General features: G+C 39.6%; 2 protein-coding genes across 2 annotated transcripts; one reads left to right on the forward strand and one right to left on the reverse strand.

Moving 5' to 3' along the window:
* Positions 1 to 38,271: 38,271 nt before the first annotated feature.
* On the forward strand, positions 38,272 to 39,029 carry SAYSD1 (SAYSVFN motif domain containing 1; the record flags this gene model as incomplete). Its single annotated transcript, XM_079550631.1, has 3 exons — positions 38,272 to 38,409; positions 38,494 to 38,780; positions 38,930 to 39,029. The coding sequence occupies 3 exons, from the start codon at positions 38,272 to 38,274 to the stop codon at positions 39,027 to 39,029; spliced, it is 525 nt and encodes a 174-aa protein (XP_079406757.1).
* A 4,156-nt stretch (positions 39,030 to 43,185) lies between these two features.
* On the reverse strand, positions 43,186 to 121,116 carry GLP1R (glucagon like peptide 1 receptor; the record flags this gene model as incomplete). Its single annotated transcript, XM_079549937.1, has 13 exons — positions 43,186 to 43,353; positions 47,927 to 47,968; positions 48,842 to 48,980; positions 52,604 to 52,692; positions 53,144 to 53,213; positions 57,081 to 57,141; positions 64,543 to 64,702; positions 66,684 to 66,837; positions 70,640 to 70,746; positions 73,125 to 73,234; positions 90,746 to 90,856; positions 92,136 to 92,232; positions 121,045 to 121,116. 13 exons carry the CDS (start codon positions 121,114 to 121,116, stop codon positions 43,186 to 43,188), a joined length of 1,380 nt encoding a protein of 459 aa, XP_079406063.1.
* Positions 121,117 to 122,919: the final 1,803 nt, after the last annotated feature.

A 122,919-nucleotide genomic window follows, 5' to 3' on the forward strand; every position in this document is an offset into this window, starting at 1 on the left:
GTGCCAGGATTGTGCCTTATATGGCTGCTCGACTCCTGCAATGCATCTCTTGGTATACAGCTTATGGTAAAAGCCTTCAGGTGCTGTGCTCTTCCACAGCTGTATATCAACTGCTGTTTGTTGGGCTCTGCACACTGAGCTGTGCTGAATGTGGGCCAAAAAGAAGTTGCTTGCTCGGAGTCACAGCTATTGAACAGCCAGCCCTCAGACATGCAAAATGCTGCCAAAATCCCTCCTGCGTCAGCGAATGCCTGAGGTGGCCAGTGCTAGCCAGGAGGCCTCCTCTAGTGGCTGGCTGCATGTCCCCATGCAGGTGGCCAGTCTCTTCCATTTAGGAGCAAGGAGGGCAGAGCACTCACAAGATGTGATTTTCCATGAAGATTACATGTTGCCAAGGTCAGGCTGCATCTTATATCAGGCCCCTTACATCAGGTCGCTTTGACTGAGAACATGTTCTTGTTCGCAGGGAGAAAACTTAATCTGTATCTGGACTGTGGTGTAATGCAGAGTGCCAGGCTATGAATGCTGCCAGTGTGCTGCTTGTTTTAAACACCACCTATTTTTGTTTTCAGGGCTCCTTTTTTAACCTTTCCGGAAAATGCTGCTGTGGCCACCATCCACTATTCTGCTTCTCTAATGGCTCACCTACAGTGAATCACTCTCAGAGAATGGCCCTGTTTTTAATTGCTGGACACTGCTTTTCTGCAAGAAGGGATTTGTAAACTGCAAATATTTGCAGCTCTCCAAACCCACAAAAATAATGTTTGTCAGTGCTCTAGAGATCAATGTTTAAACCATACAGTCTAGTGCAATCAGAAGGATGTTTTTGTTTATTAGGAATATATTTTAAAAGTAAACAAATTAATTTATAGATAGTTATATAATTACACTCAAGCACACACACACACATATATGCATATATGGAGTCAATTACAGATGTAAATATGTTAGGCAACTCTGGTACAATGAAGCTATGTCTTAAAAAAAATACATCTTACAGTTGTAATTGTATGAGGTTCTCATTGAATATTACTATAAGCAGACATTTTTATAAATAACATTTGAGGCCTCAAACAAAACTTCTTTGTTTCCTGCCTCAAGTGTCTGCCAAATTATTTTTGATTCTTGGGAGGCTAGAAAAGTGGAAAGCTTTCTCCAACCCTTTGGTTATACTGCTACCAGATTGTGTAGTTGGATTTGTTGCTTCTTGGTTCTCACTCTTATCTGAGAGTGCTTCTTTCTCATCCATTCTTGAGCTCAGCCCATGCCATGAACAGCAGGTATTCATACGTTTTTGTTACTACTGTAAGTTTTGCTATAAATTGTCCCTTGAAAATATCATTGCTGTCTCAACATCGCTTTTACTGCATGGTAGAGCCCAAGCTGTTTTTGTTTTGTTTGGAGCCCCAAGATCTTTTGATGCAGATATTGCAGTTTCTAGCCTTTTTGTGCTTGTTAAAACATAAATGTGTTATGAGACCATCTTAAGAAAAAAAAAGAGGCTTTTGAGTGATACATCCAGAAATGAAGCCACCTAGGGATACGTAATGAGCATCAAGGCTTGTACGCTCATGGCCAGTTACTTGGACTTTGAAGTTGGGGTAACAAAGCAATGAAAGTATGCTCAAATTAGTTGTTAAATTGTTAAGCTAAAAGGAGATTAATTAAAACATCATAAAACACTGTTCTTGAAAAGGAAATGGAGAAGGCACTGGCTTCTTGTTTTTACAGCAAATATAATACAGTGAGTCTGTGATGAAGAGTTCGACCACAGCAAATTCCTGGGGGTAAACATAACAACAACAAAACAACAGAAAACAGGGATTTTCTAGTCTGCATTTTACAGTAGCTTTCAGAGGTTTATAGTCATGTTTAAATCAGATGCTAGCAAAAACTTGCTAAATATTACATGTGTGAACATATAGGCTTGTCTGGAAATTGTTCAAGAAAAATTGATGCTCTGTGGGGTGAAATATATCATCATTGTGTCTTATTCATTTTTAATATATTTTTTTACTTTTGAGGGAATATATTGATGCTTTAGTAAGTGCTCCTCTAAAACACTGTGATGTTCTCTAGCTGGAGGTGGGATGGGCTGCTGTAACAAGTAGGAATCATTTAAAATCAAGTTATAATCTAAAACGTTTCTTTTGTATTTTACTTGCTGCTGTCTCCTGTCCTTCAGAATGAAAGAAATTTTATGCAATATCTCCACTTCTAAGTTATTGCAGGGGAGACTTAGGTAAATCACACTGTAGGACTTACTCTTTACTAACAGCAATTTTAAAAGTACTTTGCCCAGCATGATAAATTATGTGTCTCTGCAGAGGCACTGAGGAGTAGAGTAGAAACAAGCCACCCCAACAATTCTGACTTCATTTTCTGTTTTGTAACGTTTGTGATAGTTAATTGCAGACTGTATATAAAATAATGTATAGGATAAGAGAAATCTCCATATATCCCAAAACTAAGCTGTTGTTGCAGCTACACTGCATAACTGTTATGCACAGTGCCAAACTGTTCTGGCTTTTTGTACCCCCACAGGGTGCAAAGAAACAGAAAATAGGGTGAAGACAACTGTTTCAGGCTATCTGCACATTTCTTCTAAGAGACAGAAACTTCTGCCAGAAAAAAATCAGCTGCTGGAATTATTTTAATCTCTTGTGCTGAGCTTTTACACTTTATTTTGAATTTTTCACTGTTGCTGCCTTGAACATGGCATATATTTCACATTTCTTGTCCCCGTTTGCTCTCTGTGCGTGTCCAGCCTGCTTATACCTAATTCCACATTTCTCTTAGCAGCTTTCAAAGAGATGGTGAGAAATGACCTGATGCAGTCTAGAGGCAGTAAAAATATTTTTATTCACTGATTCTCATAGATCGTTCTGAGAGCTCTGGCCAATGGGTGATATGGAAACACCTAGGGTTTATAGATTATTATTCCTCGCAGATTCATATTAAATATCCTTTTTAAAATAAACTCACAGCCATGCACGTATGCCTTTTAGAGTAGAACAGAGCAAGATAACCTTGCACTGAGTTTCTGCATCACCCTGCTCTTACATTTAAACTCTTTTGTTTTAATCAGTTACTTCTCACAGTCATTATGAGGATTCATTTTTTAATGGCATTTGCAATAGTGTGATCACACACTGATAAAGTGGACCTTCCCAGAGTGCTTCAGTAAGCTGTTGTAGAAAGAAAAATTAGAGGAAGACATGGAAAGACTTTTAATAAGATGCATGAAACCATGAGGTCTTCTTGTTTCTACGTATCTTTAAGGCAGATAGCAAAGTGGGGCAAGTCATTCTTGCTTTGTCTGATTTTTTCTCTGGATTTGTACTGGACTTCTTATGAAAGTCACAGAAGTACCATGTTCTGAATCTTACTGTTCTTTATGTTTTAAAATGATTTAAAATCATTACACCTTAATCAAACCTACGGCTCTTAAGCAATTTGTTGTTCCCACGTTTGCATCTGACTAGGAAAGGCACCCCAGTAGGGAACTGTGAGTTTTGCAGGTCCTCAGCTGTGAAGTATAGCACAGCAGGAACCACTGAGCTTGATTGACATTGCTCATTTGCTCTTTAACACAGCTGCCTGCCAATTCTACTAGGAAATGTTTCTGAACCATAACAGATTTAGTTGCCGTATGCCTGTGATACACTCTGGGATCTTCTCTGCTAGCTCTTGCTCCTGATTAATACAGGTATGTGCTTTGTAGCTAAAATCTGTTTGGTCCGTGACTTCTGGTTGGGAAACCTCGCGTATCTCTAAGGGGTGGCCAGGTTGTATGCTTGTCCCCTAAAAGCTGTGGATGGAGGAGAATGGGAAGGGGGAAAATAAGGCTGAAGAGCCTCAATGCCAATTCAGTGTTACATAGGGAGGCATTCTGTTGGTATTCTGTATGGTCTTCTTGCCAGGGAGCTGAAGGAAACCGAAGCATAGCTGAGAATTGAGCTGGTTGCCTTTCACCCCAAATATAGACAAAAACTATACAGGAGCAGATACACGATGTGCTATTTTCTCAGAGGAATAGAAGAAGACTTATTCTTTTAAATCTGTGCAGAGAAACTGCATTCCAGGGAAAAAGCGCTGATAATAATCCACTATAAAACCAAGATTAGAGTCCAGACAAAGAGGACTGGCTTTTGTTCTCTAAACAAGAAATTATCCTACACAACCCATTCAATAGAGCATCTGACCAGGTATTAGAGTCCAAATTTCAACTTTCAAGGTTTTGCTGTGTATTACTCTCTCTTTGTTGTTTATTGCACAAGCTCAGGCACTCAGTGATAAACTGTTTGCTCTGTGGCCTTGCTGTGGTACATGGAAAACTTTCCATGACTGTACTACTAGGAACAGAAATAGCTAGGCATGTTCCAGGCGGCTTTTGGAACAACTCAGTTTGGATCCCGATGAAAAGAGGGATTGTTCAGAGGCTCATCAATATCCTGTATGACTTGTTTGTTTCTCTTTAAATCTGTTATATGGAAGAGCGTGAAATGCTGGGAAGAGATTTTATTTCATATCCTCCTGGTAGCTTTTAGAGTCGTACACTGCCATGCAGTTCATGAACAAACTTTCTTCCAGGGTTAAGCAGGGGAGTGGATTTGTTTCCTTTATTATTACTTAATTCTTTTACTTCAGTTGCACTGTATTGAAGGAGAAAGTCATTATCTTTTTTTGTTTGTTTTTAAGCAGTAACATTTTGTTTTTATATTAACCCTATGTTAACATATTGGGAAATGTAGTGTTTAACAATTTTTTCCTTCTGGAGTTTTCTATATGCAAAATTCTCTTTCAGTATATACTAAGATCTGGTGGTGATAATTCAGATACAGAGAGCTGAGAGGAAAATTATTGTTATTTTTTCTGCTTCAACCTGTCTGTTGAAATCAGAACTGAATTAATTCCCCCTTTATCTGCCCGAAATTTCTTAGGTGAATTCTTGTGAGCTTCCTGACTGCTTCATATTCATTTTACTTCTTTGAAGGAGACCTTCAATTCCCCCATCTTCATCCTCTTTTTGTTTCCCTGGGACATAAGCCATAGGACTAAAAGAAGTGGCTAGAGCATGTGGATATAAAGGTGTATCAGATTTACCTGAAACTGTAATAGGTTACTCCTTGTTCTCCAGGCACCTACAGTTGGCACTAAAAAACTGGTCTTGTAACTTTTATCTTTAAGAAATAGTGCTTTGTAGTTTATATGCCAAGAGTTAGAGTGCTCATTGCTTAACTTTTATTTCTCCTGATGGTAACAAAATTTCTCAGAAAGTATTTTGCATCTTAACATTGTTTAAATAATCTTTCTGGTTAAGCTGATTAATCCTGGATGGATTTACTAATCCGGGGAGGAAAAACTGCCAAAGATGCATAGCAGAGTATTTCCTAACTTCTTTTGTGTGAAGGCTGTGATTATTTCTTTTCTCCTCCACAGGCATATCTTGAGTGAGCTTTGAGAAAATACTTATTTAGTAAATGAACTGTAGTCAGCTGAAGGGACTGAAGGAAACTAAACCATTCTGTGGTTGACAAAGAGACATGGGATTTTATATGGCTATAAATCTACTGCTGGATTTGGGCTTCCACACTAGCTGGATGCTAGTTCTACTAGTAGAGTCATCATCTCTATTAGCAGTTTGAATTAATGGTTTTGTTATAGAAGAAAATATTTAGACAACTGATGCTAGACAGACTAAACTTCCTTTTCTGCTGAAGTATTTGTAGGAAGTGGTACTTCTGAAGTGGGTGCACTTTTGTTCAAGTTTATCCATCTTCTGGAAAACCTGGAGGCTCGAGGCCCTAGGTCCATCTAAACCACTTCAGCGTCATTCTTCTATTACTATTCTCATCTGTAAACTTGTAAAGATGCAAGAATGTTGGAAACCATTGGTCAAATAGGAAAAGGTTGAACATTAGATTTCTCGATAAGGGTTCTCTTCCATGCACCTGTTTGTGTGGTCACATTATTTGCCTTGATGATAAAATCTTTTAAACACAGTATGTATTTTAGAAGATCCTCTCCTCAGGTATCCTGGATCCTATTATCTTGAGTTCATAAATCATGCTCTGTCACAAGCAGTTACCAACCATGTCACAACTCATTCACAGTCCATGCCTTCCTGTCATCAGCATTATAGTGTTTCTGTATTTCATGTGTTTCCATAGCTTGTAAATAACCCATGGCATGGCAGCGTGGTAAAGTAACCCTGCCTCCAGGGTAGACAGTACTATACTACAGCTTTTCATACTCTTTCCGTATGCAGCACCATCACAGCTGCAGTTTCCAGGAGAAATCTTATCTAGCTTAACATCAATCCTATTCTCAATGAACCACAGAAAGCAGAACCTTAAGCTAAATACACTTAGGAGGAAAAATACATCAGCACTTCAGAGCTTTTTGAATTGGAAACTTGGAGGTCTTGTTATGATGGATTCAAGATTTCCAGCTGTGACACTATGACCTGCTGTTTCATTTTGGTGATATCACTTCATAGGATATAAGCAACTTAAAGTTTCCCAGGACATCATAATGCTGTTTAATAAACAAATAAACTAGGTCTTACACTGCAACTCTGGACTCAGATCGGTTAAAACAGATCAGTTAAAATGCTTCTGAATGCGTGTATCTCCTGGGGCGTTCAGATTCTGTGAGCCACTCAGCTTTGATATGGAAAAACATCAGGACACTTCTAAGTTACCTTCCTCCTAATTCATGCTAGAGGACTGAAGAAGGCCCCATCTAATTGTTCAAATGTAATAGTGATGTTTAAGGAAGATTTGGGGAAACTGAGGAAAGAAGTGTTAGTGGATACAAGGCCTCTGTGAGGATGAGGAGAAGCTTCACTGAACAGGCTCCAGAAGGTCCTCTGCTTTTGGTAAATAATTTCCCTACATGCAGAACATGCAGATGCAGCAGAAAGTCCCTTCTCTGAACCTTTTTGTGCCAGATGAGGAAGAATAAGTGAATTTAAGCTTACAAAATAGCTGTTTAGCTGTAGTTCTTTTGCAGAAATGTCACATGTAGTTTTGTGGAATGGAGACATTCCTATGAAATTCAAGCTAGTTTCTCTCTGTGTTTAGTTGATGATGCCAGTGCCCTACACAGTCAGCCTCCCTTGTGAGATTCTGCAGGTGCTTTGCAGGCATGTGGAATTAATATAAACTGCCCAGGTAAAAGATGATGATAGCCAAGGTCAGTTATGTACCTGAGCATCATGCTTTCGGGATAGTATTTAAGGTGGGGACCTGGCACTGGGTTTGAACTAATGTGTTCTATCTTCACAACTAGGAGGAGTGTGGCTGCTTATACTATTTCTTATTTAAGCAGAAAGCCCCGCAGGGTGAGAGGGAATGGGATGGAAAAAGCCAGTGGCATCAGGATGGGATGGGAAAGAATGAGCTGAAATGAGGTTTTGCTGGTTTGCTTTCTTAATAATAAGTTGCATTTCTGGAGGCTCTTGTGGGCAGTGAAAGGCAGGCATAGAAAGGAGGGGGCTGTATGGAGGCTATAACATTTTTTCCCTCTCCCCTTCCCCAAGGAGGACAGTCTCAGATTTCTCACATGGTGTTTATTCTGGCTTTTTTTTTTTTTTTTTTTCTCCTGCACTCGCTCTTGTTTAAATATGTCCTATAAAATATTTTCCTTTTTTCCTCTACATATAACCAAAAGCAAAGAGCAGTGATTTTTGAGAATTCAGGTGAATGTGAAAGAATGTCTACCAAAAAAAAGGGGGGGCAATCTGAGTGAAGAAAGGAGAGTTATTTTCGTAACTTATTTCCTTTGTACAAATTGAACAAGAAGGTAGAACAACTTCAGCAGTAAGACCCTGCTACTTTCTCTAAAGAAAGATTTTTTTTTTTTTTTCAAGCGTGTTGCATCATGAAGAAATGGATTTGCAGCGTTAGAAAATCCTGAGCCATGTAATTGAGATACCTGAGAAATATCATTGTGAGTGTATTGCATAGACAGTGGAAAATCACCAGCGTGTTCCTGAGCAGCCCCACACCTCCAGAAGTCCAGGGTCTGCTGCGGGGGGAGCTGGGGACTGCGAGTTAACCTTGGCTGAAATTGTAACTGGATGTTCTGGAGACTTTCTGCAACGGCAACTGATTGTATCTTGTGGATAGATAAAAGTGGATGGACAGAAACATTTCTCTTCTAGCAAAGTTTTGCCCGGAGCAGTAATTTACTGCAAATCAAGGGAGTAACTTTTTCCCTTAAAGATTAAACAGTTACAAGAAATATAGAGGTGCTTTTGTAGTAGGATGACTTTTCAGGGCTGTAACCATGGAGTAGCACACTCTGATGCTGATGCAATTAACCTTTTCACTGCTGTAGGAAAGCATGTGCGGTCTGACAACAAATTTCTTCTGAAAATATTCCCCTTTTCAGGCATTGCTACTTTGGTTGTCTATCTCATTCATACACTGACACCCATCTGGATCAGGAAAATGCTTTGCACGGGGGGTTTTTAAGTCCTGCTGTGGGCACTGGAATGTTTTCATACTTCACCTCTTTACAGCCCTCAGTGGAAAGGAAAAGAGGTACCGTAGAGGGATGGCAAATAATGCTAACTTCAGTTTGGAGAGGGTGGTAAGCACCATAATGCAGGATTTACCTCAGTTTCTGGCAGCTGGGTGTTGGATTAAGACTCAAAGTATGTGGGACAGAGAATGTGATGCTCTCACACATTCTCCTTCAGAGATTTTCATTAAATGTTTGTTAATTTATTTGTTAATCCCTTCAATGAAGTAGGAAGATTTTTCTCTTCAAACCTTTTAAGATGCCTTTTGATTATCTCCACTAAATTCAGAGACTCAGACAGTGCTTTTGCTAATCCAATTTAAAGATTAGCTCTGTCTTTTAAATTCAGGAAAATTATAGATGTGAGAAGGATACAGACCTGTCTAAACGTGAACAAAACTTGGTGCACAGGCTGCACTTGATTTCAGATGCGTGTACTGTGAGGTACCATTGATATGCATGGCTGCATATCAACCAGCAGGCAGATGTGCCCCTTTCAGGTTGTGTCTCAGTGAATGGCACTGCATTCTTGCTTACCAAGCTCTCTTGCAGGAGTTGCTGTGAAAGGAGGAGAAAATAAATAAAATTACCCAGACATTGTTTACTGATTGCCAGCTGATACATTACAGTTCATTGAATCTCAGGCTATTAAAAACCTGAAGAAACATTGCTATGAATAAGTTCTGACCAAAATGTTTTCTCATTTCATTTAAGCTTTTATAAAACTCTATTCAAAGGACATTCTAATGGAAATAAAGCATTAAGACTTAATCTCTAGTGGAAGTTACTCGAGCAAAATATCTAATAGAGGCAAACATTTCAAACTGCTTTCACTGGTGTGTCAAGATCAGAGAAACTTGTCAGGATTTCAGTTTTACTTCACCCCGAGGATGACATTTTTGGCTATTCATAATGAGCTACACTACAATTTAGAAAAATAAATAAATCAATTAAAAAACAAACAAACAAACTAGAAATGCTCCAAGAAGAGGAAATGCTTTTTTCTCTCTAATGCTATTTCTGAGCATATTCACCTGTTTTCCTTCCTTCCTTTCTTTCATACAGCTTGAGGGATCTTCTTCCTATTATCAACTTTTGCTACACAGAGTTATGCAGCAACAAGTATTATGCTGACAGAGGCACACAGAGTGGAAGAGAATCCCTTTTGACCACCTCAGTGACCATTTTGTCAAACCTGGTTGGTAAACCTGAATAATGTGGCCCTGAAATTGCAGAAGCATTCTGTTGATGAAGTTGTTACAGTATCTCCTAGCTCCTGAAGAATAATGCAGAAAACAAAAGGAAATTGAGGTAGCTTATGGTTTTAGTTTAGGTTTTACCTGCGTATCTGTAGGGTTTCCTGAATATACTTTTTTTTAATACTTCTCTAAAAATCAAGGACAGAACAGTCTGAAGAGCTGTTTCTTATTCAAACTTGCACACAAAATTAGTTTGTGCATAAAAATAAATCTCATTCTATTGCCAAAGGTTAATCCTGATGCTATGTGCCCACCAGTCATTCCATTCCAAAAATGCATCTTGCCTTTCCTTTGAACTCATGTTCTGGATAGCTATTTTTTGTTGGCCCTTGAAGCTGACCCTCATATAACAACATACCATCATCTTGCAATGTATCACGCTGTAGAGAGCTTGGGATGGAGTTAAATGTTATGTTGGTCAGTGGATAAACCAAGATTTTCCCAACAATCATTTTTTTTCCCTCTGATAATCACCAGTGACTTTGAAAAAACAAACTGTTCTTGGATTCAAAAGACCATCTCTCAGAGGAGTTAATGTAATGGCTATGATGCAGATGGCTGAGTGTTCTTTCTTAGTTCAGTCCTTGCTTAACTGCTTTCTTCAAAGTCAAATACGCTTGGATGTATTCTTTGGATTTGAATGTTAGGAAATGGAAAATTAAAAATAATAATGTAGGAAATTCCCATCTGGGAAATCTGTTGTGTATTCAAAGCACCTTAAATTGCAATCTTGCACTCTGTGGCCTTGACACATATTGTACCTAAAGATCAAGCTTGTATTTGAGCTTTCCCAAGGCTTTTGTTGAGGGGGTGGAAGGCCTCAAAGGGGATGAATTGAGCCCTACTTAACTCCATTGGTCTCTGTAGTTCTGGCATCTTGTCCTTGTGCAGTTCTTCCTTTCTGAAGGGACAGAAACATAGACTATTCCTTGACTCTAGTTGCATGTCCACTATCATGTTTGCTCCTTTAACTCCTCTGCAGAATATAATCACAGCAGTGAGAAAAGGTACGAAACCGATTACAGAATCACAGAATCTTAGGGATTGGAAGGAACCTCCAGTGACACTTTGGATAGCAATGCTTGTATCGTCATCTATTCTGAAAGAAAGCTGAATAACTTTTGGGCATCTACTGTGAGAGTTTTTCTCCCAATATTCTCAGTGCTCCCAATACTGATTTTTCCACAGGTTCCTTTTGTATCTTTCCGCAAGTCACAGACCATTTCTGATGACCATCTAAAAGGCAAGGCTAAGTTGATCTTTCTACACTTACTTGTGTGACCTGGTATAGGGAACCTGCTATCTAAAGTGTAGATCTCACAGAAATATCACTGATGATGTTAGCTGTGTGAGCATTTTATGAGGAGCTGAATGAAAACAAAGCCAACATTTCCCTTCCTAGGGAAGTGTAAGTCTGGGAGAGCAGCAGCCAAGGAAAGCCTGCAGAAATATCATGCAAACTTACTTGAAGTTGAAGCTGGGAGGGAGAAAGAGTTCCCAGGGTTCAGCAGGAAGGAGGCTTGGCAGCAAAGCTGGTGCTTTCTCTTAGTGCTCTGCTTAAGTATTCTGACTCAGTAAATGCAGAGGTCAGAAAGAGAGGAAGCTAGTGGTAATATATAAGATCTATATAGGGGTAGGGTACCATAAAATCCTTCTCTCTGGATAATTGATAGGAAAGATATTAGTGTGCATTTGTGGGATATTTCTCACATGAGCCAGATATCCGGGAAGGAATTCTGCTTTCATGGTCTCCTAGATGAGTAGTGCCATAGCCTGTGCTGTAACTAAATGTATCTCTGGTTATACCAAATGACTTATCAAAGTTACTTATCTGCAGGTTACCAAGAACATTTGAAAGCAATGATTTTATGTAATTTTTTTTTCTCTGTGGTGCCATGAGATCCAGAAATTAGCAGTATTCTGGTTTAAGAAGAAGCTAAAGTCTTAGCTCTATCTCTTCTCAACTTTCAGTTCATTTTTTTAAAATAACTCCTTGCTGTATTTTTGACCTACTGCAGGGCAAAAACTTAGGCTTTCCCCTAAGTTTGGGCACATGAAGTTGATAAAACAGTTTTACAGGAAATGTGTTACTTCAGTTTTACATATTTGAACACTTAGCCAAAAAAAAAAAAGAAAAAAAAAAAAATTCAGAAAGCAAGTTGTGAATTTAATCTTGCTCTTCTGCACTGTTATTCATGGCTAAGAGCTTTCTGGTGCTATCCAGCAGCCATGAAGTACATGGGCAGACTGGTTTTCAATACAGTGAGTTTTTTATTTGTCATTCACTCATGTTGAATTCAGCAGTTTTAGACTTCTTTTCTAAAGGCATCATTAGACTTTAGCCTTCACACTTGTGTAGGTTATTATGACCTTCAGTTTTTCTTCTGCTTTTTGTGTCTTCTCCCTACTCAGATGACCCACTCACCCGTGGGTCTCGAAGAAGATTATAAGATTTCTGAGGTTAGATACTTTGCATTTCACCTTCTTTGCAATCCTTGAAAGTGGACTCAAGCTTTCTCCTTGAGGCTTTCAACCCATGAACCATATCCTGCATTAGAACAAACTGATACAACTTCACCAAAATAAATGCTTCATCTGACGCAAAGCCATGCTGATTTTATTTTATCCATTCCTGAAATTATCTTGCAGGGCTCCTCATGGGGATCTTGGGTTTTTGTAAGGGAGCTTTTTGGTTTTGCAGTCTGATGGTTTTTGCCAGTTGTACATTTCCAGTGATGCTGTTCCCTCCTTCAGCCCTGATCACCATCACAGGGCTGCCAAACCTCAGGCAGAGATATCAAATGTCAGTCAAATGCCACAGCAGAAAGCTGGGTTTTCTGTTGTTGAGGTTAGGGTTGTTTTTCTTCTGGGCTGGGGTGTGTTTTTGGAGCTAGAGTAAATATGTTCCTTTAATACCAGTAAAAACATGCCTTTGTTTCTTGAGGCCTATCTCTTTTTGAAAATTTTGTATTAAACACAGTGAGCGCTCTTGACATTGGCCCAGAAAAGGTACTGATTTGTTACTTCAGCTTTCAAAGGCCTTAATTCTTCCATGGAAGAGCTTTGGGCAAGCTGTATCCTGATAGTGGGGTTTTGTTTTTTTTTTTTTGTTTTGTTTTGTTTTGGTTTTTTTTTTTTGTTGTTGTTGTTTGTTTGTTTTCAATTATTGCTTGGTTTTGTTTTCAAATCTATAAGCAAGTTTCCTCCTGTAGTTCAATAAATTACTTATCTGTAAGTAAAAGTACTTTGGCAGTTCTTTGCTGCTTTCCCTCACATACAACCGCAAGTATCTGTTGTTGGAGAAATAATGAGAAAGTTAATCTTTTACTGCAGGGAAGTGTTGTATTCCTACAATACCTAAATCTTGTGAAATAAGCTGTGTGCCGAGCACAATAATCCCACCACTTGATTTAAGAAAGTGGCACAGAATTTAACATGCAACTTAGCCCTGCAAGCTAGCAAGAAGCATCAAAATCTCCATGCTCTGCAGTGAACTGTCTTACTTTTCTTGCTGTTGGATCTTTGAAACAAGGAATGTAGGAAAACAGAGAGGAGAATATGGCTAACCAAAATTTTGGATGCCCCTGAGGAGGAACCAAGTGAAGCAGACGAGAAAAGCCTAATGTGCTTTTAGGGCATGCTAAACAAAATATTTTTAGAAGATAGGGAAGTATCCAAGCCATAAGATGTGGCAAGGATAAAGTTTCAAATGTACAGTTAAGAACACTTAGCTTGACAAAAAGCTTAATTTGAATTCAGTCAGTTGTAGACAAGGATTAGCACGCTGCTTGGAGGAAAGGAATGGATTGAACGTTTTCCTGTCACTCCTTACTAAGAGATAAAAAAGACCTTGATAAGTTTAGCCTGGCGGGCAGAAGCTTAAAACTGTTTGTAAATGGATTGAAGGGTTATATATCAAAGAGGGAAAAATCCTATGCAAGAAGATAGTATTAGCCCCAGATCGAGTGTTTATTATCTAATCATAAATACATTTAGGCTGGAAACTGAAAGGTTCCTAAAGACTTCCAGAGAGCTGCTTCAGGCGGTAACAGAGGGAGCGAGAAGCCTAAATCACTGGAAGATCGAGCAAGATATGCTTATGGAAGGGATTGTGCAACTAATTTAGAGAATTCCCAGAGATAAGAATCCATGTATCTCTGCCAGGTTCAAAAGAAAACTAGATCATTGCTTGCACTGTATTTATCTTTTGGTAATCCCATGCTTAGACTACTGCCCCTTTCTTGTAGGGATCAGCAGAGATTTGTTCCCCTCAAACTGTTCCACAAACTCCGTTTAAAGAATTTCATGCTTATTACAGGGATCTGACACACCAGCCTCTCTTTTGCTCCCTGCGGTATACAACTGTGTTATGTCTATGGTTACCAATACTGGGTAGGCAGCATATGGGAGGCTGTACCTGGGCATCCATTGCCTGCTGTCCTGGGATTGTAGGATGGATGTTCATTCCTGCAAAAATAGAGAGATGCTGGTTTTTATTTTTCTTCAACAAGGTGTTGGTCATCCAGTAGTGCTCCCCCACCCTCTGTTTATACAGACAGCTTATGTCTTTAAAAGCTATTTATTTTGTTGTTTTGAACATTTCACAAGACACATCACTGTTTACTCAGGCAAAGGCCTAGAGTACAACTTAGTTCTTGTCATGCTGTACTGAGTCCAAATATATTTTGTCTCAGTTATTCTTCCTTTCCTGTGTATTTAAAAAAAAAAAAAAAAAAAAAAAAAAAAAAAAAAAAAATACCATGGGAGAGGAGCACTCTCTGGATTCTTTCCATGTTCATTGTGTCCCAGTCATGGCAGAGCTGTGTGAGGACACAGGGACCCATTTCCTCACAATACGCAAGCAAGGAGCAGAGCTGGTTACTTTTCTTCTCTGGTAGCTTTTGGATTTTGACTTTCGTCCAGGTGAGGTAGCTGTGAAACCTGGACAAGTCATACTTCTATCTACAAGTTTACGTTGCTTAACAGTGCATAGTTAATTCCTTTTTTTAATGTAGAGTTTGTTGTTTAAAATCACTTGCTGTGTAGCCAGCTGCTGTACACGCTTTGAGCTGAGGGACGAATCAATCATAGAGTTGTAGAATGACTTGGCTTGGAAGGGACCTTAAAGTTCATCTAGTTCCAACCCCCTGCCATTTGCAGGCTTGCCAACTACTATATTAGACATTAGATGAAAACCTTCAGCCAACTACAAAGTCTCGTTGCTGTACTTTTCCTTGCAACCTTTCATACAGTCATACTGTTGTTATTGTGCAGAGAATCCAGCAAGGCTATAATCACCATTAAAGAGGGTGTTTGGTTTATGTTTAGTTTGGGTTTCACTATTTTGGGTCAGATAGGAAAATATTTATGTCAGTTTTTTTAGTACAGGAATCATCATTTATGTTTATATTTGTGGAGTGAACACAGCCAGGTCCCCGTAGTGCCTGGTGCTGCTGTACAACAGCACACAAGTATTTGCTTTCTTACTTTTCTCATCCCTTGTTACGTTGGTCAGCAGGTAAGCAGATTTCATCTGACTGAGCCGTGACTCAGCAGAGAGCTGTTTGTCCCTCTTGCAGCCTTTGGCTCAAAGGAAGAAGGTGTTTGCTGAGATCTTCTATCTTTATGTAGATCTCCTGCACCACTGTAGGAATCTGGGACTGTCTCAATCTAAACATGGCTAAAACTGCTGCTGTGGTTGGAAGCCATTAGGAAATGCAAAGCTGGGTGTATATATACAACACTGTTTCATCATCAAAGCACCTGAAGAAGACTGTATTTCCACATGTAATACAAAGACCTATGTCTTCCTATACCTTTCCTCTGAGGATGAACTGCTACTTGCGTTCTGCAAACAGATGCTTGGAGGGAAGAAGGAGGGAAGGGGAGAGATGTCTGTGTCATCACAAGGCAGGTAACAGTGTCATAGTACAAATGGGTGCTGTTGACCTTGTTTCTCAGGCAAGTGCTGATGAAATATTTCTGATTTTTGTTTTTTAAAAAGAAAAAAAGAAAAAGAAAAAAAAAAAGGCTTGGTGATCCAGTATCTGAAGTGTTTCAAAACTTTATTGTACAAGCCAAATATTTCCAGCTGTTGCCTTCAACTTATTTCCCACAGCATCTTGGCCTGGGTCTGCTAATGATCTTTCATTGTTGATGGCATGAGATATCAGCTGAGCCAATGTTTATGCTCTGCAGAAGGATATCCCTCTAGCCTTACTTCATTAATGATTTTAAAGCTTGTTAACCTGTTTATCTTCAAAGGATGGAAGCTTTTAACGCTAAATAACTTGGGCAGAATTTATATAGATTTGGATAATGAGTACAAATGGATGTCAGTCTCCAACTTGTGTTATGAACTGGGAGATACCGTGCATAGAGTTCGGTTGCTACATACTGAGGTGAGTAAGGTTAGAGAATGCACATGGGTGTTTTAAGCAGCATTGCATCTGCTAACTCCAACCCACTGAGTGTTTCCGTCTTCAAAGGAAGCAATTGCTAAGATACCTGATAGTGGGAGATTTGGTGATTGTTTAATGTATTTTCTGTGATCATCTGTGTGTTGTCTTGTGGCACGGTGTAACTTATTGAATGGTTTAATTTAAATGCAAAGCAACAGGAAGTATCTTTGCAGTTGTGGGATCAGCTGCTTTCTCTTGTGAGATTTTATAAAACTGTATATGCAAAGCAGTTGTGAAGTTTAGATGCATAATCTCTTGTATATCATTCTGAAGTTCTTTCTTAAAGAGTTGATGTCAAGTTGTTCAAAACTGCAGACTGGCTGTTTTGTTATTATTCTGGATTTCAAATAAGTCTTTAGAGATTTAAAAGTCAAGGGGGTTTTGCTTTAATTTTATTTTCCACCATTTGTGCTGGTTCTGCTTGCATTTTAAACTTCCTTTTGTTCTGGATATGAAAACATTATCACCCAAACTTGATTGTTAATTGTTGTAAACTTTTACTTAGGGCTTTGCAGTTACCAGTGAATTAATTTTCCTGATGCTTGGGAGTGTTATGCGTATCTTAGAGCCCAGAGGTGTTGATGAGACATACCTAAGGCCATAAAGTGTGTCAGCAGTGTAGATGAGGATTTAATTTGAGAGCCTTCTTTGACTCACTGCAGTTAATGTGCTTGTGTCAGTCTGCGGGCTTTGCGCATGAGCCAGAATTTGCAATGCTGTAGAGATTACATCTTTTTTTCTTTTATTGTTCTAAAACAACTCTTTCAGGCTGTGTTCATTTTCCTTTGAGAAGTGGATATTTTTAAAAGGTTGCTTTCTAGATAACTGATATGGTACTTTTGCTTGAAAGGAATCCTGATTTACAGCTAGAACAAAGCATTAACTATTCCAGTAGCAGCCATACAAGTTAAGATTTCAAAAGATGAAAGTCTTCTCCCACAGACCAGGTGGAAAGACATGACCTGTTTTCATTTCCACTTGCTTGCCTGCTGAGAATCCCAGAAGCAGTTTGTTCTGCTAAATCCTGGGGATGATTAGCAGATGCTATAAGTCAGAGCCAAGGAGGCAACTAACATCTTGGTGGGTGTGTGTGAATGCAGCTTCAGAACTAACAGGTTCATTACTTTAATGAGTTTCTAATGATCCTCTTGGAGCCAGCATAGGCAGATTTTACCCAAGAGGCCTGCTGGCACTCTAGCTCCCAAATGCAGTGCCCCACTCCTACTTGGAAGATGAGGAACAAATCCTTCCTTTAATTCTAAAAATGACTTAAACAAAAATTCCAACTCGAGAAATTGTCACTTGCCTTGTCATCAGTAGTTCATAGCCAGTAGTCAGAACAGAATATAAGGCATTGCATTGAAATGTGATAGAAGTAGCAGCTCACTGGGATATAAGGTACTTCTGCTTTATATTTGCATTTATCAGCTGTTTTTCTGCTTTTAAAGGTTGCGGACTTGGGAATACCACTGGCTCTGCATTCACAGCCTGGACCTATGCTTAGGTGCATGTCTTTATGACTACGATGATCTTTTTGTTTGCTTTGACAAGTTCACTTGGGTTTGCTTTGGTCTCTGCTTCAGAACATTACACAAAACTAAAAATTTGTTAGAAGAGAAATATGGTATGGATGGGGAACTGATTTTCCAATCCTTCCAGTCCAATACTTTTCCTTGCTGTATCGCTCAGCAACTTTCTCAGATGTTGCTGAATGAAATCTGCAGCTCAAAAATGCAGAGCTCGATTTTGTAGGTGAACATGTTGTTTTAAGGCTATTTGCTTGAGTGAGGTAACACTGCCAACTAGTGGAATGATTCCTCTCAGGGATGAGAAGGTATCCGGACCAAAAAAAACCAATTTAATAAAAATACATGTAAATCATAACAGCTGTTACAACAATCTCACTAATATGTTTTCAGACAGGGAAAAGATTTTGTTTGTGAAATAAGGCATTTCAATTGGTGGAACAAAAAGTGTATCTTTAGATTAATGACAGGGTGGTCTTTGACCGTGCACTAGATCCTATTAGGCTTTTTCTTTTTTACAAATTAATTAATCTCGCCCATAGTCTTACCATTTGTGCTAGTGGTTTCAAACTGGGAGAAAAGAATACATATTATACCTATCTTATTTTCGCAGTAATATTTTGGGATTTCTTTCCTAAAACCATGCATTTGCAGTGAGGCTTGAACAACTCGCTCTGGCTCCTGTTTAAAAGTGAAGGCTTATTCTGTAACAACGAGGAATATTCTTCCGAAAGAGAACAGAAAGCTTTTTTTCTCCTCCCTCACACTCAGTCTTAATTTCAGATATATGTCCCCTACTGGAGTTCATGAGATGTCATGCCACAAGTTTCTTTCAGACAGTAAGTTTCAAATATTCATTTAGTTCAGAAAACTCACATGCCAATTAACAACTCAATATCATTAGGTTATAAACAAAATGTCCCAGATTAGGAAGGCACCTTTCAAACACTGCTACAAACTGGTTAGAATTAGGATAACAATTTTCACTTTGTGTCAGATGGGCATTTTCAGGGGTGGCTGTTTATAAGTACTCTCTCTTCCAAACCTACTGCTTTCTTGATGCACTCTGTTTCTATCAGCACCCTGATGTTGGGGTACTTTATTCTTTTGGTGCTAAGCTATGAGAAATATTCCTGTATTTTTCTGAGCAACTGGCTTGACTACCTGCCTGCCTAACATTTGAAAAGCAAGCTCTCCATGTCTTATCAGTGTTTATAATTATTAATTTTGTGTTCCTAACAATTTTGAGCCTATCTATATTATTCATCATGTTTTATGGCTTCTGCAAATAATAGTGACCTTATATGTTCTGTGAAGTCAGCTAATTTGCCTATGCCTCTTATTCCTGGCAAATACAGCACAGTCATCTGTATTTTATTGCATCCAAAGGCTAGCCCAGTTTATTTCTCTGTTGCTTAATGAACTTTGGATCAGCTCTGTGATCTCCTGCATTTAGCCGTGATGCTGAGGTTAGAAGCTCAAATTCTCCTTGCCATAGAAAAATGTGGATCAAGCCTAAAGAAAATATTTCGGGGGCTAGTTTTGTTTTGCAGTAAAGCTCTAAATCTGTAAACTCTGTAACCATAGCTTGTTTACTTATTTATACATTCATCTGTGACAGTTTTGAAGATCGTACGCAAACAACCTTCATAGAAACATCTTTCTAGAATTAGTGCTGAATTTGGAAATCCTCTACGTTGCTTGTTTCTTACCCCTCTTCAGACTTGTTTTTTGCTTCTAGACTCTAAGATTCATGATTTGCATATTGCTCTCATTATTCACTTCTCTTTATTTTTTAGTTTTTATTTTTAGCTCAGAGACATCAAATACTGATTGCATTTGTGGATAAGATGTACTCTTTGCATTCTCGCCTTTTGTAGCCTAAAGGCAGCGTAACCTCATGATTAAGCCTTAGGTAAAATATAGAAAGAAAACTGTTCCATGATCTCAGCAGCACTAACCATTAACTATGCGAGTGGTTATTTTTAGGTAAGAAGGAAGGTGGAAAATGACTAACATATTTTTCTCACCTGTACTGATACATAGCTTTTATGGAGGCAGGAGGACAGAGGAGAGAAAGATATACTATTGCTTTTTGTGATCTTTTCCACCTCTAGTCCCAAACAGAGGAATTCAGAACAAGTCTCTTTCCATCACAGTTTTTGTCTTTCTCCCCTCTCATGACCTTACGTTACCAGCTCAAGATAAAAGGGATAAGAGGGAGTAGAAGCTGTTCTCAGTTGACCATTCTTCTCCCCATTGTAGCCTTTCTTCTCTGCTTCCTGGCAGAAGAATGCTGCTTTCTTGCTTTTGGGGTTTCTCAGTTGCTAGGAATTCAAAATATTTGTGGCTTTAAAAAAATAATTTTGGAAATTGCATCAGTGCTGAGGCCCTGGGGCTGGAAATGCCAAGCATTACCTAAGTGGAATACTTGGCAGCTGAGCTCGGCATCGTGTGTTGGGAGACAAACCTGGGGCAAGAGGAGCCAAGCTCCAAGAGTAGAAGGGCCCCCCAGCATTCTCTGAGTCAGAGTTAGGCCTCCACGAAAAGCAGCCCACACACAGATTCTGGTGGCAGAAGGAAACCAAAGATAACATGGATAGGTGAGGAGATGAGGAGTAAGATTTGTCTGGTAGAAAGAAAAGATACTCTTGAAGAAGGAATAAAGCTGTGGGAGGAATTGTCCCTTCTTCACGTGGGCATAATGTGCATTGTTGAGGGACGCACAAACTAAGGGAATCTTGCCATCTCTAGGGAAGTCTTAAGATGTTAATATTCCTGTTTTCTTTGGCATGTAAAGGAAATATGTTTGTTGTTTTAGAATTGATATTTCAGTAATGCCAACAGAAGAAATTGTAAACTGTGTATATTGATGAGGAAAGTAGTCTATGCATGTGACATCTATGAGAGAATCTGAAGTAGTTGAGTGCGTCCTAGCTATTTGCTGTATATGTTGTAAATTCATATGTTTTTGAGAGATTTTGATTCTTGATATTTCTGATCAAATAACTGTATCCAGTTTGCAGTTCCCTGTGTGCTTGATGTGCAGCAGTTTTGCAAGCTGAAAGGTATCATAAAGGTATCATGTCACCAAAAGGTGTTCGCGAAGACTCCCATTAAACAGCTCTCTATCTAGAGCAGCTACATAAATGCACAAACTAGCCAACCCCAACTCCCTGATATCTTCAAAAATGGTAGCATGTATGGTACATGTTACATACAAGGTTGTTTCTATGTGCACTGGCAACAGGATATTTAAAAAAAGATGAGTTACAGTGCAGATAATGATTCTTAATTACTGTTTTCATTGCAAACTCTGAGCTTTCTGTAACGGGCTAGCAATGCCTGGATTTGAACACGAGCTTGAAATTTTCCAAAGGCTTATAGTATTCACATATTGAAATTTTGCCTGGCTTCCTGCTTTTGCCTTCTGTAGCTGAAGAGACAAGCAAGGAATCACATGGAAGGTTCAGAGGTTGAGGAATATCAGAAAAGGGAAATTCATTTTTTAAGAAGAATACAGCAGAATAAGATCTTTTAAAATAGTTCTTCCAATGAAACAGGCTTGTCCCTGCTACAAATAACTCCATCATACATTGATAATATACTCCAGCATGCCTTACTACCACACATTACACCCACACTTGAAAGCTATGCTTAAAGCATTGCACGGCAATATAAGTCTACACAAGCAACAAAACCTGAGCAGTGCTCCAGTATCCAAATAATCATTTGCAACATCTACACTGACTTGCTTGTTAAAGTAGGCAAGTAGTGCTCTTGTCAGTATGTTGACAAACAAGTTGCTTTGGATTTGGATGGTTGCTAATAAAAATCACACTTCTTTAGCCATCCTGACTAGTTCCTGTTTTCTCCGGCAAAAGAATTTTACATTATCAAGAAATCTTATTCAAACTGGAAAGAAACTGGGTATTGGCCTTTCATGCTGTCCTTGCTAACTGCCACATGGCAGTTTATGCAATGGTTCCTCCGCACTAACTGAGAAGATTTGGCTAGAACTGCACAGGATTAGTCACTGCCAGTGATGGAAAAATGTTCAAGGATATATTCATAAATATTGCTCAGTGCCATTTTGCAACAATATATGTGAAAGAATTTTCCTGTTACTATGATCATGTCTTGCAAATAACACCAGCCTGCTGCAGTGCAGTTGTTCATACACAGCTCTGGGGAAAATTTTATTGCCAGTTTTGCAATCTTCTCAAAATCCAAACCAGGAATTTCCCCTGTTGGTTCTGCTAGGTCTCTGATGGCTTGCCTCATGCTGTTCCCAAGAACCTGAGTTTCCAGGGCACCATTTCTTACTGTCTAGAGATGGAGCACAAATGTGGCATGTGTGCTTCTCCAGATGTTTAGGAGAATGCAAGTGTAATGCAGACCTGTAACGTAAGTTCTGCTCTGATGCCTTTCCACCCTTCTAGGGATTGGTTAAGGGAAACGCTGATCTCCAAGGTTTTCTGTCACTCTTCTACCTCTAGATGAATTCTCTTCTCCACTGTCTACTTTTATGATGAATTAGGGCAGATACCTGCAAAATAGTTTTTTGATAAGTATGACCATCCTCTTCCTCACCTCACTATTTTCTTTTGAATACCATTTTGTTCTTGTTGGGGTCTGGTAAGTGCAGGCTGAGCTTTTGTAATCATGGTTAAATGAGGAGGGCTTAGCCCTTCCTTTTGTCCTGAAAAGTCAGTCAAGAAAGGCTTTAGCTGACCACCCAGCTACTGAGGAAGAACGTGGTAGAGATGCACACATCACCAAAGCTGAGCAAGAAGATCTAAGAATCTGCAGTGGGTTCATGGCCTGAGGAAGGGACACAGGAGGGAGAGGAGTTGCAGATAAGGGTGAGCACGTGTATGGGGTGAGCTGGAAAAGAATTTGGGAGCAGGATAGAAAATCGAGGGTGGAGGGAAGAGTGAGAAGGGAGTGGTGTGAGTTTCCACAGTGGATTGTAGGATCAGGATGAAGATTTGAAATAAGAGGATCTTATGGGGAGAGGCTCTTGAATGGGAGAGTCTGTGCATTCTGTGATTAACTTATGGAAAGGTGAGAGGAGGGGACATGAAGTCTTGAAAAGGAGTGCTGAGAAGGAATTTGGGACAGGAGGAAAGCTGGAAGGAAAGGGAGTGATTAGGACAAAGGTAGATGTTGTAGAGTGGAAGTAATTAGGGCATTCTAGTTCACAGTTGCTCACTGCATGTAGGTAGGTGAGAAATATGACTGGGACGGAAGAGGGAGTGGACTGGTAACCTGTTGTGTGGGTCAGAGGCAGGACAAGTTAAGAGGATGCTCAAGGCTGCAGGGACCTATGACTTAGGAGTGACTGTGACTACCAGCAGGCAATTCTTGTCCCTATTCATCCTCCTCACTCAGAAACCTTGGAGCAGAACTCAGGAAAAAGAAACATCTAGATTCACTTCCTTGCTTCTCTCCTGCCCTTTCCACTTGCTCAGACTATCAGGAGTGTCCTGAGAAGTCCTTTTGCCACCCTTCTTCTCTCACGCTATGAAGGAGGCACACCAAGCAGCACAGCAGAAACTCAAACTCACAAAGTCCAAAGTTCTTGCTGCTTCCCATTCCCTGTAAGGGAATATTTGATCTTTGTTTGACTGCTTCCTTTAGATAAACTTGGGCTTTGTACATGTGCTCAAACATTCAGAGCACAGTTCAGAGTTATGACAATAGCCTTCATCATGATTTTTTGTTTCTAAACATAAACCATGGTAGCAAAAGATAAGAACAATTTCATCCAGGTTTCTGTACACTCCCATTTTGTCATTACTGCAGGTGCAAAAATACGCCAAAAAGCATTCTATTTTCAGATAGTATGCTTCTTGCTAGCAAAGTCTGAATGAGCTTTCACAAGTCTGTAGGATTAATTTTACAGAAATTACTAAACTCTGTATGAATTCCAGTAATTGCAAATGTGGCCTTCTAATATGCTGTTGGGTCATATGAGAGCAAGATTATGGCCTTGCAAAACCTACTAACAGCAGATACTTCTCATTCAAAAATTATGTGTCTGTCAAAGCCAGATACTGTGCGTTGTTTCAATTCTAGCTGTACTCTTTTTCAGTAGGGTAGTATGTTAGAAACACTTGCTAAAAACAGGATAGAAAGAAATGTCTGTGTATATGCATGCTCCAGCAAGTTTAAACTGCTCTTAAAAAACAATGTATTTTTCTGGTCAGAGGAGCAGGCAGTTCACGGTTAGGCTGCGCCTACAGACATTGCTGCGACTGTAGGAGGAGGCTTTCTTCTTTATCATCAGGCAGTTTTTTTCCCAGTTATGTTTCACATTTCAATACTGGTGATTTTCAATAGACTGTTTGTAAAAGCAGAGCAAGAAAGTGAGCAAAACAGCAAATCTTTTATCTGAGTAGCTTAGGCTGTGAATGTACTCTGCAAGTAAGCAATTCTGCTGTTGTCATTGCTGTGTGAGGCTCCTGGGCAGAATGTTGATGAAAAATTACTGAAATACATGTCTGTGACCTCAGCAAAGCACACCTGCAGGTAAAATAATAATTAAAAAAAAAATATTGCAGACTCTTTTTTCCAGGGCCCAAAGCACAAAAATCAAAGATTTGCCTTTAGATGTTATGTGATTACGTGGTATGGAGTAAGAAACTCTACTGGGATGCAATTAATATAGCAGCCTGAGGTCTATCTTATTGATCTTACAATATTTTCCTAACTATTGAGATTCTCATATCCTCTTGACTTTTATTACTTGCCCTAACTGGTGAGCTGTTAAATAAAACAACGTCTACCATTGGAAAAAAAAAAAAAAGAAAAAGAAAAACAAAACAAAAAGAAACTTGCAGGTGTGACTGTGCTCATAACCATGACATACAAGATGTGGTAGATGCCCCATCCCTGGAGACAGTCAAGGTCAGGCTGGACCAGGCTCTGAGCACCCTGAACTAGCTGTAGGTTATCTCTGTACATTGCAGAGAAGTTGGACTAGGTGACCTTTAAGAGTCCTTTCCAACTCAAACGATTCTGATATAACCAATTTAAACAAGATATCTACTGGTTTCTTATTTTGCTTTTGACTAAAGAGCAGAACTATGAATGTTGCATTGCTTAGAATTGAAAATTTATCTACTCAGTGCAATGGCAATTAAAAATAACAATATAAAACAATTTCACCTGAAGATGAGTTTCAATACATGCTTGTCTCTCTTCAGTGAGTGTTGTCCTGTCTACTGTAGATATATTTCTATGCAGCAGATTAATGTTTTTTAGAATACGGTACTAATATATTTGCATGGTGATAAACCATATCATCCTATTTTTTTTTCTATTTATGACTAGGCAGTAGAAGCTATTACTATTTTTATGTGCTCAAAACTGATAACAGCTCTCACTTAAAGACCAAACTTTGCAGCAGAAGCTTAGTTTACTGTAAGAGGCAAAGTGGCCAATTTTGTTCAGTGAGCTAATTTTCTCTTAGGCTTATAGTACTGTAGATACTGTGTTTTTTGTGAGTAGAAGAAAAGTTTGGACTCAGTGGCATCTAAGGCTGTAATCAAGTTTGAAGTTTGTATTAAATTCACATGTTACTTTAAGTCCAGTATTTATATGATAACACAATGCTAACTGATCTTTTTTTTTATGTTCTTTTATAGAATCTGGCAGGATATTACAATCTTTTACATTAGTATAGCAGTCTTTTGTATTTCTGGTGTTTCGAGTGTCTCACAGTAAGCTGTTGTTACAATACAGCACAAGGGACAGAAGCTCTTGATTCAAAACTGTTCTATAGTAAAAATGCTGAAGGCTTACATGTAGGTATCTACCCAAACACACATTTTTCCCTTTAACTTCTAACAGAGTTCTGGTTTCCATGTAGCTGAATGATCAAATGAACCCAGGAAAATGCTCGCTGACTTCACACGTCCTGCTCTGCTCCTATAAGAAATACTTAGCTGGAGCCTTCAGGATAGTGAATACAATGAATATGAACATCAGTAAAGTAATAAACATCCTCAATGTGGGTAGGAACATGAGTTAGGCAAAATCTTTCCTTCCTTTTACATTTCTATTTTTAGTTCTCTGCGAAGTGATACATAAAAAACTGAAGTTTTTTTGCCAAACTCTGTATTGATATACATAACCATGACTTTGACCTTTTGAGAAGGTCTATGGACTTCATTGAGCACAGCACAAAGCAGTATAGGCTGTTACATCCCTGTAACTAATAGGGATTTCAAGATAGCTATTATCAAGTCAGAAGTATTTGATCAACAAAAAATGACCAGTTATCTAAACCTTGGAGAGTGGGATAGATTAGGACAGAATAAAGAATGTAAATCAGCAGAATCGTTGAAACATCACAAAGCCAAATAAATGGGAAAATGATGGAAAAAGTCAGCAAAATCAGAAGTGTCAGAAAGGCAACAAAAGATGCGGTGCGACAAACAAGGGTTGAAGGCTGCTTGCAAAGGCGAAGAAATTTTTTAATAAGAGCATTTCAAACAAAAGATCTGTGAGGGATTGCTCAAGTCAAGGGGAAGTTTTTCATGGAAGACCTAGATAGCACTGGGAAACAGAGTTTCTTTGCCTCAGCATACATTAGGGAGAAAAGAGAGAAACTTTCCAGAATTGAAAGTGTTTTTGTAGAACAAAATCTGGAAAATACTGAAAATAAAGCCTGCCCACTGGAGCTGACAAAATAGAATAGCAACTCAGCAGAATGGTCCCAGGGCAGCTGGTGTCTTCCCTTATAACCTCTCCCTCCCCCCCAACCCTCACCCCCCCAGTAGAGTGTAGAAGGTGAACACTGACAAGAGGACAGCAAAGACTCAACTGCAGCATCTGCACTGCCCCAGCAGAGTACAGGTTATGTGGAAAAAAATCTTTTTTTTCCCCAGCCTGTGTACGTGGTGTGTATTGGCATTCTTTAGTATTCTTTTTGTGTGCAAAATCCTTCAATTAATCTTCAGCTGAAGTCTCCTGCTACTTTCCTTCCTTTTGTTGAGGATTTTTGCTTGCAATAGATAGAATTTGGGCATACAAAAAGGGAAGCTTTTCTTCTGCTTATATGCCATCCTTAATGTGGAAAAACACTAACAGGCATCAGCATGTGTGCAAAAATGTATATTTTAGAAGCAATGGTAACAAGTCCCTTCTTGCTGGTGAGTGAAAGCAAAGGTACTAACGCTTCAGTTAGCATGGGCAGTGCATGCTTATGGTCAGAGTAAATGTTATCTTAATGCTCAATTAAGTCTTACACTTAAGAAACTGAAATCTGCAAACAACTTCAACGCATGACTTAATGTATGGCTTTATTTCATAACTGATTTAGTCTTCCTTTAGTTTCTGATTACTAGCTCCTGGTTAGCAAGGCCAGCCTCAAGAGAAAGGGGACAAATTGCATCCTCCTATGCTTTGCAAAATTCTTTTCCCTGGAAATTAGATCAAGATACTTTAGCTCTTGTAATCTACATTGCTGCTCTTTGACACTTGTTTGGCAACTGAGACAGACAGGATTCAAAACATTATCTTAGAGGTGAAAGGCTACATATCCTGTTAGTGGGAAAACTTTCATCTACAAAAAGCTGCGGTATTTGTCTAGAGACTAAGGAAGATCTGACATCAGGAAAAGCCTTTGTGAAATCCACTACAGTAACAGAGGTATTCACCTTGATTTAAAGCATTATTTTATGGTGAAATCTAAAAATGGAGCAAGATTGAGCTATAACTTAAATGCAGGAACTAAGACAAATAACAATTTCTATGAGGAAACGGAAGTGCCACAGGGATTGGGTTCCAAAGCAAACTTGTCTTATGAAAAGGATATAAAGTTAAGTAATGGAAAACAAACCAAGGATTCAAAAAAATATTTTCTGTCAGAAATGATAATAAAAAATGAAAAAGATAAATAGAATTACATAACTGCCTGACATTCAGGAAGGAAAGCGTGCTTTTGATTAAAATACTCAAGAAATTGTTGAAAAATTTATCCTAGTGGAATTAGTACCTCTACGATGTTGCAAAGGTCAGAAAAAATGTGAAGTATTGATTACCTTGCCTGTGAATCAATCCCACAGTAATGCCACAATGAAGTCCTAATATAGTCGGTCCTGTTTGTCTTAGGACATTTTCTGAATTTTTACTCTTGAAACAATTCACTTTAATGAAGAGTTACTGGCTTTGTTTTCTTTGTTTGTTTTCCCTGCTTTGCTTTTCTGTAGTGGAGCAATAAGAACTCAACTCAGTTGCAGTTTGGCAAGAATTAAACATGGAGGAATGAGAGAGGGAAGAAAATAAATAAATTGCAACCCTTCCAGTGCTACTTGTTTGGAACCAAATGACAGCACAGTCATTCTGCCATGCTTTCTACTGGGTTCCATCAGTAGCTGGCATGTTGTACATGCACAAGAGGTGGTCAGGCAGTTTGCTGAGCGTTGCCTTTTTTACTCTGAAAATCGTGACCTTCCTGCTCCACTGAGCAAAGATGGTCAGGAGTTCCTGGAGCAATTTTCCAAATAAAAGATACTTTTTTTGTAATCCAAATTTCTTGAAGGAATGTTTCAACAGAAGATTTTCCAGTAGCCTGCTAATTCAGGTCTGTAGGCTGAGAGAGACCAGAGCAAAGGCTGGGCAGAGAGACAGACGTACTGCTTCACAATGTGCCATGATGTGACCCAGTAGCACTGATGTAGAGATCACAGTCTCTGTTAAAGTTGCCTACTGAAGTCAATAACCCTTCTCTCCCCCCCCCCCAGTATGTCTCCTAATTAGTTCAAGGCAATTTTTTTCCTCTTTTTTTTTTTCTTTTTTTTAATTTGTATTTTATTTTATTTTTTCCCACCAAATAATCAACAAAAAAACTCGTAATTAAAAAATACTGAGAAAAAAACTTCTATGGAATCAGACTTCTAAGGCTATCAGTTTATAGGTGCAGAGCAGAAAGAATTTTGATCTTTAAGTTTTTGCCTGTATCTCCTTTCCAGCAGATAGTTAATTTACTAATTGCCAGTATTTTTAAAATGAACTAATGTTGCCATCAGAGCACCATGAACTGCTTTTACTTTGCTATCGTCTTTGGTTTTCTCCAGGTATGACCTTACCATACGTAGGTATCCTGGAGAAATGAGCTGAATATGGAAACGTTGACCTGACAATCTGTTTGTTGAACAGCACTGTTGGAGGAATACAAGGCACCAGAGCATTTTTCTGCAAGTTCAGATGATGCTCTCATTGAGAAAGTCCCTAAAAGTGTCCTGTTCCCTATTTTTTAGTACTGAAAAAACAAAATATTTACTAAAACTTGCTTTCCTAAAGTAGTTGGTCTTCAGTAAGCACCTATTTGTGGATCTGTACAGCTGAATATCTTCAGACTCCCTTTTGCCTACCTCCCACCAGTTCCTCATCTCCATGTCTGCTTTACATATACTTTGGTGAACAGGCGAAGGGTACGGGATTGGAGAGGAACGCAGGAAACCTTAATTTCTCTCAACTCTCAATAATGCCTTTTTGCTACCATCTAGTGGTGATAGACAGGTGTCATAACACAGGTGCTTACAGAGAGGTGGATTTTAGCAACAAGGAAAAAAGATGGAGAACTGCATACAAAAGTTTTCCCCAGAATGTCTTTGCTGTAAGATTTTGCTTTGCAGCCCCTTGGTGCTGATCCTGCTGCACTTTCTGTCAGTCTATGGCGCAGTGCAGAGAGGCCAAGGCAGGGCTGCGACCTGCTCTTGCCTGGGATCCAGCCTGCCTTGATACTACAAGTCTTTCTTCTGCTGTTCCCAGATGATTGATGCTTGCCCGCTTTGGGGTGCTGCAAGATGTTAGAATGCCTGAGATTGTGTGATACCTATGATGCTGAAGGAAAGGCCACAGTTGTCTTTACCCTGCAATCAGTTTCATCAAGAGGGCAGTGGAGCCTTTACTAAATATCCTGGATCATGTCATAAGGGATGCAACACATCAGCAACAACAAGGCGTGATGATGATATGTCTGGGGGTTACAAAGATGTAAGTCAAGTCCAGAACCTTCTATTACCTGTTGTAATAGGTGGCCCCAGACTAAAAACATTGCCACTTGCCATACTGGGAGAATATTTTCCACTTAGATTAGAGGTATATGCCAAAAATAGAGTGCTTGTTTTAAAGAGTACAAGAGAATCTCCCCTAGAACTTAAGTTTAAATATCGATACTGAGGAAAAATAAGGAAGGAAGGAAAGAGGGAAGGGGAAAGAAAGCAAATGTCCTGAAAATGGAAAGCAGTAAGTGGAAAACCTGAAATCAAATTCTGAAATCAAGTTAGTGAAAGGGACATTAAATATAGAGGTCCACTTTTGGCTCAGAGCACCACAAACAGTTCCTAAAGAAAAGGACTTTCTTTACATTGGTGCAGAGCTCCCTTTTCAATATCCCACATTCTGAAGACAGATATTTTTTGTAGAACACGGTAATACAAATCCAGAATATTTCATTCTGTTTATACATGTGAGTGAGTTCAAGGAAAAACAAATATCTCTTTTGGTTGAGATCAATTCCACAGCAAATAAATACATTTCCACGCATACATGATGGAAAAGTCTCTTTTCCTTTTGCTTAAAATTCACTTACCTTAGAATCAAATATATTTCCACCCAGAAACAAAACAGGAGGGAGGGAGAGGGAGGGAGGGAGGGAGAGAGAGAGGGAGAGAGAGAGGGAGAGAGAGAGGGAGAGGAATCCTGGAATTAAATCCTTCCAGGCCTCTGCAGTCAACCCACAAATACGTCTTTGGAAGATCAGACTTAGAATTGGATGCCTCAGTAACAGGAAAGAGGTGTACTCTAAACTTCATTGTGCAGCTTTCCAGTGTTAGCTGTATGAATTAGTGAAGATTAAAGCTGTCTAACTCTTGGCTCTGACAAGCAGAAGTTAGGTTTTACAAAATACATGTTGAAATTCAGTGTGCATGTGATAAAAAAAAAACACACTTATTGAACAAAATGCTATATTTTGAAAGGCGAATCTTATCTCACACAAACAGATGACATGGATTTAAATTTTCAGTTCTATTTAGGTCCCAAATGATAGACTAATCCTAACTGTGAAATATTTCAGTCACTTAGAAAACAGTAAAAGAGAAATAAATCACAAGGCAGCTGTAGCTCTAACATGACCAAAAAACTAATGATCCACATACTCTGTCTGCTTTTCTATAGGTGATGTAAAACTGAGTTTAATACAGGAATCTTCAAAGTAATCACATCAAATGACAGCAGAGGGAGCTATCATTTCTCTTCAGTTTATGGTGTCCTTGCTGAATCCATTGCTCTCTTTTGCCTTGTGTAGTTACTGTCAGGAATCTTGAAAAATACGAATTCTGAAACGTGATGGAACTTTTCCAAAAGGGAGTTAGAGACCGACAAGGAAGGAAGAAAATACATATAAATATGCAATGTAAGGCCTGAAATCATCTTCTGAACATGAAGGCCCTGCAATAAGCACTTTGTTCTTACAGAACTAAAATGTAAATAATGTTGGGCTTGTCTGGTTAAATTCACCTTTTCCCTAGAAACATAAATGACAGACTAATTAATCTGTAAGTTCTTATCCCTCGTGAATTTATAATTTATCTGCTACATTTTGCTGTCCTTACTGAAGCGCTTGCACAGAATGGACAGGGTAACACTTGCTAAAAGTGTGCAGTGTCCTGCCCATGGAAGCCACAGGGAAGCCATACGTTCATCCATTGAAAGAACTGACAAATTAACGTATTGCATCCTGTGCTGCCCTATGTGTGAGATAAATTAACTAGAAAAAGGTTTTTTTTTCCTTTTTTTCTTTTTTTTTAATCTGAAAACTCAACGGACACATATGAAGTATGGATTCCTTGGATATTTTTTTTTTCTTTCCTTGTGGGACTTGAGTGATGAAAGCATGGCCTATGTGGCCCCAGTAAGTGAAGTACTGAAACTCTGGTCCACTTGGATTGAAGTGAACAGACAGGTGAGGTTACATGCTGAACTGGCTGCTGCAAATCCAATGCTGAATGTCTTTTATGATAAGCCCCAAAATATCGAAACACAGCCCAAGATTTGTTTCTAGGCCCACTTGAGGCAGAATGAATGCTCCACATCCTCACACTGAAAGCAGCTAGAACAATGCCTGAGATCTGCTTCTTCCAAATCTAGAGGCTCGGCCATGGCCCTTCCCTCTCCCAACAGGCAGTGCTGGGCCTGATGAACCCAGGGTATGGTTTGCCCTTTGGGCTGCGAGGGCACACTGCTGACTCTTCAACTTGCTGCCAAGCAGAACCCCCAGATTCCTTTCTGCAGGGCTGCTCTCCTGCTTCTTGTCCCCCAGGGCAGGAGATCCATACGTAGATACATAGATCCAGGACTGCCCCTTTATCTTATTAGAACCCTGGGTACAAGATACAAGATTTGTGAGGAATACCTGGAATACAACAGAGTAAATTGACAGCATCTGTTAAGGTAAAAGCAGAAGTTGCAAGTATTTTTTTTATTATTATTTTTATTCTTTTTTAGGGAAACAACACGAAACAAGTTTGTGTGATGCCGGCAAGTCTCACTGCAGTGAGGTATGAATTTAGTTGCATCTGTCGCAAGATGTAATTCTAATCCCAGTGTGATCCTGGCAAAGCTCCACTGACTTTGATAGAGTTGAGATGGCACTTCACAGAGCCTTATCAATTCAGGAAAGCTCAGGGTCTGCTTTGGCATCTCCATTTCTCACAAACCCGCTGCAGTGTCTCATTCTTGCCTCTGCTGTTCCCACAGGCATTCACTTATCCTTCCCTCCTGTCTGCGTGTTCGCTTAGACCACCTTGCCTGGCTTTTCAACAAGCGTTTTATGTCCTGATCATTGATCAGTGGAGAATGCTCAATGTGTTCATTATGGTTCTGCAGACAACTATATTGTTCCTTGGGATGACTGTACATCCATCCGTTGGTAATCAGTGGCATGCTGAGGATTTTCCATTATTGAAGATGTTGGAGGTAGGCTACAGTATTACAGATTAGATTTTGGAGTACTGCATAGACTTTTTTGCAAAGCAAGTTTGGCAACATTTGATTCAAAGAGTTACTGATTTCTATCAATAGTCTAAGCTGCTTTTCACTAGCTCTCTGCCATTAGTAAAGGCTGCACTTCTTGTCCTTTATGGATGTAAGACTTGTTCAGATCTTGATTCTCTTTTGCTATTTTATGTCAAATAGATCTGCTTCTAGGCCTTTTTTTCCATTTATTAGAACAAACACTGATAGGAAAAGTACAATGTCTGTGAATAACGCTCCATTAAGTTTAACTTACAAAGTTGAGTGAATTAACTCAGATTCTCACATTTCTAACAGCTCTGTCAAAATCCAGTGCAGATGTTGGGGCTAAGGGATGACAATGAGCAGAAATTTGAACAAATGAATAAATTTGTTGACGGTACAACAAATGATGGTATTTTCACACAATCTGGTATTTTTTCAGAAGTCATGGTTTGGGTCTGTGTCTCGTAGATATTGCAAAGATATACACCTACAAAGATTTTTTGTTAAGTAAGCTCATTTCTGTTTCAAGCCACAGAGGAATAGGTTTGCTATGATGTATCCCTCCTTTGTCTTGTCTTGCACTGAATAATTTGTGGGAATTAAGAAAAAGCATTTAGCCCCAGCATTTAGCATTTAGCCTGGCTTACCTTGGGGTGCAGGTGCTGCCTCACATGCATTTGGATTGCTTACAGGCAAGTCTATCAGTATGAGCCTAAGGCTCCAAGCAGCCGACTGGAATGTATATTGCCAGATATGTTGATTTACAGTCCTTTGGATGTTGATGACTTGCCCTATCATACAGGGCAGCGATGTGAAGGTATGAGAAATGGTTGCTGCATAAACATTCTGTTCCTCTGACAATCAAATCAGTTAGTACTCTGCTGCCCATTGCCTTTTCACTGAAAAGGTTGTGTACATAAACTCAGATTCTCACATTGTCAGTGTGACCACTGACATTTACTGTGCATTTTTAAAGAAAAACTTCTGGAGACAGAATGTGTATGTGTGTAAGGAGGTAATGCACCACGTTTTTTGCCTTCCTCAGTTTTTATTCAAATCTTGCTGTTATATTTATTGTTATATGATAAAAACAAACAAACCAACAAAAGGTGTAATTATGGTCTTTTGAATCTGAAAACAGTTTTAAAAGCTTTGAATTCTGAATCAGACCAAAGTAGTGTATATAACGGGACAGTCTTTGCTAGAGTTCTCATTGGTTGCAACCTTCTAAATGTAATAAAACAAGTGAAGTTGATCTCCCTTTCCTGTTTTAATTATGTCACTAAATAGCTGCAATCTCCAGCTGACATTGTAATAGTAAGGGGAACTTACTGTGTTTTTTTCCTGAAATGGAAGTTTCTCATGAAATCCTAAGGAACATTTCAGATAGCTGTGATGGAAACAATAATTCTGATTAGCTCACATTTGACTGTGTTTAAATACAGAGCATTTTGGCATTCAAAACAGTATTGCAAGGGCTGATATCTCAGCTCTTTTTAGCACACAGTGTTGAATACACAAACGTGCACAACTTGAAATCACACAAATGTGAAAATCTGCAATTCAGAATCTAAATTGCTTCGATAAAAAGACAGACAAAATATTTCCTTTAAATCTAAATGCAAAGTACCTTTATGCTGCTATTTTAGGAAGCAAAATTGGTAACTATTTTTTTTTTTTTTACAAAGGAAGCATTTCCCCTCTGTACTTTAGTACTGATTAGTAAATGGATATGCAGAAAGCTCTGTATGAAATTAGACAAGCATGAATCTGTGCACTCCAATATATTTAATACATGTTCCCTAAGACCTCAACAACTAAAGCTAATGCTCCCTCAGCTCCATTGAACTAATTAAGTTAGGTCGTTATGTTAATAATGGGCTGCCCTTCTGCCTGCATTTATAGCACTTAGTGAGTCAGTGTGTGTGTGTGGATGCTTACTGCATGAAGGAGAAAGCTGCTGTCAGTGAATTAGATTAATCCATCACGAGAATTAATGTGACATGATTATTGTTGATATATATGAAGAAGCAGGCGTGCATGAACTTGACGCAAGGAGATATCTGCAGCTGTAGGAAGTAAGAAACACTTCAAAACATTAGGCAAGGGCTATGAGCCTGTACAGTTGAATAAATGGGCTGCTGATGCCGAGATGTGCTGAAGATAGGCTGCTGATATGACAAATGCACAGGGTGCCCTGGGATCCTAATGCTGCTATCGAGCATTTAGTTGAACTCAGTTGTGTTGATGTTTTGCTACAGACTTCTAATAACACCTGTTGTGTAAAATATTTCCCCAGATTAGTTTTCAGTTATTTTGCTTTCTGAAGAAGAGATGCTTGAAAATCAATTAGGAAAAAAAAAAAAAAAAAGAAAGAAAGAAAGAAAGAAAAAAGATCAGCTGTACTTTGGACATTATTTTGATTGTTCTCTAATTTTGCCAATTATTTCATCAGCCACTTCATCTCCTTCTGTTCTGCTGACTGTGTGCCATGTCCAAGGTTGCTAATGATTTAGAAGTTCCCAACTACTGAAATGTGGCCCCTTAAGCCAGTGGTAACGGGCTGAGAAGAAAATGCTGGATTGGTAAATATTCTTCTGTGTCATAAATATTAAAACATAATGAAGAGTTGATAGCTGCGATAAAGGAAAAAGCAGAATTGCTGAAGTGAAAATTTATAAGAATAACAAATTGTCTTCCTGACAGAGGTAAATATGCATGTGGGCTTCTTTGTATGGCAGATACAACCGTTAGAATGCAGCATAAAACCAAGCCAAAATAATTGCAAGGTTTTGAGATGATCTTAATGCTGCTTCCTAGAAGGTGGTGGGCAGTATTAGAATTTCAGTTATCAAGAACAAAGTGGTAGAGAACTACCAACAGCACCTGACAATTTAGATTGATCATTTACTTAGCTTCAGCTCACAGGAGCAAGGTTTGTCTCGTAGTACCATGTGTAATTTATTTTTCTTATACACAGTCAGAAAAGGTACTAAGATACTCAAGAGTCCTGAAGAAACAATCTCAAATTCACAGTGCACTCTCCTGCATTTCCAACCACTGGCTGAGGCTGCAGAGATAAGGATTATTGTGTTGAGGACACTTGCAAGCATTGGAGTCAAGAGCAAATCGCCCAGATGGTTTGTTATGCAAACAAATGAACCCCCCTCTCTCCCCCCCCCAAGTATCTATTCAATGAAGCTGTTCATTTTAAAACAGGATCTTATATATAAAATTAGTTTAGGCATTTGTCTGCAGTGTAGCATCCATTTACAGATGAGGTTACTGTAGTGCACTCAGACTTCACAGGCTTGATTCATGGTATTCATTTGTGTGTTTCCTAACACATTGCAATATACATAGCCCAACCCAGCTATAAAATAGCTATTTGATTGCATGCTAGCAAATACATATTAGACCCAGTACATTTTGAATAAAATTTGACAGCATGTGAATCGCTGGATATAGCTGGCAAAGAATGGCATTAAAGTCAGCCATAAGTATCAGATTGACTATGGACATCTATAGGGGATAAATACTGCAAGTACCCATCACTTCTTGGAGGTATTGCTTTTATAAACAGTAGTGCAAGAGTGGAAAAAAAAAATATCAAATAACGTCCTATGAAGGATATCTTAAAACATTTTGGACTGTGATTTCAAAATCGAATTTCCACAAGTAAAGAGAAAAATATCATTCACTGTGGCACTTTTTGCAAAGTCTGAAGGTTGAAAGAAAGTTATTTTGTAACCAAGCACAAAATAGGCATTTGAAAAATGATTTAGCTGGCAAAAAAACCCACAATTTTTTTCCACATTAAGATAACTTAAGAACACCCAAATTGTTTTTTATTAGACTTCTCATATTTACTTCTTGGCTGACACATGCATGAGATATTCAGTCCTAAAGGTCACTTCTGAGAAAGCAATAAGTGACTGGAAACAGCACTGCAGGACAAAATGATGTCTCATTGCTAACTATTATTGGTAGAGAGTGATAAATATTTTACTCCAGAGGCTACAGGCCAGCTCCTGTAAATAAATTTCTGTTTCTCAGCTGTAGTGACAGCTGAAAGATGGTGTGACAGAGTGGCTCTTCCTGAGTTTAATTTTTTGATTAAAGAGAGGATGAGATGGAGTGGCCTGGATGTGTCACCTCATTGCCCACAGCAAGGCCTGAGGGCTGCCTCTGTGGGGCCCTGGCTGCGTGGCTGTGAGGTGCCTGTGCCGCACCTCGAGTACTGGTGTTCAGTTTTGGGCTCCTCACTACAGGAAAGATGTTGAGGTCCTGGAGCGTGTCCAGAGAAGGGCAACAAAACTGGTGAGGGGTCTGGAGCACAAGTCTTATGAGGAGCGGCTGAGGGAGCTGGGATAGTTCAGTCTGGAGAAGAGGAGGCTCAGGGGAGACCTCATTGCACTCTACAACCTCCTGAAGGGCTCCTGAAGGGAGGTTGTGGTGAAGAGGGATTTGGCCTCTTCTCCCAGTCAGCGAGCAGGACATGGGTTAATGGCCGCAAGTTGTATCAGAGGAGGTTTAGATTGGACATAAGGAAGAAGTTTTTCTCTCAGAGAGTGGTCAGGCATGGGAATGGCTGCCCAGGAAGGCGGTGGAGTCGCTGTCCCTAGCAGTGTTCAAGCGGCGTCTGGATGACGTGCTGCGTGATAGGGTTTAGTACTAATGGTGGCAATGGTGATGAGGAGACGGTTGGACTGGATGATCTTACAGGTCGTTTCCAATCTTGTGATTCTATGATTCTATATGTTTCTCCACTGCCAGAAGAGAGATAGGAGAGGCCCGGACAGCCCCAGTGCTTCTCAGCCCTGAGAGCAGCAGCAACAAATGAATGGGGCCTGCATACAGCGCTCGACACGCAGCTGCCATGTCATCCCTTCTTGTCTGGACCAGTGCTGTCCTTTAGGCTGTTCAAGCATCAACACAACGCTGCAGTCACCACAGCTGCTTACATCTAATTTTCCCTTTTGTGTGCTTTGGTTGTTCGATGGTTTGCTTTTTCCCTTTCCTTTTCTATTTGGCGTTGACATTCATCCTTAAGGTTTAATCATGGGGTAAAAAGGAGAGGGAGAGGAGAGGAGGAAAAAGAGGAAGGGAGGAAGCAAGAAAGGGGAGGAAGGGAGGGAAGGAAGGAAAGGAAGCTTTTCAGATGTTTTCTTAGGGGGTGGGGGCTGCTACCCCTTCTGGAAAGGCAAGACAGAAGTAGCTGTCCGTCCGTGCCGCTCTACGTTGAGGCCTACAACATCCTAAATTCAGGTTTCTTTTCGCAGCCTGAGGTAACTCCTACCTCCACCCACCCCCACCATCCCCGGCCGGCCCGCAGGGCGGCGCCCTTCCCTGCAGCCACCGCCCGTAGATGTGGCCACACATCGCCCCGCCCGCCCGACGGGGCGTCACAGGCGCGGCTCGGCCCTTTCCCCTCCCTCGCGCAGGCGCGGTCCGGCCATGTCCGCCGTGGAGCGGCGCCTGGCCCGTTTTCGGGCAGCTCGCGGCAAGGCAGCCGCCGTCCCCCTGCGCCCCGCTGAGCCGCCGGGAAAGGCCGCGGCTCCGGAGCCCGCCGAGAGCCCGGATGGTGGCGGGCAGGTGAGCGCCGCGCGATGCGGGTGGGGGCCGTGCGGCGGCGGCGGGGCCGACGTCTGAAGGCACGTCTCGCTGCTGCCTCCACAGGCCCGTCCCGGCTGGGCGCCGGCGCCGGTGTGGGCGCGGCCGCTGCTGCTGAAGGTACTGCTGTGGGCCGTGCTGCTGGCGCTGTTCGCCGAGCTGGAGCTGGGGCTGCCCTACTTCGTCCTCTCCCTCCTCTACTGGATGTACGCCGGCACACGAGGCCCCGCCGAGCGGCGGCAGGGCGAGCTGAGCGCTTACTCCGTGTTCAACCCCGGCTGCACCGCCATCGCCGGGACGCTGACGGCCGAGCAGCTGGAGCGGGAGCTGCATTACCGGCCCGCCGCCGGGAGGTAGCGGAGCTGGGGCCGGGCTGGGGAGGAGGAGGCGCGGCTGTGCCTTGCGCTATGCAGCCCGTGCCTGACTCCTTCCTCACCGCTCCCGAATAAAGCCGTAACAAAGTGCCATCAGCTTGTCGGTGACTTTCTGCTTACCACGGGAGGCCGGTGTTGGACTGCACTTGTAAGGGAGTGCCCCGCTGCTTTCCCGCCCGGCTCTGTCTACACCCAAGACGAGGCACGAGGCAGTATTGGTACAACTGAAGCCAGCTGCTGCTTCTGATCATGCCCGTGTTTCATCCAGTACATCAAATTTTGGTGCAGGTTTCTCCGTGTTACAACGTTTGCTGTCTGCAGTGTAAGGTGAAAATATCTGTTATTACTCCTGACAGGTGACACGTGTGGTTTTAACCATCATTTTGGAAAAATAACTAAGGGACAATGAGCAGCAAATGCAGAACTGCAAGAAGCTCTTAGATGAAAGAGTACTTGCTTGTTGCTGCACTTGGTCTTTTTTTACCACCACACAGCTGGTGATGCTTCTCACCATCATCCCATGTGCAGCCAGGTGCACTTTTCTTTATGAGCCACTTTGGTTTTTTAATGATCCATTGGTATTTCTATTATATAAATGATTGCATGAAAATAAACCACTGATATTAAGCTGTAGTGAAGAGCAGTTAGTTGAGTTTACACCCATTTTGTTGAAAACAAAAGTCGCAACCTTGGTCTTTCATATCCTGTTTCATTGTGTCTTTTCTGTTTTAGCTGTCACTGTAGTTACCACAGGTTCCATCTTTTGTTGGATAAGCAAATGAAAATGTTAATTGGACTGGAAAGAATAATAGGTTAGGGCACAAGTAATACCTTGTGACGCTACTAAGCGTCTTTCAGTATCTCTCTGCAACACTATCAGCTTCTACCACTGCTCTGCTGTATAAATTCTACATGTTACCTAAAGCCAACCACAGAAATTTTCTCACTTCTTTCACCATCCTCTGGCTGAGATGTACAAACCAGCTGAGTTCTCGCTGTTCTTTTCACTGATATCACCTAATTCCATATGGATAATGTGCTCCGTTTTGTTTTTGGTTAATAAAGCCTCTGCGTGTTCAGAGCACTCTTTGTAGTGGACACGGAGTTGGAAATAACAGAAATCTTTACTTTCATGGAAGAACAGTGAATTAGGAGTCTCAGCAATCCTAGAAAGTATTCTGGTAATGATGGAGTAACAAACAGGTCACAATTTAGGAAAAGGTAAGTACACCAGTGATAGCATTTTGTGAGCGAGTTGAAACTTTATTCACAAGGAATAAAATGAATGTGTTCATGGGGAGCTGATAATTTGACACCTTTCACAGATCCCATGGGTGTTTTAAGCAAGGAAAGACATGCAAATAAATATTAAGGTAACATCCATGAAACAATAAAATGTTATAGCAGCAATAATGGAAATAAAGGCTTAATTTGCTTTAAACTCTAGTTACATAATGTCAGGCTGAATTTGTAGACTATTCTGTTTAATACTTTATGAAACAAATTACTACGCTAAATGAGAATGAAGCTGAAAGGCACAAGAAATAAAAATTCATGCAGTTCATCTGTTCCAGTGCTTTCTGTTGCTTTTCTTATTTTATGTTACTCAAATAAATGCACAGTATAAATTCTGAAATAGAGATGGCAAGAATAACAACATGGGCTTGTAAAAGATATTACTGAAGTAGATATGAAGTATTACGTTGAAATAATTTTTTAGGCCTTGAAGTATTTCTCAAAGTACCCTACTACTGTAGTTCTACTTTGATGGCAATTCCCTTGACCAGTTCTTAAGGGAGATAAGTGAGAGCTTAATTGGAGAGGAAGAAAAATGCACCAAAGCTGTTTGTCTGAGATCATCACACTTTTTTTTTTCTTTCTTTTTTTTTTTTTTCTTCACTTACATTCTAACAAGCCAGAACTTAAAAAGGTAAATTTGACAACTGGTGCTGCAGATATTCCTATGGGCCCAAAGCCCTCAGTTCTTAAGTGACTGGAAAGGCCAAAAAGCCTCAGGGCTCCAAAGCACATCAAACTGTAGAAGGAAACTTTGTGACAGCAACAAAACACAGCTTTCTTAGCACACACAAATGTCTATCCTCCTTCACTGTGTATATTTTTTCCAGCATAAAGCGTGTTACACATATCTATAGCTTCCTATTACCATAGCAGAACAAATTTTGCTAACAGCTGCACAAGTGGCAGAAACTTTTTTTCTGGGTTTGCACACAATCAAGCAGGGCCCTGAAAAATTAGCACCCATCTTGAATATTAATGAATGAAATTATTCCCTCTAGTGTGTGTTATATAGATTAAGATTTCACCTGTAGCTGGTACCTTTTCACCTACCAGTGATTCTCATGTTGCTGCTTTTCCCGTACAATGCATTCAAACGTAGATGCTAAGTGGAAAAATGATGCATACTCTGCATACAAGAAGCTAATTAATTATATTTCAGAACAGTGACTAATGTACATATGCAGTAGTCAGATATTGTATTAAGGGTGATGCAATGTAGAATCTAGGTATTAAATTTATAGAAGAGCCTGAGGTACTTCATTCCAAGGTCAGCTCTGCAACCAATGTTATAAAGGCACCGCCTGGGAATGGCCTGTGTAGAAGCCAGAGTGCTAGGCATACGCAAGCCAGCCTGAGAACTGTGGTGGATTTCTACAAATGCGTCTTGACTTTTCCCTGGAGCTCAATTATAAGCATTATAGGAGAAGAAGGTAACCTATCCTCTCTAATTTAATCTGCTGATTACAAAATTAATCCAACCTGTTGGCAATTTGAATTCTAATACAAAGATTAAATTATTCCATGCAAAGCAATCTAGCTTTAGGCAGGAAGGATGCTGAATTATATCCAGTCTCCTTTCTTGGCAATAAGGGATGTGGATTCAAGTGCAAAGAGGGACTAGAAAGTATCTCTACTGAGTAGTATACCTGCTAGGCTATGGAAGCCACTCTTATTACAAGAAGGCTATGGGCAGGAATGTTCTCAGACCTAGTCTTCAGCATCTTGTCTGTCAGCTGTAAAGTGGAGATGTATATCTAAGCTGCATAAAGATATATAACACTTGTTATTAAGTGAGGCAATGGACCAAGGTCTGCTTGTAAAAGTGCCTCGTTTTCCCCAGCAACTCTTGTAAACATCAGCAAGGGTAACATAATTAGCAGCGTAGATGCATTCTTCTACAAGAGCCCTTGCAGTTTTAAACTAACAAAAGCCCGTTGTGTTGAGGATGCAGTGGTGGGTGGTATTTTTTGAACCCAGCTGAGGGCAGGCCCTGGAATAGGTGGACAGCCCAGGCCCTGGGCACAGCCGGGAACTGTCTGCCGTGCTGACAGTTCAGCCTTCCACTACCCTGAGTAGAACACCTTGCGGGTATCTCAGGTGCCTGGAGAAAATGTACAAGGCTAGAGAAGAGACAAAAGTGAGCCCACACTGTAAATACGGAATCACTTCCAAGTCAGTGAAGTCTGGTAAGACCAATTGTAACTGCAGGTTGACTTCTTTGTGTTTGCACCCACAGAAAACAGAGTACAGCTTTGAAGGAATATGTTTTGAAGCAAAAGTCATTATCCTGTCTGTGTTCATACCTACCCATACCTATCCATACCTAAGGAGAGACAGAGTACCATATAAAAGCAGAAGGGCTCTGCGTTTGGTGGTTATTTCCATTGTTGTCAGTAGAGATGACACACATCTATTAATATCAGAATAGGCTCCCTAATAGATAGCAGTTTTGGTTTGTTTCTTTAAAGCAAAGTCTAAAAAGAACATTCAGGAATATACACCATGCTACCTGCTGCAGTTACAGACCTTCAAGATGCTGTTCTTCACCTTTCTGGTAAACAGGTAAATATATTCTGAACTTCAGATCTGGGAAACTTTCTCCAAAACTGATTCTTACTTAAAGCCCATGCTGCCTCCCACTAAGTTTTTTCTAAAATGTGATAGCACCTTACCCTATCCTCGTAAAAGTCAACATGTGTTTTTTGTCAATAATCATATTCAGTTTCCTTGTAATTTAATCAGTCGATCACTCGGCTCGCCCACTCAACAATAATAAGCCATTGACCCTGTGGTTTCAGACTGGATCAATGCTATGCTAAGTTTTGGACACCTGGAGGCCTTGTGTGCAAATAGGAGGAAACTTTTAACTTACTTTAGACATGATCAATTTTTGCTCTGATGTGTTGATTACATTAGCAGACTGCTCTCCCTAGAAACCTTTGTTCAACAGCCTGCAGGCAATGAGCAGCATATACTCAAGTTTCTTGCTGGAGATGACACACTTAAGCCACTTGCTTGGGTATTTAAGGGTTTTCAGGTACATTATACAGTTCATTGTTCTCAATCTGGTTCACCTGCAGAAATCTTAGCTGAATGTAGCCTGGCAAGTGGCAGCATAAACACTACTGCCTACCGTGCCTCCACTACTGATGCTGTTGGCTGGACACTTCAGAGGTTTCATGCTGCTGTCTCTCTGGACATACAAATGTTCCAATCTCCAGCGCTCCCAACTTTTCCGAAACTCCATCTGAACCTAACAGAAGCAAAACAAGAAAACAAAAGGAATGAATATAGAAGTAATCAGATCTTTAAATGATTCTGTTAGAAAAAGGCAAGTTAATAAACATACCACACTACTGAGGAAAGACGGCAATGCTCTAAACCTCCATTATTATTGCTTCAATTATCTAATTACCTCATTAGTCTATCATAGGGTATTTCATATTTAAAATAACGATGGTTTTCACTTTCACTTTCACTTTCACTTGCATAAAGCCCTTTTATACTACAGCACACCAGGAATTTTTCAGTATTGTTTTCTAAATAGTATTCATCTGCAATACAGCGTGTACTCCATGCCCCACTACTATTAAGTTGATTTTACTTATAAACTATTAAATGAGTGAAAAGATTGACTTCCTGCTCAGTACTGTCACCACAGGCATTCTTAAAGTTCTGTGTCCGATTTCATTTAATCAGTATTATTCTTTGGCTGATTTTTGTTTGTGGAATATTTACTTTTCTAATTCCATGGAAAAGATATTTATTCAGAATTGATACATTAACGAACTAGCATATTGAAGACTATACTTTCTTTCCCACTTTTAGATAACAATTAAAGTATCTCTTTGCAGACACTGTAAATTTTTAAAAAGTTGTAGTACAAGGCTTATATCCAGTCACTGGTCCTGGGTTAAACTGTGTAACTGCTGTATCCATTTGGGAGTTTATCAAGGGTTTTGAAACTGTGTCATGGTTTGGGGTTTTTATTCTTCTCCAGCAAGAACAGAATTTTGAGCCTACCTGTTCCATGGGCAATGTTCTTGCCACTTGACTGAAATAAGAAGTTCCATTAGCTTTTAATGCATAAGGAAGAGGACATAAAATTGAACCTTTTTTACTCTATTTAGAAAAAGGCAGGAGAGCAACTACAGCGATGAACTCATTGGGGTGTGTACTTCTGCCTGGAAGTAAGTGCGCTATGGTAGGTTACTCAAGTGAGCCTTCTCTAGAGAGCTCCTTTTTTATTTCCTCTTAGGGTCTCGTACTGACCACCAAGAGACTAAATAGACTAATGGTAGTTCCAGCACAGGCCTGTTATCCTGTCCATTCTTCTGAAACCATCATTCTCTGAAGGAAACTTTCTAGGGAACTAGCTACTTTCTTCTCCACTTGTTTATTTTCAAATACCAAACCTGGGAAGAAACCCTAAAAAAGGAACAAAGTATGCACAGCCAATTGTCTTCCTTTACTAGTTACCCCTAGCACTGCTTGTCAACTCAGAGCTACAGCCCTTGTACTGAGTACCGTCCTGGCACAAGCACATGAGAGCCAACTGCATTTCTGTGTTACTGACTGTGGAATCTGTCCCCTGGTATCACAATCAAATGGGGAACTAGGAAAGGTGCTAAGATAAAATACTATATTTTACTATGATTCTGGGTGGCTGTTGTGTCAAAAGCCACACAAAGGCACAAGAAAAAAGACAGCAAGTCTGAGATACTTTGCCATATAAGAATGAGGAATAATAACTTGATAAAGACAGAAAATGAAACAGTGAAATACAAGCACCACGCTGTCTTCAGAATAAGAATGATGATACTATCATTCCTGTAATTGGTAACTTTTGTGGGAATGGAGAAACACTGTTTTGTTAGGTAGCACTGGGAGTAAGCAGTTTTAGATACTGACAGAAAGATCCTGAAAGAGAACATGAATGTGTTTATTGACAGAATGAGTCAACGAGCAATAGAAGCAGGTATTTAGAATCAGGCAGAGGGATGAAATGTCTTCTGTCTGGATGGACATGACAGGCAGTATCCTAGAGCTATGGCACAAATAGCCTGCAAGATTGAGATGAAGTGATTGGGAAGAACTGAACAAAAGACCATAGCAGAAATGCTTTAGGAATAGGTCTTGGTGACAGATATATTAGTCATATTAGTTTTCACTCCAAAGGTTAAGGAAAAGAAGGAAAAGGGTAAAGAGAAACTCTGCTTTCAGTGCTGAATTAATTTTTTTTTTTTTGCCTACATGGCTATGAAGACATGACTGAAGTTATAGTTCAAGATTTATTTAGTATATCTTGAGCACAGAAGTTGATGTACAGATCTTTCAGCCAATTAATTAGCCTAGCAGCATCCATGCATGGATAAATAGGCTGTACAGGGAGAAGGGAGCCAAGAAAAAAGTTCCCATGAAGAAGGGGAATAAAAAAATTTTCACAGACAAAGAAGTATGCAGAACCTAGAAAACATGGTCATGGATGTTAAAAATGGAGAAGGTATCTCACAGAGAACTGCTGATTGAGCCTAATGCAGGTTACAGGCTTCAATCATAGTGATAGGAATGTACATCTGAAATGACGTAGAATGGAGCCGGTGGAGCAGTTCAAGAAACTGTATAGAGAATACAGAGTAAAAAGAGAAAATGAAGATTGAGCAGTAATGAAAATAAATAAACAAATAAATAAATAAATCAAGGAATCCTGGAGTTAAGACAGATTCTTTTAAGGTGAAAGAGAGTGAAGTGTGTTTCCACAGAGATAGGAAGGAGGCACAAAAAGAGAAGGAAAATTATACGGAAAGCAGCCTGAATTAGCTTAAACTAATTCTGATGGAAAAAGATAGCATCTCTCTGGTTAGAATATTTGTTACAGAAGGCAACACTGCAGAAAAATGGATCACATTAAACCCATCCCAGTCTTCAAAGAAAATTGGTGATAACAGCCAATCCGACGAGACCCTGTAATTTGCTTCAGAGCAATACTAGAGGAATTATTTCAGGTGAAATGTGACTGAAATACAAACATATTTTAACGTTCTTCTGTAAGTAAATTCTACGAAAGGAAATAATATAACTTCTATCTTTATTTCTGTCCTTGATCTCGCTCCAACACTTGCAAAAGACACTGAGAAGTATGGTTAAGGTAAAACAAAAGAAGTCACTGAGTCACAGACAAAAATACAAACCATACTGCATACAAGGATAGGTTTCAGGAACACTGTCAGAAGAAAAACAGTTTAAAAACTAAGAGTTTAAGAAAGAAATAGAAGAGACTTGACATACTCAAACTCTTTATACACAGATTTATTCTAAGTATGTTGATAAGGAGCTTGGCAAAATTCTTTTCCCTTCTTTTAATAAGCATTGGCACAAGTTAAATAATTCAATCTAGATTGTCAGATTTGTATGAAACTGAATACATTAGGATTACGCACTGGGAATTACATTACAAAAGCAAAAGAGCTGTAAACAAGAGATGTCACAGAAGGTTCTGTCAAAAGAAGCAACTCTTTTTTCAGGGTTTGTAATGAATGTAACTTTGTTCTTGTATCACATGGAAGAAACTACTGGACATAATTCACCAGGGTCCTGGCTGCAGCTGCACAGGGGATATGTGAGCAGAGGCCATAGTGAATCAGAATAAATGATACAGCAGCAGATGGTTCTTAATTTCAGGATTTACACCTGTAAAAGTGTACAAAGGATTTTAAACAAGTATTTTCCAATTCATGCTTGAGCAAAGCCTGCTGCTACCCACCTCTAGCTTTCATAAGTGGTGCAATTAACACATTCACTTAAACATAATCTTACCCACAGCTACAAAAGTGAACAGTCTCCTGCAGGGCTTAATTCAGCATGCCTGCTGCTTTTTTGTTAACTCCAGCCTAGCCATAATGACATAATTAGAACATTTCTTCCATTGATTTCAATTCCTTGATGAGGTCTATCTTTCAACAGATGATTTTGGATCACTATGTCATATTTAAAAGTAGCCATAGTTAATAGTGCTAAGTTAGCACTAATGCAAAACACATTGACTTGCATCAGACTTAATAATGTGCTGCCAAGTCAGTAGTGTTTTTGCTTCCCTTGCAAACCCGGCTGCTGAGTGAATATATAATAACGACCACTTAGAAGGTAACACAAAAGGTTTATGCAGTACAGAAACAGAATACTCTCATCTAACAGGTCTGAAGTTCAGCAGATGCCCTAAGATGGTACTTGTATTCACATTAGCTCAAAGCTCTGAGGCCGGAGCTTTTGGGAGAACTTGCTACTCCTTGAAGTTCAGTGCTATATTTTAATGAGAGCGATGATATTTTCAGTAGCAGGAATGCAGGGAAACCAAACTTAATTAAACCCTACAGGAATTAGCCATGAATACTGTACAATCTCACCAGTGAGCTGCTCAGAGCTGTAGAATAAAAATGGCTCTACCTTCAATATGAATCAAAGCAAGCACATTAGAAACACTTTGGAATGGATTAAGAGGAGCAGCTGTCTCAATAAAAGGAAAGTTCGATCACTGAAAACTATACGATTGTAAGCAAGAAAACTTGCAAGATATCATGCCTACAAATAATATTCTTGAAGTACAATGCCTGGATTCCTTCCAATAAGAATTGTCTGAAAAGTTATCCCATGTGGCTGTAAAGAGGTCGGTCTGTAGAAAGAGTAGATTTAAAAAAAAAAAAAAAAAGTCCTCAGTAGGACTTTCAGCAGTTCAAGACCATTTAGCAATTCAAAACCACTTTCAACTTCCTTTTTCTACAGTGGCTGCTGATAGTGCAAGCTGGAGAAATTCGTAGTGTCTCTCTTACCTCATTATTGATGAAACAGTAGAGAATTGCAACCATCAGCCCCTGAAATCAACAAAAAACAAGAGGAGTGAGAAGAGCACAGCAGAGCAGTTCTCGTCCTTTGCCAAGCAAAGCTGCAGAGGGCTGAGCTCCACACTGGCATGTTCCATGGTGAGAGAAAAACAAGAATGGAAGATGAAGACGAAGGGTGGTCTCTGACAGCCCTGATGGCAGAGAAATTTGATCAAACTATGTCTCAAAGCACACGATCTTAGGAAAAATAAGCTACTGTGTTCTTCAATCTGTCATTTTTTCCTAACACCTCTTTCCCTCTGCTTTTTCCTTACCTGTCCTCTGGCCACAAACAATATTAACAATTCACAGTGAGTGTAAATACAGCTCTCTGCTTGATAAACAGGGAATGAGTGGGCGAGCAGGTAAACTGGAAGAATAATGATTCCCTTAGACAAGGAGATTATTTTAAAAATGGCTTTACCTAAGGCAACAGATAAATAAAAATCACAGTAAATCTACATTTGCCTCACATGCAGTTTCAGCTGTAGACAACTACTTCTCACAGCACAGATTTTCAGGAGTATCAAAAATGCAAGTGAAGGCACAAAATTTGTTTTCAGCAACACCATTATACAATTACAGGAAATCACAGACAATTTCATTATTGCCTTGAGGCACCCCACAGGGAGTAGAGCTTAATACGTGGATAGGAATACCAGTTTACTGTGAGAAATGTAAGACTTATTGAAAATAGAGTGACATTAACATCTAAACTAAATATTAAAAATGACATCATATCACTGTCATAAACCTGCAATATCTAGTGCTAAATTGAGAAATACAATAAACAGGAATGAGACCATGAGCAGGACACCAAACAGCAGTTACAAAATATCCACATGTGCCCAGTATGAATGCTACCTGGAAAGAAGCAAAGGAGAGCTCAGTAAAAAGCTTCACAAAGCGCAGCATCCCTCTGGCATGTTCATCAGTAATAAAGGCAAAGATGACCTCATGGGTTCCCAGCAGTGGGATCAATGTCAAGGTAGACTTGGCCAGCCTAGGATCACAAAGAAAGAAAGAAACAAAGCCACTGAATAGTTCATTGCTCTGCTTCTGACACACCATGAACCAAAAAAGAATAAATAAATAAACAAATAAAGGAAAAGTAGCCTCAAAAGTAACCATGGTAGGTTTCAATATGTTTTAAGTGCTGCTCCACTACACATCACCCCTGCTGTCAGCAATGCTATCTATTCAGCTCTTGGCTGTATTTTGCCTAGAAGGCCTTTCAAATTTAGGAGCAGGTCACATGATTTCTTGTACCCCAAGATGTTTCCCTGTGTACACTTTTCCCCATTTGTAAATGGGAAATATAATCAAAACTTACCTTGTTACCTTGTTAATAACTTGAAAGAAACAGTCGACCAGGGACTAGAATTTTTTTAAAATACCCTGGAATATGGAGTATTACTTGTTGTTCCTTCCCACCTCCACGGTGTGTTAAATCTTTAAAACACTGTAACTGACTGTAACTGTGTAAGACTTCATAAAAGCAATTAAACTGTCTTAAAGTGACTGATGACTGTGTGACTGTGTGATTAAATGGCAAGTTCAAAGACACAGCTAGCCAAAAAAAAAAAAAAAAAAAAAAAGACACCAATATGAAATAAAGTATTTTTTGCCTGTGGGAGAGAAAGCAGTGCTCTGGTTTACAACTACAGGGAACCATTCACAAGAGTAGTCCTTAGCTCTCTTTTGATAGATACACAAGCCACTCAACAGGAATGGAAGGTGCCCGAACCTCACAGAAGAGCTTAAAATACTATCCTGGGCCAAAGAACCAGTCAATACTACCAGTGTCTCCTGACAGACTGCCATGGGACACTTTGGTGGGTATAGAACCATTTGACTGGCAGGGCTGATAGTACTTAGAATATCTTGTGCACTCTAGGGCTTTCAGCTGATATTATGAATCACAATCAAGTTGAAAGGAATCTCCAGAAGTCCCTTGCTCAATTCAGCAGGTTTACTCAGGTCTCTGCCCCAACGAGTTTTAAAAATCTCCATGGCAGATACTGCACAGCCCCAATAGGCCCCTTTTCCCACATCAGGCAACTTTTTTTTTTTCCCCCCCACCTCTGACATACAGCTGGAACCCCTCTTGCAATAACTTGTGCCCCTTGTCCTTTCACCATGTACCTCTGTAAGAAGTCCAGCTCCATTTTCCTTATAGTCACCATTAGGTAGCTGAAGACTGCAACAGAATCCTTACTTAGCCTTGTGTTCCCAGGCTGAATAAATCTAGTTCTCAGCAACTCCTTCTATATCACTTACTCTATTCCCTGACATACACTAGTGAAAAAAAATGAGGCAAGACCCATGGGTTACAGAGGGTCAAAACACAATGACTTTCTTGAACCTGGACACCAGAAGTAGTTTTGTAGGTGCTGAATGGAATGGGTCTGTCAGTTCCCTTGACCTGGCTACGCTCTTACTAATGTACCGCTGTCATCCTACAATGCCACAAGAGCACACTGCTGATTTATGTTCAGCCTGCTGTCCTCCAGCATTCTTCGGTCTTCCATAAAGTTGCTTCATACCCAGTCAGCACCCATTCTGTGTTGCTGGATGGAGTTGTTTAACGCTAAGCACTGGGCTCCTGTCAGGCCATCCACTAGCCTGCCAACATCCTTGGTGCACAGGGCAAGATTGAGAGGTACTGTATCTAAGGAACCATTGAAATTAAACAGTTTACAGACAAGTAACAGTTTACAGACATGCAGATTTTTAGTGGATGTAGGCATGCCACTGCACTGGAGGAGGGGAGGGAACTTGCTTAAAAGAGTAGCTAGCCAGCAGGTCTCATGAAGCAGGCTCTGCTACACCACCATCTCCCTTGAGACAGAGGTAGAAGCAGGAGGCTGACTGAATCAGTTCTTGAGGCACGGCCTGGGCAAAGACAGGGAGTTGGGTAGGTGTACAGCAATCCCCTAGTTTGTTTAATGAATGCTAATTAGTCTAGATGGGATACTTAGAGAGCTCTATCTTAAACAGAAAGCTATGAAAAATCCTATGAAAATGCTTCCTGGGTAGTTAAGATCCCTGAAGAAAATCCCCTACCCTCAGCAAAAGGAAGCTTCCACACAACTCCAGTCCTTACACAGAGAAAAGGGATTTGTTGCTATGATGAACAATGAGCACTATCTGGGCAACACAAGAGAGCAGATGGAAAAATTTGTCTGAAAGCAAAAGACTTCTCTTTTACATATAAGTTAGTGACTTTCTAGGCACCTACATTAGTCTTGTATAAGAGAATAAATTTCACAGTAGCAGTTCTGTCTTCACAAGTCTTTTCCAGTATCTCTGAGCAGAAAAGAAGGAGTAAAAATATTCTCATACAGCTACCTATGTCCTCTGGTCTTGTTATCATCAGAGACCTACCAATGAACTGAACTCTTCTGGATAGAGAAGACTTCCTCAACTTGACTATACCTACCAACCACAAGAAGGACTACCAAGACTTTAATCTTCATCAGTAAAGAAGGTTCTGATGCTAGGTAAATTCTTTCTTGATAAAGCCTCTCTGTTTAGTTGCAGATTTTTGAACATACAACATGAATAATTGAATGAACTTGCACTTCTGGTTCAGCTGTATCAAACCTTTCTTCTAAATACAGAAGTCATAAAGGCTTTCTCCTTGACAGCATAATTTTACAGTCAGACTTTCAAATGCCTCCAAGCCAGCAAAACTGCCTGCCTACCACTACGCCTTGAAAATTTTACCCTGGGAAGAAAAGGTCATGTTTATTCAGAACGAAAGTTAAGCGTGCAGCACATTAGGAGTCCTTTTCTCTGCTTTGAACTTCAATCATGCATAAGGATTTCCAAAATTTCGCAAAGCTCTGAGGGTAGGTAACATCAAGACAACTCTGTACTCTGGTAAGATGACACAAAAATACGTGCTGTGTCTACTATAGAAGTCTAGCAAAGTCAAATAACCATAGCTGAAAAGCATGTAGCTCCACACTCATTAATTTATCCTATAGCAGATTTGTTCCTCCTATACTATTTTTCAGACTGTAATACAGAAATGCACTTCAAGATGTAGACATAAGTGATGCAACTATGAATCTTATCAAGGTGATAAAATAACAGGCATAACACAGACAAGGCAATGACTGCAAAATAAATATTGAACATTTCAGTAGGTACTCTCTTGAAACATCATATATATACCTAGTAAATTCAAGATTGAAAGTTGTTCCTAATAAAAATTGGCAATAAGAACAAGCAGCAGTACTCAAAATAACCCCTCACTATTTTCATTGAAGTTAAAGATTTTATTTCTCTCACTCATTATCTTCCAAATTACGTAAGTACTTGCATATGCTGCAAGTATGCAAAAAATACCTGCTTCTTCCAGTGTTGTGGAAGAGTGTAAACTGATGAGCTCAGAGATCAACTCTTCCATTTATCTCCAATTCAGGTGCAACAATTGTCCTGGCTTCACCAGAAGGTTTCACTGGTGACTGACTGCCCAAGCAGTCACAGCAACATGCAACACAAGCTACTCAGGGTCAGTGATGTTTAAATATCCTTGTTAATCCACTTCTTTCCATGTATCTCTTTGTCCACTTCTATTTTGAGAGGTAACAAGTGTCAGACCATCAAACAACATACCTGCATTTTATGTCAGTTTTGCACATCAAATTGGCTTGTAGCTTGGAGATGATGATGCATATAACTCTGATAAAGATCAAGAAATTTACCTGGAAAGATTAAAGAAGAATTTATATAGTCATCAAGAAATATGCATGTGTAAGTGCTAAGTTGGGTTGTATATGCATTTCTAGGTCCTGGGAATCCTGCTATTCTGCAGCTGAAGAATTTACCACAGAATTCAATTTCTTGCTAAGTTCTAAAATGCATCCTCTGTGCTACCTGCTGCAGCTTTCCCAAACAGAGGAGTTAGCTGTACTGATGTGGCATGCTATTTAGTTATCATGCACTGCCAGTAAACAAGAAGACAGCATGAAATAAACATCAAAATAAACATCAGGAATTCAAGTAACAGAAACCAATTTGGTTTCATAAAATCTCATTCCTGAATGAAAATGTCAGTGCCCTCAAAGGTTATTAACCTTTGGACATGCACAATAGCCGTATGCACTACCACTCTTTGCAGTACATGATGTAGTACTGAGTGCACTCCATACTCACCCCAATGGCGATTAGAATGGGCAGTCTGATGATCAGCCAATAATTCATGTTATAGTTCCTGCTCCAGCAGCTAGGCAGAATGCAAAAAGACAAGAAAAAAGTTTCAGTACATTATTAAAATCTCCCATTTCTCATTCTCTTACAGTAGTGCGGATGGAAAACAATATTGAGGACTAGATACCAGGAAAGTACATCATGCTGACATGGAAACAGATGCATTTGCTGGGTTCTTAGAAACACTGAATGCTTTATACAATTGCAGCTGTCATAATCTAGCTGGATACTACTTGTCTGCCTTTCCTGTCCACTAATGGCTAGCTCTCCTCCAACACTCGATGTGAATTATCATCAATAAATTTTGGAGATTTGCTCCATTAAAACCAAGGCCATTTGGCTGCAAGGGGAGAGCTATCGATTTGAGTCAGATGTTTCTTGTTTGGTTCCTGTCCTACACTTCTTGTGTACTTTCTGTCCAGAAAGTAACATGCTGCAGGCACTATAATACTTTATTCTTCCCATAAGCCTCATTTTCTTTTTAAAAATTCTTGAACCCTCAAGCAATGGAGGAGAATGATCACAAGAAATGTAATGCCTGAAAGCCATAGCTTGGGATCACCAGTTTGAAGTGATCATTACAATGGAGCTTTGTGCATCTAGTTCTTTTGTCTGCTGTCCCCAGCCAGCCAGCCCCATGAGGTCCTGTGTGTGCACAATGGCTCAGGTGGCCCAGCAGTGCTCATGTCCACTTCACAAGCTGCAGCAGCAACAGCTTACTTAATATTTGCATGAAACAGCTTTGTTAGCCTCTAGTCACATTGTTCAGTATTACTCAACAGCAACTTTCATCAGTAAACCCAGCAGGTTTCTGAGCCACACAGGCTGTGAAACAAACTATGAAACAGCACTATAGAAAATACAGGTTGTTTCACAGAACAAACTTCTTCTCCAGATTTTATCTGCCTACACTTACGTATGCTCAGTTTTCCCTAAGTTTTCTTAACAGACCTATGAAACTAGGGTGCTACTGGCAGAGAGTAAGCCACCTAACCTTATCATGGGACAGTCAGCTTGAGAGAAAATAGAAAACTGTGTAGTGCATAGTAGGAGTCCATGCCACAGTGCCTACACACACAAATCCTACAGAGGAAAGTGAAGCAATTTTGCTGTGGCAGTTCCAAATTGCCTTGGTGGTAACAGAGGCCCAAAAAGGGTAGGAATTTCATTTTTCTTTCAACTTGAGTTTAATACACACAATCAGATCTGCTTGTATTATCCAATTGCATTAAATTATTTTTTAGATACTGAGAAAGAAGGTTTATGTATCATGTGCAGTCAGTGTACCTGAGCTGGAATCTGAGTAACAGAACTTCTTAATTGCTATGGGTGACTGGAATCTAGCTTAATGCATTTTTTAAATTAATTTTATTTGAATCCCTCAAGGCAGGTAGGATAACAGGCATGGCTGGGAGTGGAATTCTAATTTTCTGACTAGCTACAGAGGAAGCAGAGGCAATTTTAAAATTTCCTGATAATGACAGAGACTGGTTTAATGGTTTAACATTAGCTCTGCTACATTTCTGTGTGTATTAATTTGCTTCCTGTGGCACAGAGCAGTTTTAAATTTATACAAATATGTGCAATAAAAACACCATTAGAGTCCAATTAAAGTGCCACAGCTATTAAAGTGTCCAGAAAATGAAATTGATAGATCTGTACATTATTTTTTCTCCATTTGTGCTTTCTGGGACTTTCACACTGATAAATATGCTAGAAGCTATTCTGATTGGGATCTACCCCTGCAGTTTGTTCAGGGCCACTTAAAAGATGCTTGGCAGATAATAGCATCAAAACTGTAAATAGGAAATTAATCCAGTGAAACAGATGCTACTGGGAAGTTTCTGCCTTTGCTTAACAATCTAGAAGTCTTTATGAATGAAAACACTGATGTTTTACCTTAAAGACATACAGATTAATGGCTCCATTTTTAAAAATACTGGACTGGCTGTCTTCCTCCCATAGTTAATTGAAGGCAGAAACAAAGAACACAGAATCATCACAGAACGGCTTGGGTTGGAAGGGACCTTAAAGGTCATCCAGTTCCAACCACCCTGCTCTATCAGCTCTTTAGGTACAGCGTAATGATTAAGAAGCTCACCTTGTATTCACTTTTATTCGTAATCTATACAAAAAGTGTTTTTAAATAGCTCACTTTTTAAAACAGCAACTGATTCATAAAGGAGTTCACAGGTGTACCTGTAAGGAAAGAAGGAACCAGTGTGCAAGTAGATCTTGCAGGTTCTAAACCTTTTTTCAAACAGCAGGATTGCCTGGAACTTCCAACCCTAGCCACATCTACTTCCAGTTATTCCTCATAACCAGGTAAGTAGTTGAGTCACAAACGAAATTTACAGCCTGCCGCACATCTGTGGTGACAGTGCTACAGCAAACAGCATGAAAGATATCCCTGTCTGCTCCAACAAATGTCTGCCCAAGGCACAGAAATCACCTTTCAGAGACACTGCCGCATGTGGTTATTTACTGCTGTATTTTACAAATATTTATACAAGATTTAGAAAATTCAATAAGGTGCAAAATTGTCCCCTTTAAGGTCTGCTGAAGGCAGCGAATGACAGTTTTCCATAATAGAAAGTATAAATCAGCTCTGAACATCACATTATGTAGGAGGCTCAGTGTGAGTACTTTGAATACATTTTCTACATCGATGGCAAGATATGGCCATGGAATACTGCCTTTCAGATGCTACATGCTCTCTACACCTATTTTGAACATTTCATCAAAACTAGCAATACATCAGAATGGCCATGATCTTGTTATGGTACATTACCAAGTCAACCTTGGAAAGGAAAGTCATAGAATAATCCTAGTATTGCTTAAACCAGAAGAGGCAACTTGACAGAGCTGTTTCAGTATTATGAAAGACACTGAAAAAAACCCTGATCTTATACTCATGAATACCAGAATACAGTCTGAGAGCAATTCTGACTACATGGAATTTTCACACCATGGCATCTCTCTAGCAAGGACTGTGCTTGAAAAAAAACCACCTCACAATGACTACAAAGTGTTGGCTGGGTTGCTTGGATACTAAATAAGAAGATCCAATAAATAGATTCATCTAAGAAAAAAAATAATGAAATAGCATGAAGTTATATACATCATCACAAAGAAAGCTACTCAATATTTTCAGGCAGTCACTGTCACCAAGAAGAGGAAGCCACTTTCCTCTCTCTTGCTTAAAAAACAAAAACGAACCAACAACAAACAAACAAACTAAACTACAATGCTATCTGGTACATGAAAAAGGCCTTTTTTTTTTTTTTTTTTCAGAACAGTCACTATGGGAAAAGCAGACAAAATGTATTTTGTGTTTTTCAACAGTTTTATTAGTGGTACACTTGACTTCAGAAAGACTAACACAATCAGACACAGAATGCGTTTTCATTTTATGAAGACCAAAACAATGGAAGCTTAAACAAGAACAGGCAATCACATCTCTGCTGCAAGGCATAAGCTAACCACTACAAATTGCAGGCAAAATTCTGTGGGACGTTTTTGCCTTCATCTGAGGCATAACTCTAAAGGCTACTGCCAAAGGCACAATGTCAGGAGAGGTCTCGGTTGGGTATGACGACTTCTATTGTTGCTACTGGAACTACAGAATAACAAAACATGCCTCTCCTTGACCTGCAAAAGGATAGATTCATTCAGACATGCAGAAAATTGGGATCAGAAAGAAACATGCAGTCCATCCTGAAAAGTCATGCAAGACCTTCAGACAAAACAGAAGCAATTTTATGAGGTTTCAGCACATTGCCAAAGCAAACTACACTACGCTACAAACAGAAAGCAAACAATGGCCTGCCAGTGCACACACGCAGCACAAATGAGATAGCTAGAAAATCAGAACTAAACCAACCCCTCATCTTCATAAAGGTACTTGACAGTTCCCCAGAGGATAACAAACAGCATTGGTATACCTGGGAAGAGAGGAGACAAGGTTGACACTGACATTACAGGACAGGGAAAAGCAAAGAGGACATAACCCCCATGCAATGATGTATAATGTAATTCTTTGCCAGGAGGGTTATGTCTCCTGACCAGTGCAGTTGGCTGACAACAGTGGGAGGAAGAATCTAACCTGCAAGTAATTAGCATGTATACCTTCTTTTGCCTACGCCCTTGTCTAGTTCCCAGCAAGCATGAACAATGAACAACAGACCATTGCCCCCATATTTGACACATACCAGTTTTTCTGTGAAAATTATCATGGAGAGGACAAGGGAACTAAATTTCTGGAATATCTACTGGCCACTATGCAATTTAGAGAGGAAGAATGCAGAGCTCTTTGACCCAAACCTTCTGCATCCACACTTCTGTTCACAGGTCTGTTGTGTTGTATTAAGGTAGCAGGTGTTGTATTAAGGCTCAGGCTGTCTATTGGCACTGAGCTGGTGTACACTCAGTTATATGTACCAAGATGATAATGAAAGCATGGGCACGTTCTGTGGAGCAAGTGTGCTCAGGTCTCCTCAGAAAAGACCTAAATTTGGGCTATGGTATTTGAGCAGGTGCATCTCTTCCTGAGAAGAATCTTTGTCCTATGCTTACCTGACAGTGTATGTGTTAAAAATGTTCACAGTTTATCTGGGATGCAAGGGGAATACAAAAAAGCCAAATAAGCTGGCAGTTATAATTTGCTTTACAATGTCAAAGTCTCTCAACAAAATTTTAAAGTGCATTACATTCTTAAAAATGAGAATGGTAACAGATGTTAGAACTTTGTGTGCATTACGGTGCATTGCACAATGCAAAAGTGCAGTTTCTGACAGAAGCCACAGGGAAATCAGTGATCTCTTGCAGACTGAAAATCTTCTGAAAAGCAATATCTGAACTGAGCGTACAATATCAGCAAAAACCTACTCTTTCATTGCACTGTATTCCTTCTCTACAATCATAACAGCTAAATACTGCAGAAATAGCTCAAATGATAAATTATTCTCCATCAGTAAACAAAGGGAAATAAAAAGAGAAAAAATGAAGAGCATCAAGAAAAAGAAAATCACAGAAAACCAATAGTTATAGCAATAACAAATATGTAAATTGAGTAGAGATACTGGGCAGGTGGTTGAATCACACTCCACAAACATACCTTACACTGAGAGTGTATTTTTGGAACAAAGTTACTGAGAAATCAGTCCTACTTTGATACTGGCATAGGAGATTAAGAACAGATTCATTGCAAATCACTTCCAAACAAAAGAGCCTTTGATTCATAGAAACTAATTATAGTTTGAATTACTCCTTTCTTAACTTTGCTGAAAATTAAGACATTTCAATATGAAACTCACAGATTAAGGCACAAACACCGTGAGCACAAAGGCTGGGTGTCAGTGGAGGGAACAGATGCACTGAGTGATAATGGTAATCATTTGTGGATACCTCCATCTTCTGGATACACCAGAAAACCAAATAAATTGCATTACTTGACATTTGAATTAAGTGAGAAACTGCAATTAATACTGTATATTAAATAGACCCGGCTGGCGAAGGGCTCGTATTACTGAACTGCATCAGTATCCTGCTATGTAAATGTTGTACAAGTTAATAGGTAACAGAGTGGCGCAAAACCCTCTTCCCTGTCACCTCTGACACACGTCTGCGGTGCTTTTGTGTTGCAACAACATCAGTCACATACGGTCCTTTCTAGCAATGTATATTTTAGTATGATACACCAATACTTAGCAGTACAATTCATATTCATGAGCTTTGAATATCAATGTAAATTCTACATGGATACCATCTGCCATTTTACCAAATTCACAAAGACTTGACCTAAGAAAAAGGTGGCTCTGAAAACTATCTGGAGAACAATTTTGGCAGGTAGGACTACATCTAGTTTCCCAAGGTCCTAATCAAGATCTGAACAGAAAACTGTCACAACCTTCCCTAATCCACCTCAAATCAACTTATATATACTTATATATACTTATATATATTCACACAGCAAACGAGAAAGTTTGCAGCATCTCTGCAATAATTATAGCTTGCAAGGATCACTGAGGTTCTCCATAGATTACTTTGTAATCTTGACACCTAATTAACCTCAGTTAACAGGCAGAAAAGTAAATGTCATTCTAGCTACTTTGGTCAGGGGAAATTTGCCAGGCTTCAGCAAGCATTAGAAGCAAATTCTATAAAGTGCTTTGAATAAAATCTAGAGATAAACATTATTTATGAACAAAATCAATATAGTATTCTCATTATGGGCTCACAACACACAGCACTTTCAGTACATTTGAATTTCAGTTTTGTGCTTTTCTTATGCAGCTGTTCAAAGAATACCAGATATCTGAGAAGAAACTTCCCTCTCTTGTAGGGTACGCTTTTTCTCATACAAAAACCCTGAGATCGTTGGGCAATTTCTCCAGGTTAACTGAGAAAAAGACAGGTATCTGAATTCAGAAAACTGTAGCATCTGCTTGTTTATACTGAATCACATCTGAAGATGCCAGAAACTGCAAAAGTATTTTCATAACAGACTCAGCCACATTAATGCTTACAGAATAACTAACTGAAAGTCTTTGAACACTACACTGTGATTATGAAACCTGTCACAGATACCATGAAATAAGCACGCTGAGAGCTCAGCTAAAAAAACTCAACTTAGTTGACAGAGGACAGGGCTTCTGAATAATAGTCTAGAAAAATTACACATACTATAGATGATGAGAAAGTAATGGATCTGAAAAATCAATGTCTTATACACCCCACTGCATAAATAAGTATCAAGATGTACTTATTTTCCTGCTAACTTACAGTATTCTGCACCTGCTCAGGTATCTGCACAGCTTACAGAAAAAAGGAAAACAAAAAAGGTAGGTAAACCAGTCAGACGTTGTCCATGCCAAAACCCAACAGTTTTAGACAGAACGATAATAGAGTGGAATAGGCAAGGGAAGAAAGTTGTGAGAAATTCTACTTGAGGATTCACCATTTGGATGATGTTTTCCTAATGCTCCACAATCCCAAACGAGCAGAAAGGAGAATCACTAGCAGAGCTGCTAATGAATGCTTCTATATCCTGTGTGTAACTGCATGCAGAAATCAGTCTCTCCTTTTAATGGGTCTGTGACATTTTGGAACAGAACGGACAAGCTCAGTTTTGGACACCACAAAAGATATCACCAGGTATGTTCCATGCATTTTTCCTTCCCATACCTTGATGTGCAAGTACGTTTTCATTCTAGCAAGCTATTGCTAGATTCCCATTGTACCTCATTTTCTGTGAAGGTGATTTCAGAAGAGAAAGATGTGTGAGGAGCAAGAGAGACTCTCCTCATTCTCACGTAACGATTAGAGATTCTTCTTGATGGAAATCTGCCTCCATAGTACCAAAGTATTGCCATTCTGCTGGGGCCCATAAAAAAGGACATATTCTGCATACAGCATTTTAAGAAGGACAAATTTATTTATAAACTAGTGTTTCAGATCAGCGGTTTCTATGTGGTGAGAATTTTAGCCTCTGAGATAATCAGGCACACAAACCAGAGGAACACGGCTGCTGTCAAAAGAAATCTAGTTTCTCATCTTTCTCTAAAGAAACCATCCAGGACAGTCTGACTTCATCAACTACAAGAAATATGTGATGAGGAACTAAAATTAGTGATAAATAAATACAACCTGATGAAGAGAGGGTACCAGTATGGAAGTGAAAAGAAAACATACAATGTTTTTATCTGTTAAAAAAAAAAAAAAAAAAAAAAAAAGGAAAAGTTGAAAGCAGAAGACTGAGAGCAAAGAGAAATAAGAGAAAGTCTAGAGTGATTTGTTTATTTGTTTCTTATCAAGCTCAGTCTGGACACAAAATCGATTTTCATATCGTTGTCTGAAAGTTTTCACTGAAAATAGATAAGAAATGGTTAGTGTAATGAGTGCATCCTCTTGCTACACTGAGCTCATACTGGATTTGAGAAGGAAGATATCTTACTGGCTCTGCTCCAGTCAGATCATCCTTGCAATTGGGATGTAGATTTTGATACCCTAGCCAGGCTTCTTGCCTTTAACAACCTCATTCCTTCAGTGTATTCATCCTTAGAGCAAGTTTGGATTACCAAGAGTTGGAAGGAGGGGAGTTATTTATTTTTATAGCAGTTTCCCTGCTGCATGCACAGCTGGGTGTAAAATTGCCACAGAAGTTAAGGGAATGTTTAGCTTTTTTATTAGCATTTTCTTCTTAGTTTTTAGTGCTGAAAATTGCCGCCTCCTGTCTTTCCTCCTGCCTGGCTGTTATGCACAGTCACTGTGGGGATGTTGCCATTGTTTTCCCATTCATTTCTCCTCCCCAGCTCTGAATGCAAGGAGGTCCTGTTTCCACTTGCTGCTGAAAGATGCACACAGCAGTGTTACAGCAGCACTGCTCTTCTCCAGGGACTATTTTGTATTGCCCTGACACATTTACTTGATGTCAGGATAAGGCTCAGTGACTCTCCCCTTGGGCTCAGGCATGACAAAAAAATGTGCTGGTGTCCCGGACATCCTGATAAAGACCAGCCTGCACGTCCCTTTCCTTATTTTGAATTGATATAAAATGTTCATGTTAGATGTAAAATGAGAGTACTTTTTCAGTTACGTAGCTACACAGACTTTTTTTTCCCACTGTTAATGACAAAGCATAGCACTACTCAATATAACAATTGAAACTCTTGGGGAGAAATACATACTAGGACATTTCTACCTACTGGTAAGCCGGTCCTTACATTATGTTTTGTTAGGGCTTACCCAATGAATTGACTTGCTCTAGCTTCTTGTTTGTTCTGAGACTGTTCATCGAAAGAAGTACAAACACTCAAGTGGAAAAAACCCTTGAAGAGAATACCATTCCATTCATACATTAGACAGGAGTATGAGCACAACCATATGCGATCACACTGGGGACTACAGAAGCAGAAACAATACCATATGGTCAGTAAGTGATCAAAAAGTTCAGTTCTCATTAGAAAAAATAATGACATGATATGAGTAACACCCACTAAGTTTATCAACAATACACCCACAAAATTTTAACACATAAATATTCATCAAAAGATGAGTAATGACATTAAAAAATCATCCTGTAAGACACTTCATTAACAGGATAAAGGGTCAGGGTATCAAATCAGCTCTGACACGATCAGGTATTTTTTGATCCAGCTTTATTTTTTACAGTCGATCGACTATTTCAAAGAGTGAGATGCTCTCAGCTCTAACCTCTCAGCAACCTCACCTTCTAGCTCTTTGAAGCACAGCCTGAGGCATTATGCTGAGGCTATTATATAGCTCAAAATGAAACTGAGCATTCATAGCAGAAAGGGATCTGGTGAGGAACTTGAGCACCCAAAAACTGGAAACACCACTGAAGCAAGAAAATGAGGTAAAAACATCTTTATCTGTTCTCAGAAGCTGATCAAGACCAAACTGTTACCTGCTAGAACTGATCTGGGAGCACTGAAGGCTTCATTGGCCTAGTAGCAAATGTCTGCATCTGAAGACAGAATTATTGGCAAGGTTTGCACATACAGACATGGCTGGAATAGCAAGAAACTATAAAGATGAGGACTGAATGGCACTGGTGAAGCTTTTCTAGGAGGTCTGGATGAAGCTTATATATTTAGTGCCAAATTCTGGCGCTGCCACTCATTTCCACAAATTCATCCAGAAATTCAACATACGGTAGCAAATCTCCCATATAGGAAAAACAAAAATAAAATAATGTCTTCTGTTTTGGCACTCCATTTTGCAGATATAATTTTGCTTTTTTTTTCCCCTCATTCTTTTTTTCCTCATTTTTTAAATTTCCTCTCGTGACTTCAGTGCTTCAAAGATGGCTCCCCCCCCACCTTCCTTAATAATACAAAATAAAAAAATCAAAGGTAAAATGATTACAACCTAGTTTAATAAAAGTGGCCTACAAAAACTCTGGAGAGGAACTCTTTATGATGGAGCACAGTGATAGGATAAGGGATGATGGTTTTAAATGAAAAGAGGGGAGATTTTGATTAGATGTTAGAAGGAAATTATTTGCTCAGAGACACTTGCACAGGCTGCCCAGAGAAACTGTGGTCCTGCATCCCTGGAGGCACTCAAGGCCAGGCTGAATGGGGCCCTGGGCAGCCTGAGCTGGTGGGTGGCAGCCCTGTCCACGGCAGGGATATGGAACTGTGTGGGATTTAAGGTCCCTTCCAACCCAAGCCATTCTGTGATTCTATGATTCATTCTATGATTCTATGGTTATATAAAATGCTTTTGCTGCATGGTCTACGTAAAACAATAACAGAAGACAAATAATTCCTTCTTAACTAAAACTCTTACCATGAAATTGCTATTCCTTGTATTTATTTATACCAGGAAGCCTTTACTTTCCGTATATTACTGTTCAGTAAAATTGGTCAAGCAATTCACACTGAGTCATTTATACATATTTTATCAGTGAATTAATTTACTAGAATATTCACAGTTGGTAAATCCATAGAAAGACAGTCAGAACAATTTAAATGTTAGAAGTAGTATCTGTGAAAGCATTTGCAGTATTTACTTTGATTTACTTTCAGCTTTCCAATAGTCACTCAAGTTCCACAAGGATGGGAGAGAGGAAAAGAGGAATGAAGAGAAGGCAATAAAGACACAAAAGGGATACTTCAAATCAGTCCTGAATAGTAATAGAATTCATGCTAACTGGAGAGTGAAAGAATCAAAGCTTAAGATCAGTCCTGAATAGTAATAGAATTCATGCTAACTGGAGAGTGAAAGAATCAAAGCTTTAGAATTTTCATAGAAGTTCTGACTAAAGCAACTGATTTTAACTCATCACAGTACTTAATCTCAAGCATACACACGTCCCTGGCACATGCACCCTGACCAATCTTTCACCTGACATTTGTCACTTGGCCTGTTCTGCCCACAAAACCAATCAGAATGCTACCTGCTAGCAGCCCCTTGTTTGTCATTCCTGTTGCATTCCTCCACACTGCCAGCACGCCTCTATCTTTACTCTTGGTTAGGTGTGAGATACACCATTATTTTGTATCAAAAGTAGATGATGCCACTGAATGAAATGAGAAACTGTCAGGGTACGGTAATTCAGAACACCCTTTGCTCACCTGAAACCAGCCACACATCTTTTGTGTTAGAAGTTGATGTCTTGCTGGAAAAGTACCACATGCTTGTCACTGCTCTGGGGAGTTTCTGTAGTGATGTATAGCCCCTGCATTATGAACCCACAGCCTCTATGCTGCAAGCCACACTGGCCCAGCTCAAACATCAGGGATCAGGTATAAAAATAGAATAGACTGCAGAACTTGAACTGGGCAGTCACAGGTGGACGTAAGGAAAGATCAACTTACCCCAGCCAATGCAGAGATACAGCCGAAAAATTCTCTGCTCGGAAAAGACAGACAGTACCAGCAGCGTGTACAGGTACATGCCTTCCACCAGCAACCAGTAGTAGTTTGCAGCCACACAGTACTGCATCATCACAAACACCAAACGGCAGCTAAGGGATTCCTGTAATGGAAGAAAGTACAACCCAAATGAATATAGCAGTGGCGACAGGAAAAAAAGCAGACCAACCCGAAAGACTGTTTTTCTCTATCCTACTTGTACTTCCACAAAGACTGTGAAGGGCCTGGAGCATCTGCCCTATGAAGAAAGGATAAGTAAGTGAAATGGGTCTGTTTAGCCTTGAGAAGAGAAAACTGAGAGGGGACACGATCCAGTTGTACAGATATCTAACATGTGGGGGGCACAGTGGTGAGGCCAAACTGTTTTTTCAGCAGTGTGTGGAGACAGGACAAGGGGAAACAGCCAGAAACTGCAGAGTAGGAAGTTCTGCACAAATGTGCGCAAGAACTTCTTTACAGTGAGGGCGACGGAGCACTGGAACAGGCTGCCCAGGCAGGTTGTGGAGTCTCCTTCTCTGGAGATACTCAAGACCTGCCTTGACACCTACATGTGCGACCTGGTGTGGGGAACCTGCTTTGGCAGGGGGGTTGGACTCGATCTCTGGAGGTTCCTTCCAACCCCTATGATTTTGTGATTCTGTGATTCCTTCTCAAAACAAAACCTCACGTTTGAGTACTAAAAGGACAGAGACCAGCACTATGTGCTATACAAAGCAGGTATACAATGTTCCTACTTTCAAAAAACCAAAATTATTTGTATTGAATTTTCCTTGTGAGCATCGGACTATAATTTGAAAAGCAGCACAGAAAGATGAAAATGAAAAGTAGCACCCATAACACGTGTAAATCAGTGAATTTTTTCAGTTCTCCAAATATTCCATTTGGCAGCTGAGAATTTCCCTATTCAAGAGCAAATAGCAGAAACCATAATATTTACCATTTTCCTAAGCAAAAGATTTTTGATAGAAGCAAAGTATTGTTCAGTGTATTACATTTAAGTGCAAAAAAATCTCTCAGCTGACGATTTACATAGATGTGGGCAGCAGAACTTTAGATAAGCATGAAACCTGATTATCTAACTAATGTATCCATCAGATGTGATGAAACCACTATTTTGGATAAGTCATGTCTGAAAACACAAAAACTATTTTTTTTTTTTTTTTTTTTTTAAGAAAGGAATGACTGACAATTCATTGTGAACATTCCCAAGCCTTTCATTTAATGTAAGCATTACAATCTTACTTTCTGCCAACCAACACATTCTCAATGCAAAGAAATGAACTATCCTATGATATTCACTTGCGGTATTAACAATTAAGCCCTAGGCAGAGCGTCACAAAAAGATGGTACTAATAATGTATTATGTCTCTTTATGACCCCCCCCAATCTAGTATTTCAGTAGCAAATGCTATACCCACGTTCTAGAATCACAGGAGTGATATAAATAATGGGAATACATTTCTATAAAGATTCAATTACATTTTGTTTCCCAAATCTGAAGAGGAAAGGCATGCTTTCATCATATTCACAAGAGCTGCACATCCTCCTTAATTGATTGGAAGTATTTAATTAGTCTGTTCCTCCAAAGCTTTTCTAAATGCTTTTAAATTCGCATTTCAATTTGATGCTTCAATTTTTCTATCATTAAAAGATTATAAAGATTTCCAAGAATGACCAACTAATTTGATCACTATACCGGAGGGACAATACTAACACAGGAGGTGTTGGCTTAGTAAAATGAATTTCCTCGTGCTACTAATAGAAGAACTGAATCTGCAGCCCAAGAAGAGGGACGAGTCATTTATACACATGCAAAAAATCCACTTGGCCATGTCTGTTCCATTTAGAAAGGCAAACCTACCAGAGGACGAGAAAATACACCATGACATCAATTGTTTGTCTGCAGTAAGCTCTGAATGGCACAACCACAAATGTTATGCTGCAAGGTTCAGAGAAATTACAGACTGCAGAAAGCGTCGTTTCGGACAAGCCTAGGTGTACAAACTGAAATTACCTGCTGTGATGCAGACGCACCACCATGATGACTCCAATATCCTCATAACCACCACAGTGTCTGCCCCTACCTGGAAGGAGATAAGTCCTTCCCACTGGTGCTCTTGTGTGGCTGTGCTGTACATCCACTTCACCACTGAGTCTTTAATGAAGACGGATATAGCACGGAGGATAAAAGAGGTGAAGAGGTTCAGATGAATATAATTTCTTGTGCAATGAAGATGTCTGTAAAAATGGAAGAATCAGTCATGATCCACTAATCGTGTAAAAGCTGCAATATCATAGATAGGACTGAAGCCAGGCATAAGAGCCTGTTGAAAATCATGAGGTACCAGAGGAAATCCTTGTAACTTGAGAATGGCTGGGGGCATTTCAAACTGTTTTTGGAAAGAAACCAGTGTCACAGAGGAAATTATATTCAAAAGTGCAGCTATGAGGGTGAACGTCTGAGAGAAGGGAAACAATGGGTACATAAGAAAAATCAATTTAAAATGTTTTAAGAGTGTAAAAATTAAATCATTTTCATAAGAAATATCCAAAAGGACTAAAACAATTCTAATTTCAAATCATGCCATACCTAATCCCTTTGAACTGACCCCATTGTCACTTTGACTCAGGAACTGCTGTGCAGTACAGCTTCTGGGTTATGTACAAGCATCCCATCCCCAGTGAAAAGAAAATCCACCTGTAAATTATCAATTTGACAAGAGAAAAAGCTGTATTCAAATTGCCTCCAAGGGAAATTAATCTCCTGTGTAACAAAAAGGAACACGATTTCCTCCTCTGCATTCAGAATTAAAAAAAAAAAAAAAAAAAAAAATCCTCTTGAATTTCAGCAGTCACGGCTGTAAAGACAACAAAATTGTACTTATTGAAAAGAGCATGTTAAAGGATAGCAAAGGAAACTGCAGTCACGTAAATGGCAACCAACTGCAGAGTGCTGCTAGTGCTTTACCAGTCTCACCCACAAATTTTTTCTTCCAGAATTACAAGGGTACATATTCTGCTTCAAATGAAGCTAACTAGATATAATTCTCTCTTTGAAGCAAAAACAAAAACAAACAAACAAACAAACAAAAAACCAGAAAGAAAAAAAAAGAAAAAATAGGCTTGGTCTTGAATACTATCAGTTTTAAAATTAAGAAAAAGAAGATTTAAAAATATATAATTCAATAAGAATTGCTTGTATCACTTTTAGATCACTGCTTATTGCAAAACTTACATATAATTAATACTTATTTTTGTTTAATTCAAAGTTTATTTGTTGCTACACTGCTACACTTCAGAATTGCCATATATTTAAATCCAATTGACAAATATATGTAAACTAGCCATTTGAAGATAATAGGTTGAAGTAGTTACTATTTCTGCTGCAGTCAATGCAAGCTATTCAGATTGCCTAATTCATGAAGTTATGGGCCTGGTTCAGCTTCCATCACTGAAATTACAGATTTTTCTTTCATTTCAGAAGATGGAAAATTGGACACTAGAGATACATTACTCTATTGAATCATTACAAAAAGCAAATACAAGGGTTATTCTGTAGTATAAGAACTTACTAACTCCTTCCTATTACAGAAGTAATACTGTAACTGGTATATATATATATATAATAACTGGTGGTGAATACCAGCATTTTGATGCCACAGAATTCAATTTTTATCCTTATCTGATGAGACTGCACAACCAATGGGGATGAGCCACGTTCCAATCAGCATCCAGAATCCAGTAACTGCAGTCACACAGAGGGAGCGCCTTATGTTTTTTGAGATACAGAAAGAAGTTGTCTTCAGACAGTCAATTCAGACATAAAAACAAAAAATAGTTTGATGGCACTCCTTAATATCTCTGAAACCTTATTTGCAAAGCCAGAAACAGACACTCATGCACACTTCTCCAGTCACTGCTTCACAGTTGAAGGAAAAAGTGCTAAATAATCTCTCCACAAAAATCAGGGCATCAGCATTTCCTTTCTCCTACCAGTCATCTGTGGCAAGGTTGCTCCTTGTGATGCGCCAAAGCCACGTGCATCCTTCCTTTGGTAAGTACATGGTTGGGTTCTGTGACTTTTACATCTGGGCTGCTAAGATTACTTAAAAAGTGTCACTGATGGGTGAAGCAAGAAGAAAGCCCTCATCGTGGGAGACATTTGGAGAATTCAGACCATCTGGTGTTTTGTTGGATGAGTCCCATGTTGCACAGCCACAACATGTACAAATCACAGTTATTACATGGGACTCAGAGCATGAGCATGTCTACATTTCTGCAGTCATTTTAAATCTTCTTTGAGAAGGAGAAGGGATAACACCATGCTACAAGGCATTGCAGGTAGTATAAGGCTTAGGTTACTTTAGCTTTGGGGATTAGAAGCTGAAGGCATGACTGATGTTTTTAAATGCAACTCCTCCAACAATTAGGACAGGTGAAGGACTGCCTTGCTAACAGAGTGCTGCCTTCAGTGCAAGCAATCATTAACTGGCAATGAGAATTATTTACTAGGGAAGAAAATTTCTTAAGGATTAGAGCACAGAACTGGGAGACAGGAAAATACAACTCAGAGGCAGCGTCATCAACATGTAATCAGGATGATGAGATCCAGATGTATACAGCATCCAGGAGCAAGACCACATGACAGAGGGTCTTCCCTCTTATGCCAGAGTATGCTTATGTCTTTGTGTTTTCTAACACTATGTGTTCAGCATTCCTATAGCATAGGAAAATCTGTCTGGAATCAGTGAGACACCTACTGTACCTAGGGAGAGAAAAAAGAGATTGTTTTGTTGGAGGCTGAAGGCTTTATTTTTTATTCTAATCAAACCTACACAATGTACCATGAACATGTATCCAGTTCAGGAAGGCTGTGCAACCTGGAGTCTCTCAATTTTGAGGTACTTTGTGCAATGCGTTGGTGCATTACTGGATGAAACCAGCATGCTAATGTGACCAAGTGACAGCAATATATTTCACAAAAACTTTATAAATATCAATTAATTTATCTTCCACATAGCAAAATAAATGAGATTTTCTGAAAGCTCTCCAACAAGAGATTGTGGTAAAAGTCTTTCTCTGCATTGAAATACACCCTACACAAACCACATCTGGAATATGTTCAGTTCTGGGCTCCTCAGTTCAAAAAAGACAGGAATCTCTAAGAAAAAGTCCAGCAGCAGGCCACAAAGATCAATCAATCATAGAATCATAGAATGGTTTGGATTGCAAGATGATAAAGGGCCTGAAATCATCTCCTAAATGATGAAAAGCTGAGAGACCTGGCTATGATCAGTATGGAGAAGAGAAGGCTGAGGGGCATCTCACTGCAGTTTATAAGTATCCGAAGTATGGGAGTTGAGTTGAAAGTGACAGACTCTTTTCAGTGGTGAACAACAGAACAAGGAGCAACAGGCAGAAGCTGGAGCATAGCAAGTTCCATACGAAAACAAAGAGCTCCTTTACTATCAGAGTGATGAAGCACCAGAACAGGCAACTCAGAGAAGCAGAATCTCTTCCTCTGGAGATATCCAAGACCAATCTGGATGCCTTCCTGCAAGATCTACTGTAGAGAACCTGCTTTAGCAGGGGGACTAGATGATCCCTAAAGTTCTGTGATTTTGTAATTCTGTGACTAGGAAATGGGCAAGACTGAGGTTTATACACAACTCTGTGCAAGGCAGAATGAAAAGTTCTCTGCTAAATGTCCACTTGCATCCCAGATCCCCCATCACCAAGGCAACAACATGAGAGAATGTTGAAATCTCTTTTTTTTCATCTCTTTTAGTGGAAACTTCATTGAAATAAAAAATATAAAAACAAAATATTTCAACTAATAAACAGTGTGCTCATACATGCCAGTCATATAATAGAAGCTTAGGAATTTTGCTTGCATTTTAAGAAGAAATGAATGCGAGAAAAAACACAAAGGCAATTGAGAAATAAGGTGATAGAAGAAGGGTAAAATCAAATTTTTATGTCAGCCTGATACAATCATACAGAAAAACATTTCTCCATTCTCCAGAGCTTCGCCAGTTACCTGAATCCAAGAAGAATGGCAGTTGCAATTATAAGGGCAGAGAAGGAAAGAGCATATCCAATGGTGTATATGATGGACAAATTCAGGAGCTGTTCTTCTGGTGCATCCTGAGAGCACATAAAGGAGAAAAGAAAAAAAAAGAGAGGGAGGAAGGGATAAACAGAGCTAATGGGCTTCAGATCTTTTTACCAAGTTGCTTTTTAACTTCTCTTAATGATACACAGAAGTCATTCTCCTATTTTTAAGGTTAAAAGCCTTCATTGAATCACTCTTCCACTTTCCTATGTTTTAACAAAATAAAAATTTTAATCTTAATTCCCCAGCTGCTCCCAGGTGTTCAGTCAAAAAGTTGGACTTCATAGCCAAGCTAGAAAATAGATAATGCAACATTATTTGATCACAGAGTTGGAGAGGCATAAATTACCACACAGGCAGGTATTAAACAGATGACAGAAAGAACAGACAACTTAATTCTGCAGTAAAAATGGTAAAGCTTATATTTTCTCACACTCTTAGAGCCTATCACCTTAATGCTGTAATAAGGGTGTTCCTTTGGTAAAGTCTATGTTTAGAAATAAAACAAGCCAGGTCCCATTTGCTAGCTCTAAGCCTTAAACTCATGTAATTAAACTCTTTCCTGTCCATAAATAGTGCCTCTTCCACCTCAACTACACTGCCTGCTGGCAACAAGCTGCAGACCACCTCATACCATGAACTATGAGTTACAGCACTGCCCGGAAGGGAAAGAGGTGATGTAGCAGCAGGGATGCTCATACCTTCCTGATAGCCTCTCTCTCTCTTCAGATGTCCTGTTGAAGACACATCCATTTAGACTCTTGATTAGAAGTGCTGGACAAAATCTTTAGGGAGAGAACTGTCTGAAAAGCTACATGTAGGTCTGAAATACAGTACGGACTTTGTTGCAGGAGGATTTAATGTGAGCACACAGGCTGTTCCTCAGCGATTTGCTAGCTTAGTTTTAAAAGGAATGACATGAAAGCTACTTTATGAGGAGAAAAACAGCTACTGAGACATAACAACTTAAAACACCTACACAAATCAAACCTACAACTCATACTAAAGAAAATAATGTTATTTTATAAGGAATCACTTGCAAACTCTTGGGACTGTGTGTAACAACAGTTGTGACATAGTATACAGTAAGCTCATAAAAACAACTTCCTGTCTTCGTGCACAAGATGCATAGATCACACAGTGTAACATTACCAGGGGCTCTGTACACATTAGCTGGAAAAGCAAACGTGGTCATTCACATTCTGGGGTCTCACATTATTTGTGAAGGTTTTCAAAATCCAAACTAGCTCATGGAAACCTGGAGGTAGGTGCCAAATGACCACATGTTGCCACAAGCTCTCTCTTTTCTTGGCATGTTCCAGCACAGGTCTGGAAGAAACCACAAAGGCAAACGGGGAAAGGTGATCAAAATTATACTGGGTGGTACACTAAAGTGCTGTGCTGAGACACCCAGAATGTGCTACTGATATGGAAGAAGAAAATTATAAAGAAATGTTAAATAAAACACAATATAAGAAAATGTTATATTTTACACAGTTGGAGAACTAGAAATTATCTCTTTTTGCATTTCCTTTTAGTTTGCAGCCATTTATTCGTTCTAAAGAGGTGCTGAGTTCCAGGAACTCAGGAGGCACTCTGCCTGTGGAACTAAGGAATTTCATACACTAGAACTGTTCTGGCTAGGTATGTACTAGTTCCCAGCATGCTGGGACAGAGAGCAAACTCAATTTATATGAGCAAAAGGATCACCCTTGGAGGCTCACAGCTGTGATGGCATTACATCATGGGTACACACATAGTGCACTAGCTGACGCCAGCAGCCGACCAAAATCCCTTGGAAACCTCTCCACTCTTCTTTATTTGGTGCCAGGTATTCCAGCTCCCTGCAGAGTATAAAGTACTAGGGCAAGAAAATAAACTGACAAGCCTAATTCTACAGTTCATGTCAAATTTAGCTTAAAAACAAACAAACAAATCCCACAAACGGACAGAAAGCAGGAACTACCCTTTGCCCAAAGCTGAAAAACAAGTGCCTTTCAGGTCAGTTAATTTTAATATCTACTTATGAGACAGAGAACACAAACTAATTTTATCCCAGAAATATTCTACCAAGGGAAGGGAAGGAATGGAAAAGGGATAATATTAGATGACTTCTGTAATGAGAATTTTTCCTGCTGTAAATAAGACCACTGACTGCCTCAGGAATGTCCTGCACCACAGCCTCCAGTTTACTTCTCCCGGCTGTCTCACCTACACTAACCCTAGGCTCATCTGCCTCACTTTGTTAAAGGGGAGATACCTGACATTACTGTTAGACTCATCAAAGTGAGGCGCTCAGGACGAGTTGAAAATGATTACTTTGACAGGGCAAAAATCCACTTGCATCAATGATTAGTGCTGTCCTCTGTTTGGTCCTAAACAACAATAGCAGCCAGAGAGGCACTCTTACCTGGTCAGAGGCCTCACACTCAGTCAGGTTCCTCCAGGGCAGAGTTGAGTTCTCCTTCAGCAGCCAGGTACCCTCGGAGGTGCAGAACCGGTACACCTGCCCATGCAGCACTGCCAGAAACAAGAGGGGACACAGGGTCAGCTGGAGTAGAGCATGCATGCTGGGAGGCAAGGCTGCGACCTTCCCTCCTCACCAACAGCTTTCTCAGTTGGAAAGAACACAGCAGCATGGCTGCAGGAGCGTTTCACCTGCTTCCTGCCCATCAGCACTGCTGCTGCCTGGCCTCAGGGCTACAGCCTCATCTACAGTATTCACAGGAAAAAGAACACGTGAAAGGTGTGCATGCTCTTTCTATTCTGAAATCATGCAGACCACTGAACAGAGAAACCTCAGAACAAATACGTTAATACAATCTCCCCAGAATGCAGCTATCTAGGCAAACATCTGCACCACAAAACAAAACCATAAATCTCTGCTTAAAGTACCATACAGTCTTTTTATTCCTTCTGTCTACATGTTTGGATAACAAATAAATAAAATATCTTTTAAAAGCAGTTAGCAACTTGATCTTGTAAAAGCAGGTACGATGAAATGGCTTATAATAAAATTACATCAGACAGCAGCACCAAAATAGGAGTACAAAGGGTAAGGACAATTGAACTTTAGCATATGAAAGTATCTAAAGTCTAATAATTCTAAATCCTAATGCAGCAGTAGTCAGTGCAGGAACCAGACATTTCTGTATTCAGGAAGAGTTTTAAGCAAAAAGAATTAAATCAAAAATCCAAACAGAAGAAACCACATAATGTGAATGGGAGAAAAAACTATGTATGTCAATGGGAGAAGTATATGCACGTCTTATCTCAGGAATTATTTATCACCCAAAATATTTATGAGATAGAAAACATTGGAAACAAACAAATAAACAAAGATCTTAACCTATAAGGCAGCATTAGGATTGCAGCATGGTTGATACATGGAGAAATGCTCACAAAAGAACTGAGAGACCATGCAGATAACAGGAAGATGTACTAAAGGCAACCTGATACTCTCAGGGACAGGAGATCAAGTCTCGACCCCGTGGAAACAGAATATTTTCAGTTGTATATAAAGACATCTGACCTTATATAACATTAGCACAGGTTTATTACAAGGCCCTGAAGGTTTTGATGTTGAATACATACTACACACACAAGACCTTTCATCCTCTGCATCTGGTCACGTTGAAAACCAGCACTGCGCAAGACATGGGAGGCAAACTCAACCCCTAGGATTCTTAATTATGCCTGAATCCTGTTGTGACTCAGGCCATTTTACTTTTCAGGCAGTGCAAATACCAAACGTACAACAACCAGCTCCAGTTTGAGTAGATGAAAATGATGAACAAACTTTCCAGAAGATGTGAGTAGTTCCTGCCTCCCTACTATCATACAGTATCCTTCTCTTGTATCATAATACGTTTTGTTACCATACAGTCAGTGTCTCAACTGACACCAATTATTACATATATCATATACAATAATTGGATATCACACTCTACAATGAAAATAAATAAAAACCACTTCCAGCATATGGGGAATCTGATTTTATTTAACTTGTAAATTAATGCATTAGCTGACAAAGTTGCACAACCTTTAGAATGGGATCTTAAAGAAGCCAGTTTATTTGTAAAGTGTCAATCACACCTCATTAGAATTACATGTTAAAATGTGGATTGATGTCCAAAGCTTAAATGCTCTGTAGACCGATAAAAGACAGAGAGGAGAGGCCAAGAGTTAACACTGAAGTTAATACCATCATCTATAATGTTCTCTGATGAGAGTAAATAAAAACAAATGCTGTGGCCAGCTAAACAATTTTACTTAAGAGGAAAATGTTATCACATGACAGAATGCTCACAAACACTTCCTTACCAGCCTCCTTTTATTAGAAATAGAAGCAAATTAAATGATTTATCTGCTTAAAACAACCTGATCTGCCTTTTACAACAACACTGTGTCAAGGTCAGTGTGAGATTACTCACCTAACAGTCCCTCAGGATAAACTGAAACATTATTCACTGTAAAAACAAATTACAGCATGTCCTATTCAACCACTTCTATTCAGGCAGAGAGATGAGAGAGAGTGAGGAAAAAGACAAGAGACCAAGAGTTCTGTCTAGCTGATGTGTGTCAAGTATTATAGAACTCTGTTAATATACCTTCTCCATTTCAAGCAGAGGTAAATGTTTTGGAACAGGTAACAATTTTGTCCATTAAAAAAAATGGATTCTGTAGTATATGGGCATCACAACAGTCTTCCAGCAGACTAGTTTGTTCCTGAAGTAAGAAAAATGTTCTTTGATGGGGAACCTGGGAGTCTACACCTTCCAGCAGTTCTGTTATCAATTGGTGTGACCTGACCACTGCTCACTTAGAGTCACTGTTGGCTGTGAAAGCTGTCACAGAAGCATCATTTAGCCCCCATTCTGGCTTCTCATACAGCAAACACTAAACCCAAGACCTGTAAGCCTGTAGTTGGCAATACAGCAACAGGGTACAACCTGGACACGAAGCCTCCAGGGAGCAGGAGGATCTCCGGCCTGCACTACTGTCCAAGAAACACATTTATCTAAATGTGTGTTTATCCTGGGCTCACTGCCACATCGTCTGAAATTATATTACCTCAACAAGCAATTTAACTACAAGTACTTTATTTAGTACCCCTTCCCACTGTTCCTCCTCCCTCCGTATATTAGTCACTCCAACTCCTTCATTTTAGTGATGATAAAGCAATGACACAACTATGCCTTGCATTTTGTTTTGAAGGCAGAAAAGCTGACGGTCACTTCAAGTTTTCGCAGCAGGAAGAAATTTATTTTCAATTGTACCCTACAGTCTGTGTGAGAGGTGGGAAAACAGATCTGAATGCACTTACTGAGAGCTACCATCATGCTGCAACAGAATGATAAGAGAGAGTCATATGCCCAATGTCCTACAAGAAAAGATGGATGTGAGCTTACACAGACCTAATATCTACATTACAGGGTGCAAGAAGAGATGCAACTGAGCAAACGTTGTCTACGATACAGTCCGTACAAACTCATCTTGCATGCCCTGAAGTCTTCAGAGCCTGTATTTCATGCTTTACTATTAAAAGTTAAAAACCAGAGACTTTACTCATGGAGGTGATATATTGCAGAGATTCTGCATGCAAATACATTCTTATTTTAAAACAATCAATTTGGAATTATGCTAATGCTAAAAAATTAAACATTCAAAACTTAAGAACTGCTAAGCTAAAGACACTTACGCTTTTTAAAATTCCAACCAATAAAACTGTTTTAACTTATGCAGATTTACATTTTTTGTCAGTAGAATCCATTGTTGGTTTTTTTTTTTTTCTTTGGGGGGGGGGGGGGAAATGGGAAGGGATTCTTCAGGTAAAGAATGGGGGGGATATCAATCAATGAAAAATTATCAAGCTATCAAGTCATATTTAAACATACTGAATCAAAAACTGACAACAAATCCAATGTTTTCTTAGACCATCAATTCAGCTTCCCAACGAACATTAAGCACTACTGTCTCTTTTATTTGTTCCAAAAATGAACAGCGTATACTAGTCACACATTAAAGCCAGATTTATACAACAGAAAAAATTATGCAGCCACAGTATTTATTCTACATGGACATTCACTTTTCTTAGTGATCATCATCATTTCCAGCTCTGCAGTATTTTCCCTCACACAGTACAAGTCCCCATAGTTAATGAGGCAATGATCCTACAGAGAGGAGTTTGAGCTTCAGTACTTGTCTTACAAGAAGACCCATTCTGTGTAGTGCAGGAGTAAGATCTGTGGAAAAGTGGCAGAATATAGCTTCATAATTAAAAACTACTTGCATACTAGTTGCCAATAAAAGTTGTTGAGCAAAGTAAACCACAATAAATCAAAGCAATCATTAAGTTGTAACATCGTATATCGTGAGGTAGGAGTTAATATCTCAAAACAAACAAGCCAAAAAACCCCACCACAAATCAACAACAACAACAAAAAACCTAACCAAAAAGAAAACAAACCAAACAACAAAAGCCCCACCACATCATACTGAAAAACAAGATCATTATGCTAAAAGAAGTTATTCTCTTTAAGCAATTCAGCTGAATAACTTGCATTGAGAAAAAACTGTATTATGCTAGACCACGTTGAAACCTAACATAACCTTTTGAAATGTACTTTAAAAAACAAGTCATAAAAATGTGTGCATGTTTGTGTGTATTCATTTTAATAATGGAGAGTGTTTACGAACTATAAAAGATATGCGAATTAACATAATAAAAGAAGGCTCTTTATGAAATACAAGTATTTATGCTAATGATACAGCTTTATGAAGGTTTGATAAGATACCAACAGGCACCATTAAAAGTTTTATTCAGAATAAATAAAAGTGTGCTGGAATAAATTTATTGCACGAACAAACATGATTGAAGGTTTTATATATATGTAAAAACACTGCTAAGAGGTTCTGTGTTTTTAAGTTATTGGATCAGCAAGTTAATGTAATTAATGGAAGACATCTCATTAAAAGCATGTTAAAATAAAGTGGAAACAAAAAAAAAAAAGATGCAATAAAAAGTTTTCTTGAAAGGTAAGAGGAGACACAGCTGAAGGCTTCCTAAAGCAGAGGAAGGGCCCCACTTAACTACGGCCATGATTCAAGAACTTAAAAACAAACAAACAAAACATGCATACCGTGAAAGAAAAATAAGCTAAAAGAAAAGGATGACTAGGCAAATCATCAGCATGATGCTTGGTGAGTTAAGCAAGGGAAAAAAAGAAAAAACAACAGATAACTGCTATGTTAAATATGCATAGCCAGGAGGCAGAGGTAAGTAGGCATGCAAATAAATCGTTATTTAATGAAGCTTCTGAGCAAAACAAGAGGTCCAGAAGATGTAGTTAAAACCAGCTCCAGGTGCCACAAATAAACTGCCAATCCTTGGCAGAAGGGAAGTCTTGGTTATTTAGTTATCCTCAAAGACAACAGTACAAATTAGAATAATTGAATCATTGGTTTTCACCTCTCAATGGGCAGTGATAAAGATAAGCCAAAAATGCAAAACTGTGGGCAGGTTTTGGTGCAGGCAACTTCAAAACATATCACGAGAAGGAATCTAATTATCAAAACAGAGACAAATAATTCTGTAAGCATTATCTGCTACATTCCAAAAGTAAAGGAGTTGGATACTTCAAAGTGGAACAGATAAAATGAAGGATCTCATGTATTTCAGAGTGAAGACATACATTTTTATTGAACAAATTTTACTCTCTGGCACTGGTTAAAAGCTTATTACTTCTGCAAAGGGAAGCCTGAAGCTGCAAAGGAAAATTGTATCAACTGGTAAAGGCTTTCCTATGGCGATAGCTCTTACAATCTCTGCAGACTTGGAATTATTTTTCCAGTACTTAGAGGAAGAAAAAAAAAACACCACAAAATAAAACACAAAAAAACCCATCCAGCAACAAGAAAACAAAACCCAAACAGCTTGTTCACATACATTAAGAAATGCAGCCTTTGATATTACTGCTCAGGACACAGCCCTGTGCCATATCCATATATTCATGTGCTATGTCAGTGGATTTCTATGTTACGCAGCATGGGGATATTGATGTTGAGTCTCAAATACTGTAGAGGTGAACTCTAACATTTTTTGCCTTTCTGCCCCAACATCTTCCTCTTCTTTCTACCTCCTTTGTCCATCTCCTTTCAGTTGCTGTCATACTATTTCTCTCCCTGCTTGTATTGCCCTCCTTGGTTCTCCAGCTTTATTCCTCCAACCATTTCTATTGTTGCAATACTTACCCATGCACTACTGATCAATAAACCTGCTGCTGATCCTCTCCCTTCACTCTGAATTTTCTTATTCCTCTCAGCTCTTTGACTTGCTGTGCCCCAAAGCCACTGGAGATGAACAGAAAAACACCCTGATTTCAGCCTCTATCCTCTTAACATGTCTCCTTTCTCATCACGTTCCTCAGACATTCTCAGCACACACAAGAAGCTTCTGCTCCAGTCAAGGAGAGGAGAATTCAGTGGGAGAAAGTGCAAGGAATTCACCATGAGAAATAGAAAGTGGGATGTCTCCACTGTCCTAGGAGTCCCATTCATCCTCCTTACTCACATGCTTAAGTGCAGCATGGTTCTGACAAAACAAGTTCTTGAAAACCTTCAGCTTTAAATCAGACTTCTATTATACTGAATCACATTCAACCAAAGCTTTGCAAGCCTATAAGCTACTAAAATCAAGCTCCTAAAGAAAAAATAAAAAACAAACTATCAAATGATTTAATCACGGAAACCAGCATCGTTCCTGCCAATAGTTACTGGTGGCAGTTATGTCTAGATTGACCTTCCCATTAAAAGATGAATCTTTACAACAATATCTCTGAGACTTACTTCTGATCTAAAAATTGGGAATTCTTACACCATTCTATTAGTAAACTGCTCTAAGTTCGCTATTTCATCTTCATTTCTACTCTATTTTCATTGCTTCAAAAGTATTTGGCTGGACATACAATCCTTTTGACTTAAACTTTTCTTTTTCTGCCAAGGTGCAATTCTTTCTTGAAATATTCACTGCCAATGTTACCTCACATTTTAGAAGCTTAGAGAAGCTCACTGACATTCATCATCCACACAAACTCAATATTTTCCACATTTTTAGCCATGCTTTAGTTCTGTTTAAATAAGATTGCTGATACTCTGCTTCATTAAGCTCTAGGACAATCATCAGCCAGGTTGTGTGTGTGGAAGTCAAGCTTCTTTTATTTTTTTTTAAACTTTCAGAGGAAATATGCTGATGAGCGTTTGATCCTTTTCTTGCCTAATTCACTTCTGCTTTTTCCAATTTTCAGAAAGTAAATTAGTTTCAGAAAGGTCAGATGAGTCTGGCCAGCCACCAGCCACCACTATCATTATTATTGTCATTGAACTATTCAAGTACCAAGGCTCTCTCATAAACACCCTGCCCAGAGAACTTTCTTTCTTATTCATGGAAAATTTACAGTGATATATGGGAGTGCTAACAGGTACCATTTGCAGTAGTTTTGAGGAGGATTTGGTGTACTCTCAAAATTCATAGCAAGGACCTGGGTCTCTGAGGGGAAGTGTAGTCTACTACTGAAAACACTCAAGGGGAAATTTAACAGCAAAACATACAAATGGAAAAGGGTCATATAGCAAATAAAGCTGTGTACATGATGAATAAGTACAATCATTGTGTAGCTCAGAACATTTTCAAGGTAAAGCTGCATTTGTGGAGTGTGAAGTGGAGGATGTTCTATAATTAAACTACTTACACATGGGTACCTTTTAAGTCAGTCTGCATTTTTTGCATGACTACTTTGTCAAATGAAAATATTATTAAAAAAATCAAAGCAAACATAGAGCTACTAACTTCAGAAGGCAGACAGCATGATTCTTCCCCATGTTAGGTATTTACATCTATAGGTATACAGGCAAGCTGAGTTTCATACATACTGTTACCTAAGTTCTATGGGTCTTAGGAAAAGTGAGCAATCCTTCAAGTTCACTATGATACCAGAAATGTGTCTGTTACGTGAGAAAATATATACAGATTGGATGCAAGAGGAGCATTTGCCATCACTCAAAGGTAAAGTGCCAGCAATCACAACAAGCAGGGAAGAAGTGGGCTCTAGGTCATACAGTTCACCCAGCAAGCTGCTCTTTACCCATGCAGTTAAGGTCAAGCATTCACAGTTTATTCTGCCTTGGCATGGGAAAAAATAAAAAAATAAAAAAAAATAATCAATTCTAACTGATGATTAACAACATTTAAGTGAGCCAGAAAGATAATGACCTGTTCTTAGCAAAACATTTAATTATGTAGCATACATTACGGACTACGTTTATTCAGATCATGAACTATTTCATTTTACTCTTTGCCTACTATATTTAAAAGCTGTAAGTTCTCAAGCATAAAATCATTATAATTTTAAAGAGTAATATGAAGAAGGGTTTGAGGGTTTTCCCTTTAATAGAACCATGAACAAATAAAGATACTACATATTTCAGCTACACAAGACACTGAAACAGGTTGCCCAGAGAGGCTGTGGATGCCCCCTCCCTGGAGGCAACCAAGGCCAGGCTGGATGGGGCTATGAGCAACCTGGTCTAGAGGGAGGTGTCCCTGTCTGTAGAAAGGGGGGAACTACATAATCTTAAGGGACCATTCCAACCCAGACTATGATTCTAAGACCTGTAATAACAGTTTTGATGAAGTTTAAAGAAATTGCTAAGCTTAGACCTGTCTGCTTAAGTTAAGCTATTTGTTAGATCAGCACAGACAAAGCACAGAGGTACCCTGGTAGCTTCCTTGCAGTCAGTTGTGATGATTAATTCTCACTTAAAAGAACCTTACTATTAAACTACTAAACTTGAGAAGTTGGCGGACAACTTCTCAAGAAGACGCAGAATGAGGTTCAGCTATGCCTGACAAGTGATGTGCCTTGATATCCTTGATACATTCAAAGAAATTACTTAAATAGAACAAAAACATTATACAGTCATAAGCAAGAACGCTGAAAAACATGCCAACTTTTCTACCTCCCACAGAAGCAGTCACACCAGACCAATATCCTACTACAAAGGCATCCACCTTTTACGTTATGTTCAGCAATGCAGAAGAGCACATTCTTCCTGGAGAACCTCAGGAGAGCAGCGTTGTACCTATCACGCATACACCATGAAGTCGTCCCTGTCTTCCAACAGATGCACTTCAACATTCAGCCACATGAAAAGTCTCCTTCTGTTCCCATTGCACGTTTGAGGAGAGGTGCACATGCTTTGACTGTGGCAGATCCTTAAGGAAGTCACGTAACTTACCCCAGATGAAAGTTCACAGACCACTGCTCTATGCCATGCACCAGTCTGACACTAACCAGCAATTTATTTAAAAATACATTTCGTATTTTTAAACAAAATGGAGAATGGCATTGCCACACAGTACCCAGCAGATGTATCTGTTAAAGATTTTTTTAAATTATTTATTCTGACAGAGTCTCAACCTATCTTTGAGATGAGCAGCAAATGTTCTAATTTTTCTGGTTTACAACCAGATGGAGGCTAATAAATGGAAACCAGAGGTGAACTTGAAAAAACAAAACAGTATTTAGCAAACTGAGATTGCCAATTAGCTTAAGACAGCTTTCACTGCAAGGAAAGAAGTATAAATTTTGAATTGCTTAAGGGTTAGCAAATGCAAAGCAGGATCTCTTTCACTGAAAAAAGGTCCCACCCCTTTCCAGTATTATGAGAACTTTCTGGAAACTCGCTTTTATTGGAGTAAAGAACGGAAGAAATGTAATAAATGTCTAATCATCTTTGCTGTAGCCAATACTTGAAGTAAAATTTATTTCCCTCCTACTTCTTTAAAGACAAACAGGCAGTTTAGCAACAAGCTCACATAGCCATAAAACAACATTGGCTTTAAAGAGATTTTGAACTATGAAACTGAATGATTGAAGAAAAAGCAGTGGAGACCAAACCAGACATGGCTTACACAGGTTCCTTAAACTAAATGTTCAAACCAGACATAGTGCAAAACTTTCTGAAGGAAATCTCACAGACACTGCCGCTTCCTCAATTATACTGCTTTCTGTGGATTCCTCTGCAATGTATACTGCTTCCTTTGGGCTATCTCACATGATTGATGTGTCACTGCCCCAGTGTGAGGTCTCAGGAACACACAGAAAAAAAAACACCTTTCATTCTGCTTTTTGTGTGAGGCACTATGGCACTCAGACACCAAGTTTGCTCCTCTCCTAAAGAGATGACAAGAAAAGGTGTTCTATGACCAGAAAGGGAATGGTGAGCACTGAAAAATGGACCTTAAGCCATTATGAGAGAGTGAGAAATGGGAAAGAGCTGACCTGGATTTGTCTGTGCAACTAAAGGGTACTCAAAGCAGCAAGCCAGCTCTGGTCTCCTATGCAAGGCATATGAGAAAACTGTTCCTCATTTATCCAAATAAAGATGAATTAGTAAAATCTGCTACTATTATGGTACTACTACGGTTTACATAATTTGCCTGAAACTGGAATCCCTGGAAGGTTTTTTTTTTTTTAATTAAAAGGGATTTAGTGCTATTAAACAATAAAATATCAGAACCACAAAGGAGACATAATTGTAAAATGAATTGAGCAGCTCCAAGGTTTCTAAATCCACATGATTTGTGGCAGCTAGCCTTCAATTGTAAAAAGGTAATAAGAAAAAGCACATAACCACTGGCAGCAAGGTGAGGTGCTCTCCATCCTTTAAAGGAATACTGATCCCCTTGAAGATCTGAACTTTGGAACAGCCAAAGTATACCCAAGTATAACTTGCTGATCTTGCTGAATACAATGCAGATAGTACGACATGCAAATTTTACCTGCTGTAACTACAGTGCTGTCAAAAACTGAGCAGCCTTTCTAGGTTTTCACTAAAGGCAGGCTTAGTTCCTTAACACATGCATATATGACAGACCAAAAGTTCTGACTTGGGCAGCCAGAAGCACGTGAAACTTAGCTTCAACAAGCATTGGACATAGTCCAAAATCTGTGCAGGAAATTTGAAAGAACAAATGTTTTCAGCAATAACCTCCCCCTTCTGTTACTTCAGCATCTCCCTGTGAAGATCTGCCCAACAGTGAGAGTTGCATAAGCACAAACAGAAGCAAAACAAAGAGCTAGAGTCAAATTGCCCATATAGGTATGAAATTGCTGTGAAGCCTACTGTTTCAAAGATGTATTAGCAGGCTATGAGAAGTGCAAATACAAACATCTTACTGGTGATGGAGGAGGAACATGCTGCGTAACAGAAATACACGTGTCTTTTGATAATTCAGATATTTTCATTTGATATTTTCAGAGCATTTCAAAACACCATGTTGGAATACATGTCTTCGTAAAGAGAAAGCCTATGAATCTCTGAATGAATCCAGAGATCTGAACAGAATACTGTTTGTCTGAAATTCACTTCTCTCCCTCCTGTTATCCTCAGTGTTTTTTATTGTTCCAAAGGGCTTCTTTGTTACATACACAAAGCTATTTTATATGGCATTAGAGAGACAAATGACTGGAGAACTCCTACTATCAGGTACTCACAGTCTAGCATTAACTGAGCTTCTCATTTACTATACCATGAAAATCCTGTACTGTGCTGTGAGAAACACGAACCAGTAACAAAGTTGTTCTAAATATTATTAGCTCCAGCAACAGTGGCTTAACCCACACTGAAGCAGAGACTACTCTAAATCTCAGCTTAGCCTCAGTGCAATATTGAGTATCCAGACAACTTTAATATCCTTATTTCACAATTTCCTGGTGAGTTAGGGCAATGTTCTAAATGACCAATCTATGTGAAGTGGATAAATTTTAATACAGTTGCAATCACTGCAATCAGGAAACTGACCTGCGTGGAAAAATAATGACTCAAAGAATCAGGGGAAGAAGATTCACCACATTTCATTCGGCTAAAATTCCCAATCTGATTTGCTGCATAGCCATACAGAATAGAAGAATATGTTTAGCAACTAGATATACAAAATGCAGTAGTTAAATGTCACTGAAGAAACATGTAGTTCGTACATGCCGTATCCTAGAAGTATATCAACAACTCAATGCCCAGTGTTTCAGTGGAGATACAAAATAAAATTCCTCTAAGGATTCATGTTTAATTTACTTGCCTGTCACAAAGCAAGTCCATAGCAGTACAGGGATACAAGGGTTCAAGCATAAAATCATGGTCTAATTTCATGATCTTTCTACTATCCAGCTGTCACAAACACATTCTCTTCAGAGACAGTCCTTGAAGGCAGTATGCCAGTACTGAATTTGGCAAGGATACTGACACATACTAGGTAGCAAAATAAGAAAAAGGTTCAGCACTTCGAAAGAGATGAGACATGCAAATGGGACAGTATTGATTTTCTTTACTGTACTTTATAGTCTCTTTGTACACAACACTTTCCAAAAGAGGTAGAAGACGAAAGTTGCAATTACAAGGTAAGTGATATTGTGAGACAAAACCTTGCAGCTTCGGACATTGCTCAGCATAAGAGAAATGCAGACCCATTCTCCATAGGCTTGTCTTGTGAAAGAGACAAGTCAGGAACTTCTGAATAATTGCAAGTTTGAATGGACATAGAGGTCTGAGAATATCTGCAGCAAGTAGAAATGGAAATCAGTTACTGTCATGTAGGGCTGGATTACCTAGCATAGCTACGAAGCAGAAAAAAAAATATCCCCAAATCCTTTTCAGCTTACCACTCTATTAGCCAGTCTGCTGAGCTGCATCTGCTGTTGGGGGTTGCAGAAGGGTTGTCTGAAGACTGATAGTCACTAAGACAAGATGAGGAATGATATAGGAACAAGAATAAAAGCTGTTTTGTGTCTGCAAAATTTGTAATTGATCAAGGAGAGCTCTAGCATTACAAACAATTTTAATGCGAATTCTTCTCCCCACCTCCTTTTCTGGTTCACACCAATGAAAATTTATAGCACTCAAGAGTTAAAAGGCCCAGAATCACACCAACAATTCAACAAAGAGAATCACAGAACATTTAGGGTGGAAGGGACTTCCAGAGATCTCCCAGCATGACCCCTTACCACAGGATGAACTAGAACAGATTGCTCAGGGCTACGTCCAGTCAGACTTAGGCCATCTCCAAAATTTCTGTTTCAGAGTTTGACCACCCTCATAGTAAAATAATTATATTTAAAGGAAGCTTCCTGTATTTCAAGTATGTGTGCTCATATGTATCAATAAGATCTCTGCACACACATTCTGGAACTTTTTCTTCTCCTGGTTGAAGAATCCCAGCTCTCTCAACCTGTATTCACAAGAGATACTTCAACCTTTAATCACCATCACATCCAATTGCTGGACTAACTTCAGTACACAGTTTGGATGCAGAATCCAGAACAAGACTATGCATTCCAGACAGTTTCCACTCCCTGGAGCTAAGTGACAGACCATTCCCACAGAACTGCCAGTGACGCTATGGCCAGTATAGCGCAGGAAGCTGCTGACCCTCTTTGCCTCAAGGGCACATTAGTGGCTTACGTTCAATTTGGTCCACCAGGGCTTACATGGCTTTCTCCCACAGAGCTGCATTCCAATCAGTCAAACCCCAGCCCCAACTGGCATGCAGTTATTTCTCTCCCCAGGATGGAGACCGCGATTCCTTCTGTGGAACTTCACAGTATTCCTGACAGACCACTTTTCCAGTCTCTCCAGGTCCTTGCAAACTTCTGTGGGCATCAAACACTCCCTCACAGTTTTGTTCCCTCTGCAAACTCACTGAAATCATGCTTAGTTTCATAGTCCAGGTTGTTAATAGAAACGTTAAACAGTATTAGCCCCACTTTCAGTCCTTGCAGTATGCCACTAGAGACTATTCTTCAAGAGGGCTTTATGCTGATGATTCCTTTGAGCCAAGCAAAACAGTTTTCAGCTCATCTCATCGTCTGCTTTTGTGTAGTTCACACTTCATCAGTTTATCAAAGAGAATGTTACAGGAGACAGTGCCAAAATCCTTACCAAAGTCAAGATAAACATCTACTGTTCTCCCCTCACATACTGAGCTAGTCACCTTATCATAGAAAGCTCAGGTTCACCAAGCACGATTTCACCTTCATAAATCCATGCTGACTATTTGTAATCACCTTGTCTTTTATGCGATTGGAAACAGTTTCCAGGATTATCCGCTCCATCAACTTCCCAGTGATTGATGTGAAGTTGACCACTTCACATCTCCCCACATTTTGATTCTTCTTGAAAAGAGACAGTTGCTTTCTACCAGTCTTCAGGAGCTACGTCCCCAGTTTCCACAACTTTTTCCACAAAGATAATCAAGATTAATCTCACAATGACAGAGTCTAGTTTGTTCAGCACTTGCTGGTACAACCCATAGAATTGTGTACATTCCATTTAAGTATGTCTTAGCTTGATTTTCCTCTATGAAGGGCAAGTCTTCCTTGCTCCAGACTTAACTACGGATCCTAGTGGCCTTGGATTGCTTCAGGCAAAACTGTAGTGACTGTAGTGACAACTGTAGTGACCACTGTGAAGAAGGCAAGGAATATCTTATCATTTCCATGTCCTTTTCCACAGGATACCCCACTACATACAGCAGTGGATTCGCTCACTGGCCCCCTTTGGTTTTGATATTGCTTTAGAAGATTTTTTTTTTTTTTTTTTTTTTTTTTAATTTTTTTAAATTACCCTTAACTTGACAGATTCTGGATAGACTTTGGCTGTCTTAACACCCATTCCTGAATGCTCACTGTCTCTATATTCCTCTTAGATCATCTGTCACTGCTTCCACTTCTCTTACACTTTTAATGGAAACTGCCAGGTAACTCTCCATGCTTCCTCCATTCCCATATTTTACCATAAACAGCAGTCAACTTACTCCCTAGGGGATTTCTAGGCAGTATGGTTCTACAGCAAACTTTTCATGCATTTTAAAAACTGACTCCTAATCAAATTACAGTAGTATTAAACAAAGCAAGTTTAGCCCTTCATGGTTAATGATCTTCACTGAACTGTACCTTCAAAGAAGGTACTTTCTAAACAAGGTCTTATCTTTCCCCTTTTCTTGATTTTAAACTTATAAAGACATCTTAGCACTGCAGGGCTTCCATCTATTTTAGGTTTTAAGTAGTGAGCTATGCAAGAATAAGTAATAAACATGCTTTTGTGATTACTGTAAGTCACACGGCATCCAATTTCCTATTGTTATAGATCTTGCATTATAAAGGAGTTACCTCCCCATTGTGGCAGTCCATTAGCATTCACTTTGAACATGACTCCACAAGACATCATGAAAATGAGTCAGGTCAGGGTAATTCAGACCCCTAAATAAGGCATCACGTGCTAATAGCAGCCTCTTGTGTTTTGTATTAGATGACAAAAAAAAATTTCCTCATTCCATTCTTATTTCTCACTGATAACACATATTGAAATATGCTCACAGTATGCACATGAGAACAAATCCAGATATATTTTCTGAAGTACTTTTGCAATCCTCCCTAGCATGCTCTATGATTTTTCAGAATGATGCTAGTCTTTTCACTGAAACAAATACAGTATTCAGGATAATTAATTTTACTTGTTTCCAAGAGTATCAAAGATTCTGCACATCCAAAAATTTATTGATCTGTAGTCTTGTTTAAAATCTTGATTCTCACCAGCAGTGATTTTTGAAAAGCAGCTGAAAGTCAAACAACTGTGTCCAGTATCTCAAAGATTGCAAGTAAACAAGTTCAGAGGAAAGCAGTTGAATCCTGTAAGAAGTTTTAGGTTTCCAGAAGTATTAGCTATCCAGAAGCATTAGGTTTCTTGGAAGTTCTGCAGCATTATACACTTCTATCTTAATTAATTCCTAGGTAAATATTAATTCCACACATTTTAAAAAACTTGCTTATCCATTCTAAAGTTGCAGTATCTCAATGACTGATCTGAGAAGGGTAGGAAAACAGCATTTTAACATTAGAGGTTATAAAATGATCAGTTACTACCAATACAGTTCAGATAGAGTACAAAAAAACACTCAGAAAATAGAAATATGAGGTAACATCATATTCATAATATCCACCTGGGAAAACCAAGAAATACATCTTGGAAAAAAAAAAAAAATCACCCTGACATGTTCAATATAAACAAGACAGCAGTAAGACTGTCTATGCATAATACAAGTCATTTCAGAAAGCAAGCAGGACAGAAATAACCAAATGGCTGTAGGAATTCCAGAGCACAGGAGCCAAGAGAATGGAAGAGATCACCTCTTCCCACATCACAAGGTCCCTAATCATTAAGCATGTTGATAATGCTGGATTTCAGAGGAAGACATGGGAACCTAATATAAAAGCTATAGCAGTTGAAAATAGCAATGAAAACTCAATTTTGTTTTAAAGTCTTATCTCTAAGTCAAGCTTGAAGTTCAACAGGAAATTTAAGGGTTACAATAGTTGACCTGTCACCTCCCAAACTGGAAGAATCAACATTGTGAACATCAAGGTTAATAATACTAAAGGGGAAGAGGTGCTCCAGACACTAAAGCAGATATTCCTACGTGGCCTATGGAAAAGACCATAGTAGATATGCTAAGTTGTCCTTGGCTGACTGCCAGACAGGAATCACACTGCACTTTTGTTGTAGTAAAGCAGTGATGGGATGAGGGGTGATGCTCTTCCATGCATGGATGTTGTCCAACTTTGTAGGTATTATGATGTTATTTTGATGTGAGAATTTTTCACTCACCTTAAAGTTAACAACAGTTCAATAAGAAAAGCAAAAGCTGTTCACACAAGCAAAGCAAAATAAGCAGTTTATTCACCTCTTCACATTGGCAGGCAGATGTCCAGCCACTTCCTGGAAAGCAGGGCTTCAGCACACAGAACAGTTACTTGGAAACACTAATGCCACAGCTATGAGTATTCCCCTTCTCTCCCTCTTTCCCTGAGCATTTTTTGGCTGAACATGCTGCCATATGGCATGGAATGTCCCTTTGATCACATCAGGTCAGCTGACTTGGCTATGTCATCTTCCAAACTCTTCCCCCCTCAGCAAGGCCAGTAAATGTATTGGAGAGAAAGCCTTGATGCTGTCCAAGCCCTTTTAAACAGCAATCAAATCACTGGTATGTTATCAACACTGTTTAAGCCACAGGTGTAAAGAACAGCACTCTGATGAAATTTACTGCCAACTAGTCAGACAGTGCAATTCCTATTCCTTATTCCATAGGATTTTCATCACTCCCGGGTCTCAAGTTACACCAAAGTTCCCCTCAACTGTACTATTTCTCATTTCCAAAAGACCTACAACTTATACTACACACCTAATCTACCTTTACCTTCAACAGAGGCTTATACAGCCTCTTTAACAGCATGCTGTCTCTGACCATGGGCCAAGTTCAATCCACCACACAAGATAGCCCATTTATACTTCAAAACTTAGATCTTCATAAAGAAGTTGCACAAGTTACTGAATCCAGGCACAGATACTAGATGAAGGAATCCCCATGAATTGCCTTCAAGTGGTGTCAGATGAATTGTATACATAAGGATGTAAAGAATATCACCTTCAGAGATTTATCTGTCAGAGAAAAAAAAAAAAAAAAAAAAGTCTCTGCGTCCACTAGTCCCTTCACCTTGTGGTATTCTAACAAACAATTTTTTCCAGGAAGGAACACAACACTTCACTTTTCTACATCTACATCATTTTTCTACATCTACTACAGGAGGACCTCCTGTAACAGCTTTGCTGCTATTTCTGTTTTCAAACTGTACCATTACTATTGTTAGCTCATCGTCACCAACAAGTATCACATTACTGTTTCATTAATAGTCACTACTATTCAAACAGGAAAAGCAAATGAGAGCACAAAAATTCAGACTAAATTGAATCGTTAGAAAGTCTTTTCTCTCATCTCCTCCTGATACATGGAAATAAATACTATACTAATTCCCATTCCTGAATGCACCCATGACTCTTAAAGCCAATATCATCCTTTCAAATGCTGTGCAAGCAAAATAGGGTTGATTTAAAGCTATTCTTACAAGCAAGGACTCTTACCTGTGTTAGCCCAAGGTAAATACCAAGGGCAGCTGACATTCACATAGGTACCAGGCAGTCCATCAGGCCAGCAGGCATAGTTGTCAAATGTTCTGTTGCAGAACTTGCCTTCTGCAAAGAGATGGAAGAAAGGGCATGCCACCGTCTTGTATTAACATTAATGCAGAAAAGACTGAAGAACAAAAGATAAAATACAACATGTGCATTTAAGCCATAATAGTATTATGCATTCAAACTTTGGAGTTTAAGTTTTTTTTGACAAGCAAGTCTTATTTATCCTTGTGAAACTGGGATGGAAAAAAGTTGGGATGGAATATGTTGGGAAAAAAAAAATAAAAAAATCAGTCAATTAATCAAGGGAGAAGAAAGGCACATCAATATTAAACCATTTTTTATCTTTTCCACACCCTCATGTGTCTCAGTTGGATTTAAAATAATTTTTGCTGTGAATACTGTAGATAATCATTGCTGAGAATTGGCTCACAGTCATGCGGTTGGAAGTCTAATCTAATATATAGAGATCCATCAACAAAATACCCACACACAACCATAACTTTGCATTACAGCTTAATCAACACGAGAGTACTTCAACTTCAGATTTATTAAACTGTCATTCTTAGAGGGCAGCACTCAGCCTCTCAACAGGATAATGGAGCAGAGAGAAATGAATGTTTTGCAGCCATTGTTGTCAACACCTACTGTTCTCACTCCACCATATAATAACGAGGTTAAGAGAAGGAAAACTGACAGTTTTAAGGCAATTATTCAGATACAGCTTTAGACACATCACATCCTTTTTAGTGCGCCACAACAGCACTGAAGCACAGCAGTGCCATATTGTATCCAGTTCTGAGCGTCACCAGTGTCCTCTAAACACCACAATGCTGGCACACTGTAGCTGTTCTCAGCACGTTGGAGCAGCTCAACTGCTAAGATGAGCCACATTCTCATTTGCACTTGGCACATTTTCTGCATGTGTATGTTTTGTTTTAAATGCCATTTCAGCATTTTACAGTGCTCAAAATAATTTCTACTATTAGATTAACGTAAACAGTATTGTCCTAGACTTCTTAATTTATGTACTCTCTCAACCCTTACCTCTAAATTAAATTTCAGGAGTGCTATATTAGTAACCTCCTTTGATGCACTACAGCCACCACAAGACATTCTGGATCTGAAGATGAAAATCTTTACAATGAGATTTTTTTCTTAAAATGGTTCCTCTCAGCAGAGGGAAGAGTCCCACAGAGAACAGGTTGAAGGAAATGAAACAAAAAAAGAGATGGACTGGATAGTAAGCTGAAGAAGTACTTTCAAGTTCATAAATGCTCCCTTGTGACTGTTATTTTGCATTTTAACAATACTTCATATCCCTACCGAGCAGACTTACCTGCTGCAATAGGAGGTGCCTCATACAAGTATTTCAGGCATTGGAGCTGGTACTCCTTCCATTTCTGCACAACACCAGAGAGGGATCCATCTGTACTCTGAAAGAGAAATCATGAGTCTCAGACACTGAATTCAAACCACATTTTCCATGCAGCCTAAATTGGAGGATGTGAAGAGGTCTTGCACAACCTCATCTCCTTCTATAACCAAGTGATCCACCTGATGTGCCCAGGCAGCCAAGAATGCCAATGGCATCCTGGCTTATATCAGAAATAGAGCAGTCGAAAGGACCAGGGTGGTGATCATCCTTCTGTACACAGCTCTGATGAGGCTGTACCTTGAGTACTGTGTTCAGTCCTGGGTCCCTTGCTACAAGAAAGACACTGAAGCCCTGCAGTGTGTCCAGAGGACAAAAAAGCTGCGAGGGGTCTGGAGCACAAGTCTTATGGGGATTGGCTGAGGTAACTGGGATTATTTAGTCTGGAGGAGGCTCAGGGAGACTTTATTGCTCTCTACAGCTCCTTGAAAGGAGGCAATGGTGAGGCAGGGGTTGGCCTCATCTTTTGGGTAACAGTGAAAGGACAAGAAGGAAGGACCTCAACTTGTACCAAGGGAGGTTCAGGTTCATTATTAGGAAATATATACACTCCAGAAGAGCAGTGAGGCAGTGGCACAGGCTGCCCAGAGAGGTGGTGGAGTCACCATCCCCGGAGGTGTTTAAGGCAAGGGTAGGTGTAATACTTTAGGACATGGTTTAGTGAGCAATACTGACAATAGGTGGATAGTTAGAGTAGATGATAATTGAGGTCTTTTGAAACCTTAATGATTCTATGAATTCAAAACAGCACTACTCGTAAAAAACATTACAAGATGGTACTATGTGGTTAACTGCAACTAAAGAAATCTTTTTCTGTTGGTACCATGAAGAAAGAAAAAAAACCAACAATTAAGCTGTACTCTCAATGAAACCCAAGCTAAGTTAGCTTTGCTGTCTCAAATCACAGAGGGGTTTGAATTGGAAGGGACCTTTAGACCATCTAGTTCCAATCCTCTTCCATGTGCAGGGACACTTCCTACTAGACCAGGTTGCCCAAAAACTCCATCCAACCTGGCCTTGAATGCTTCCAAGAATGGAATATATTTTTCCTGAGGCTACAGAAAGAGCAGGGACTTCTTTTCAGCACAATATGACAGGCTGCAGTATCACCTTTTCCAAGTACCAAGGGGCAGAGTAGGAAGTACATACAGACTCTGCACAAAGGCAATCAGATGTTATTAAACTATAGAATATGTGCTGGCTGTTCATTCAACCCTAACCAAAGCCTCACCGTGCTCACAGAGGCCCAGCTTACACACTGCAATTAAGTACACAGGCAACAATTCACACTTCATATTCATATAAACTGAATTACAAACGTAAGGATTACCAGGCTCTAAGTAATTGATAACACAGCTAATTCAGCATTCTTTTCCCAGAATAAAATCCTGCATGGATGTCATAAAAACCTAACAGCGTAAACTCTGCAGTACAACCCTAATAGAGGAGAAAAAGTCATTTAACCCCAGCTGTTGATCAGTTTATGAAGTGAAGCACGAGGGTTAATAACCCTCGTAATTTACCTCTCACAGCTTCAACTGCAAATTTTTTGCCTTCTATTTCAGCTTCTAAACTTTTTTAGATGCTTAGAAAAAAATATAGCAGGACTTGGGAAGGTTTGTTTAAATCCACATATCTGTTTAAAATTTATACTGTATTTCCAGAAAGGCAACCTGGATGCTATTCACTACAAATAGTACACCTTTAAGAAATGGTTGCGTAATCTCTCTGGTAAAAAACATTTTTGGACTACAGACCTTAAATCCCTTCTTTGCTCTTGAATCCTCCAATGATTAAAAATATAGTTTTGAGGAAGAAACAAGCAATCAGGAATACCTCCACATTCATTGTGCTCCTGCCTGGATTAAGACATAACATCGAATTACAAGGATGCACTTCAACATATGATGAGAAATACAACATTTAGTAGGTATCTGTTGTGTTTTAAAGAATGGTAGCTCCCTGTATTTACAAGCAACTCTTAACTGTAGCTAGGGCCTCATGATCATAATTTTAAAAGAATTTGGCCAACTCCCACTGAAGTCAAAACAAGTACAAGCCTGTGGATCTTTCCAACTCTGACCCTTGTCTTCCTGATTTAAATCATCCTGGTCACATTTCACTTATGCCAATAAATGCTGCCAAAGTCTGTCTGGGCTCAAGTCACCAGCACAAAAATTAATGCACCTTACTGAATGTTAACCCTGCGTGTATATGGTAACACAGAAACCTGTAGATTGAGGTTCCCTCCAACCCCTGCAATACTGTAATTCCGTGGAAACATTCTTGCCCAAATTAGAGTGTGGAGGAACACACAGCCAGGAGCTCCAGAATGTCATCTACAGATCTCTGTAGACTGAATAAGGAATGAATGACCGGCATGGGAAGAGGGAAGATCTTTCAAACCTAAGTTTCTCCCAGATAGTCTTCAGAAGGAAACTTTCAGGTTACACATTGTTTAAATGTCTTTATCTTACAAGGTAATTAAATTTATACAGGATTGTTTTACCCCCTCTCGGTCACCATGCTGATACTATAATACATAAATTAATAGGAACATTCTCCAGACAAACTCTGAAGTTCTAATTCAGAATAATTTCTGAAGCTACTCACTGTTCCACATCTTCCCAAAAAGTAACTGTTGATTATGCATGCAAGTGAATGCATCAAGTTGATCCAAATCCAGACTTGCAGATTAATATGTATACAGAGTTTCATTTAGAAGTGAAAGACTATATTAGAAACTATCACCACAAACCTAAAACTGTGAAAAATAGCTTGTTGAAGGCAGAGATACCTTGAAACAAAATACTCTCTTCTAAATCAAGTTTTCATTTATTGTCTTCATGAATACAGGAATAGCCAGTTGTAATTAAAAACTAGGAAAAAAGGCAAGCCTCTATTCCTCTATTTAATGAAAAAGTAGAAATATTCTAATCTATAGTGGTTTTTCATGATGTGAGATGACAACTAATGAGATTATTTTAGTCTTAAAATTTGCTAATTAGAAACACCTTTTTGTAGAGACTGATTTAGTAGGTTTCTATTATCTACAGTCACTTGTATTAAGACAATCAAATATAAAACCCAGGACTACATACTTTATTCTCTCCATTAAACAGGTCACTCTGCTTCAGCAGTGTTACCAAAGTTAGGTTAAATTTGATTTTACTACATGCTATCTGTTGCAGCTTCTACAGGACCCATGTATATAGAGACTTACGGTAACAGCTGATATTCAAATAACAGATACCATATTTTTTTGAGGAGTGATTTAATTTCTTCAGCAACATCAAAGCACTAAGAATGCTTCTATGAAGACAAAGCTCCTGGGACAGTACTCAGAATTTGGAACAAATTCAAGAGTCATATTAATTGTAGGGCTGCCTTTCATTGCTAAAAGCACCAGTTCATTGTGTTTTTGTTGAGTTTTGCCTCCTTCCATTTATACTCATCCACAGGAGTGAGAACATCAGCAGTAGTTTTGCTGGATGAAGATATATCAAAGACAGATAGTGGAGAAGAGGATGGAAGCATAGCTGACTATTTAAAATGGAAGAATGAAAAGGCAAGAATGGGTGAAGGACATTAAGGAGGTGAGTAATGGTGAAGCTTAAGTAGCATAAATTGGAGGCAGGATAATTGAGACAGACAAAAGCACACAGACTGGGGGCCTTTCAGTGTAGGAACCTAATTAAGTGTAATTAATCTCTAGTGATAAATTAGCTCATTCAACAGTCTGAAGACTGAACGCTTTATAAAACCTCAACATCTTCACAGGAAACCCTCTTTCTGTAGCCACCATTTCTATCATAGACCCTACTGTAAAAGGAAGCATTTCAATCACTTTCCAACATCTTTGAAACTATTTGAGGAAAGGCTGAGTGATTTGTGTCCGTTCAGTTTGGAAGAAAAAAGAGAAAAAAAAAAAGAATGAGAGGGGATCTCATTGCTGTTTATAAATATCTAACGAGCAGAAAACAAATGGATGGGGCTGGACTCTTATCAGTGTTGTGCAGTGACAGGATAGGAGCAACAGGCAAAAACTGGATCTCAGGAAGTTCCATATAGTTAACTGAAATAACTTCTTTACTGTGAGAGTGACAGGGCACTGAAACAGGCTGCCCAGAGAGGTTGTGGACTCAGTGATCTCTAGAGGTCCCTTCCACCCTTTAGGATTCTATGATTCTATTGCTGCTCTTACAAAAAACCAGCATCCATAGGTACACAAGGTGAGCTGTGCACAAAGGCACTACTCTAATATAGTGAAATTGGAGCACAGAATACGAATGTTGAAGGGGCTGACTTTGGACAAAATGGACAACATGAAACTCCAGAGAGGAAAGAAGATTTCTCAGAGCTTCAGCCAGTGATTCCTGGGATTACGATCTTTCCTCTTCCCCCAGTCATTATATAAGAGATCTTACATGCGAAAGAAAGTGAAAAACTCCTTCTGTAAGATTTCTACTTGCTGCTAAGGGCTCATATTTTATGTAACAATCACTAGCACCTCCAAAATACTAATTTCAGTCTTCAAAAGTAAATGCTAGAAAACCTAACACTGAAGCACACTTCAATATGGCCTTGGTATTCTTGCTTCAGGTAGGAAAAGTAACATCAAACTTCTCAGAGGATAATTCAGATTAAATATACAGCCTTTCATCTTGATAATACTAAAAAGTTAAACTTTTTTCCCCTCAAAAAAGACCAATAAAAATCCAATGCAACACATTATTTAAAGGTTATGCTGTTCAGAATCAGTACAACAGAGACTGAGGTAGGGGAAGATTGTATGCTATTAGCTTTAAGTTCATTCAACATTCTTTCCTCTGTAATAAGAATCTTATTAAACTGTTCTGTGCAAATGAATCTGCACCAATTAAAGCACTGTTTTATTCATAAGATGGATTTACATTTACACAGATTTTGTCCTCATTTCATCTCATTTCACCCCAAATTGGGCAGAGCACAACAACACTGCAATGTTGTGACCCACAGCCACCTTCCATCCTCCGGGACAAGAATCTCAGTCAGAAAGAATGACTTAGATGTTTCAAATGTTTCAAGATGGCATAAAGCATGAGGCTCATTTACAGCTTCTTGAAAACACTTTCCCACTTAGCAAATGCTTTGCTAAAACAGTACCTCTGGGAGCAGAAGAGGCTGTAGCACAGCAAAACTCTACAACAAGGTTATCTGTCCATAGAACAGTGTTATTCCTCCCTGCAGTTTGTATTCATGTATCTCTACTTCTAATTTGGAGTGAATACAAAAGCATACGAATAGCAGGATGTCTGCACTAGTTCATTAAGACCATCTTGACCATTGGTCAAGACTTGATCTCTCAGCAGTTATTATACATCTGTCAGAGAAGCCCTGCAGATGTTGGTGCTCTAACTCCCAACAGTTCTTCAGCTGACATTCTGGTTGAAAAACAACAAGACAACATCAGTTCAATCCCTTTAAACACAGAAGGTTATGTCAAAGGGAAAGGAGGTACATTAAAAAAAAAAAAAAAAAAACGCTGTGCTACCTCTGTTATACACAGTACCAGAGAACTATCACTGGAGATACTTTCACAATAGCTTTTCTGAAGATGATGAGACCGCACTTTAGGACATCTGACATCCCCTGGATTTCCACATTTGCCACTTTCCCTTCCCAAATTACATCACCTACTTTTGACTTCAATATAATCAACTGACATTATGGAAGTCTAAGCGACCCTTCTGAGGTCAAGTTACTATTCTTAGCTCCTTCTTTAGAGCTGCTTGACTGATCAGATAATATAATATTAATTATGCTTCAAGTCATATTTTACAAGATACTTCATCAGCAGTTGGACAAATCCTTCACTTCTCAGGAAAAAAAAAAAAGCAAAAAAAAAAAAAGCAGTGGATCAAAATAGCTTTCCTTCCAGAGAAGCACCTATTACCAGCTTTTAGGAGCTTTTCCTGTAAACACTTCTGTTCCTTGGTTACTAATTGAACCTATGACTTCAGTAGCTCAAGAACACCATTAAAAAAAAAAGTATCCTTCCAGCACCTTCTCTGACAACAAAAAGCAGAAAATTACATAGGTCTCTTCAAAAGTAATGCCTCCTTTTTTCTTCCAAGGAAACTACAATAGATACAAAGAGTACAATAACACTATTTGATGGAGCAAGTCCTCAGCTACAAAATACTACTTGCCAACATGGTCACCACCATTTGCTATGCATTTTGGCCAGCAATGAGTGCTAGTCCACATGCCATGCTCTTAAAGACCTGCATGGCCATCCAGAACAACATTTGTCTTTCACATCACTGCCACCACTGCTGAAATATAATCTGGATATAGTGGTAGTACTCTGTATATTGAACAGATCATGTTTCTTATTCTTTACAAAACACATAACGTAAGCAATCTGTCAAATGATTTAAAATTGCTGTATAGAACAGCTGGAGCAGAGGGACAAGGCATCACTTATTTTCACTGGTAACGAAATAAAAGACGTTTTTGGAAAATGTTAATAATCTGCTTCTTCAGCGGAAGTAAGGGTCTCATTATCATAACGTCACTCTAAAAGTAATGCCTTGTATTTATTTCCATGGAAACTACAACAGGTACAAAGAGCGCAATAGCACCTTTTGATAGACCAAATTCTCAGCAACAAAATGCTATTTTTCAACAGGGTCACAGCCATTAACTGTGCATTTTCTTCAGCACAATTTACCTCCAATCACTGTCACCACTGCAGAAATGTACAACCTACCACCTCACTGAGCTCATATCCACTGTTTGGTTCCCATAGATGTTCAGAAAGCATCAATGAATGTCAGTGGCAGCCATTTCCTCCACATGGAGGAATTCAATAAAGCACCTTTGTTCCATACACACTTCCATGTCAGATGCCATTTTGTCAGGCTGTCCCTCTGCTGCCATCCGCCACACAGCAACAACATGTAATGAAATATTTATGGAAAGGTTCAACATTTACTGCCATACATCCACCTCTGATGTTGTGGGCGAACAAAATAGGAATCATCATTTTTGGAGCAGGCCTCATATGAGCTCCCCACTAAAGGTGCTACTGAATTCAGCAAGGAGCTATCTGGCCATATGTGCCAGCTGAGTTTCTTCTTAAGGTGCAACATCTTAGGACTTGCAACGAGATCTTCAAGAAGGAAAGTTTTAGGACTTGGATAAACAAAAGTTTCAGTAGCTGTCCAACACTGGAGAGACCCTTCTTTTCCGTCCCTCTTGAGTTGAAGACTCAGATTTTATGACATTAAGCTTTTGAACCCAAAGCAGCAAAAGCTAACTCATCTAGCACTCAAACCCAATCAATGCACAGGAAGAATACTGTTTTGCTTTCTCTTTGGAGTTGCTGAGATTGCCAGCACACTGCCATTCCTGAGCAGTAACACTGGACTTTCAACATCTTCCCAAAACACACAAAATACTGTCCACCTTTCATTCCATTTCTTCCTCTGCCCAAGTAGCTTCAAAACAGCATTACGGTCAATCCAAAGACTAGAAAGCAAATATCACCTCAGTCAAGGACCAGAATATGTATAATTTTTTTATTTTAAATCAAAGGCTGGATCTCAGGATTCTTTCCTCCTAGTTGAAAATAACCACTGCACCACATGGTCCCTCATCCTCGCCTGCCCTCCTGTCCTTTCCTTTTTCACATCTGCACAGCTTCAAAAGGAAGGGCTGAATGTCAATCCAAAGACCAGAAAGCAAATATCACCTCAGTCAAGGACCAGAATATGTGTAATTTTTTTATTTTAAAATCAAAGGCTGGATCTCAGGATTCTTTCCTCCTAGTTGAAAATAACCACTGCACCACATGGTCCCTCATCCTCGCCTGCCCTCCTGTCCTTTTCTTTTTCACATCTGCACAGCTTCAAAAGGAAGGGCTGAACGTGCTCAATCACATGTGAAACTATAAACAAGACAGCACAGAGCACTAATCAGCTGTCCTCTCCCTCTTATCCTCCCTCCACTCCTTCTTTCTTAAGGACAATTTTTGCTATATTAGAAAGAAGGATAAGCATGTGTACCTGTCAAAAGCAGCTTGGAACTGCAGGTTTCCAAACATAAAACACTTGTGTGTGGAGGCTTGAGTAAGAAGAAAATAGACATGAGACATTCTTGCTTTCAGTACTTCTAGTGACTAGGCAGAGGCAGCTCTTAGTTCAGCAGGACTTAGTTTCATAAATTCTCCCAAAAGCATAAGCTGTTTGAGCGGGTGTGAGGTTTCAGCCCTGACCACAAGGGTTTCCACTTTAGGACCAAACATCTCCGGTTTGGCCTGTAATGCTTCAATCATGCTTTGAAATCAGTTACTCCACTCTTCTTCTCCACAAGTTTTGTTTCAACAAGGCACATTTCCCTGAGAATAATGTCTCCTGGCCCCTATCATTTTCTGGATAAAAGCAAAGTGTTTGGCATTCAAAGATAGATGTCAAAGCAAACTGCTTTAATATCTAAATCAACTTCCACAGCATTCTGTACTAAAAATCAAGTGAATAAAGCACAACTTAATATTTCTGCTTCCTACAAATTAAGGATTGTCTCCAGGAGACAAAAACTTAACTCCTGTAGGCCAGGTAGGGTAGCCTTAAAATTTGCTACAAAACTACAATTAACAGGTCACTATATTGTTTCTGTCTTCGATGATAGACATACTGGGGATACCAGTAAAGGTCTTTATCCCATGAAGATCTTTACCCAGCCTAGATAGAGGTTTCCTTTTTACTCACTCTAGGACCCCACAAATCAGTGTGCTTACAGTTGAAACATAAACATTCAGTTTGACGATAATTGCTTTCTGAATACATTATTTTCATTACGTTTTCTTCCATCTGTTCCATTAAATGTTGCTGCCAAGAACTTATTATATGAGCCAGTCATAGAAATTTCCAAGCAACTATACAGAGAGACAGAAGAAATGCAAAAATTGCAAAGGAACTAACTACCAAACTCTTGGACAGTAGAAAACAATCCCACAATTTTAGTTGGAGGTACTGTGTGTCAACACAAGAATTAAATCATCGCAGGAACTGTGTACAAAAAGTTTAATTTACTACGCATAGCAAAACTAAGTATATGTTTTGTGAAGTGTTCTTCAGAAGAGCACATTTATTGGTGCAGTTATACAACAGAAGTATCAAAACAGTAGAGAGTTTAAATTTCATTTACAGTCTGTTACAAGCGCGTAACATTTGGAACAGTACCCAAAGAACAATGAAAGTCAAACACTGTTGTGTGAATAGGGGAAGCTACAAAGAAGAAAACAGGAGTTCTTCAATCTACCCATCTACCCTCAGCTGTAGAGACAAAGTATAGCCTACACTATTGGAAGAACAACTCAGTCTTTCATTAAAAACATTATGGTAACATACTATCACAGTGGAGTAGACGTGTAGTAAGGAACGTTAAGGACAGAAAAATTAAGGAGAAATCTAGGGTTGAATTCAGATACTTAATCATGGGCACTGACTGATCTCCTCTTACCATACACAGTTGTCTTGCTTTACTTCCTGTAGAAGCTGCAGAAGCGCATGCTTCCCTGTAACTTGCATTACATCTGCTTTTCCCACACATGCTCTTGAATACTGTAGGACGTCTGCAGAGCACTAAACACCTGCATTTGGTAACTGATTCATCCTGAGTATCTTTTTGCCGCTCGAGCCAAATAAAGAAAAGAACATCTGTCAAAGCCAGACTCTTATTGCAGTTCAAAACACAATGTGCTGGTTTTTTATGACATACTGAACCAAGCGCATCTTAAAAAGATCTATTTTTTAAGTTTATAACTGTCTGGTTTCTTTGCAAATACTAACAATGAGCTAGAAACACGAGGTATTTCCACCTTTCACACTGAAGCATCATAGAGTGGCCTGGGTTGAAAAAGACCTCAAAGATCATCAGTTTGAACCCCTCTACCACAGACAGGATCACCAACCACTAGATCAGGCTGCCCAGAGCCACATCCAGCTTGGCCTTGAATGCATCCAGGGACGGATGGATCCCATGGGAGTCAAGCTTACCCCAGATTTTCAAACGACTGTTTACAAGGTACTCTCATTTTCAGAACTGTCATGTGAGATCAGAAGGCAAGGTGTAGAGAAGTTGTGATTTCTCCCCACAATCAGCAATATACAGCAATATAAGCCTGGTCACCAGCTTGTTGGTTGATCACTAGCCCCCTGAGATAAGTTCTCAATAGCAAGGGGGGAAAAAACAAAACATCAAAAACACAAAGCAGACCTCTCTTACTGAATATTTTCTTAAGTAATATTAAAAAAAAAGCAACCCCACAACAAAAACCCACAAACAAACTTAGTTCTCTAAGAAATAACGGATTTGATACAAAAATTATCTCAGGACAAAGCTATTAAAAACAACAAATAAGCTCGATATGTAATATTATGGGTTCTGTACCTACTCTTGTTTAGTGATTGCTAAAGAGGAATGCAATAAAATCTGCATGGCTTTCACAGTTCTAATTGCAGACAGTAGCTTATTTCGGTTTTAACTAATGCCAAGTTAACTCCCTCAGCAGTTCATTGTCACAGAGGCTCAACTGTCCATCAGCCAATTATCTGCCATACTGCTCCTTCCCGCCTACCCATCCCTTTGCCAAAACAATTATCTGTAGTGGCTTTACAGATTGCTAGCATTTTCATCAACAGTACCATCACATCTGAAATCAGATCATACAAGAGAATTTCTGCCAGTAGGGCTTGTTCTCCAGACAATCTGTCTTCCTTCCCCACGTTATGGAAGAGATATTATAGAGGTATACCTCTGTCTAACACAGTGAAATGGTCTATCACATCTAAAGGGACAGAACCCCTACAAGAGCATTGTTGTGGTAGCACAGCATATACAACACAGTTCTCATTTACTTGGACAGATACAGCATAGCGTTTTACAGGCAGCACTTACACTGCTGCAGGACTGCAGCACCATCCTCACAGCCATGTTTCCAGTTAGGGGGAGCCAGGTGACGCTACCATTTCCAGAGACAACCCAGCATGAAAGCTGCATTCCTGCTTTCAAATCCACCTCTCCCATCCTCTTCCTTCTATTTCCTTTTTATCCAGAAGACAGTGAAGTTCAGTTTTCCTACACAGGAAATTTTTTGCTGCCCTCTCAAAAGCCTTCTCATTAACTTATTTCTTAAAATTCTCTTACAAGAGAGAATTTAAAGCATCACCTTAGTGTGACAACAGTATAATATATTTGCAAGATCTTAGTAGCCAAGACTGAATGGTATCATTACCTTCCTACAGTTGCAGATAAGAGCTATGTTTGATTTTAATTCTGTGCCATCTTACCATTGCTTTTATTTGCGGAGGACAATTCAACTCCTTTGAAGGCAAAAATAAAACAGCTCAAGACCCAGATCTGTGCTTCCCTCCCTCCATGTTCTCTGTGAACAGTTGCTACCATCTTCAACAATATTTAGGATTACCATCCATCTCCATCTAGCTAAAGAACAAAGGAGTGAAGTCGATTTTAAGCAGCTTTCATTAACCCAGTAGCTTTTTACCACCTCTCCTGTTTCTATAATACAAGGTTGATGCTTTTAAAGCATTGCATCACCACTACATAAGCTTAAGAATTTGGAATTCTCTTAATTTTAAACAGTGCTGAGCAAGCTATTCAGTACTCTGCTGAAACAAGTTACCACCTTTGACTCAAATGATTCAGAAGGATCAAAGCCACCCCTCCACTGAGCTAAAAGTAACTGTCAGATTCATTCAGAATGGGTTTACTTCCAGTTTTTTTTTTTTTTTTAGTTAATTAGTTTGTTTGTATTTCCTACAGTCCCACTCTGACAGGGAAGTACAGGAATACAACCAAGTCAAGCTGAATCAGCTTTTTTCCTATGTTAGGGCTGCAAAACAAATTATGAACCATTTTATTACTATAGGACTTTTCCTCAGATTTGAATCGGTCTACCACAAAACTACTTTCAAAAAGAGAACTGTGGTGCATTTATTTTGGAGGCACAGTGCAATAAAAGCATTAAGGGAGAAGCCAAGTGTTACAGTAAGCAAATAGCTGAGCAAAACACAAAGACTCCAGGAGTTCTGGTCCTGGATCCTGATGGAGACAATGATACCAACTCTGAAGTTACTAACAGTGCAGCAGCATGTGTAGATGATACAAAATTCATAAAGTTAAATTTAAAATCCTTCTCATGCTTAATCCCAAGCTCTTTTCAGAAATCCCCCTCCTTGAGCTCAAAGGGTTTTGCAAGTTCAAGTTTCAATGTAAACAAATACTTCAGCATTTCTGTCAGGAGTCAACATTGGGCCAGTTATCAAACATTCTTCACCGCAACTCTCTCAAATAGCAGTTTTCTATAATCCCTCTATGAAAATGTTGATAACAAAATGAACTTGTAGCCTGCAATCCAGTTAATCCTGCATACATAATGTTCAGTTTCTAATACTCCATTCCCATTCTGCCGAAGAGAACCTGGCACTGAGCATACTACCAGAATCAACAGCAGAAGCCCTGTGCATTACATGCCTGCAAAAGTCAATCCCATATGCTACCATGCTCCTACCTCCCAAAATGTAGCTCAGAGGAAGGCAGATGCAAGATGCAATCTCCAGTTCAGTACAAGCTATCCCTACCCCCATCCATACGTGATTTCTGGCAGGTTCTCATCTCTCAGACTCTCATGAGATGGAGTCTCACAACATTGTTTCCCTGATATGAGGAAAACTGTCAGATTCTTCTCACATAGAATCCCTATGAGTCCCAGTGTACGACTGTACTTTATTATTAACTTTATTTTACTCCTGGTAGGTATCACAGCCTTCAGCTGTGCAGGTCTGCTTAAGAGACACAGCCATATCTTCAGAAATGAGTCTGCCTCCTCGCTTGGTTCTTCTTTCCTAGCCATGCTCTTGTAGGTATATATGGAGCTAAAGATGATTGTGACTTAAGCCACAGAAGCGAACCATAATTGTGTTGTTGTTAGAACTGAATGGACAGACACTTCTCCCCGCCTTCTCTGAGGAGACCTTTAAAGGAAGCAAAAGGTCAACAAGACAAAAACTACTGCTCAGGCAGCAAGCACTGCTTTGCAGAAAGCAGGAGATGTGATTAAGCCCAAGAGCAGAGTGAAAACTTCACAAGCCACATGAAGAAAAATGTGCAGAGAGCTTCAAGAAAACTGTCCAGCTTGAAAAAATGTAAACATAGAAGAAAGAGCTGTCTCTTGGGTCAAGTCCCAAAGCTTTGCCAGAATGAAGTTCAATTTGCACAGAAATCTTCCCCTCCTCCATCTCCAGTTTTCAGAGCACCAAGGGAAGCAGCGACCATGCAGTGATACCCACGCACAGCTGAAAACAGATAGGTCGCTTGAGGGAATTAAAATCATTCAATTAGTTCCATGTTAGTAGTTTCACAGCCACATATTTCCTGTCTGACATTAATCTTAAATCTAGCAGCACTTGTAGAAACAGAATAGATTCCCTGAGAAGAGGCTAGAGAAAACACTAGGGAACTTAAATGGCAACAGCTTTATGTGACTTTGTCTTTTCCAAGACAGTTTGTTCTCTGAACTAACTCTGCAAAGGATTCTTGTTTCACATCTCAGTGCATCCTTAAGACATACTTCTGGAGCACAGAATCTTCTTACAGCATAACTCCACTATCATTGAAAGCAGCGTAAAGCAACACGGCTGTTGAAAGATGTGGCTGCAATTTCTTCCCTCCTTCACTCCTCTCTTCTCCTTGTGCCAGCATAAGTGTTCATGCCATTGCACTGAGCTAAAAAGGCAGACTCTCCAGGGAAAAATTAAACAGGCAGAATGTTCAAGACTATACAGGTTGCCGTGAAGCAGAGGCCAGCACCAGCAGTGTAGTTCATGGGGATGTGAAAGAATAATCTTATTCACTGTCTCAGAATTAAGAAGAGTCTAAAACAAAGCCTGCTCCTCGTATAAAAGCTATTAAGTTAGATGTCAAGTATTTATTATCAATAAAGAAGGAAAGACTTGAGGACGTCAGTTATTGGAGAGAAGTAGTCCTTCAGGTCTCTTTATCAATATCTATTGCTAAACCACTCAAGATTTTTTTGTTTTTGTTTTTTTACCTTTTCCCACTTGAAACGGTATTTGGCAACCACAGAGACCTCAAGACGTGAAGGAGCCATGATGAACATCTTAACAGCTTCCAGTGTAATACCTTTCAGAGCCTTAATGTGAATGCTTAACAAGCAGGTACTGTTCAGACCCCATCTAACCTTGATTCAAAGACTTGAAGTCATAGAGAATTCACTTCACCCTGAGGCAATTTGCTACCATGGTTAATTATACTCAGTATTGAATTTAGTGCCTATATATGGTCAGAGTTGACTTAATCAGGCAAATAAGCTTCCTCAGCAGAATTACCTTACAAAACAAAGAATATCACAACAGTTTTGTATAACAAGAATAGGGTTGATGTTACAAAAATCCAGCCAACTAAATTTTCCTAAAAAAAAAAAAAAAAAAAAAAAAAAAAATCAAGTTGATTTGCATTAGTTATGTTAGATCATTTTGTCAGCCTCTTCACAACAGTACTGGATGAGTATCAGATTAGTGAAAACAAGGAAAAAAATGTTTTTAATGATATTGCCACTATACAGTACCATGCCAACACTGCCCCAGCACACTGAGGAAGGGAAGCTGATTTCTCCTTCCCACCACTGCTAAGACAATTGACTCCTTTCTTAGAAACCAGTTATGTTTTTAGTTCCGTTACCCACAGACTTCTCAGGCACTTCAATCTCCATTAGCATTTTTTAAACTGTTGATTTGTACTGGCTGCTGTCAGCTTCTTTACCCCTTTGTTATCAGTCACTGCCAGATATTTTAGATGACACTTCTATTCCTTACAAGAGTAGTTTAAAGTTTCTACAGAAGTCAACTACACAGCTAGCAGTACTGGGGATATTATCAGTATCTTTAGACTTGATGTCAGGAAAAAATTCATTACTGTGAAGGTGTGAGGCACTGGAACAGGTTGCCCAGCGAGGCTGTGGATGCCCCTCCCTGGAGGTGTTCTCAAAGCCAGGCTGGATGGGGCTGTGAGCAGCCTGGTCTAGAGGGAGGTGTTCTCGCCTGTAGCAGGGGGTTGGAACTACATGATCTTAAAGGTCCCTTCCGATGATTCTATGGTCCTGAACACCTCAAACTCGGCAGTATTCATGCTTTTATACAATAATTTTCTCACATAATCTTCTAGCTTTACTCTTTCAAGCATCGTGCTTCAGTATGGTCGTAGCTACATTTGATTGTATTTTTTCTAGTTAGAAGACTGAATAGAATGGGTAAACGTGTAAAAAGCTGCCGATGGAGGTGCTGCAGTACAAACTAGCACACTTTGTATATAGAACAGATAGCAGTGCCTCTTCCACTTTGAAGTCAGGAAGCTAACTTGCATAAGTTTAAAATACGTAGATTAGCCACCATATGTTGTAATTCTACTCCAACACCACACTGGCCATTTGCATGCATGTGTGTACACAGATCGCTCTTACACCTCTCCAAAGCACCCACAGAGGACAGCACTAAGAGTCCCTTGAATTCTTCTTCTTCCTTGCTGTGTTTTTCCACTCTTTCTTAAGGATACGCGGAGTGTAAGAAAACAAGACTCACAGTGCAAGACTTTGATACACAGATTTAAAGTGTTAATAGTCCCATTCCCTCTCTGGCTTTAATTATTGGGTTCTACCCAGATTTGTCATCCTCTGTTCAAACATATACACACACATCCGTAATACCAAAATCATTTTTGCATGGTATCTTACAGAAATGAAACCATTCTCAGCCTTAGGATTAATATCTCCAAAGACTCCTGAGGTACTCTGGCAATTCTATTAGCAGCACTCCTTTTAGAAGAAACTCACTGCCATAGTTTCTCCTTCCACATCACACAGAGCTCTCAACAGGCTGAAAGCAGCGATCCATACCTCCTTAGAACAAAACACACAATGTTATTTTTCACTAAATAGTAAAATTGCTAATTTGTTCTATGTGAAGGCCTCACCAGTGGGAAAGAGATATCTCTAAGACTGACATGAAGCATACAGATCCTTTAGCAATTACAATTTGACTTACATGAGGTAAACTTGATTCTACATGAATAGAAAGAATAAGTCCTAAGATGAAAAGAAAGAAAGGAAAGTCAACTTTAATTACATTAAAATCCATTGTTAAAAATCAGCATAAAATCAGCAGGTACAGGAATGTCTTCTGCTCCAACAACCTGCACTTTCAGGTTATTGTTAGGTACATCCTCCTCTATTTTTATTGAAACCAGGATTTATTCAGGAAGATTTGCATGCAGGTACATCCTCCTCTATTTTTATTGAAACCAGGATTTATTCAGGAAGATTTGCATGCATAAAGGCTTATTCTTACATTCTTAGAACACAATTTCAAGTGATTCATGAATTCTTTGAAGTTTCATACCTCATACCTCCTTTTTTCAAGATGAAGAGACCTTTAGCTTTATAGAATTGAAAAAGACCTTCTTATTAGCTTTACAAAAACAGAAGAAACACAAACACTAATCACTTAAACTGAGAAAGTCCCTATTTGAGTACAGGAACCTACTAAATTAACCATCGTGTAAAACAAACATTTCAAGCTCCACAAGAAGGAAACCCAAAAAGCCACAGTCAAAACAGGAGTTGTTAAGAAGGATCCATTCTATGGAGATCAAGTAGAGAAACAACAGAATCAAAGAAAGCAGTAACTGACTATGTAGGGGACAGCAAAACAACTCTGGCCAGAGCTAGGACACGCTCTCTGGAGGAACCCGTTAGAGAGGAGCAGCCTGGGCTGCGGGACAAACAATAGCAGACTTGCCAGCTTGTCTGCTTTATTTCTACCAAAACTTTCAACGGAGAGAACCCACAGAACATTTCCCTTGTCAGATTACTTGGACTAGAAATAGGGAAAATATTTAAGGCGGCGCCAGGGTGAAGGAAATGACAGCTGAGGGAAAAGATGCCTAAAGAGAAAGATTTAGTTGAGAGCAAAGTGGGCTGGCACTTTCCATTTTTAACTGTTCAAATAGATTCTTTCCCAGTTTGCATCATAAAACTAAGTGAAAGACAAGTGTTGCAAAACAAGCACAAAACAGCCCACAATGGTGCTGAAGCCAAGTATTTCCATGTCAGCTGCCTGTCAGTCCGTACTCAACAGCATTACAAGTTTGCTGCAGACTTGCTATGAAATGATCTCCTCATTTCCCTGTGGCAGTGTGCTGTGCATGCTGCCTTTCAAGAAACACTTTTCTCTTTTGCTGATTCCAGCTGTCCATCGAACAGGATACAGACACTTTGAACGATGTAATAAATCTGTTTATTTGGAGCAAGATCAAGCCCCGGAAATATTTCCAGCATGACAAAAATAGGGGAAGAGTAAAGATTAAGAACAGCTATAAATTAAAACCAAAACAACAACAAAAAGCAGAGGACGTGAAGTAGCATCGGCATAAAGATCGCTGCCTTAGATGCAATGTGTGGACAAGAGAAAGCTTTTGGAATTCAGCTGGAAGTCTATTTTTTCTTGGTTAGACGTACACAGGGATTCTCTCTCCTCTGAAGCACACTCTTATTCATGAAATGCTTGAAAGTATGAATTTTCTTTAAAATCTATTTTAAGCACCATGCTAAGCAAGTTAGGCAAAGCACCATGCTAAGTTAAGTTAGGCAAAAATCAAGGTCACATATGATTCTAAGTTCATCTGTTGAAGGTAAGCAATAAGTATTATTATAATATAGTATTATAAGTATATAAGCAATAAGTAAGCAGGGACGCTGCAAAGATCAAAGATTGGCTGTAAAAAACAAGTTTCTGAACCTGAAAAAGTGATCTTGCAAGGAACAGATGTGAAGGAAAGTAATTATTGGAGGCTTGAACAAGTAGAAAGCTAATCCCATGAACTATAAAAGATGTTTACATTAGTTTTGTTCTCTTAGTATGTCAGCATTTAAGCACACTAAGTAGTATGTGCGGCAATGACAAGGCAGTTCATTACGGAGCGCCCTGTTGTAAAAAGCATACTATTTAATAGTACAAATATTCTCATTTATCAATTTGTTTATTATACAAATGTAAATCTTCCTCTCCTCTCTCATCCCCCAAATCAATTACATAGGAACAAAGAAACATTTTCAGAAAAGCACAGCCCTTCAATCCTTATTCTACAAGGAACTCAGTACCCAACTGATTTCTACAGCCATTACAGATATTTCCAAGGCATCTACCACATCAGTATCCAAGCACCCAGACTTGTTAATTTAAGTGCACACAGAAGAAAGCTACTTACCAACACTCCTCCAAAACAGGTATTTGGAAAGGAACCATTTTATTGAATGGATTATAGCAATATGTATATGTGCAATACATGCATGTGCAATATGCACATATACATACGCTTATCCTACTTTGTTATCAACAGTGGGAGTGACAGCCACTCTTACTCTCCATACAAAACGCAAGATAGTAACTCATTTTGTTATTCAGCTATTAAGTAATTAACATTCCATATGTATAATTCAATATCTTTCCCTTTTTATGAAGATTAAAACTTTGAAACTTCAGACATTCTTGTTCAAGATATCTGGAAAATAAATAAACAAACAAACAAAAAAAAGGCAGACACACAAGCCCTGAACTGGATTTTCCCTGGATGCATCTCTACGGTCTCTGTACAACAAATCTTCAGCTACCTGCTTCTGCTCTCATCCAGCTATGCCATCCCCTACTCCTAGGGGAAAGCTTTTATCTGCAAGAGTAACCCCATCTTCTCCTCCTTTCTTTCCCATGTACAAAAGTCAGGGCCTCGTTTCCAAATAGGATCCCAACTGCCCTTTGTAGCTGAAGGGAGGTTCTTCCCACTCATTCTCACACAAAAGCATCATTACTGTTGTTACAAACAAACTTCATGCTGAACAGATCTGGATAGTGTTTGTCCACAATACACACTTCTCTTGCTAAAGAAAGAATATCCAAGGAAAGCACTATAAAGGTTCAAACATGGGATCACTGTTCCTATTTGGAAAGTCTGCGATGAAAAAACAAAAACAAAAAACCAACAAAACAAAGTAGCTAAAGCTGCATCAACTTCATACTTCTTTTACAGAAAACTAACAATCTACAACTGTAACAACTTCCTCAAGAATTAATATGGAGAGGAAGAGATTAATCCAAGTAATTTTTTGCCCATTGTTTCCTCTCTACTGCGATCACATGAAACGCCCGAGTGATTATAAATAATTTGTCAGGAGATACATAAAAACTTGAATCTCAACAAAAGCAGTGAATGATGAAATGCATTGTCTAAAAATAGTCTCACAGTTAATTAAGTATGTAGGGTGATGGAGTGGGGAAGAACATAGGAGTGAGGAGAAAGATGAAAGCTTTTGTGCATTGTTATTTCCCGTCACTTGATTACTATAAACAGCAAGAAAGGGGAAAGATGGAAAAAAAATAATGAAAAAAAAACAACAACAACAACAAAAAAAAAAAAACCAAAAAAACCCAACCCTATCTATCTATCTATCTATCTTTGGTTGCTCAATGACCCACCCACATGGGGGTGGATCCCATGGATGAGATATCTTATCATACAAGCAAATAAATAAATCTTTGGTACATTCCAGCCCTGAGACACGGTGTAGCTCAGATACCAAAGCAAATAAGAAAACAAGAAATCAGTTTGAAACTACAGTTTAGTTTCTTGTGATTTACAACCATGTCTACTACTGCAGACATTAAGAGTTCAGATTATAAAGCTAACATTCTTTCATCCTTCCATTTCGTTAGTAAAAGAATCCAGTTTTATCCTGGAGAGCTTTAACAGCATCATTCATTACCAGCAGGTGTCTTAATCCCCAGAGAGCAATGAACAAACTCAGAGCATACTGAGTTATTCTTCAGATACTTCCTATCTTATGGAAGTTCATCCATTAACTAATGTTAGCTGGCCCTGGAAGTCCATAGGGAATCAGCTGGATACAATTAAAAACATTCCTGTATCAACTGTTAGCTAGATTCAAGTAATAAATAACACAGGGACCCTGAGATGTAAACTTAAAGTACATCCATCTCAATACTAAATGTGTTGGAAGTTTTCTATAGCACTCCTTGAACAAGATGTTTCTTACCACCTTTATGACTGAATGTCTTCTGTACGATTTCTGTGATGTTAAATATTTCCTCTACAGAGGCCATATGAAGGAAGCATTCTGAAAGAAGTCCACTACAAATGCAACGTCATTTATTTGATGTTTAACTTACAACCACACTAAATAGCATGTAAATAGCATGTAATAACTTCATGTTAATCTTCTCTCTTCCAGAGAGCACCATTTGCTGTGTCACTGAGTTTAAAAGGAATTGGATCTTGTTATCCTTAGCAGTACATTTCAAACAGTACTTGATGAATCCTTAATTAAGAAATTGTAAACAAAAAGGGCAATAAATTAGAATACCATAGCCATCTGAGAAGTTGAGCCGTCTGAGAAGCAGCTATATCAAATAATTCAGTTCAAATGTTCCACCTTCAGTTTTCCCATCTCAAGGGAAAAAGCTTCATCCATCGTGAATAACTAGCACTGTACAGCAGAATGTTTTTATTCAGGAGAAATAGGGCTAAAGGGAGAAGATGAAGATTGACCTGAGTGTCACTGATTAAGTTACACAGGGAGGTGTCTGCTATTTGTTACCTCCGTACAGCTGTACCAAAGTCCACAGTGTTTCTACAGATGAAGTATTTGGAACTTGTCAGTTTCTAATGGTCTGACTTTTTCCACAACAGCAGCAGCAACCCCCAGTTATACTGGAGCATATGAGGTCAGCTGATCTATTAAAGCCTTGCATTTCCTCCTCACTTCATCTACCGAAGCAGAAAGGAAAAATAAATCAAGAGTTGAAACCCACATTCTTCCTCCACTCAAGAGAGGGCAGAATGTGGACTTTGAGGATGTAAACCACCCTCAACGTAATGATCAGCCTGTAGATGAGGCACAGCCAGCTAGAAAGGCAACAGGCTTCTGGACTTCCCAAACCAGGATGGTACCTCACCCGGCCACTCCACCTCCGCTCCCACGTGGCTCAAAACACCACAAACACCAAATCTGAAGTACAATATATTTCAGGAACTTCAACAGGGTATTCCATAACACATAGACCAAGTTTCTTTGAAGGTTTTCTGCTTTTCATGAAATAAATCCTGACATTTCAGAGAACTTGTCAATGCTTCAGGACACCCAACAATTTTGTACGTCAAATCTCTTAAAGCAACTCTCCAACAGTTTCTGAAGCTCCTCTCTCTGAGAGGACAGAAGAGCAAAGTTACCAGTTTGCCCCTTGAAGAAAATCTATACAGAGGCTACTGTGCTGCCAGGAGTCTCTGTACATCAGGAATCTAACCTTAGGATTGAAGCCCTCAGATGTCAAGCATATCAGTCTCTCCCAGGAGGTTCAAAAGGCAATAGCTATTATTACTTATTCACACCACAGTTTCATAGTTACATTAGCCCCATATTTCAGGATTTCTACCAAACATCTGCAAAAGCTGGCAACACGTCCAGGAATGCCCCTCAAAGGCAGAAGAGCTTCTGTAATTACTTTACTTGCTATAGCTCTGAATTAGTTTAATTTCCAGGAAAGAACAAACAGTGTGCTGGCATGATGAAAGCACAAATCCTGGACACAGCACACCATGTATTTGTCATTCAACAACAACCACAACAATAGCAAAGAAAAAACTGATTACTGAAGAAGTACATCAAGACAAAAGCAAAAAGGAACGCCAGATTAATGCCTCCAATCCCTTGCCACAGATCTGGTTTTAGAGATCAACTGTAGCCTGGAACAGTCTTCAGCAACACCCACCAAGGCACGTGCTAACACACAACACATGCAACAACCACCATCAGGCATGCTTTGTGCACACCCGGCTTCAAAGACAGCAACTAGCTTAAGAGGACCTCTACATTTGGTTGAGCACAAGCTCTTAGTCCTTTCTTCTCTGTATTAAAAAGTATGCCATCTTGAAAAGGAAAAGATTCAGCAACAAGATCTCTGTAAGTGCAGGGACCTATCACACCCTGACACCTACTACCCACCAGTAAGCAAACGTTCTACAATGCTATGGAAGTTGAGCTTTGTTTTAGCATGACATTTTTGAAGGGGTGGGAGGCTGGGCTCAACACCCATCAAGGCAACAAGATAAACTCCAACTTATCTGCTCTAGGAGAGTCTTAGAGGACTGAGCCACACTTGCAGCAGCCATGGAAAGTCCTCTACTCACCACACCTCACTGTAATTCCCCCAGTCTGACTGTGTAGTCCCATGTTCCAGTTAGACTTGTTTTCTGAGTGCTGTTTTCAGATACCACAGCAGACATGCATTTATCTATTATCTTCCCTTAGTTCTGAGTAAGTTAGCTTTTAACACGTCCAGATTGAGTTAATTCCTTGCAACCTGGTTGTGGAGAGTAGAGCTGCCATGAAACAACCAGCATATGCTTTGACCAGGAGAAACATTTTTCAGCCTTAATAATGGAATGGTATATAAGGAAAAACACAGCGTCTAGGAGACTGCAGTCAGTGCCATGAGCAGTGCTGATACCTACACAGCAAAAAAAGGGGAGAGAAATATTAGGAAAAAGTTGTTTCCTATGGGAAAGAAATGCATACAAGTTTTATGCTAGCAGAATTCAAAGGTATAGACTAACGCTACATGTCTCAAGTGTGCTTTTAGGAGGTACAGCTCCTATACACCTTTGGAAGGAGCTTTGCATGTCTCCCTTGATTATTGCAGCTCTGCAGACAGAGTGGTAAACCTATTATGGTGTCTGCTGAAAATCTGCAGCTTGCCTCACTACATGCTCAAATGCCCCCCAATCATAAGCAGAGCACTCAGGAAGCAGCTTTTCTACTAATTTAGCTTCTTTCTGTCTGTATTTGGCTTGTCCATATGCAGGAACAAGTCAGAGTCTAAATCACTTGCACTACCACAAAAACACGGTCTGCTGAGGACAAGTGCTGTTCCCACAAGCTTCTCCCAAACATTAGAGATGTACTCCATGCAAAAAGTCTCAGTGGCTGGCTAGTTGGGGTCATCACAAGTGCTTTGATTTCCCTGAAGCTAGGCCTTTCAGTATGGCTTCAGTTTCTGTTATGCTGAGTAGCGCCAGAACTACGTATGTCAGAAGGGAGATCAAAAGGTCACGTCGATGCATCTTAACCAGAGCAGGATTTCAAAGACTGTAAACGTGCAAACATCAAAGACTGTCCCATGCAGATATGTCCATGCACTCATCTGTTCCATTTATCCTGAAGACATTGGGTCTAACTATGACTTTGCTATTCTATGGAAAGAATAATAATGAAGCAGCACAGTTTGACACAGCAGGCAGAAGGAAAAAAGAATCCTTCTGAAGAATGGAAGAGATTTGAGTGGATAAGCAGAAAACATGCCTTAAGCCATGAGTGTCCAACCTTTTGGCTTGCCTGGGCAGCAACGAGTGGAATTGTTCTGGGCAGCATAAGTTACTCCAAAAGTAATGCATCCTATTTATTTCCATGGAAACTAACCAATAAAGAGAGCATAGTAATGCTATTTGATAAATTATCTACTACAAAACACTATTTTCCAACAAATCTCCAATCAGTATGTTCACTTTCATGAACTTCTCGAACTTCTCTCCTTGCACAGAAAGGAGCATAGGAGCAGCAACCAAGCAAGGAAAAGGACAGTAGCAAACAGCAGCAAGAACTACACACCAAGTAGTCCAAAAATGCATGTTTTGGAAACAGTCTTTAAGACCTTAAAGGCAGACTCAACTGACAGGTTGGGAGGGCAAGTGCATAAGTGAGACAAAGCAAGAACTGAAAGGAGAACATCGATGAACTCAAAGAACAAGACACAAAATTAAAGGAATTGGGAAAGCTATCTTAAAACATTTAAGGAAAAAAGATGGCAAGAGATTGAGTTAACAATGAAAAGTAATCAATTTTGAGAAAAATAGTAGTCAATACCAGGCAGCATGCTCAGATGGCAATCCATTAACAGTCAATTACGGTGAAACAGCAACAAGATACAGTCAGTACAACTACATCTGTACAGCAACTAGCTGAAGGAACTATTCTGTGCAGCTGATCATAGGCCAGCGTGACTGAAGTTCATAAGTATCAGTTTCTAACATCAAACCAAATAGAAAAAGAACAATATTCAGCCACCAGCAGCAAATCCAGGTGAAAAGTCTTAATTTCAAGATTGCTGTATTTTCTATGCAGTATAGATATCTTTATGGGCTACCTCCCATTTGGCAAACTGGAAATGCTTACACACTGTTTACCCTATCTCTCTTTGGATAGGAAGCATTGTACGCAAACATTAAATTTGTTATTCTCTGTGGTAGTTCAGTTTGGAAGACTTGCTTTAATTAAAGGAGCTCCTGCTCAAAGCTTTAATTCAGCATCACAGGAAAATAACATTAAATAGAAGGTCTCTTATCTAGTGACAACTTTTTCCATAGCAAAGACACGTCCGCTATTGTATAAAGTTACTTTTGTTAAGATACAAACCAATACAACTGACACAGTGCGACAAGGAAACTTGAGCAGCCTTGGCTAATAGTACATGTACTGGTTTACCACAGAGAAATAAATACGAAAGCCTTAAATAAAAGAAGCTGAACACTAAGGATTTCACTACAGCACCGCAGAAGGAAGCAATCAGTTTTCCAATGGTCCACTCCAAGATATAAACTTGTGAAGGCCCCGTGATGTCAGAGATAACAGCTCCTGCCGGTACATCCTCCCAAGTCACTGGGAATCAATCAACACAACAAATTAAAGCTCAGTTTAGTGTGACAGGCCTAAGGAAACTGGCTATGATATAACGCATTAGAAAGTCTGTTTGACAACCAGCAGACAACCATTTATATTTTGCATACCAGGCCCAGTTTCACTGAATTCTATTGTAGATATACAGCTGCAGCTTTTGGAAGACAGGAGTTTTAGTTACTCATACCGCAGCTTCTGTCACTTCCAAAGTATGGTTTTCTTCTCACAGAAGAGAAAACACATCCTGCCATACCCAGTTGTATTTTTATCTACACCCCTCAAATACCTTTGTCCCAGTTGTTTCAGACTGCTGTCCAGTTGAGTGTAAAGTGCAGTAACAGCACCAGAAATGTGGGAAAAGGCCAGAAGATATGACAGCTCTTTCAACAACTTCAACTTGCATGGACCAGACATCAGACCTCTACAATAAATGCAAAGAGTCAATACATTGTTCTGCTACATTAATACAGTCCCTCCCTTTGGCAATTTAATTTCCTAGAGTCCCTCAGCCTGTAATGGTTTTTTTTGTTTGTTTGTTTGCCCCCCTCCGTAACAGAGGAGCAACATTAAAAGCATCTTCATAGCTTATATAATCAGATTTGCTGTACTACAGCATTAGGTTTTATTATACATGATGACAGTGGCTTTATGGAGTTTCCAAAAAAAATTAGAGCTGTTTCTGGAAAACCAGCACATTACTTTCTGAATAGACAACCACTGTTTTATTCAGCCATCATTTGGGACACTGATTTAGGCTGCATTCATTTAGATGGCAGCACTATTAAGCAATTTAAAGTTTTACACCATATTAATATAGGCATGAATTTAAGTGTCCTGCACATATAAAGTTTTCGAAAAATCTGGCCACGTTCCCAGAAAAGGAGTTCATAAGCTAGAAGCTGTCCAAGTGTCCTTCGGTAACAGCTACAGCAAGGTGGCACAGTGTCAGACCTTGTTTGATCATCCTTTTCTCAATTGCTTTCTATACCACTGCCAAAATGTGCTGCTAGTAATGGGCAGAGACTCATCTAGAACATTTTGATTTTGAGAGTTCAGGCAACAAAGCAAACTAGTTCTACATGAGCTCTGGGGAGCAGGAAAAGAATAACAACACAACCCTAACTTGAAGTCAGTGTAAATATGGAGGGGTTGTTGCCCAGGAGAAGACTCAACTAGTAAGACTCACCTCAGCTGTCCATGCTAGATTCTGTGTGAAGACATTGGTTTCCAGAAGCACCTGCTTCTCAGCCAAGCTCCATAGCCGTTCTTCATAATGATTCATAAGGAACAAGTCTATAGGACAGCATTAATCAGGAGCCTCAGCTCAGTTCTCTCAGCATTGGGGTGTGCAACAGAAAATAAGTCAAACAGTCATTGCTCTGCAAACCCATGTTTGGACATCAGTGCTGCTCAGGCCAGCAAGATACAAGAAACCATCCCCAAGCTGCACCCTTTCATCAGGGCTGATCAAGACTCAAAGCCGAACCTTCAGAGAGAGCAACCCGATCCTAGAAAGCTGTGCGTAAAGAAGTGGAGGCTGCAGAACTTAAGGCAGCTGTGACAGTCTTCCTAAGGGTGAGAAAGTAGAGAGGACTACACAAGCATTTAATGCTTGGAACCTGATGGTGATTGTTGGAGAGTAGATCAGTGACTGTATCGGAACAAGCCTGAACAACGGGAATTGAGTGCCAACAACATGCACATTCACAAACATCCAATCTCATTAGCATAGGTATTCATGTCAATATCAGCACTTATCTATTTCTAAAGAAAAGCACTTCAGGAATAACAGCTGAGGACAGCGAGAGATCTGTAATCTTACTGCTGAATTTAACTGTACTTCCAAGGAGCCTTTGCTAATCACATTTTAGCATGAGGAACAAAAGCACCGCAGGTAGTTTGAAGAACAGAACCGCCAGTCAAGAACTGTGGCACAACTCCTGTCTGCGCTTCACTGATATTTAAATTACTTTCTTCAAGAATATCCTAACAAAGCTTTGAACATAAGTACTGCATAGAGAACTGGGATTTGAAATCCAGCTCCAGGGTACAGCCAGACGGTGGGGAACCAGCAAGAGGCTGTGTCAGCTCTGCCAGCAGCAGGACACCGCTGCTCAATGGTGAGAAGGGGGAGGACACAAGGCTTGTCATGAGGAATAATATCCTGCAGTGCAGCTGTGTGCTACCAGCTCTTGATCATTTTACTGCCTTCAATGCAATAAATCAAGGAAGATCTAGACACTTATTAAGCAATTTCCAGTCATCCCCCATTTAAGCAAGTTTCCAGAACAAATTTGAACTCCAGACTTGATTTTTTTTTTCTTATTTCTACATACATCTTTAGCTTTTCATCTCCCTTTCCCATCTTGCTTTCCCCCCTTCTCAGCTGTTTGAGGGGCTGTGGAGGGAGGGAAAAGTTCCACATAAAACAGCAGTCAACAGCACCAATAAAGCGTTTTCTCCCCAACTCCCTATGAAGTTATTCTACCTTCATCTCACATCTGTCACATCCCTTTAAACTAGAAAACTCACAGCCAGCAGTAAAGTTTAAGTGATAACAATCTGCTCCTGCCTAAGCAGTGCAATTTACAGTTTAGATATTCCGTTTAACACCATTCTGAACTGAACCTGGAGAAAAAAAAAAAAAAAAAAAAAAAGACAGCTGGAAGCAGAAGTGCCATGCTTCTGTACACTTAGCACTGAGCACAGTGTTTTGCACATTTTCTCAGCATACATCAGGCACAATAGCTGCTCTAGACAAGTTGTCAGATAAGACCCTCTAGTGTCAGAAGAGGATATAAAAGCACAGAGTGTTTTGTGAAAATGAAGTCAGAGGGCAAATATAGCGTTGAGACCAGAGAAACTCCTCTCCCCTTCCCCCAGCCCTACACGTAGCCAGAGGAGAGCCCCTTTGCTAGCACAACCTGGAAGGTAACAGACATTCTTACTACAAGTGCTCCTGATCTCCATCCCTAACATCATCCCAAGGTAATCAGGATGTCATCTGGTTCAGCCAATGCCAAGCCATACCTGACAGCAGTTCAGGCTGCTCAGCACCTGAGCAAACAGAAAACTCTTTCAAGGACAGAGGTTCCCCACCCCCTGTTTCAGTGTTGGGCCATCTTCATAATGAAGAGCATTTCCTGACTGGAATATTCTCAGATGTAATTTGTGCCTGTTGATCCTCTAAAGAGGCACTAACATCAGGAAGGAAGAAGGCACGAGACAACCAAAAAACCCTGAAATCAATACCCACAACAACCCTGCTGACTTCGGCATAGCTGGGAACTAAATGGGTTGCTTTTTGCGGTGTTCTGTATAAATCTGTAGCCTCAAACTTTCAGCAGCTGGGAAACCCACACAGCCCACAGCTCCGTCAGCCCCACCAACTCCTCCATCCCCGCAGCCCACCGCCCGCCTCTCTCCCTCCCCAATCCCACGCTCAGGGCTCCTCTAGGGAGCAGCCCGGCACCCACGGAGTAAAGAAAGACCCAACAGCCTCGGTGGTTTCACGTGGATTCTGCCGGAGAAAACACGAGAAACACTTTCACCTTCACCCTTCAGACAGGCAGCACACAGACCCAGGAAAATTAAGCCATCAAGGAAGGGGTTTCCCCGTATACGCCAGCCGCATCCATTCCCTTTGCGGCACGCTGAAGAGCTCACCTCCACGACCCCGCTCCGCGCCTGTGGCTGTTAGATTTTGTTGGCAACCCACACGAGCACGCTATTCCCCGAGGCCGAAAGGAAGAGTTACCTTGAGGATCGCCACACAGCAGCGGAGAGCGGCGCCCTCGCTTCCCTCCTCCTTCCGACCACGGCTCCCCAGCAGACCCCCGCGCAGACCCCTCCCTCCGCACATGAGCGCGAAGCCGCCCGTACCAGAGCACCCGCGCCCCTCAACAACCCGGGACACCTGCGGCCCCGGGCACTCACCCGCCTGGCGGGAGCGGCTCCGCCCGCGGCTGCCAGCAGCAGGACGAGGGGCACGGCCGGAGCGACGGGCATAGCCAGGCAGGCCCCGTCCGCGGGGCCCGGCGGAGCGAGCAGCCCGCTCCCGGCGGAGCCCCGGCGGCCGCTTTTGTAGCGGCGGCGGAGGCGGGACCGGGGCCGGCCCAGCCCAGGTACGGCCCGGGGCTCCTCAGGGAAGGAACAGAGCGGGAAAAGCGCCTTCGCCAGCCCCGTCCCCACCTCTCAACTTCGGTTTGGAGAATCAGATTTCGTCCAGGATCAGGTAGTAAGGTGGTCCTCATGCTGTTTTCAGAGTGAAGTTTGATTACTTTTTAGTAACAGTAGATGCCGTTACCCGTTTATATCAGGAATTTTGAGAATCATAGAATCATTAGAGTTGGAAAAGACCCCTAAAATCATCTCATCCAACCGCCATCCCACCCCACCATGCCCACTGACTGTGTCCCTCTGTGCCACATCCACACAGCTCTTGAACACCTCCAGGGATGGTGACTGCACCACCTCCCAGTGCCTCACCATTCTTTCTAAGATGTTTTTTTTCCGATATCAGAGCTAGGTTTCTAAATCTAAGCCAAGGTACAAATTAACCCCAATTAGCAATAGGATGTGCAACTCAGCAAATGGGCTCTTTTGATTTTCACTGTTCCAGGTTCAAGTCGTTATCCTTGCATACTCACTTTGTGCTGACCTATAAGGCTAAACCTATGCTAACTCACATATATTTGTTGAGATTATGCACTGCTGTCTGGAAGAAGAAAGAATACAGAGTCTCCCCCGTTTAGCAGGGAATCTCAATTGAACTGAGAACAGGGGTAAAGATTTCAGATTGTTCTGTTAGATACTACTGGAATAGAAATTAGTTATTAATTATGTATATTAATTTCAAATGCATCACAGCCAGACTGATGCTTTGGGAACGTAACTGATCACAGCACTGATGCTGTGAGATCATGAAATTACTTAGCATATGAATTGCCAACACAGCAGGTATGCTTTAGCAGCCGAGTCCAGGCAGAACTTGTCATTTGTTGCCTAAAGCCTAAAAGGAGATTTCTTTCAACTGTACAAAAGTGAGAGAAAACAAAAAAACGGGAAAAAAACAACAACAACAACAAAACAAACAAATAAACAAAAAATACACCCCTGGAGAGGGGAGAAAGAACATACCTCATATTAGGTGAAACTCGTGGTGTCTGCCTCAGACAACGGTTTTTATATTATTTGTTGAGATTAATGTTTCACTGTCCCAGTAAAAGAGATGCTCTGTTAGTATCAGAATAGCATTTCCATCTCAAACATTGCTTAAGAATTAGGGAACAATGTGGAATGAATAACTAAGATTAATTGTGACTAAGTCCAAAGAGGAGACTGTGATTTTACGGAAATCCGTGATCCCCTGGATATAAAAGGCTCAAGTCCTTACCTAATGTTTGCCTCAAAGGGATGAAGATAATGAGACAGGAAAAACTCACCTATTTTGTCTCAGCTCAAATTACACATAGATACGAGAAACTTCTAAAGAAATCTGCATTACTGTTACCTGCAGTTATCACAACCTCAAAAGAAGCAAACAGAGAGAAAATTAGCGATACCAAACTGCTGAGAAATACAACTAGAAAAACAAAGCATTTGCTACAATTTTTGGCAGTTTTACTTCCCTGAAAGGAAGTAAAAAAACCTGAAAACCCTGGCCCAAGTCAATATCTGACCTGAAGTCCAACACCTGACTCAATTTGGAAGCACTTACTGGTCTTACCTTCTGGCACCTGAAGACAATGGTTGTTGCAGCTGCTTTCAGTAAACCAACAAAAACACTAGGCAACTGATCAAGATATTTTC

Source organism: Tetrao urogallus, assembly GCF_951394365.1.
Source record: "Tetrao urogallus genome assembly, chromosome: 2".
NCBI classification, from domain to species: Eukaryota; Metazoa; Chordata; class Aves; order Galliformes; family Phasianidae; genus Tetrao; species Tetrao urogallus.